Source organism: Pelodiscus sinensis, chromosome 15, assembly GCF_052426305.1.
Source record: "Pelodiscus sinensis isolate ZL-2025 chromosome 15, ASM5242630v1, whole genome shotgun sequence".
NCBI lineage: Eukaryota > Metazoa > Chordata > Testudines > Trionychidae > Pelodiscus > Pelodiscus sinensis.
In genome coordinates, this window is record NC_143066.1 from 3,137,162 (window position 1) to 3,275,083 (window position 137,922).

Genomic DNA, 137,922 nt, shown 5'->3' on the forward strand with positions numbered 1-137,922 from the left:
GCAGCACATCCTGCAAGAGCACCAAGCCCGCCCCTGTCGTCTGCCCCCAGCCGGCAGCAGGCGCTTCCCCGCCGGCAGGGCAGAGCTCACAAAAGCAGGGCGGAAATGACCCATCCTGCAGGCTTGGCTACAGAGGACTGGAGGCAGGCTGCTGGGGTTCTGGTGGGCGAAGGAAGGGGGAACCTTTCACCCAGAGTCCCACTGCTCTGGGGGCTCTTGGCAAGAGCACCTCAGCTGGCCCAAGCCGTGAGGCAGTCCCTGTGCCGGCCAGGCCACCAGCCACACCAGCATCCCTGCTTAGACCCTACTTTGACGTCCTCCCCAAAGCAGAAGGGAGGCTGGGAAGCAGCTGCCTCTTTCACTGCCAATCAGCAGACTTTCTTTGCTACCACTGACCTCTCCACGGGTGAACCAATCCCACCGACCCACAGAGCCACACCCAGCTGAGGGGATGTCTAGGCTGCATCCGTCTGTCAGCAGAGGGATGGAGATTAGGTGGGTCGACATTGCAAATGAGGCAGGGATTTAACTAATGGCCGCCACGTTTTGCCGACTCAGCACATTGTCAGCAAAAAGCAGCAGTCTAGAGGGGAATTGGTCGACAAGGAAAGCCTTTTTCGACAGATCCCTTATGCCTCCTGCAAGGAGGTTTACAGGATCTGTCGAAAAAGGCTTAATTTCTCAACAGATCCCTCTCTAGACTGCCACTTTTTGCCAACAAAGTGGTGCGTCGGCAAAACGCTGTGGCCATTTTTATGCAAATTAGGCATGGGATATTTAAATCCCTGCCTCATTTGCAATGTCAGCCTGCCTAATCTGCATCCCTCTGCCAACAGACAGATGCAGTCTAGACATACCCTCAGAAACATCTGTAGCGGGGTGTCACTTAGCCATAGTTAACTCATGTGATTAACTCAAAACTATTAATGGTCATTAATCGCACTATTGAACAAGAGGATACCAACTGAAATATACTAAATATTTTGGATGCTTTTCTACATTTTTAAATCTGTTGATTTCAATTACAGCACAGAATACAAAGTGCACAGTGTTCTCTTTGTTATTTTGATAAAAATTTATGCATGTAAAATAATACAGAAAATAGTTTATTTCATTTTACCGCCCACAAGTGCTGGAGAGCAATCTCTTTATTGTGAAAATGCAATTTACAAAGGTAGATTTTTTTTATCGTTACATAACTACATTTCAAATAAAACAATATAAAACTATGGAGCCTACAAGTCCACTCAGTCCTGTTCCTTGTTCAGCCAATTGCTAAGACAACAACCTTGTTTGTACTTTACTGAGCTAATGCTGCCCACTTCTTATTTACAGTGGCATCAGAAAGTGAGCCCAGGGACTTGCATAGCACTTTTGTCACTGGCATTACAAGATATGTACACGCCACATGCTAAACATGCATATGCCCCTTCATGCTTTGGCCTCCATTCCAGAGGACATGACGATGCTTGTTAAAAATAACGCATTAATTAAATTAGTGGCTGGACTGCTTGGGGAGAAGTGTGCATCTCCAGTTCTGTTTTACCCACATTCTGCCATCTAGTTCATGTAATAGCAGTCTCAGATGATGACCAGCACATGTTTGTTTTAGAACACTTTCACACGGGGCTGGCAGCAGGCCTAGAAGATTACCACTGTGAGCTTTCTACAGTTAGCTAGAAAGTTTAAGAAGCTGAAGTGCCTTCCAAAATCTGAGAGGGAGGAGGTGTGGAGCAGGCTTTTAGAAGCCTTAAAGGAGGCACTCTAATGTGGAAACTATAGAACCCAAACCACCAAAAAGAAAGAAAATCAACTCTCTGGTGGTGGCACCTGATTTAGATGTTGAAAATGAACATGTCAGCCAGCCCGCTTTGGACCATTATTGAGCAGAACCCAAGGACGCACGTCCCCTGGCCTGGTGGTGGAAGCATGAAGGGACATACAAATCTTTAGCACATCTGGCATGTAATATCAAAGGTTCCAAAGAGGCTGGAGAGAGGCTGTTCTCAGTGGTGGCGGATGGCAGAACAAGGAGCAATGGGCTCATGTTACAGTGGGAAAGGACTAGGTTGGATATTAGGAAAAACTATTTCCCTAGGAGGGTGGTGAAGCACTGGGATGGGTTACCTAGGGAAGTGGTGGAATCTCCATCCCTAGGGGTGTTTAAGTCTCGGCTTGACAGAGCCCTGGCCAAGTTGATTTAGTTGGGATTGGTCCTGCCTTGGGCAGGGGGCTGGACTCGATGACCTCTTGAGGTCTCTTCCAGCGCTACGATTCTATGATCTGGCAATGTCAGCTACAACAGTGCCATGCAAATGCCTGTTCTTACTTTTAGGTGATGCCGTAGACAAGAAGCAGGCTGAATTACCTCCTGCAAATGTAACCAAATGTGTTTGTCTGAGTGATTGGCTGAACAGGAAGTAGGACTGAGTGGCGTTGTGGGCACCAAAATTGCGTATTGTTTTATTTTTGAATGCAGATTTTTGTACATAATTCTACATTGTAAGTTCAACTTTCACGATAAAGAGATTGTGTTACACTGCTTATGTGAGGTGAATTGAAAAATACTCTTTCTTTCCTTTTTTACAGTGCAATAAAAATAATAGTGCGCACGGTGCACTTTGTATTCCATGTTGTAATTGAAATCCACATATTAGAAAATGTAGAAGACATCAAAATATTTTAGTGGCTGGTGTTCTCTTGTGTGACAGCACACGCGTGTGCTTAACCATGGGAACTTTTTGAATCGCTCGACAGCCCTAGTCACTACTTGCTTGTCCCTGTTTTGTGGCCTCAGCCACCTTGTTCTCTTCCAGCTACCTGTGTCGGGCAGGCTCTGGGAACACGAAGGGATTATTCTGCTGGGCTCTGAGGAGCCGTCTCCTTGGCTCACCCTGCCAAAGAAAGTGTTCTTTTGGGGAAAACGTCCTTTCCAAGCTGCCTAGAAAGACAACCTAGGCTCAGCAGTGGGTGGAACCATAAATACGGGTCCTCCAGCAGCTAGAAAGGCTGGGAACCCGACAGAAGCCAATCGGAGCCCAGCAAGCTGAATAAAAAGGGCTGGTGGCTTGCTAATGCTGCCTGTGGGCCACTTTGTGGCAGGAGAGGCCTGGTGGCCCCCTGAGCTGGGTATGAATTTGCTGCTGTCGCGTGTGGCCTGATTCCTGTGTAAGCTGCTCCGCTGACTCAGGCGGGCCTGGGCCAGAGCCCTGCTGCTGGGCGCCATGGTGCTGACAGCGCTGATACAAATCAGCTGGGTCTTTGCCCAGAGCTTAGAGAGAGACCGAAGACCCAGAAGCCAGCTGAGGCTCTAGTGTCTCCATGCTACCCGTGGGCTTACCGGTGGCTCTGGGAAATTGGCGGACTCTGCCTGAAGCTGGGGCCATGCTGCTGTGGCCTTGCTCAAACCCGCCTCCGGAAGGGCAGCGACTGACTGTCACGTTATTGGATTGTGAGGGGAGCAGCCGGGTCACTGCTGCACCCATGGGGGGGGTCACCCCAAAAGTGGTACAAAGGGGCCATGGGAGGGGTCAAACAAAAGCTACTTTCGTCTGATTGTGTATCTGCTCTTCATAGATCTGTACAATGTCTGTGTGTGGAGTTGGGGATCTGTGATCTGTATGGAGACTGGGAGTCTCTCTGCATGTGGTTGAGCATTGGGCAGAGCCTGGCCAATGGACATGCTAATTACCGAGGCCCTGTGGGACAATAGCACTCAATGGGCCAAGGACACACCTCGGGAATGGTGACCGACACCTAAGGGCTACCAGCAGGGGACACAGGGATAGGCCACTGGCCAGGTGACCTGCTGCAGCCAAGAAGAGGCCAGGAAGGAAGTATAAAGAGGCCATGTGGCTGACTCCATCTTGGTTCTCAGCTCAGCACTTCATCCCAGAGGCAGCAGTGCAGGGATCGAAGAGCTGGAAAGACCTGTGGACCCATCCTGATCCTAGGATGCACAACAAGGACTCTTAAGCCAGCAGCTGTAACATCTCTGCTAGAGCCTGCATCGAGGACTGGGAGATTCGGTGCATGTAACGTACTATCCTTTAACAACCTTACTCTCATGCTTTTCTTGCTTGTGATAATAAACCTTTAGATATAGATTCTAAAGGATTGGCCCAGCGTGATTTGTGGGTAAGGTCCAGAGGGTAAATTGACCAGGGATCTGTGGCTGGTTTCTTGGAACCGGACAGAACTTGTTCGGGGTAGGTGGGATTGGGTGCTAGGACCCCCCACCTGTGTATGAGGCCCGGGGCCATCTGGGGCACGGATATTGCTGGGGTTTCGGAGGGGTTTTGCTCGGGAGGCTTCAGGCAGGCAGCTGAAGCACTCTGTGGGACTGGTTTGTGGCCTGTTCGGAGAGGTCTCCAGTCTGGGGGCTGTAAGGAGCCCCGGATTTGAGCAATTCGCCCTGAGCGGACGCCCTCAGCTGTGCCCAGACACGGCCCGGCCCGTCATACTGATGGGGCCTTGCACCAGGCTTCGCTTGCTCCTTTGAGAGGGGCTGGCACGCTGCCCACTGAAGGCATCCGCAGCTCTCTCGTGTCACACGCGCCCCCCTGCCCATGCTCTGCCATCTCACCTACGCCTTGTCTGCCCCGGGAACAGCGGGCCTGGCCGGGGCCCATGTAATCACGCCCCACACGAGGCCCAAGGCAAGCAGGGGCCACATCCCCTGAGTGGAGGGGCGCTGCCCGTGTGCACTCTCTGGGCCCAGCCCCCGCTTTGGAGTGTGGCCGAAACCGGGCGGGGAAGAGCCCTGGTATCTGAGCAAACCTCTGCCCTTGTTTGGCAAGTGGAGAGGGCAAGAAAGTCCAGGGAAGGGCCCTTGAACGTGCACTGCCGAGTGAAAATGGCTGAGCTCTCCCTGCCCCTGGCCCCGGCGTCCTCGCGGGGAAATCTCTTCCAGATATAGTCAAGAGCCGGGCTCCGGGAGGCGCACGCCGCCGGCCACGGCTGTGTATGTTCCCGGAGACGCGCTAGCGCTGCAGCTCATTTATCTGCGCGTATTGTAAATAGTTTCAGGAGATAGCAGCAGGGATTTCAAACACATGGCTCCGAGCTCAGCACACAGCCAAGCCAATCTGAGGGGCACCGGTAACCCTTTCAGTGCCGCATCCCTTCCTCCCTCGCCCCCGCAGAGCCCCGGGGCTCCCCGCACCTCCGGGATGTGCAGGGACTGGCTGTGGCATGCTGGTTCCTGCCTCTCCCCCCAGTCCTGCCATCTTGCCCCGTGCCTGGGGGAATGGGTGCTTAGGCGGACACCCGGCCAGCTGCTGAGGCCAGGGTGAGGCTAGCCAGCCTCTGCCTGGGGGCATGCTGGGCTCCTGCAAGCGGAGGCCTGGCCCAGCCGCTGGCCAGAGGTGTGTTCTCCGGAGGGGGCTGCGTCTTGCAGCAGTGACCCTACCAGCCTGCTGATGTTTTGTCGGTTAAACACTCTCCATTCGAAAAGCAGCCTCCCCCCCCGGTCCCTTTGCCGGCCTGCACTGCCCTCCGCCCCCTTCATTTCCCGGCACGTCGCCCCACATGCTCTGTGCCTGGGATTCAGAACCATTAGCCCCTGCTCCCACCGCCTGTCCTGGGGCCACTGGCTTCGGAGGAGCCAAACAAGCCAGGAGGCCCGACCTTTCCGGCCACAGCTGGGCTCCCCGGCAGGGCTAGAGCAGGGCCTGGCGAGGGGCTCGCCTGAGGGAGGAGGGAGCTGGGGGTGCGACGCAGGATCTTGCTAGGACTGCTGACCCCCCCCACCCGGCAGGTGCAGACCCAGGCGGACTGCAAGGCTCCGTGACCCTGGAGACGTGGCCTCATCTGACAGCGTCCTGACCCAGATGCAGCCGTCGGTGCGGTTACCAGGCAGGTTTAGAAAAAATACCGGACACACTTGATGGGGGGGAGCGGGGCTGGCCGGGTGAGGGGTCGGGGGCAGCGTGGCCGGCATGGGGAGATGGGGGAGGGGTCGGGGCAGCGCGGCTGACCCGGGGAGATGGGGGAGGGGTCAGGGCAGCGTGGCTGGCCCAGGGAGATGGGGGAGGGATCAGGGCCCCTCTCGCATGGGGCCGGGGGGGCGCTCAGCGCAGCCCTCGGCCGGGGCTCCCCTCTCGCACGGGGTCGGGGGGGGGGCGCTCAGCGCAGCCCTCGGCCGGGGCTCCCCTCTCGCACGGGGCCGGGGGGGCGCTCAGCGCAGCCCTCGGCCGGGGCTCCCCTCTCGCACGGGGCCGGGGGGGCGCTCAGCGCAGCCCTCGGCCGGGGCTCCCCTCTCGCACGGGGCCGGGGGGGGGCGCTCAGCGCAGCCCTCGGCCAGGCCTCCCCTCTCGCACGGGGCCGGGGGGGGGCGCTCAGCGCAGCCCGAGGCCAGGGCTCCCCTCTCGCACGGGGTCGGGGGGGCGCTCAGTGCAGCCCGAGGCCAGGGCTCCCCTCTCGCACGGGGCCGGGGGGGCGCTCAGTGCAGCCCGAGGCCAGGGCTCCCCTCTCGCACGGGGTCGGGGGGGCTCTCAGTGCAGCCCGAGGCCAGGGCTCCCCTCTCGCACGGGGCCGGGGGGGCGCTCAGCGCAGCCCTCGGCCGGGGCTCCCCTCTCGCACGGGGCCGGGGGGGCGCTCAGCCAGCCCTCGGCCGGGGCTCCCCTCTCGCATGGGGCCGGGGGGGCGCTCAGCGCAGCCCTCAGCCGGGGCTCCCCTCTCGCACGGGGCCGGGGGGGCGCTCAGCCAGCCCTCGGCCGGGGCTCCCCTCTCGCACGGGGCCGGGGGGGCGCTCAGCGCAGCCCTCGGCCGGGGCTCCCCTCTCGCACGGGGCCGGGGGGGGCGCTCAGCGCAGCCCTCGGCCGGGGCTCCCCTCTCGCACGGGGCCGGGGGGGCGCTCAGCGCAGCTCTCGGCCGGGGCTCCCCTCTCGCACGGGGCCGGGGGGGCGCTCAGCGCAGCCCTCGGCCGGGGCTCCCCTCTCGCACGGGGCCGGGGGGGCGCTCAGCGCAGCCCTCGGCCGGGGCTCCCCTCTCGCACGGGGCCGGGGGGGCGCTCAGCGCAGCTCTCGGCCGGGGCTCCCCTCTCGCACGGGGCCGGGGGGCGCTCAGCGCAGCCCTCGGCCGGGGCTCCCCTCTCGCACGGGGCCGGGGGGGCGCTCAGCCAGCCCTCGGCCGGGGCTCCCCTCTCGCACGGGGCCAGGGGGGCGCTCAGCGCAGCCCTCGGCCGGGGCTCCCCTCTCGCACGGGGCCGGGGGGGCGCTCAGCGCAGCCCTCGGCCGGGGCTCCCCTCTCGCACGGGGCCGGGGGGGCGCTCAGCGCAGCCCTCGGCCGGGGCTCCCCTCTCGCACGGGGCCGGGGGGGCGCTCAGCGCAGCCCTCGGCCGGGGCTCCCCTCTCGCACGGGGCCGGGGGGGCGCTCAGCGCAGCACGAGGTGCCCATGCCGCCCATCACGGTGGGGAACTCGTTTGCTGGGTTTTCGTGTTTGGTCAAGTGGAGCCCTCCAGGAAGGCGTCAGCCCCGTGCCCCCTGTGCAGAGACCCAGCGTCCGGTGCCGTTCCTCGCCCGGCTCCAGCAGGGCTCCCGTGCCACGGCCATCCGGCCACAGCACCGAAGGGCAGCGCTCGGGACGGGCCGTGCTGCGGCGCACGGGCAAAACTGGACGCCCGCAATGGGGCCTCATTCGTATCGGCCGGGAGCAGCGTTTTACTTCTTCCAGGAGTGCGCACCCAGGTGCTGCCCGCGGAACCCGCTCCTTCCGTCCGCACGGTCCCCACGGAACGTGGCTGCTCTAGATCTCCAGGACAGGAGCCCGGCACCTGGTGCGGGGCAATAGCAGAGCGCGGGGCGGCCGACTGCACAGCCTCCTGCCGCCTGCTGCCCGGGAGAGGAGCCGGGGCCTCAGCCTTGGGAAATGGGCTAAGCCGACGTGTCAGCGGTTAGCGGCCGAGCTCGGCTCACGGCTACGCGCAGGCCCCGGCACACGCAAGAGCCAGCTGACCGGCGCCCCGGGCCCACGGCCGCCCCGCGCGTGACCGGCACTGCCGAGCTGCTCAGCGGTTCCACGGCCACTGAATTCCACGCACGTCAACATCCCTAGTCTGCCCGCGGTCGCCATCTGGGGGCGTCGATTCATTGTGCTGCCCAGCCCCCAGCCAGGGCTTGGGCGTTAGCTCCTTCCCCGCCAGCCGCCTCACGCCCCCCAGACCCAGCAGTCGGATCTTCTTTCCTTTCTCACCAGGCCCTGGCTCCTGGCACCCATGTCCGGGCCTGGGAGGTGCCCAGCGCCCACCGAGGGGAAGCTGGAACTTGTTCGGACATGGGTTAAAACCCACCCCGCTGTGGGGCTCGGAGGCAGGGAGCACATGGAGCTGTGATCCCTGGCTTTTGGAGGGAGTGGCAAGGAACCAGAGGGCGTTTGGATCAAGAAACGACTGGCTGTGCAGGCCCAGCCCTGCCCGAGCGCCCTGCAGCTTTGCTGGGACGTTAACCCCAGAGCCTTACGGCCAGAGCCAGGCAAACCGAGGCGCAGCGCCCAGCAGATGCAGCACTGACCGTGGGCTCAGGAAATGTCTGTTCTGCCCCTGGAGCATGAGTCCTAGCCAGGCTCAGGCTGGTCATGTAGCGGAGACATCTCCTCTGCCAGCTCCCTGTCCCCGGGGACAGTCCTGAGGCGACGCTGCAGCCTGTGGGGGGCTCAGCTCCCGTTGGACGTGCGGGGTGGAGAGCAGGAACCCACCCGCTCAGCTGCGCACCGTGTTCTGTGACCCGCTCACGTGGCGTTCCGGCGTGTCGGTCCCCATCAGCGCCCGTGCTCTGCATCTCGGGTGGGCATCGCCATTGGTGCCACACTGAACGGGGCCAGACCAGACCCAGAACTGGAAGGGCAATGGGGACGCCCCGGGCTCTCGCGGGAAGGCGACGCTGCCAGTCTCCCTGCCGTAGCGCGAGTCCTGCTGGAGGCCAGGCGGAGACGGGCGCTCCCGGGGGGCTCTCCGCGGTGTTGTCCAGGCCAGAGAGAGGGGAAACTCAGCAGGCTGGCGCGAGGCAGGATCTGCGCAAAGCAGAGGGCAGGGCCGACGTGTACGGTAGGAGGACGGGGGCTTGGACAGCACATGATGGGGCGGGCAGGAGGGGTGCGAGTGGGTTCGATGTCCCGACGGGGGGAGGGCTCAACTGCAAGACCATCACGTGTATTGGTGGGAGTCTCAGCTGCTCCCGTTCTCTCGCGGGCTGTAGTGGCTAAGTGGAGCGCCGAGAGGGATGGAAGGAAAGCGCTCGCTGGCGCACCTGGGAACGGCCCTCGGGAGAGCCCCGAGAAGGCAGCCGGGGTCCTGTTCAGCAGAAAAAAGGCAACTTTCAGCATCGGCTTGGGAAGCGGCTTTTCCCAGCCCCGTGGGTTCATTCCGCTAGTTCCCGTCAGTGCAGAGCCGCGATCCGCTGCCCCTCCTGGCACCCGCCCAAAAGCAAAGCCCCTCTTGAGCAGGGGACCCAACTGAACAACCAATAAAAGCAAACGTCTTTGCAGCTTTATGCCCTGCCCTTCCTCTCGGGAGGGTCAGTTCTTACTGTCCTCGCTCGCTCCGTGCTCTCGGGTCCCCGAGGCCTGGGGTGCTGCCCCGGGAGGCATCTCAGACCAGGGCCCTGGCTCTGCCGCCACCCCGGAGACCCGGAGACGTTGTGTTCACACAGCAGCGATGGGGCGAATGTTTCCGTTCAGCCTCTAACAAGCGGCAAAGCTGGGACCGAAAGCTGGAAAAATCATTTGGAGGGGAAAGCGCAGCTGCTCCTGCTCCTGCTCCTGCGAAATCTTAGCCTTGTTTTCTTTGGGGCTGTTTGCTGAAGCACATCCACACGGCCATGCTGCGAGACGAGGGCCTGTCCGTCAGGAGCGAGGGCCTGGCTGGCTGCGCTATGGCCACCCCAGTGTGCGCGGCCGACGCAGCGGCGCTTGGCGCGCCAGCAGGCTCTCTGCAGCGAGGGGAAGCACTGCAGCCGTCCTCTCCCTCTCTCCTGCAGATGCCGGAGCCATTCCGCACACGTCTGTGCCGCCCTCCCCGCCGGGCCGCCTCCTTGGAGAAACAGGAAATCCGGGGCATCGGGGAGCAAGACGGCCGCTTCGTCAGGCCCTCGCTGGCTCCGTGGCAATAGGGTCTGGTCCTGGGCTGAGCCAGCGGTTCCTGGGTGAGTGGGGCTGGCCCCCCCCTGGGTGTTAGTTTGAGCTGGCCCAGCCTTTTCCTCGGGACTGTGGGAAGCTAGTTCCCTGCCAAGCACCCCTGGGGCCGGCCCATGAGGCAAGGGCTGCTTTTCCCGGAGCACGCGGGTCTCCTGCAGCCTCAGCGCGTGCAGCTGCAAAGCCTCCACCCCAGCAGCACTTTGCACCCCTCTTCTCTGCCCCAGCTGGGCTCCCGAGGGCCCTGCCTGCAGGGTCTAGTGGCCACAGTCGGGCCCCGGAAGAGGGAGGAGGAGTCACTGTGTGTGTAGGTAGGAATCTGTAATCTGTGTGGAAGCTGAATGTTTCTGTGAATGTGGTTAAGCATTGCTATGGACAGGCTGAGTAGTGAAGCCCTGTGGAACAATGGCCCTTGATGGCCCAAAGACACACCTAAAGCAGGAGGGCGGAGACCCAAGAGCTGCCAGCAGAGAGAGGCTGAGGACCAGGTGACCGGCTGAGACCAGAAGAGGCCAGGGAGGGGGTATAAAGAGGCCATGCGGTCGATGCCATTTTGTTCTCAGCTCAGCACTTCATCCCAGAGGCAGCAGTGCAGGGATTGAAGAGCCCGGAAGACCTGTGAACCCATCCTGATCGTAGGATGTGCAATAAGAACTTTTAAACCAGCAGCTGCAACATCTCTGCTAGAGCCTGCATCGAGGACTGGGAGATTCGGTGCATGTAACGTACTAACCTTTAACAACCTCACTCTCAGGCTTTTCTTTCCTGTAATAATAAACCTTTAGATATAGATTCTAAAGGATTGGCCCAGCGTGATTTGTGGGTAAGGTCCAGAGGGTAAATTGACCTGGGATCTGTGGCTGGTTTCTTGGAACCGGACAGAACTTGTTCGGGGTAGGTGGGATTGGGTGCTAGGACCCCCCACCTGTGTATGAGGCCCGGGGCCATCTGGGGCACGGATATTGCTGGGGTGTCGGAGGGGTTTTGCTCGGGAGGCTTCAGGCAGGTTGCTGAAGCGCTCTGTGGGACTGGTTTGTGGCCTGTGTGGAGAGGTCACCAGTCGGGGGCTGTAAGTAGCCCCGGATTTGAGCAATTCGCCCTGAGCGGACGCCCTCAGCTGTGCCCAGACACGGCCCGGTCCATCACACCTTCCCACGCTGGGCTCTCCAGCGCCCAGAGCCTGGGCCGCAGTAGAATCAACATCTGCCCTGTTCTCCGTACCTGCAGCAACATCTGGCAAAGGCTGCTTCTGAGCTTCCTCCCCCGGCCTGTTCTAGACCCAGAACCTCCGCAGCAGCCGAGCCAGGCTCAGCTCCAGCCTGCGTGGACAGTCCGGTGCCTCGATGGCCCTGACTGCTCTCTCTCATACTGGCTGCCACCCCACCGGGGCCATTCTAGCAGCATGCAGGGGCACGCCGGGTGCCTCTCTTTCCTTACCCCAGCACTCGGAGCAGGGCCAGGGGCTGCTGGGCCGGCCCACCGAGGCAGGGTCACAGCGGGGCTGAGCTGCCCAGGCGTTTGTCCGGCTTAGCGGTCTGGAGCATCTGCGCGGCTGGCGTCAGCCCGTGTAGCTCCCGCCAAGGCAGCAGGTGCTGCGATACCCCATCCCTGGCCTGCCTGCTTCATTCCCAAGGGAGCGAGGGGGCGGTCAGAAGAGAGAAGTCTGGTTCAGGAGAGTGGATCCAAATGGCCCGGACATTGTGGAACGTTTGGCTCCGGAGCCACGTTTTGTAACTTGGACCCGCCAGTTGACAGAAGCAGCCGGGGGAACAGCTGAGCTCCTGTGGAGCTGACAGAGTTGTTGACCATCTGTGAAATTCACGGCTAGTCCGTAAAAAAGGCAGAGGCGGCTGGCCTGGCCTGGCCTGAAAAGTCCCTAACACGAGATATTCTTGCCTATAAAAAATGGAAAAATGAGTAATTTTAAACCACAAGCAAATGTCTAACATTCCTAAGCAGTGACGCCCTGTGTTTACCGCCGGCATTGTTCTCAATGAGCTGGAACTGTGGAAATGAATCTTTTCTCCGACCCCATTTGTTACCATCGAAAACCCAAAGCTGCTCAAGAAGATGATTGAATGGAGGAACAACATGCGCACGTGGAAAGGAATCTGTCAGGCTTGCAGAAATGGATTTAAACGCTCCGTCAGTGCAGCCGGAATCGTGATGAATAAGACCCAGCGCTTCCTGGGGCTTTCGGTTTGGGGGTGGTTTTAGAAGGAAGGATCAGCCTGGCCCGAGAGCAGGTGGCCGGGGCGCGCAGGGGAGCAATAACCGGGGACCCAGGGCTCAGAGCCCCGGACGCGCTCCTGCCCTCAGTCTGGCGGTCGCAGACCATGCGTGCAACATGCCGCCAGAACGTGGTTCCGCGAGGACCCTGCTCGGCGGAAGGGAATTCCGGCTGCCTGCTTTGCGAGCTGACCTGTCTGCCGGGCACGACGGGGCACCCGCGACTGGCCGTAGTGAGTGGGCCCTGCCGGGGAGGTTCACGGTCTGGCACTGGCAGGGCACCGCCAAAGGGCTAGAGAGAAACCGGGGAACAGCTGGCGTCAGCGTCCCCCGGGGCACCAGCAGGAGGGGCTGGAGACACAGTCGTTGGATGCTGTTGGGACTCCTGAGCCTGGCTGTGCTGGGGCCTAGAAAGCAGCGTGCGTCTCTCCAGCACTCCTGGCTCGGGGCAGCATCGCCGTCCCTGCCATGCTGGAGGCCAGGCCTGGTGTCAGCTGGGCGCGAGGCCGGGGACCACTAGGCAAGGGATGTTCAGCCAGTGGCTGTGCTAATTAGCAAGGAGACAGTGAATCTCTAGGTGCCACTACACACCTGAGGAATGGGACTGATCCCTGCAGACCAGCCAGGGCCTAAGGGCTGCCAGCATGGGAAACACAGACAGGTCGCGACCATGTGACCTGCTCTGGCCAGGAGGATGCCAGGAGAGGTGTAAGTGCCATGTGGCCCCTCCATCTGGTCTTCAGTTCAGCTCCTGATCCCAGATGCAGCCTTGCAGGGAACAACGAGCCGGAAAGAACCGTGGACCCGTCCTGACATAGGATGTAACCAGAGACTTATGAGATAGCCGTTTCTAACATCTCTGCTAGAGCCGGCATCGAGGACTGGGGGATTCGGTGCATGTAACGTATTCTCCTTAACACCCTCACTCTCAGGCTTTTCTTCCTTTAGTAATAAACCTGTCGATGGTAGATTCTAAAGGATCGGCCCAGCGTGATTTGTGGGTGAGATCCAGAGTATAAATAGACCTGGGACCTGTGGCTGGTTTCTTGGGACCGGAAGAGCCCGTTCAGGGGAGGTGAGGTTGGGTTCTAGACCCCTCACCTGTGTTAGGCCTGGGCCTGATGGGGGGACAGGCAGAGCTGGGGTGCCTGAGGGGTTTTGCTCGTGAGTCTGGCTGGCCGGCAGGCAGCTGAGCGCTCTGGGACTGGTCTGTGGCCTGTTTGGAAGGTCTCCAGTCAGGGTCTATAGAGAGCCCCGAGTTTGAGCAATTCGCCCTGAGCGGACGCCCTCAGCGGTGCCCAGAGCCGGCCTGGTTGTCACAGGGTCTCTTTCCCAGACCGCCCCCCAAGCCGCAAGGACTTTGTCTGCCAGGGCCCACAGCTGCAACCACAGGGCAAAAGCCTCAGAAGCTGAACCTACCAGAGTGGGTCAGGTCAGCCCCAGGCCTTGTAAGCTGCTGGCCGTCTGTCTGTCCGTCCTCAGTAGTCAGGGCATGTACAACCTCCCTGCCTCATTTGCACTCAGGAAAGCCCACGGAAGTGCTGGATCGAGGGGACCAAGTGCTGCCTTCCTGGAGAGCGGAGGGAGAGGCAGCAGGAGCCGAGCGCTGTGTCACTGTCCTTTGGAAGCCGAGGAACTTGGAATCCTGGGACGCTCGGGCAGAAGGGGCCGACGGTCACAGGGGCCCTGCTCACTCGGTGGCCAGGACTGGGGCGTTCAAGGGACTGTTTCCATTCTATACTACGCTGGCAAAAGCCTGGGAGTTACGGAGCCGTGTGGTTATCTGGTGTTTGAGGAGCGAGAGTCACTGCTGGCTCTGGGTTAGCTTCCCTGTTAACTTCCCTGACGTGGACTTCATGGTCTTGAGATGCCAAGGGGCATGACACTCTCCATTTTAGAGGTAGGGAAACTGAGGCACAGAGAGGCGCAGGGACTTGCTCAAGGTCACCCAATAGGACTGGCGGTGCTGGGAATAGACCGTAGGGCTCCGGGGTACACAGTGTCGAGTGCACAGTGCAGCAGGGCAGCTGTGGAAAACATTTACTCCTTGGTCTCACCTTTATAACGGGTGCCTGGCACAAACTTTGAGCCAGAGCCGGCGGTGGCTCCAAATACCAGAGCTCATCCTGGCTCTAGGGTAGCCCCGGAGCCTCTGCAGCTGCAAGTGTGGATTTGGATTTCTTTCTGGATGCAAACTGGGCACCTGTCTGCCCCGGGCTGCCAGGGTGCCGGCTGGGTGCGGAGCACAGACAGTGCCCGCCCTGTGCGCCAAGGCTGGCATGGCTCCCGGCTCCCACAGCAGCTGCTTGTGGTGCCACTTGGCACGCGAAGGCTGGGGAAGGGCCCAGCCTGCAGGGCTCCCTTTGCTAATCACCAAGTGAGAGCAGACGAGGGTGGGAAGAGAGCTGGGCAGGCATCTAGACCAGTAGCTGGCAAAGGCGCCGAGCACGGGCCCGGAGGCCAGGCCTGCAGGTGTGTTCTGGGAGCTGGCGGGCAGCCAGGGATGTGAGGAATCCGCGCTTGGCCTCGGGAGGACGCGCTCTCCAGTGAGTCATGGAAAGCGCTCGGGAGCGGGGGCTGGGCACACACCTGCCGCAGGGACCCAGCCACGCGGGGGTGCAGGATAACAGGGAAGCACGGTGCCGGGAGACACGCTGATGGGCAGCAGGCCCCTGGGGCATTCCTGGGCTCGGCTCTTGTTTGATCAGCAGTAAGGAACCAAATGGAAAGGGAATAGCGCAAATGAATGGGAATGTTTCCGCCGGGAAAGGCAGGAGGAAGCTGCCCCAAGCCACGCCAGTCTCGTGCTGACACGAGACCGTCCCTCGTGAAACAGGTGCCACTTTGGGAGTGCACAGGGCCCCCGCCCCTCCAGACATGCTGGGATCAGCCGGTTGATGTGGTCACCGGGACGCTGCAGTGGTCTCGCTGTGCTGACATCGCTGGGCCATTGGGCCTTGGCCAAGGAGACCCAGGGATGATGGTGGTTTGTCCGGGCACAGCGGCTCGGGCGGGGTGTGACTGCGATGGTGGTTTGTCTGGGCGATGTGTGGAAATTGGAGGGTTTCCTAACCCGTTTGTCTAGAAGAGAGTCCCCATCACCAAGCCCTCGGCAGAATGTTCCCCATCCTGACGGAAGCTCGCGCCCTGCTCTGCTCCGAAGCGATGCCAGGCGGGCTGGGGAGCGCAGCGTGCGCGGTGTAAAGAAATCGTGCCCCGAGACCTGGTGATGTGCAGGCGGAAGCTTTGATGGCACAGCAGGAAGGCAGGAGACCTGGGCTCTGCTCCCGTGCTGGGTGACTGCCTCAGGCATCAGTCAGAGCGCTCTGCCTCAGTTTTCCCTGCAGTGAAATGGGAATGATGCTCTGGGATGGATGGAAAGGGCTTTGGCCGAGCCCTGTTATGTTACCTAGCCGAGCTGATACTCCCCATGGCTTCTCTGATGCCCTTGCTGTCCTTGCGGAGGGGAACAGAGGCTGTAGCCAGCCCTCAATACGGGAACAGCCTGTTAGGTTGGGGTGTGGCTCACAACTTCACCCCCTTCCCAAGCATCTGCTTCTGGTGCAGTCGTGCCAGGCCAAACGCCACCAAAGGTGCTCTCCAGGGGACTTGCCCTGGCTACATGTGAGGCTGACTTGGGTCGATCAGCCGGGTCCTTTCAGCTCGGAGACACGAACCCTGCGCCCATTGCTCCAGCAAAATGGGCAGGAACCCCTGGCAGGAGCCCCCCGGCAAGCAGAGCAACTGGGGAGCTCCAGCTGTGGCCACAAGCATGCTCCACCCCTGCCCCCTGCGCCCCCCTTGCGCTCCAGGCCCGGAATCCCCCGCTGCAGTTACTGCCCTTGTGCGGGGGTGGACAGCACAGCCGCAGCGAGCCCTGGGCTGAATCCCCTTCGCTCTGGGCCAGCCCCCGGGAAGCGCCAGCACGAGACTCGCGCGCGTCCTCTCCAGGTGTTGCCGCCTGGCATGGGGGGCGTCCAGCACCGCGCCGGCAGCTTCTCCGGGCGGTGAAAAGCCCAGCTGCCCCGAGCCGCAATTGGGGGTGGCAGGTGGGAGCCTCCTCTCCTAATTCTGGGAAACCAAATTAGAGGGGTGGAAAATCAGCGTTTCCTGCGGAGCGCTGGGCAGGCCAGGTCCAGATGCCTGCCGGAGCCTCCCTTGGCTCCTGTGGCCCAGCCACGCGTGGGCCAGGTCCAGATGCCTGCTGGAGCCTCCCTTGGCTCCTGTGGCCCAGCCACGCGTGGGCCAGGTCCAGATGCCTGCCGGAGCCTCCCTTGGCTCCTGTGGCCCAGCCACGCGTGGGCCAGGTCCAGATGCCTGCCGGAGCCTCCCTTGGCTCCTGTGGCCCAGCCACGTGTGGGCCAGGTCCAGATGCCCGCCGGAGCCTCCCTTGGCTCCTGTGGCCCCGCCACGCGTGGGCCAGGTCCAGATGCCTGCCGGAGCCTCCCTTGGCTCCTGTGGCCCAGCCACGCGTGGGCCAGGTCCAGATGCCCGCCGGAGCCTCCCTTGGCTCCTGTGGCCCAGCCATGCGTGGGCCAGGTCCAGATGCCTGCTGGAGCCTCCCTTGGCTCCTGTGGCCCAGCCACGCGTGGGCCAGGTCCAGATGCCTGCCGGAGCCTCCCTTGGCTCCTGTGGCCCAGCCACGCGTGGGCCAGGTCCAGATGCCTGCCGGAGCCTCCCTTGGCTCCTGTGGCCCAGCCACGCGTGGGCCAGGTCCAGATGCCCGCCGGAGCCTCCCTTGGCTCCTGTGGCCCAGCCACGCGTGGGCCAGGTCCAGATGCCTGCCGGAGCCTCCCTTGGCTCCTGTGGCCCAGCCACGCGTGGGCCAGGTCCAGATGCCCGCCGGAGCCTCCCTTGGCTCCTGTGTCCCAGCCACGCGTGGGCCAGGTCCAGATGCCTGCTGGAGCCTCCCTTGGCTCCTGTGTCCCAGCCACGCGTGGGCCAGGTCCAGATGCCCGCCGGAGCCTCCCTTGGCTCCTGTGTCCCAGCCACGCGTGGGCCAGGTCCAGATGCCCGCCGGAGCCTCCCTTGGCTCCTGTGGCCCAGCCACGCGTGGGCCAGGTCCAGATGCCCGCCGGAGCCTCCCTTGGCTCCTGTGGCCCAGCCACGCGTGGGCCAGGTCCAGATGCCCGCCGGAGCCTCCCTTGGCTCCTGTGGCCCAGCCACGCGTGGGCCAGGTCCAGATGCCTGCCGGAGCCTCCCTTGGCTCCTGTGGCCCAGCCACCACGGGCAGCCGCAGCACGTGTGCCTCGTCCTACTGGTGCTTGCTAGCAGCTGTCCCATGGGTCCCACGCTGCTCCTGCTTGGGTGCAGGGAAAGCCCCGGGACCCCCAGTCGCACGGCCAGCGCCAGACTGCTCCGAGCTCACAGCCACAAGGCCACTGAGCACCATGGGATGCTGGGGAGCCACGGAGAAGGTGTTGGAGCCAATGGGAGCGCAGTATGCAAATGCCTTCCCAGTCCCAGTCTGGAACCCGTCGAGCGCCCCGCAGCGCCCGAGACCAGCAGGCGGGAGCGTCCGTGGGCCCAGCCCGCGGCGGCGGCGCATCCGAAGCGGGCTGGGCCCACGGAGCCTCGTGCGGGGCCGGGCTCCCGGTTCCGGCTCTTCCCAGCCGGGCGGCCCGGCCGAGCGCAGGGGACGAGACGCAGCCGGGCCCCCGCCCCCAGGGCCCAGTCGCGCGTGGGGCGGGCTGCCCCCTCCCGCGGCGCTGGTCTGCACGGCCCCCGCGCCCTGCCAAGCCGAGCCGTGACTCAGCCCCCCCCCCCCCCCCCCCCAGCCCGGCTTGCCCCGAGCCGGCAAAGCAGCGCACCCCACGCGCACGGGCCGGCCCTCCGGCGTCTGGCGTGGGCAGCCCGCGCTGCAGCTACCGGGCGCTAGAAGGGACGCCCCCCCCCCCCCGATTCAGCGCTGCGGGCGCGACTCCCTGGCCGGCCCGCAAAGCGCTTTACCGGGCGGCGTGGCCCCACCGTCTGCGCGTGACAGCTGGGGAAACTGAGGCAGGGGAGGCCACAGCACATGGGAAAGACGAGGCGGCAGCGGCGGCCTCTCGCCTCCCAGAGAAGGCGCGTGGCGGAGCCGACCCGCCGGGCTGGGCTCGCCCCCTCCTTTGCGGCTGGCCCGGAGGCTGTGGCCCTGCCGGCGGCCGCGCACCTGCCGGGAGCAGGGCCCTTGGCTGACGCTCCTGGCAGCCGGAGCCCGCCGCCCGCCCGGCGTTTGTTTTCTTTCAAGGCGGGCCCGGCGCTGGCGGAGCTGAACGATTTCCTGCCCCGGCCGCGCTCCAGCCTGCCCGGGACCCCGCTAGCAGCCCCGCCGCACTGGCCGTGGGCAGCTCGGGCCCCTCTGGGCCTCAGTTTCCCCAGGAGACTAAAGCGTCAGCCCCATGGCAATGCCTGGCGGGAAGGGGGAGGCTTGTGCAAAGGAGCCGCGGTTCGCAGCCCGCGGGCCACCAGCGGCCCTGTGCCAGCGCCAGGGCCATACAGGCAGCCTGGAGAGCAGAGCGACCTGCGCTGAGCAGACACCCCACGGCCAGCTCGCCCTGCACACCCGCGAACCCCCTGAGCGGGGGCTCGGCTCTGCTGTCCTCGTCACCGTTCCAAACAGCTGCCTTATTCCACCCCAGAGGTGGCTGCATTCTGCAGCCAGTGATAGGGACCCACCCCCTGCTAGGCATCTGCACCTGGGCTTGAGTGTCAGCTGTTCCCTCGGCCCCCACCCCTCTCACCGTAGCTAGTTCCTGCTGGAGAATGACACTGGTGGGCAGGAGCGGGCCCTAGCTTGTGGAACTCCCTGCGACAGGAGTAAGAGTCCATAGGCTGGGAGACAGGAGAGGGGCCAGGGGCTGTGGCTGAGTGGTATGGGAGGGAGCAGAAGGGGGCCAGAGTGGGGCTGGGGCTGGCCAGTGGGGTAGCCAATGGCAAACGGGGAGGGAGCTGAGCAGTGGGGTGGCCAGTAGCAAGGAGGAGGGGGGTGATGGGGCCGGGCACTGGGGTGGCCGGGGCAGATCGGAGAGGGCGGGGGCTGCCCAGTGGGGTGGCCAGTGGCAGGGAGGAGGGGGGTGATGGGGTGGCCGGGGCAGATCGGAGAGGGCGGGGGCTGCCCAGTGGGGTGGCCAGTGGCAGGGAGGAGGGGGGTGATGGGGCCGGGCGGTGGGGTGGCCGGGGCAGATCGGAGAGGGCGGGGGATGCTCAGTGGGGTGGCCAGTGGCAGGGAGGAGGGGGGTGATGGGGCCGGGGGGTGGGGTGTCCGGGGCAGATCGGAGAGGGCGGGGGATGCTCAGTGGGGTGGCCAGTGGCAGGGAGGAGGGGGGTGATGGGGCCGGGCGGTGGGGTGGCCGGGGCAGATCGGAGGGGGCGGGGGATGCTCAGTGGGGTGGCCCGTGGCAGGGAGGAGGGGGGTGATGGGGCCGGGTGGTGGGGTGGCCGGGGCAGATCGGAGAGGGCGGGGGATGCTCAGTGGGGTGGCCAGTGGCAGGGAGGAGGGGGGTGATGGGGCCGGGCGGTGGGGTGGCCGGGGCAGATCGGAGAGGGCGGGGGATGCTCAGTGGGGTGGCCAGTGGCAGGGAGGAGGGGGTGATGGGGCCGGGCGGTGGGGTGGCCGGGGCAGATCGGAGAGGGCGGGGGATGCTCAGTGGGGTGGCCAGTGGCAGGGAGGAGGGGGTGATGGGGCCGGGTGGTGGGGTGGCCGGGGCAGATCGGAGAGGGCGGGGGATGCTCAGTGGGGTGGCCAGTGGCAGGGAGGAGGGGGGTGATGGGGTGGCCGGGGCAGATCGGAGAGGGCGGGGGATGCTCAGTGGGGTGGCCAGTGGCAGGGAGGAGGGGGGTGATGGGGTGGCCGGGGCAGATCGGAGGGGGCGGGGGATGCTCAGTGGGGTGGCCAGTGGCAAGGAGGAGGGGGGTGATGGGGCCGGGCGGTGGGGTGGCCGGGGCAGATCGGAGGGGGCGGGGGCTGCCCAGGTAGAGGGGCCGGGTGGGGCCCAGGCTTTGTGTCCGTGACCCACACAAGAAAACATTTGAGCCCCCCGAGGTCTCCAGCTCCCGGTCTGTCCGCGCCCCCTCCTCCCGCACGCTCGGCCTCCTGCCTCCCCCTCCCCCGGCCCGGCTCGCAGCAGCTTTGTTGGTTTAAGGGGCAGGTTCCCGCCTGCGAGCAGCGCCAGGGAGGTGTGGTGCTGCTCAGCCATTTCCTTTCCTGAAAGGGAGCCGAGAGCTGCCTGCTTCCCTGCCCGCGGCCTGGCTTCTCCGGGGCTGGGCCCGGGATTTTTCCGTTGCCTGTCAGCACACTGGTAGCCACAGGCATTCGGCGGGGCCCAGCGAGCGAGAAACGCCCACGGGCAGCAGAGCCCAAATGGCTGCGAATCCCGCCCACCAGCTGCCATGGGGGGGATGGGGAGCTGCCGAGCGAGGCCCCTCCCGGAGCGAGGCCCGTGTGCACTGAGCAGGGGGCTCAGGCGCTGGGGGGCGGATGGGGCCAGCACACGCTGCAGCCTCGGGCTGCCAGAGGCCTGGAGCCTCAGCCCTTCGTGTGCCCATCAGAGCACGTGCCATCTGCCCCCAGCGCTGCAGCTGGGAGTCGCCGCTTCCCAAGCCCCGGGCGCCTCCCTCAGCCCCGCTGTGACCCCGGCCGGCAGCCTGCCCGACTCCAGTGCCCGCCGGGGTCTCACCCTGGCCCCGGGCGCCTCCCTCAGCCCCGCTGTGACCCCGGCCGGCAGCCTGCCCATGAGGGCGCTATCCCAGAATTCCCTGGCCCGCCCCGTGAGGGTGCTATCCCAGAATCCCCAGGCCTGTCCCGTGAGGGTGCTATCCCAGAATCTCCAGGCCCGTCCCGTGAGGGTGCTATCCCAGAATTCCCTGGCCCGTCCCGTGAGGGTGCTATCCCAGAATCCCCAGGCCCGTCCCGTGAGGGTGCTATCCCAGAATTCCCTGGCCCGCCCCGTGAGGGTGCTATCCCAGAATCTCCTGGCCCGTCCCGTGAGGGTGCTATCCCAGAATCCCCAGGCCCGTCCCGTGAGGGTGCTATCCCAGAATCCCCAGGCCCGTCCCGTGAGGGTGCTATCCCAGAATTCCCTGGCCCGTCCCGTGAGGGCGCTATCCCAGAATCTCCAGGCCCGTCCCGTGAGGGTGCTATCCCAGAATTCCCTGGCCCGCCCCGTGAGGGTGCTATCCCAGAATCTCCTGGCCCGTCCCGTGAGGGTGCTATCCCAGAATCCCCAGGCCCGTCCCGTGAGGGTGCTATCCCAGAATCCCCAGGCCCGTCCCGTGAGGGTGCTATCCCAGAATCCCCTGGCCCGCCTGTCACGTTACTGGACTTTGAGGGGAGCAGCCAGATCACTGCTGCACCCCTGGGGGGGGGGGGTTGGCCCCAAAAATGGTATAAAAGGGGGCCGTGTGAAGTGTTGACTAGAAGCTCACTGTCTGCTACCCCTATGTACACTGGTCATGTGTGTGTATAATGTCTGTGTGTGCAATTATTAGCATGTACTTGTGTGGATACTGAATATTTCTCTGCATGTGGTTGAGCATTGGGCAGGGCCGGGCCTGTGGACATGCTAATCAGCGAGGCCCTGTGGGACAATGGCACTCGATGGGCCAAGGACACACCTAAAGAATGAGGGTGACTCATACCTAAGGGCTACCAGCAGGGGACACAGGAATAAGCCGGGGACCAGGTGACCTGCTGTAGCCAAGAAGAGGCCAGGAAGGAGTATAAAGAGGCCATGTGGCTGACTCCATCTTGTTCTCAGCTCAGCACTTCATCCCAGAGGCAGCAGTGCAGGGATCGAAGAGCCTGGAAGACCTGTGAACCCATCCTGATCGTAGGATGTGCAATAAGAACTTTTAAACCAGCAGCTGTAACATCTCTGCTAGAGCCTGCATCGAGGACTGGGAGATTCGGTGCATGTAACGTACTAACCTTTAACAACCTCACTCTCAGGCTTTTCTTTCTCGTGGTAATAAACCTTTAGTTGTTAGATGCTAAAGGATTGGCCCAGCGTGATTTGTGGGTAAGGTCCGGAGGGTAAATTGACCAGGGATCTGTGGCTGGTTTCTTGGAACCGGACAGAACTTGTTCAGGGTAGGTGGGATTGGGTGCTAGGACCCCCCACCTGTGTATGAGGCCCGGGGCCATCTGGGGCACGGATATTGCTGGGGTGTCAGAGGGGTTTTGCTCGGGAGGCTTCAGGCAGGCAGCTGAAGCGCTCTGTGGGACTGGTTTGTGGCCTGTTTGGAGAAGTCACCAGTCGGGGGCTGTAAGGAGCCCCGGATTTGAGCAATTCGCCCTGAGCGGACACCCTCAGCTGTGCCCAGACCGGCCCGGTCCGTCACAGCGCCCCATGAGGGTGCTATCCCAGAATCCCCTGGCCCGCCCCGTGAGGGCGCTATCCCAGAAGCCCCCAGCCCAGAGGCAGCATTATGGCTGCAGCCATGGCTGGCAGGTTATGGGCACAGCGCCTCTGATGAACTCCTGGGTTCTGGCTTTTGATGCTGTGGTTCATAATTCACACGCAGGGGCTGCTTGTGGGAAGCAGGAATTTTTCACTCGCCAGCAGCCCCGGGTGACTCCTGGACGCCCTGGCTCGGTGATTGATGGGCACCATGGCGCAGGCTAGATGGACCGTGTCCAGCGCCTTGCAGGCCAGCCTGGGCAGGAGCACCCGGCCCTCTGGGACCGGCCCCGGCTGCTGCCAGATGGAGCATGGCCAGCGGATGAAGGATGACACCGCCAGTGCCGGGCCTGCGCCTCTGCCTCTCGCTGCTCCCCCGGGGGCACGGGAGACGGAGCGTGTCCGCTTGGTGAAGGACGTCACCTCCTGAGCGTGCAGGGTTCTCCCTGCATCTGTTCCAGCAGCACCGGCCGGCCCCTCCGCTCTGGGAACGACTGCAGCCCCCGGCCCCGGGGAGCGGAGCCCGTTACGTCACCTGGGCAGCCGGCACGTTTCTCTCCAATCCCGTAACCAGTCACCCAGGTCCCGCTCGGGGGAGCGGCTCAACCCGCCGGCTGGGCTGCCCACGCGGTGGCTGCTCCCTGGGTCGCCGTTCCCCCGGGACGCGGGAAGGGGCTTCTGGCCGCAAGGCCCTGGGCACAGGCTGCTCTCACACGGGGACGGCGACCACTCAGCCCCGCTGCAGGCTGCGTCCCGACGCCCGGCGCAGACATGGCGTAAATACAGACCTGCGCTCCCCTGCAGCCTGCAGCCCTGACCCCGCTGCTGCGCCCCCGCAGGCCTGCCCCCCGGCTCGCCGGCTAGTCCAGCGCTGGGTCCCTGCAAGCCTGACCCACAGCTCACCAGCTAGTCCGGCGCTGGGCCCCCGCAGGCCTGACCCACAGCTCGCCGGCTAGTCCGGCGCTGGGCCCCCGCAAGCCTGACCCACAGCTCACCAGTTAGTCCAACGCTGGGCCCCCGCAGGCCTGACCCACAGCTCGCCGGCTAGTCCAGCGCTGGGCCCCCGCAGGCCTGACCCACAGCTCGCCGGCTAGTCCAGCGCTGGGCCCCCGCAAGCCTGACCCACAGCTCACCAGCTACTCCAGCGCTGGGCCCCCGCAGGCCTGACCCACAGCTCACCAGTTAGTCCAGCGCTGGGCCCCCGCAGGCCTGACCCACAGCTCACCAGCTACTGCAGCGCTGGGCCCCCACAGGCCTGACCCACAGCTCACCAGCTACTGCAGCGCTGGGCCCCCACAGGCCTGACCCACAGCTCACCAGCTACTCCAGTGCTGAGCCGCCGTAGGCCTGACCCACAGCTCACCAGCTACTCCAGCGCTGGGCCCCCACAGGCCTGACCCACAGCTCGCCGGCTGGTCCCGTGCTGCCCCGCCAGCTCTGGCAGCGCGCACCCGACCCTTGGCCCATGTGCCTTCCTCGAGAGGCCGGGTGCGACCCCGGCAGTGCTCTCCAGCCCACAGCACAGTTGCTCTTGCACTCCGTTCGGCAAGCGCAGGGAGAGCTCCCTCCCCGGCGGGGCAACCCTGCCTCTCGGGGGTGCACTGCTCCGGCGGGGCGCCCCGCTGTCTGGTGCCTGCCTCTCGGGGGGTGCACTGCTCCGGCGGGGCGCCCCGCTGTCCGGTGCCTGCCTCTCGGGGGGTGCACTGCTCCGGCGGGGCGCCCCGCTGTCCGGTGCCTGCCTCTCGGGGGGTGCACTGCTCCGGCGGGGCGCCCCGCTGTCCGGTGCCTGCCTCTCGGGGGTGCACTGCTCCGGCGGGGCGCCCCGCTGTCCGGTGCCTGCCTCTCGGGGGGTGCACTGCTCCGGCGGGGCGCCCCGCTGTCCGGTGCCTGCCTCTCGGGGGTGCACTGCTCCGGCGGGGCGCCCCGCTGTCCGGTGCCTGCCTCTCGGGGGTGCACTGCTCCGGCGGGGCGCCCCGCTGTCCAGTGCCTGCCTCTCGGGGGGTGCACTGCTCCGGCGGGGCGCCCCGCTGTCCGGTGCCTGCCTCTCGGGGGTGCACTGCTCCGGCGGGGCGCCCCGCTGTCTGGTGCCTGCCTCTCGGGGGTGCACTGCTCTGGCGGGGTGCCCCGCTGTCCGGTGCCTGCCTCTCGGGGGTGCACTGCTCCGGCGGGGCGCCCCGCTGTCTGGTGCCTGCCTCTCGGGGGTGCACTGCTCCGGCGGGGCGCCCCGCTGTCTGGTGCCTGCCTCTCGGGGGTGCACTGCTCCGGCGGGGCGCCCCGCTGTCTGGTGCTTGCCTCTCGGGGGTGCACTGCTCTGGCGGGGCAGCCCCGGATTTGGCTTCGCTGCAGGGCTGCCAGGTGCAATGGCTGCTCCCCACAGAGCCGTGCACCGGCTGGCCCGTAGCCTGCGCGCTCCCTGGAGCAGCCTGGCCACGGCCGGCCCAGACCGTCGCCCCCACTCCCTGCCTGATCGGTCTCATGTTCCCGTCAGAGCCAGGCCCCAAATCAATGCCATGTGTCCGGAAATTGTGTGCAGCCTAATAACAATGGGCCAGGGCCATCCTCCCGCAGCGCTCAGCCCGCGTCAGACCGGAGAGAGGGCCCAGCCTGGGGCCGAGCGCCGCGCAAGCCCGACACCTCAGCGGCTGCCTTCGGGCCAGAGGCGTGCCCGGAAGGGGAGACCCCCAGTGCCGCGGCTTCACGGAGATGCAGGGGGGCGGGCCTTGGGGTCGCCTGGCCATGGCAAGCCCCGCCGCACGGGGGCTGCTGTTCGCGAGCAGTGACTGGCCCTGGCGCCACTGCTGGCTGGAGGTGTGGCGAAGAGGCGTGGCCGGGGGCTGACTGACCGGCTCAGCCCAGCGCCACAGTCCCAACCCCCAGGAGCCTGTCGGGGGCCCCCGAGCAAGGGGAGGAGAGGAGAGGGGGCGCGAGGCCCCGGGGAGAAGCGGGCAGAAGAGCACTGCGAGGACAAGCTGCCTGCCAACGAGTTCAGCTCCAAGGTCCAGACCGTCTCCCTGCGGCCTGGCTCCCGGCCCTTCTGCCGTGGCAGGACACTGCTCCAAGGCCTGGGCGGAGCTGTAGCAGGAGTTCTCAAGTCCCGCAGCCCCCGAACTCGCCTGGAGTGGGGGTGTCCCAGCTTCAAACTCCATGGGACTTGTCCCCAGCGGTGCTCAGAGCACCAGGACACTCAGCAGGGTCCTGGCATCCCCTCGTCCCGCCAGCAGCGGGTGCCCGAGGCAGCTGCTCGCCGAGAGCCAATCACAAGGCGGAGGCGGGTGGGGAGCGGGTGGCGCGGGACGGAATCGTGAAGTCTGACATGTTGACATTTCCCAAGTAGCAGCCAGTCGCCCAACATCTGGCCGGGGATATTGCATCTTGCCTGAGAGCAACTCCAGATGTGCCAGAGACCTTTTCTTCATTATTTTGTTTCTTTCTTTCATTCTTTCCCCCTCTCAGCCGCTATTGACTCACTAAATCAAGGGCGACAGGCTTTTAACTCGCTGGAAAGAAAAAAAGGACTCAGTGGTGAGATGAAACGAATTCTCTGGACCCGAGCGAGCAGATGTGCGTAGTGGGAGTCGGAGGGGGAGCGAGGTGTGTGAGAGAGACACGCACACGCACGGGTACTTCTTACACCCAAGGGAAATCAGAAACATGCAGAAGGCCTGCGCCCCAGCAAGCCCCAAGCCCTGGCCGCCCCAGGGAAACGGTGAAGGCCAAGCGAGGAGACGTTGGGGTCTGGAGGCAGAGGGAAAGGGACCCGTTCGTGTCTTGCTGGGGCCATTGTGGTCCCCTCTCCCAACGTAAGTGTGCCCAGCGCTTACCCGCTAGCGGTGGCCCGGCACTGAGCTCAAAGGAGGGACGGGTAGGTGTGTGGCATCTCTCAGTGACGGGGCGGCGGGGGAGACATGGCCAAAGCAAGAGGTGGCCGGGAAGGGGGTGGCAGAGCAGTGGCCACTGAGCCAGAGAAGAAAGATGGCCATGGAAGGGCGTGGTGAGGATGTGACGGACAGATCCAGGGACACAGAAACGAGGCATTTTTGGGACATTCCCTGACTCGTTGAACATAGCTCAGGGTTCGCTGTTGGTGCCATCGCAGACACACGAATTTCCGTCCCACACGAAATGGAGTTGGACACGACGTCAGGCGCTAGGTGTCTGTGGGGACACCTGGCAGCTCTTCAGCAGACCTGCTCGTCCATCGCCTCTTTCTCCATGATTGGTGCCAGCCTTTGCCCGCTACGTTCACAAGCGTTTGAGCCAGGACAGGTGTCTGTGTCCCAAGCAACGACGCTCCCCGGGACCGAGGGTTTCATGTTCCTTGGGAACAGAGGCGTGTGCCTTACTCAGATGTGCCTTAGGAAAATAGTGCATGGAACCTGTCATTGTAAGCCCTGCTATTCTGTTTGTGTGCATGTAGAATTCCTGCGCCTGCATCCGCACGCTGGCTGGGGCTGGATTAGCACGAGGTTCAAGCCTATTTCCAGCCCATCAGGAACAGTGAAGAGGCCAGACAAAGCTCATTAGCAAGAGACTGTCGAGTGTGGGGAGAGCCGTCTTCCTGCCGACTTGCTACGGAGACGTGGGATCCGTCACCTGATGCAGGAATCCATCTTGAATTTGGTACTTTTCCACGGGGTGGGGAATTGGACAAAGGCTTCCTGCCCCAGGGAAATTCCATATGCGGGAAGTAAACAGCGATTGTCTTCAGCGGGCTTTCCAGACGGCCTCCCCGCCCTGGGAGGATACATGGAAACACCTGGAAACCGAAGGACTGGAGCGGGAGGAGGGGGGGGGAACGGGAGCTGCTGGACCCGGGTCAGAAGGGACATCTCCGGCCCGAGAAGGACTTTCCCTGCAATAAGAACCAGGGTGAGAAATTGCGATTTGTAACAACTTCTCTTAGTGCATTAGGCTGAGCTGGCGGGTTTCTTTTATTTTGCTTAGTAACTTACTTTGGTCTGTCTGCTAGTACTTGCGACCATTCGACCCTTCTGCTTGGAAATCCCTTTTGTTTATGAAGGATCCCAGTGTGAATAATTGCTCCGTGGAGGGGGGCAACAGCTGCGCATCTCTCTCTTTCCCTGGAAACGGGGGGACCCTTGATGAGCTCGCTCTGTGCTGCGACGTGAGACGGATTAAGCGGGGGCTCTGGGCCCACCGGGCTGTGCACTGGGCCTTCCCAGAGCTCAGTGGCTGTGACCCCCGCTCTGGGCCTGGGCTGGGGGAGACCAGAGGGTCTGGCTCACAGGGTGGGGGTGGGGCGCCCCAGAGGGTTTGGTGGCGTTTCGGTCTCAAGGGGATCTCTGTGACAACCCGTCACGTTCCCCATCGTTGCCTCATGGACTGTTCTGGGCTGACAGGTCTGAGCGTGAGGCTTGTTGAACCCCAATTCCTCGCCGTGCTCAGAGCCCAGCCTGCCGTGTGCCCACCGGCGGCGCGGTCAGCGCGGGCTTTGCAGTGGCACCTGTTGAATGGGGGCCCCGGGCCTTGGGACAGACCCTGAGAGCCCTACAAGGGCGAGTCCATTGACACCACATGAAATCGGCTTCCTTGGGAGAGCTGGATTCTGCTGCCTTCCGCCCTTGGGCAGGGCCTGGCTCTGCAAGCAGAGCGGCGCGAGCCGACAGAACGAGCCTCAGAGCAGGGAACTACTCAAGGCAGGTGCGGGTGCAGGCGGGGGCGCGGGCGAGAGCGTGGGCATGGGCGGGGGCGGGGTGAGGGCGGGGGCGCGGGCGGGGTGGGGAGGAGAACCCGCTCTGACTGACTCGCCCCGGACCGGTGACCTCCCAGACTTCGGGGGCAGCTCCCCGAGCAGCGCCAGGGTGCTCGTGAGCCCCGAGAGCCTGGGCGCACCGTACGCTGTGCCACGTGGCCTCTCCAGAGACCTGCACCCGCTGGGGACTCGGGGCCCCTTTGCTGGGCAGGCCGTCTGGAGAGGACCGTGCCCCACGTGTGCAGGTGCGTATTGATGGGGGAGGGCTTGGTATTCGGCACCCACCTGGAGGAGCCCTGACTCCCTGAGGGCGGGGGCTTAGCGTCTGCCCTTGAAAGTCTCTCGACCTGGGCTCCCACCAATGGCGGGACTCAAAATTAGTAGCCACGTCTGAAAATGTGGAGCAAACTCCTGATTTCTCAGGAAAGGGGGGAAACAACTCAAAGGAGATGCTGAAATTGAATGGGCCCTAAAGTCTGCATCGCCGAACCACCCAGCGCGCCTGGCAGAGCTCTGGCCCCGCTGGTGTCACATTACTGAATTGGAGGGAAGCAGCCAGATCGCTGCTGCACCCCGAGGTGGGGGTGTTGGCCCCAGAAATTGGTATAAAAGGGAGCCATGTGGGGTATTGAATGGGGGCTTATTGTTTGTTAATCTTATGTACGCTATTTATGTGAGTATATAATGTCTGTGTGTGTGGGTAGGAATCTGTAATCTGTGTGGAAGCTGAATATTTCTCTGAATGTGGTTAAGCATGGCTATGGACAGGCTGAGTAGCAAAGCCCTGTGGGACAATGTCTCTCAATGGGCTATGGACACACCCAAAGAATGGGGTTTGTCACCTGAGAGCAGCCAGCAGGGAACATAGAGATTGGCCTCTGACCAGGTGACTTGCTGCATACAAGAAGAGGCCAGGAAGGAGTATAAAGAGGCCATGCGGTCGATGCCATTTTGTTCTCAGCTCAGCACTTCATCCCAGAGGCAGCAGTGCAGGGATCGAAGAGCCCGGAAGACCTGTGGACCCATCCTGATGATAGGATGTGCAACAAGAACTTTTAAACCAGCAGCTGTAACATCTCTGCTAGAGTCTGCATCGAGGACTGGGAGATTTGGTGCATGTAACGTACTATTCTTTAACAACCTCACTCTCATGCTTTTCTTTCTTGTGTTAATAAACCTTTAGTTTTAGATTCTAAAGGATTGGCCCAGCGTGATTTGTGGGTAAGGTCCGGAGGGTAAATTGACCAGGGATCTGTGGCTGGTTTCTTGGAACCGGACAGAACTTGTTTGGGGTAGGTGGGATTGGGTGCTAGGACCCCCCACCTGTGTATAGGCCCGGGGCCATCTGGGGCACGGATATTGCTGGGGTGTCGGAGGGGTTTTGCTCGGGAGGCTTCAGGCAGGCAGCTGGAGTGCTCTGTGGGACTGGTGTGTGGCCTGTGTGGAGAGGTCACCAGTCTGGGGGCTGTAAGGAGCCCCGGATTTGAGCAATTCGCCCTGAGCGGACGCCCTCAGCTGTGCCCAGACACGGCCCGGTCCGTCACAGCTGGCAACACCTCCTGGGAGGCAGATGGGCAGGTCTGGCCTTCGCCAACAAAACCACAAATGCAGCCCCCAGGCAAGTCCCCTGCACTGATTCAGCAGGGCAATCTCACCTCTTCCCTTCCTGGGTGTGGAGTCTGGGTGCTCCTGGCCACCCTCACTGGTGCGACTGCACCACTTGCACTATTGGCGCTGCACCACTGGGGGGGAGGCGGGCAGTGAGCGTGCGCTGGGTGTTAGTTAGTAGGCTGCTGGGTCCGTGCCCAGTCCCGACAGCTGCAGTGCAGGCACTGCACGTTTCACCTGTGCTGAGCCCTGCTGATGCTAGCTGGAAAATCGGCATTTCCCCGGAACCCTCAGCTCTGCAGCAGGCCCTTAGCGTGGCAGAACCGCCGCAGTGTGGTGAGAGTGACACAACGCGGTGAGTGGCCCTGCCCCGGTCCCACCTGCTCCATTCCCGGGAACTCCAACGCCACGCCGCCGCCCCTCGCCATACCACGAAAGCGGGCCCACGCCTCACGTCCGGGTGACAGCGCCACGGCCACGGGCAGCGCTCTGCGTTCGCACCGGGGGGCTCGCGGGCGCCCTCGCGCTGAGGAATGGGGCTCAGAGGAGCGTCCGCCTGGGAGGCAGTAGCTGAGATTTACGGTGGCGCTGAGCCTGAGGGAGCCCTCGGAAGCCAGAGACGTGTGAGTTCATCGCCCCTCTGCAGGCTGACGGCGAGCCACACGAGGCTGGGGATCCCCCCCTTGGGCAGGGGGCTACAGGGAAGGGGGCTTTACACAGACTCTGCCAAGCAGCAAACCAGCCAGGCCGCCATTTCAGGGTCAGGGCTCTGTCCTGCTCAGCCTCCTCCACGTGGCTTTGGTGGGACCAACCCTGAGCCATTCGGCACCACGTGCACCGAGCTCCTGGGACCCTTCGGCCCTGTGTCCCACAGCAGGCTCCGTGCTGCCACGGCGGTTGGGCCGCAAGGACAAGGGGAGCCTACGTCCCATGGGGTGAGCCAGGAGCGCGAGCTGGGCCTGCAAGGCCCGTCCCACCCTGGCTCTCTCCCCAGGCTGGAGCAACTTGCTGCCACTGCCAGAGCTCTCAGGATGGGTGGGTGCCAACTCTAGGGACACCCCCCGTGCTCAGCGCCTCCCGCCCCCCAAACACAAAGCACATCCCCCCCGTGCTCAGCGCCTCCCGCCCCCCAAACACAAAGCACATCCCCCCCGTGCTCAGCGCCTCCCGCCCTCCAAACACAAAGCACATCCCCCCCGTGCTCAGCGCCTCCCGCCCCCCAAACACAAAGCACATCCCCCCCGTGCTCAGCGCCTCCCGCCCCCCAAACACAAAGCACATCCCCCCCGTGCTCAGCGCCTCCCGCCCCCCAAACACAAAGCACATCCCCCCCGTGCTCAGTGCCTCCCGCCCCCCAAACACAAAGCACATCCCCCCCGTGCTCAGCGCCTCCCGCCCCCCAAACACAAAGCACATCCCCCCCGTGCTCAGTGCCTCCCGCCCCCCAAACACAAAGCACATCCCCCCCGTGCTCAGCGCCTCCCGCCCCCCAAACACAAAGCACATCCCCCCGTGCTCAGCGCCTCCCGCCCCCCAAACACAAAGCACATCCCCCCCGTGCTCAGTGCCTCCCGCCCCCCAAACACAAAGCACATCCCCCCCGTGCTCAGTGCCTCCCGCCCCCAAACACAAAGCACATCCCCCCCGTGCTCAGCCCCTCCCGCCCCCCAAACACAAAGCACATCCCCCCCGTGCTCAGTGCCTCCCGCCCCCCAAACACAAAGCACATCCCCCCCGTGCTCAGCCCCTCCCGCCCCCAAACACAAAGCACATCCCCCCCGTGCTCAGTGCCTCCCGCCCCCCAAACACAAAGCACATCCCCCCCGTGCTCAGTGCCTCCCGCCCCCCAAACACAAAGCACATCCCCCCCGTGCTCAGCGCCTCCCGCCCCCCAAACACAAAGCACATCCCCCCCGTGCTCAGTGCCTCCCGCCCCCAAACACAAAGCACATCCCCCCCGTGCTCAGCGCCTCCCGCCCCCCAAACACAAAGCACATCCCCCCCGTGCTCAGTGCCTCCCGCCCCCCAAACACAAAGCACATCCCCCCCGTGCTCAGCGCCTCCCGCCCCCCAAACACAAAGCACATCCCCCCCGTGCCCTGCGCCAGGCCTGCTTCCCGCAGGCCCTTTGCCAGGCACCGAAGCAGGCGCGGACCCAAGTCTGGGGGAGGGGGATGGCATTGGCAGGGGGCGGCAGGAGCCGCAGGCAAAGAAGCCACGGACGCTGCGGGAATACACATCAGACTCGTGTTGTTAAATGACATTAGCAATGAAACGCCAACGTCCAGCTCTTACATGGTGCACTAGGTGCCATCCCGCTGGTTACATGGTCAACAGCATTTCCCAGTCCAGAGCCGCCCTCCCGCTCGGTGGCTCCGCTGCGTCGTGGAGCCCTGCGAGGCGTGTGGCTTGGAGCCGGCAGGTGCCAAGCGGCCTGAGAAAAGGAAGCCGGGGCGGCGTTTCTGGCAGCGGACGCCCTGCGCCGGACCACGCTGGCTGCCCAGCTTGCCAGACCCCACGGCTGTCCACAGTCTGCCCGTCTCGCTGGACACGGCAACGCAAAGTAAAGGCACACAGCTGCGGGCTGAGTCACCCAGCATGCACCTCTTTAATTAGCGCAGCACCTAACTCCCCTAGACAGCTTGGCGAACGTCAGCTGGCGGATTTGCTTGCTCAGTAAAGGACCCTGGTGGGACACGGCTCGTGGCCTGAGGCCGCCCGCGGGCACACCCGGCAGCTCGAGCGCCCCATGGTTATGTAATCGACCCTTGCCCGGCCAGGTGGCAGGCAGCCCCAGCCCCACACAGGGGGCACCTGCCATTTCACACCGGTGCACCACAGCGCCACCTGGCGGAGCACACGTGGTGGTCAGTGCATGGGCACTTGAAAACTCCACAGATCCATGCATACACACAGAGACCCACATGCGCACACAGCCCTGCATGCACATGCACACACACACACAGATCCACATGCGCACACACACACACTGGCCCCCACATAGACCCCCCCCACAGACCCACACACACATACAGATTTATGCACGCGCACACACACACACACACACACAGAGCCACATATGCGCGCGCACACTCACACAGAGCCACACACACACTGACGCCCCTCACATATATATACACCCACACACAGTGTGCACACACACCCACCCACACCTACAGATCCACACACGCATGCACACTGACCTCCCCCTATATATATAGACCCACTCACAGCCACACATATACAGGCACACAGACCCCCCCAGACACACACAGTCCCACCCCCGCACCAGCTCCCTGCCCCAGGGGACATGCGAGTAACTGCACTGGATTGGCGCAAGTTGCACTGCTGTGAAACTGGCATGAAGAGCCCCGCCCACCACCCTGGGCTCTTCCCTTCCAGCTCTGCCAGGTGCCTACCCCGGACCAGGCCTGGCCCTCACCCAGCTCTGCCAGTGCCCCAGCCCCTCCCTGCTGCCCACTGCCACAGCTTCCCTGGCTTGCTGGGACCCTCCTGGCTGGGCCGTTTGCTGCCCTCTGGATACCTCCAACCCCCAGCCCCTGGCCCCTCCTGTGCCGTGGGCCAGCCCTGCAGCGCCAGTGCCGCTCAGCATAATCCCGGGTGTTTGCTTTGCGTTCTCAGTCCTGCCGGGCCTGGGGGAGCTCAGAGACACCCGCGCTTCCTGGGCCTGCACCTTGTGCCCCGTTGACACCCCCGCACTCTTGGCCGAGTCCCATGGCTGCATGTCACACTCCTGTGGCCCAGAGTAATAGGCCCACGCAGGGCAGAATCTGGCCCCCGGCGAACGCGGCCTGTTGCCTGCTTGCCCCCCAACACCCCATTGGCTGAGAGGACACAGGGGGGCCTTTGGCAGTGAGCGGGGGGAATAACCCAATGGGCCTGATTCTCGCTGCCCTGCAGCGCTGGGCCTGGTGGCGGCGCAGACACACGGGGCCGCTGGCAAATCGGGCCCCTCTGGGCTCTGCTCTGCCGCTGGAATCTGTCGGCGAGCCAGGACAGAGGGCTCTGACCCCGAGCTGGGACTGGGGGCCGTGGCTCAGGGCGGTCTCTGGGCTGTGCTAGGCCGGGGGCAGACCCCATGATCACGGTGGTCTCTTCTGGCCTAGATCCCAGGCTAGGCCCAGCTGCTGCGGAGGGGAGGGGATTGATGCGCAAGCCGGTGCACACCCTGCTGCGCTGGGGCCTCGCCCTCGGACCTGGGGAGCAGGCCCGGCGTGGAAGGGGGATCAGAACCCAAGGGAGATGCTCGGGGCCCCTGGGCACAGTGTGAGTGGCCCCTGCGCCACGCTCCTGGAAGGGGTGGGGCCTTGGTTGGAGGGGGCGGGGCCGGGGCCAGCCAGCCCTCAGCGCTGCCCGGAGCGTGCAGCCTGGCACTCCAGCGGCGATTTAAAGGGGCCAGGGCTCTGGACACCACCGTTACCACAGCAACGGCGGCAGCGGGGAGCCCTGGCCCCTTTGGAATCGCCAGGCCCCGGAGCAGTTGCCCCTCCCCCAGCGGCGAGCCGGGGGACGCCCACAGGCGCGGGGCCCCGCCCACGCGGCCTTTTGCTGACGTTCTCTGAGCAACGGCGGACGTGGCACCCCGGGCTCCCCTCCACCGCCCGCCCCTTGAAGGGCGCGTTGCTACTGGGTTACGTGTGGCTCCCGCCCGGCCGGCGCCCAGGAACCCCTCGCCAGACGGGAGAGTCCGCGCCGCTCTCCGCCGAGTCCCTGGGGCTCCGTCGGAAGAGGGCGCTCGCCGGCCCCTCACGCTTTCAAACACTTCCCCTTCTTCTCCCGCCGCTGCAGTTTCCGCAGGCGCCGGGTCCAGGCATCCCGCCACTGGATGACCAGGCTGTTCTTGTCAGCCATTAGTCCTGGCCGGTCGGCAGGGTTTTCGCTGACCCCCATGACCAGGTATTTCCTGCTGATTTGGATCTTGGGGCACTTGCAGGCCAGGTCCTTCATGTGGATCCACAGGAAGTTGTCCCCACGCTTGACGCGCTCGTCGCGGCACTTGTAGACTGAAAGGACGTTGACGGTGAACTTGGCCCAGTTGGCCACCGTCTCCATGTCTAAGACGTTCACTTGGACAACTGGGGGAGACAAAGAGACGCTGAGAGCAGAGCAAGAGTCAGCAGTGAACGCCCCCCATTCTGGCAGCAGGCCAACCTCCGGGCTCAGCCTTTGCGGAGTTGCTGCTGCTCTGAGGGGGACCCGGGAACCGCTCTGGCCTGTGTCACTGCACCGTCGCCAGGGGCCAGAGCCCCAGGGTCTAGTCACGGCGTCTCACCATGGCTCTTGGTGACCTGGCGCTCGAGACGCTGGGGAGGACGAGACATGGCTTTGTGAGGGGGGCCAAAGACGGCCCAGAAAGGTGGCCAGCGAGGAGGCTGGCTGCACTAGCATTCCCCACAGAAAGGAAGAAACGCCCCCAACGTTCTGGAGTTTCGATGAAAAACCGGAAAATGTAACATACAAACGCACCAACCATTCCGCTGAGAAGCAACTGCCATTTGTGCCAGCCTCACGCGGCATGGCTTTCCCGGGCCTTTGAGAGCGCCTGGCCCTTCCGGAGGGGGACTGGCACGGCCAAGCCCTCCGAAAAGGCCCCCAATCACACCTGCACGGCAGGAGGACTGGCCATGGCTTAATTTGCCTTTCCAGCCAAGCACCATGAACCAGAGACAGGCCCCCTGCCTCGGGCTGGGATGCGGCCGGCAGGTCTGCGGGCCAAACACCTTTTTATCTAGGGCAGGTGCATGAGGAAAGGGCAGGATGGCAGGAAACCAAAGGGGAAAGGCAGCGATTTGGCTTTGGAAGTCACAGTGCAGCAAACCAAGCTGGCAGGCCTGAGTCTTCCTTCCCCAGCCCTGGTGTTCACTGGGGTTAACCTGCACATCCACTAATGGGCTACGTGCAACCGCGCACCAGCAGTGCGCTCAGCCATGGGCACGGCCACGCGGGTCAGGATCCATGGACCCAGCTCAGACCTCACGTAGACCTGTAGAGACACGTTCACCTGCCTGGCCACTAAGCAACGGAGCTGAAAGTAGCCAGCCTCCTGCAAGGGACGTCAGACCCGGGTCCAGCCTCCTGCGGGGGACGTCAGACCCGGGTCCAGCCTCCTGCAAGGGACGTCAGACCCGGGTCCAGCCTCCTGCGGGGGACGTCAGACCCGGGTCCAGCCTCCTGCGTGGGACGTCAGACCCGGGTCCAGCCTCCTGCGGGGGACGTCAGACCCGGGTCCAGCCTCCTGCGGGGGACGTCAGACCCGGGTCCAGCCTCCTGCGAGGGACGTCAGACCCGGGTCCAGCCTCCTGCGGGGGACGTCAGAGCCGGGTCCAGCCTCCTGCGAGGGACGTCAGACCCGGGTCCAGCCTCCTGCGGGGGACGTCAGAGCCGGGTCCAGCCTCCTGCGGGGGACGTCAGAGCCGGGTCCAGCCTCCTGCGAGGGACGTCAGACCCGGGTCCAGCCTCCTGCGAGGGACGTCAGACCCGGGTCCAGCCTCCTGCGGGGGACGTCAGACCCGGGTCCAGCCTCCTGCAAGGGACGTCAGACCCGGGTCCAGCCTCCTGCGAGGGACGTCAGAGCCGGGTCCAGCCTCCTGCGAGGGACGTCAGAGCCGGGTCCAGCCTCCTGCGAGGGACGTCAGAGCCGGGTCCAGCCTCCTGCAAGGGATGTCAGACCCGGGTCCAAAGGGAGGCAGCTGAACTAGAATCCACTGGCAAATTCATGATGACACATTTAGGACTGAATAAGGCTCTCAGCTGGTTAACACACTACAAAGGCAATTTCCCTGCTCTAGATAGTCACATCTCCCCCCCATGCTGTGAATGAGCCGCTTCTGCCAGGAGTCCATGAGCTTAATTCACACCAGCACCCTCTTCCTTTTGTTGTCCTCACATAGACCCCGCTCTGTAAACTCCGCTCCAGTTTGTCTGATGACGTGGGCGTTACCCAGGCCAGCTGGTGCCCCAGCGAAGCTGTTAGTCTCTAAGGCTACGTCTACACTGGCAGGAGTTTCCGGAAATGCCGTCACAGCCGTCACCCCCCCATGAAATTCACTTAAATCGGAGTCAGTCAGCCCTGCCCTGACTGTGGATGCAAATCGGCTCCTCAAAACCCCCACGGCCGGGGTTCCCTGCACCGGAGACGGCACCTTTCCGTCCTGGCGCCCTCCCAGCGGAGTGCGGGGGGGAGGGGGCGCGAGGCAGGGCCGGGGACGTGGACTCCCACTCACCCCCGGCGGGGACCCCCGACCATTAACTGACCCCCAGATGTGGCCACCGTGGGCCCTGGAGGCCCCTCTGGGAGGGCCGGCTCTCTGGCTGGACTGAGGCCCAACGGGCGAGGCTCGGGGGGAGTACGGGAGAGCGGCGGGCGGAGGCAGCTGAGGCGCTGGGACAGAGCGGGGCCGTGTCCCCTGCCCCTCCCCTCACGCGTCCCTGCGCCGACTCACCATAATCCTTCTTGCAGTACTTCTTCATGCTGACCTTGTAGTTGCCCTTGGCTGGCTTGCAGTAGGAGTCGCAATCTGCAGGGAAGGGACAGAGCTGGGTCAGCCCCCGGGGCTTCCCACAGACCCTGCCCCGAGGCGCTTGCACCTCCCCGCGGCTGCACCGCGCCCCCAGCCAGTGGGGCAGAGGCCAAGCTCCCGCCCCCGGGGCGTTCAGACAGACCCTGCCCCAAGGCGCTTGCACCTCCCCGCGGCTGCACCGCGCCCCCAGCCAGTGGGGCAGAGGCCAAGCTCCCGCCCCCGGGGCGTTCAGACAGACCCTGCCCCAAGGCGCTTGCACCGCCCCACGGCTGCACCACGCCCCCAGTTGCAATTCTGACCATTTATTATTTCCCCTACAGGATTTAATAGAAACGAAAGTCAATTGCAAACCAAAACATCTGGAGGGGCTGCCATCTTGGAGAGGTGTTTCCACCAAAGCTGACAGGCTCTGAGAAAAACGTCACAGTCCCCACGGCTTTTCTCAAGGGCCAGTGATGTTGAGGAAAAGCTCCAGTGTAAGATACGGGGAGTTACCAGTGGCCCCAGCTTCTCTGGAGCGCCTCGGCTGCTTTGCACCGCGCTGCCTCCAAGCCGGGTCTGCACTGACCCGCCCTGCTGCCGAGGCTGAGCCAGAGGGCGGCTCTGAGCCCTTGCTGCGGGAGGCTCCTCCGTGGGCTAAGCTGGGAGCTTGGACCCAGGTGCGACTCGCTGGCGGCGCAGCCCTCGCGTTCCGCCTGTCCCGGGGCCACAGGGCGGGGGGCAGAGGCGAGGGAATGCAAAGGAGACACAGGCATGGCCAGGTGTTAGTCTGAGCACAGGGACCTACCTCTGCACCAGCCTCTCTCCCAGCGGTGGGGGACGGGCGCTGACAACCGGGTGTCGCCAACCCCACAGGGCATCAGGCGGCACCATCGGCCCCGCGGGCGCCTGTGACAAGCGGCAAGTTGCCAACAGCCCTCCCGGCAGGCAGCCGCGTGCGGAGAGTGGGGGCGAGGGGCACGCAGCGCCCGGGTGGGGGAGGCAGCACGAGGCTGGTCGTGGAGGTCAAAGCCAGTGTGCAGCCAGGCGCTCTGGCCAGAGCAAGGGCCAAGTCTGAGCCTTGGGTATAGCAATGACGCCCTTAAAGGCCACGAGCTGCTCTCCTCTGTCTAGGGATGGGGGCGGCTTGTGACAAAACCAGGAGGGTTTCAGAGGAAGAAGCGGCTCTTTAAACCACGGGCAAGTATTGCCAGCGCCGCGGCCGGCCAACACCCTCGAGATTTCCCCCGTTCTGGTCCCAGGCCGCCCGCAAGCCGGCTGCCAGGAGGGGCGGAGGGGAGGGGGCCGATTAACTCACTGGGTGCTAACCCAGCTCAGGAGGAGTTGGTTGGGGCTCAGCAGGGCAAGGCTGCTGGGAGCCAGAGGAGGGTGAACTGTTGCTTAAGGAAGCTCATAGGGAGGAGAGTCCTGGCAGGGCTTGTAGCAAGCAGTTTGCAGTAACTCTGGGTATGTCTACACTACCACCCTAGTTTGAACTACCGTTACTCCTCGTTTCACGAGGAAGCCTAGTCCGAACTACCTAGTCCGTGCCGCGTGTAGCCGCGCGGCATGTAGTCTGCACTAGCGGACATTTAAAAATGGCGGCACCCGGCAACATGCAAATTAAGCCCGGGAAATTCAAATCCTGGGCTTCATTTGCAACTCCGGTTCCCGACATTACCACCCTAGTTCGAACTAGGGGAGTAGTGTAGACAGACCCTCAGGGATCATGCCACAGAAGCAGATCCAAGTAGCTGTGGTTTTTACCAAGTTCTACCTTGGGTTGGTGAGACAGTGCAAGGACATGGGTGTCAATAGGGCAGACCTTGCAATAATGAAGCCTATTTTAGGCACTTGGCTCTCATACTCTCATTCAGCTCTGTACTGTTGTTTCTGCCATTGGGTTAGAACAGTGGTCCCCAACCTTTACGGGCTCCCGGGCGCCCGGGGGCGGGGCCAAACTCGCGCCGGGCGCCCGGGGGCGGGGCCACACTCGCACCGGGCGCCCGGGGGCGGGGCCGAGCGTCCTGGGGCACGCTAGGGCTGGGGCCGCCCGAGCCCCTTGTGCCGTGGGCCCGGGGCTGGCGCCGCCGCCCGAGCTGCGTGCCTGGGGCTGGCACCGGCGCCGCGCGCCCGCATGTGCCCCGGGGCTGGGGCCGCCCGAGCGCCGCGCACCAGGCGCCGGTGAGTGTCGCGCGCCTGGGGCCGGCGCCTCCAGTGCGCCAGGGGCGGGGCCAGCCCGGGTTGTCGGCGGGCGCCTACAAATGCACCGCGTTGGGGACCATTGGGTTAGAACATGTGATGACACAGGGCCAAAGCATGGGAGGCCTGTGATGCCCTCAGTGATGTTACCAGCATCACTTCCTGCATCAGTTTTGCGTTGGGGGTGTCACGTTACTGGATTTTGAGGGGAGCAGCCAGATCACTGCTGCACCCATAGGTGGGGTGTTGGCCCCAAAAATGGTATAGAAGGGGGCCATGTGGGGTGTTGAATAGAAGCTCACTGTCTGCTGATCCTGTGTACGCTAGTCATGTGAGTGTATAATGTCTGTGTGTGTAGTTAGGAGTCTGTAATCTGTGTAGATACTGAATATTTCTCTGCATGTGGTTGAGCATTGGGCAGGGCCCGGCCTATGGACATGCTAATCAGCGAGGCCCTGTGGGACAATGGCACTCGATGGGCCAAGGACACACCTAAAGAATGAGGGTGACTCACACCTAAGGGCTACCAGCAGGGAACACAGGAATAAGCCGCAGACCAGGTGATCTGCTGTAGCCAAGAAGAGGCCAGGAAGGAGGGATAAATAGGCCATGTGGCTGACTCCATCTTGGTTCTCAGCTCAGCACTTCATCCCAGAGGCAGCAGTACAGGGATCGAAGAGCCCGGAAGACCTGTGAACCCATCCTGATCCTAGGATGTGCAACAAAGACTCTTAAGCCAGCAGCTGTAACATCTCTGCTAGAGCCTGCATCGAGGACTGGGAGATTCGGTGCATGTAACGTACTATTCTTTAACAACCTTACTCTCATGCTTTTCTTTCTCGTGGTAATAAACCTTTAGTTGTTAGATGCTAAAGGATTGGCCCAGCGTGATTTGTGGGTAAGGTCCGGAGGGTAAATTGACCAGGGATCTGTGGCTGGTTTCTTGGAACCGGACAGAACTTGTTCGGGGTAGGTGGGATTGGGTGCTAGGACCCCCCACCTGTGTATGAGGCCCGGGGCCATCTGGGGCACGGATATTGCTGGGGTGTCGGAGGGATTTTGCTCGTGAGGCTTCAGGCAGGCAGCTGGAGCGCTCTGTGGGACTGGTGTGTGGCCTGTTTGAGCCCACCCCTCTGTCCTCGCCCTCTCGCTGATGCTTCCCCTTGGCCCAGTCTCCCCCGCCCAGCCGGCGCTGTCAGCACCCCAGGAACGGCCTCGGGGCTCGTGTCCAGGCGGGCACGGGACGGAAGCAGCAGCCGCTTCCGTGAGCAGGGAGGGCATGTGCAGGGGGCGGGTGGCAGACTCCACACGGGGGGAGGGGGCAGCCTGCGGCTGTGTGCGCGGCGGTGTCTGTACACCTGGCGTGTGTGACTGTAGGGGGCGGGGCTACCATGGCCCCCCCACTGGAGTAACTCCACTCGTGTCAATGCTGCGCCCTGGCTCTACGCCGGCGCCAGTGAGAGACGAGACAGGCGGCGCGGGGGTAGGGGAGAAGGCCCGGTGTGCGGGTGAGCGGGGAAGAGGAGCTGGGCAGCCCGCCGGCCGGCCGGGACTCGTCTGTGCGCGGGGAGGAGCGCGTGGGACCCTGGGTGTGAGAGGGAGAGCGCCAGGGACGTAGCCCAGCCCTGGCACCTGTAGGGGTGCGGGCGCAGGGCTGGAGCAGCTCCCCCCGCGAGGCCAGAGCCGCCCGCAGCATGGCGACCGGGGCGTACTGCAGCCGGCCCGGGGCAGCTCCAGTCCAGCCGGGGCCCGGCCGCGGGTCGTGCTCAGGCAGGTAACTGGTTAACGCAGGTCCCCAGCTCTCGGGCTGGAATTCCCACTGCCCGGGAGGCAGCGGAAGAGCCGCCCTGGGCCGTGCGCACGGGGCGCGCGAGCGCGCTGGCACATCTGGTTTCCTTCCCCGGCCTATTTTGTTTTAAGAGAGATGTAACTTAATTAGGTGTTACGGCTGCAAATCTTTTACTGCCGGCTTTGAATTCCTCCCAGCCCTGCGCCGCCCGCCAGGTTCTGCTGGGCTAACGGAGAATGGGCCGGAGCAGGAACATTTCCAAAGTCAGCAGAGAGCGGCCCGGAGGGTGCCCAGAGCCGGCGGGGCCGCCCCTGGGGGAGTGTGGGAGAGAGGAGAGGCCAGCTGGGCAGGCTCGCAGGGACGGGAGCGGGGGCAGAAGGGGGGAGGCAAACACCTGAAAAGCAGGAGGCTGGAAACAATGAAACACTGTTACCAGACACCTCCAAGAATGGGACACCTGCTGTGGGCTTTGCAAGCCTTTGGAGATTAAAAGGATGGGGGGGGGGTATCTGGGGGCTCACCAATGTCGTGTGCCAGTCACCTTGCTCTGTGTGGGGGGAGAGGTTCTGGGGTACACACACACTGTCACACGCACACTCATGCACACGCACTCACATACGGACGCACACGCACATGCATACATGCACTCGCATGCGCGAACACACACACTTGCACATGCATGTGCACCCCCCCACCCCCCACACACAGACGGTTGCTTGCACCAGGCCTGAGAGCTGAAGTTGCTCTGTTGGTGGCGGGAGGGGAGCCAGGCTGGCGAATGCCCTGCCCCCGCCCCTTGCCCCATTGCGATGGCAGGGGCGGCTGGCCCAGGCACTTGTTCTGTGTGAGACAGGAAACGCGGGGCCCGGTTCTCTGCCGTGGCCCAGGGAGGGGCAAAGCGAGGGATCAAAGGGGCCAGTGGAGGCGCTAAAGTCCCCGCGTGAGCTCGCGGAGGGGGCTTGGCGAGAGCCGAGTCTGCCCCGCCCCCCGCCCCCCGCCCCTTTGCGCCAGGCAAGGGTCGCCCGACAGCTGCGACGGGTCTCACGCGAGTTTGGGAAGAAGGTGGCAGGGGACGCGCCCCGCAGGGAGGGGCAAGGCCCAGGCCAGGCACAGGGAGGCCACGGGACCAAAGCAGAGGAGGCGGCGTGGCCGGAGGAGCGGGAAGCGCCGGGGTGCAAGGCAAGGAGGCGTCCCATTGGGGAGTCTAGGCAATACCTGGGCAGCTCTGCCCGTGCCCGCTAGCTGCTGTGCCCGCCTTGCCCTTCAGCAGCGTGGGGAGCACGGCCAGGAGGCCTGCTGGGCAGCGCCGGGGGGCAGAGAGGGGAGCCCCAAGGCCTTGGGAGACGCGGCTGCGGCGTCGCCTTGGCCCCTGACCCTGCGCGGGCGGCCGGGGCGGGCGCTGACTCGCGCGTCTGCTAGCTCCAGGCAGGGCATGAGAAGGCCAAGGCCCGGAGGGAAGCGTAGGGAGGAAGAAAAACCCGTGTCCAAGACCCTGGCACCCTCCCCCCCCACCCCGCGGAGCCAGTCGGGGCCCTAGAGGGATCGGCGCGCGTCCCTGGGGCGGGGAGGCAAATGGGATCGAAGCCCCAGGGGCTGGCCGCAGGGTGGAGGCTGCTCTGCTCTGCCCAGGGACTCCGGTCCCCCGGCGCTGGGAGGGGACAGCCGCTGCCCGCCCCACAGTCACCCGGGTGGGGCCAGCCTGTGCCTGCTGATGGGGGAGGGGCAGCTGCCCCGGGGCCCCGAGGCTCCTGGCCGTGGTGCCCCTCCCGTAGCAGTGGCAGCGGCTGGAGCCCCGGCCCAGCAGCTCCGTCGGCCCCCGCCCCCGGGCAGTGCTCAGCGGGGCCCTCGGGGGAGAGGGCCGGCGCGTGGAGACGGAAGAGCCGGCCCCGATCCCGGCGAGAGAACGCTCTAGGCCCCCCCGGGGAGCGGCCGCTGGGCAGGCAGGCGGTGGCACATGTCACGCGGCTTTGGTGGCTTCCCAGCAGTAGGCGGATTTCAACGCCTGGTGCTCGCCGGAGGAGCTTTGTGCCGGGCTGGGCCCGAGAAGCCTGTTGGGTGCCCAGTGCCAGCGCGGGCGCCAATGGGGCAAGCAGGGACCAGCCAGGCGAGGGACAGACCAACCCGGGCCTAGGGGCTCACCTGCTGGCTCTTCCGTGCTGGTGACCACGGAGGTTGGGTTGATGGCAGGAATCTCTGGAAAAGAAAGAGGCAGAATCTTAAGGCCGGGGGCTGCTCCGTCAGCCGCTGGGGTGGGTGTGACGGGGGGCGTCTGCTCTGCAACCCGGGTCCCCACCTGACTGCGCCTGGCTGGTGGGGCTCCCATTGACGCACCCACGTGTGGACTGGCCCAGACACCCGGGCCCGGCCTGGGCAGAGAACAAGGCTCTTCCCGGGGCAGAGACGAAGGGAGGGGGAGCCGGACACTGGGCTGGGGGCAGGGGAAGCATGGAGGGAGCAGACTAACCAGTGTGGGGGGCTCAGGGGCCTGTACCCCCCCAGGGGAACTAGGGCTGTCGGCCCGTCCTCTCACGCCTGCATCGGGCCCAGGCGGGGCCGCACCTCGGGGCAGCACTAGCCCCTCCCTGCGCTACCGGCTGGCGGAGTCACAGGAGCCGGGTCGGGGGAGCGCGCCGCGCCGTCACAGTGGGGCAAACCCTAGACCTTCCGCGAGTGGGGAGACCCTGGCTGGCAGCCTGCCCGGGGCGGCGCCTCCTGCTGGTTCCCTCCCGGCTGTGCAGCACTGGCAGGGCAGGAGCCTCTGCCGTTTTCCTTAGCCCCTGTGCCTGGGGGGGGGCGTGTACAATACGCACGGGGCCGAGGACCCTCCAGCGTGGAGGAGCCCGGCAGCAGGGACACGCTAGCTCCTGCCCTAGACAAGGTTGGGGGTCGACCCCCCAGGAGCCCTTCCGGGGTTCAAGGGGCTGAGGGAGCCCCGAGGGCAGGGGGCGGGGATGGGCCCTTCCCTGCGAGGGAGCGCAGGAGCCAGGAAAGAGCCCCACACACTGGGCCCCCCCACTCACTGATGCAGGGCGCCACCGGGGACCGGCTCTGCTGGTAGCCCTTGGCACAGCGATTGCAGGTGAGTCCCGTCACCCCGTCCTTGCACGGGCACTGCCCGGTGGTCTGGTTGCAGGTTTTCCCGGCGGCGCCGACGGGGTGGCAGTCACACGCTGGCAAAGGAGAGACAAAGAGACGGGTAAGCGACAGGCCGTGGCCAGCAGCCACCCCATGCCGGGCCGGTGGGCGTTCCGGAGCTGCCGGCAGGGCCGACGCTTCGGAGAAGAGACGCTGCGCCACGCCGGCGAGACGGGCCCAGCCTCGCGGCACGCGCCTGGTCGCCGGCGTCGGGCACCGCTGCTGCTAGTCCCTCTGGGGCCGAAGGATGGTGGGGACCGTGAGGAGCGGAACCCTCCAGGAGTGTCTCGCCAGCCCCTGCCGACACGGGGCCCGTGGGGTCCTGGGCATCGCACGGCCGGGTGGAAGGGACACGAGGGGATGGGCCGGGCCTGGGGTGCGGAGAGACAATTCTGGCCTGCAGGACGGGAGCCGCCCGGAGCTGGATTTCAGGGCTTTGGCCAGAGGATGCTCCTGCTTCCTTTCCTAGGGCAGGGAGCGGGCCCGGCCCCCCGCGCGGTCTCCTCCGGGCACGGCCCTGGAGCGCAGGGCCTTGGAATTGGCTCCGCCAGCTGCCTGCCGCCCTTGGCGCTTTGGGCATCCCACGGGCGGTTCCCCCACCGCTCCGCTCCCCGGGCGAACCAGCTGCAGCTGCCTCAGGGGCCTGGCGGGCCTGGGAGGAATTGCCATCCACTCTCCAGCCGGCAGCTGGCCCCGCCAATTAGCCAGCCCCGCGCCCGGCGGTGGAAGCGAGAGTGTTGAGGCTCATTAAAGGTAACTAATGACGCCTTGCGAGGGGGCGGGGGAGGGGAACAAACAGCTGGGGTCCAGCGGGGGATTGGAAGTTTGGAAAAAGCGGGTAAGAAGTGACCCTGGCCTGTCGGGAAAGGGGGAAGCCCTGAGGCGGCTCTGCTTGTTCCCTGGCAGCGCGGCGCAGCGGGAATCTGCGGAACCGAACCGGGGCCGCCCGCCCGGAGGAAGCCGAGGCCCTGGGATGAGCTGCAGCCCAGCCATGCCACCTGCATCCCGCGGGCAGGCTGCTCTGGGGAGGGGCACTTCTCGTACCCTGGGCAGGGGGCTGGAACCAGGCCTGGACTCCAGCTGTCAGAACAAGGATGGAACCTCCTTATAACACCCACGTGCAGGCACACACGTGCACACGCACACACACGTGTGCACACACTCGCACACACGTGCACACAGTCCGTCCCCCCTCTTCAGGGACACCGCTGAGCCAGAGTCCATCTGAGGCGCCTGTCTTCGCTGGCCTTTCCCTTTCCCGTCCTCCCCGGGGCGGAAGGGGCGTGTCCCTAGGCGGGGCTCTGGAGCCACCGGGTGAAGCCAAAGTGGCTCGTCTTGGTGCTCCCCAGCGCAGCTGCTCTCCGGCCCACGGGAGGGGTGCGAGTGGCGCGTTCCCCGCCCAGCCCGCCACCCAGAGGACGCGCCGCGCGCTCGCGGGGGGCGTCGCAGCTTCGCTCCCTGCCGCGCCAACAGGACACGACCGTCCCTCGGCCGGGCTTGGCCCGGGGCCGGCTCAGACCTGGGGGGGGGCTCGCTTCCCACCAGTGTAACAGCCAAATGGGACTCCGAAGCCCAACCCTGCCCCCCCAAGATGTTACCATTCCCCTAACGCTCACCAGATGGGAGCTTGTCAGCACAGCACCCCGCTCGCCCAGCGAGAGCACGCAGCCGCTAATGGGGACCAGATGCCGGGGCCTTATCAGACGTGCTTTTGGCCAGGGAGTTTGGGGGCTCAGCTGTGATAACAAATGGGCAGCAGTTGAGGGAGTCCTGGCTGGCAAGGGGCCCTCAGCCACACAGGCCCTGCTTCGGCCCAGCAGTGCCAGGGCTGCGACCCCGGCCTCCCAGCGGTCCGCAGAGCTCCCGAGGAGCTGGGGGATCCGGCGGGCGCTTGGGGCTGATCTGCAGCGTGTGACCCAGGGCCCAGTGCTGCCTGGAGCCCGGCCCACGCCAGCGCTCACACCTGGCTGCAGCTCGGGCTAGCCCTGCCCCACAGCTTGTCAACAGGCTTCAATACGCAGCAAGCCGAACCCGTCCCCGTCCCCCGAACGCCATCGGACACGGCTGAGCACACCCTCGCCGCTTCATCCGCTGCGCTCCAGACTTCCCACCGGGCAGACAGCTGCGACGCGGCGCGCTGGAAACTCCCACAGAGGCTCAGCCACCCTCCAGGAAACAGTGTCGGGAAATAGAAAAGCGCTTGGCAAAGAGACAACTCAGGGGGAGAGGATCGAGGTCTGTACAGTCCTGACTGGTGTGGAGAAAGTGAATAAGGAAAAGTGATTTATTCCTTCCCATAACACAAGAACTAGGAGTCATCAAATTAAATTAATAGGCAGCAGGTTTAAAACAAACCACAGGAAGTTTTTCTTCACACAACCTGTCAACCTGTGGAACTCCTTGCCATAGGATGTTGTGAAGACCGGGACTTTAACAGGGTTCAAAAAAGAACTAGACAAACACATGGAAAATAGATCCAGCAACGGCCGTTAGCCAGACTGAGTAGGGAGGGTGCCCTGGCCTCTGTTTGCCAGAAGCTGACAATGGGCGACGGGGGAGGGATCACTGGATGGTTCCCTGTTGGGTTCCCTCCCTCTGGGGCACCTGGCATTGGCCACTGTGGGCGACAGGACCCTGGGCTGGATGGGCCTTTGGTCTGACCCAGTCTGGCTGCTCCGATGGTCTCTCGGAAGCGCCCCTGCAGGCGGCAGAGGGGTCCCCACAGCAAGAGGGAGACACGGGGATGCGAACGCTCATCTACAGGGCGCAGAGGGTTAGTTCTCATCATCTCTCGCGTGCCAGGCCCGGGGGACGCCAACAGAGCCGGAAGCACCACGCTGTGGGACTCATCCCGCCAGCCCCACCGCCAGGGCCTCTCCCTGCCTTGCCCTGGCCTGGAGCAAGGGCACGGTCTCCGTCAGCCCTTGGCGAGTCCTCTGCCGGTTGGCCCGGGACGTGGCCGTGACCACGCTGCAGGCTCGGCCGCCCTCGGAAGCTCTTCCCGTGCCCGTTTGGGGCCGTGGGCGCGGGGCCGTAGGTAGCAGGGCCCTTAATCCCCTGCCCACTGGCATCCAGGCGGGAGAACCAGCCCTTTCACAGGCCTCGCTCCGCCCAGCCCAGGGAGGGGGCCTTCGCGTGGCCTCTTCCCTCCCCTGCTGTGGAGAACGTGGCCAGTGGAAAGGGGCCTCCGGCGGCACCTCCTGCCCCCGGCCCCGCCCGTGTGGCGTGAGCTGGAGCAGCCTCCGTTGGGGGACCCAGGCCTGCGCGGCGCCATGCTGGGGCAAACGGAGAGGTGCAGCGTGGCACCCGACGGCGTGGCCTGCAGCCGGGCTCCCAGTGGCCCAGAGCCCAGAGCCCAGAGCGGAGTCACCAGCTCAGCGTGGAGCCCGGCCTCGCCCTGCTGCGGAGGCTGGCGTGTGGCCGAGCGCTGGCCACTGGGAAACCCCTTCAGTGGCGCGGCTAGAGCCCAGGCTCTCGCACGCCACCGCGCGCCTGGCGGTTCACCAGCCTTCGCCCGGAGCGCCACGCCCGCTGGGCCCGCTGCCCTTTGGCGGAGGGGTCACTGGAGTCACCCAGACGCAGAGCTCTCTGGACATGCTGCCCTGGGCGTGTCGCACAAAGCTGGGCAGCCAGGACTCCGGCCCCACTGCCTGTCGGGAAAGTGAGTCGAGGGAGGGTCATGCTTTGCTTCCTTTCCCGCAGGGGTGGCAAACGCTCAGAGCCCCAGTGCCCTGAGTTCACAGCCACGGCTGGGCCACCAGGCTGAGCCGTTTGCTCCGCAGACGTTGTCCTGCCGAGGCGATCTGTGTCCCGGCCCCGCTTTCCCGCAGGCGTTGGAGAGCCCTGGGCTCCAGCCAGGTGAGCAGCCTTTGAAAACTCGGCTTTCCTGTTGCTGTTCTGGGCAATTCCTTGGCTCTTGTCCTCAGCCACATCTAGCGCAGAGCCCGCCGGCCTGCTGGAACGCCTCCTCATCCGGATTAGCATTGGGGCTTCCGTTATTGCGAGCTGTTGAAAACGCTGCCAGGAGTCGGCCCGCGGAGCTGCCTGCCCCGAGCCCCAGCGCTTGGATTGCCCCTGGAAATGGCAGCAACCCAGGAATTCTAGCCCCGGCCTCGCGCCTGGCACCTGGCCGGAGTCGGGGCGATCTGCAAACAGCGCACGAAGCAAACCCGCGGGGGCAGGATCCCGGACGCTCCTGCCCTGGTGCTCGTTTCAGCCCACGGCAGGAGGGTCCAGGCCCCCACTGGAAATGCTGCTTAGTGCTCGCGCCAGCCGGGCTCGGGGCTGGAACTCAATTCATCGCGGCTGTTTTGGAAAATAAAATGAAAATGTCCAGGCTTCATCGAAACCCTTGCTGTGGGGTGGGGCTGGGAGGAGGGCTCGGGGTGCAGGCTGCCCGGGGGAGAGCGGACAGCCCCAGCCTTCTCTCACCGCAGCAGCTTGGGGCCGGGAGAGACGCGCCTGTCCATGGCCGCTGCAGCGGGCACTGCCAGGGGAGGGCGCATGTCCCCCGGCGGGGGCAGGTCCGGGTTCGTCGGTTCCCTGCGCTCCCCGGCCAGAGGAGGAAGGCAGCAACCGGGGCACCTTCCCCTGGCTCCCTGACGCAGGGGAGCAGCCGGCAATGGGGAGCTGCAGCCCCCCTGCCCTCCCTAAAGGAAACAGGGTTGGGGGGCTCGGGGCTGGGGCAGTCCCATCCCCCCAGCCCCTTACAGCTGCCTGGTGATGCTGTAAGGGCTGATGAGAGCCAATCCCATCCGGGCACGCTCCATGTCCCTGGCACAACAAGCCCTGCTCTGGATTTACGGTAGCGCGGACGTCCGGGGCAGTTCTTGGCCAGGCAGGCAGACTGACCCAGACGCTCGCCCCACAAAGGCCCTTCCCTTGTGCTGAGCGCTATACGGCCGGCCACAAATCGCTGGCAAATCCAGCCGACACCCCTGACCCGGAGCCCAAGGCTACAGCTGCAGAGCGAACCCAGGCACAGCCCCGCCAGGCCAGACGGCAGCAGAAAGCGCGCGGAGCCTAGAACCCCAGGGCGGGCAGAGCCCTCAGGAGCCAGCGGGTCCCGTCCCCAGCCCAAGGCAGGGCAAGACCCAACTCAATCAGCCCAGCCAGGACTTAACCACTCTCAGGGGGTGGAGATCCCCCCTCCCTAGGGAACCCAGCCCAGCGCTCCCCACCCGCCTCGGGAAATCGCTGTCACACCTTGCACCATTCCGGGGACACGCTCCCCAAACCGTGGCTGACACAACTCCGGCTTTGGCTCGCAGGGGTGCCGGGTGCTTGCCTCCTGAGGGGCGTGGGCAAGCTTTGGCCACGTGTGCGCCCACCTGCAGGCTGGCGTGGGCCATAGAACCATGGCAGCCCCATGCGGCATTTCGATTCCTGTCACTCCCCCCAGCCGGGCCGCTGGGGCTCCCAGGAAGCCCAGCCCGGCAGCCAGGGCCACGGACTGTCCAAAGCCAGCGGGAGGGAAGCCAGCTCTGCCCCTCCTCAGCAGCAGCACACCCGGCCCTGCCAGCCCTGCCCGCCCTGGGTACGCGAGAGCGTCTCAGGCTGCAGCATCGCCCTGCCCTCGCGCTCGCAACGGGCCTGTCCCAGCAGCCTGCAAGCTGCGGCCTTTGCCGTGTGGATGCGGCAGCCAGAGCCAGGGCACTGTCACGGGGCCCCTCCCTCAGCTCAGCACGCGGCACTACCTCTGCCAGGGGCTGGCAGTACGCACCCACCCCCCGCCGGGGTCTCCCTGCCCGCCTGGCCGGCTCCTCCAGCCGCTCGTCTCCCTGCCCGTGCGGGTGGCGCCGCCTGGGCCACCTGCAAGGGAGCACCTGAGCACCCCGCACAGAACACAAGCAGGGCACCGCGGGCGGGCGAGGGGGGTGCCAAGGGCGGGGCAGAGGAGACGAGAGCTCGCTGACAGCTCTGTGCGGCCGTGGAGACTGGACGCGGTTGGCTAGCTTGCTTCCACCTTGTCCCTTTGGTGCGACAGGCCCCTGGGGAGGCTCAGGCTCGGCTGGAGCTGGGAGTAAGCTCAGGAGACGCCCAGCCGAGCTTTCGGGGGCAGAGGAGTTGGGAGCAGGCAGAGCGGTTTCTGACACCTGCTCCTCGCCGAGTCCCGGCAGAGAAGAGGGCTCGGCGTGGGGACCCGGAGCTGCGGGGACGGCGCGGGGGCGCTGGCCGGAGGAGCCGGGCAGAGAGAGCTGCCAGTCCCGTTCGGCAGGCACGGCATCGCTTTGCAGCCTCTGCCGGTCTGAGCAGCCGCGGGCCACGGTGCCGGCCGAGCCGCCAGGAGGCAGCAGCAGAGGGGTCTGGGAACGACCGTGCCAAGCTCAAGGGCAGGGCAGGTGTGCCAAGGGCGAAGGGAAGGCGGAATAAAGGCCTGCCTCAGCAAGCTGCCCCCCCGCCGCGCTGCCAGGGCGGGCGGGGGAGGGGAGGGGCGGGGACGACGGCAGAGGAGGCCGCAGCGATCCCCCCTCCCTGCCCCCCAGAGGAAATGACTCAGGGCTTTTTCCAGGAACCACACGCTGCTGACAAGTCTGCTGCCCGCCTTCGGCATCCGTGCTGGGCTGCAGCAGCCAGGGAGCCGGGTCCTGCGTAGCCAGGTGGCCTGACAGCCGGGGCCCAGGGCAGGCAGCCGTGTCCGGAGATGGCAGGAGACAAGCCGGCCTGGGCTAGGCCCCACAGCCACCATCCCTGGAACGAAACCTGGGAGGACGAGACCCTGGCTGCCTTTTCTTGCAGCCCTTGTGCAGCGAGATGCACGCGCCGGCCGCACCCTCGCAGTCCCAGCCTCCGAGCCCTGTGGTCGCAGCGCGGGGGACTCTGGCAGGAGGGCCCCGGCCTGGGACACAGCTCATGTGCCTGCCAGTCCAGAGGCAGAAAACAGCCCCTTGCAGGGTGGGGGTGGGAAACGACACCCTCAGCAGCACCACAGGCCACGGGGGCACGGGCCCTGCCCCAACGAGCCACGTCCCCTCCCACTGCCATGGCAGGACACCCAGCTTCCTTCTGGCACGAGGCTCACTGAAACCCCCGCCCCGCTGGGCCCCCATCATGCGGGGCAGGCACTGCCGAGCCAGGGAGCCTGGAGCCAGCGCCAAATCCCCTGACCACGGCAGAGCCAGCCCGGAGGCCAGACACGTGCCCCGGGCCTGCCAGCTCAGCCAACAAGTCGCTCTAGGGTCCTAGTGTCCGGGCTGCCAAGTGGGTCTCGGAGACCCCGCTCTCAGCAGCGCCTTCTGCCCCGGCTGCTCTTCACCCTCTGCTCTCCGGGGGTACGTCTACACTAGTCCCCGAGTTCGAACTACCTGTTATTCCTCCTGGGATGAGGTTAAACAGGTAGTTCGAACTAGGGCTTTATTTCGAACTACCGGGTCCCTGCCGTGTGTAGACGTGGGCAGTTAGTCTGGACTTGTAAATTTCAAAAACAGCGACCGGCCGGGAAGATGCAAATCAAACACGGGATATTTAAATCCCGGGCTTGATTTGCAACTTGGAATGCCGGATTAGCCTCCCTAGTTCGAACTAGGGGACTGGTGTAGACATACCCCGGGTCTGCGCTGCTCCCATTCGTACCTCACACCATGGGGGAGGGCTGCCGGACAGACGGCCCCGGAGTCCACATGTGTGACGTAGTGGGGGGTAACTGACTAACTCACTGGCTGCTGCCTGTAGCACCACCGAGCAAGACAGGCGATGAGTCACTATGCAAAGAGGGTGTCTCAACCTGTGGGTACGTCTAGACTACAGGGTTTTGTCGACAGATACCGTCGACAAAGCTTCTGTCGACAAAGAGCGTCTAGACACATTCAGTTCTGTCGACAAAGCAAGCTGCTGCCTGGAGCAAGGGCCAAGCTGCTTTGTTGACAAAACTCTGTAGTCTAGACACCCTGTCTGACCAGCTAACCCCCATGGAGAGGAACAAAGGAAGGTGGATGCTGCCCTGGCTGGGGGGCAGGGCTGGAGGAGAGTTTAGTTAGTTTAGTTTCTGTCTGGGAGGATGGAGGAAGCAGCCTCAGCAACAGGCTGGGGGGTTTAGAAGCCGAGACCCCCCACCCCCATATCAAGGGGGGCTGAGGCATCCTAGGCCTGCCCTGTAACCTGATGACATCTGTGCTGTGCTGTATGCTGGAGAACCAATAAACCACCTCTATTCTACTGGCTGGTGGAGTCTTTTCATGCCATTCCGGGGGTGCCGTCCCCGCTCCGTCAGCCCTGCTCCAGCGGCCAAAGGACAAGCGGCTCTGGTCATATTTGTCTCCCCCTGCACAGTTGCACCCCCTTCAGAATCCTTGGGAGCTGCTGTTTGTACGTAGGTCCTACACAAAAGCAACGTTCTCTGCTCTGGCACTCCTTCTGCCAGCACAGCCGCCCATTGCGTCCCCGCTCCTTCTGCCAGCACAGCCGTCCATTGCGTCCCCGCTCCTTCTGCCAGCACAGCCGTTCATTGCGTCCCCGCTCCTTCTGCCAGCACAGCCGCCCACTGCGTCCCCGCTCCTTCTGCCGGCACAGCCGCCCACTGCGTCCCCGCTCCTTCTGCCAGCACAGCCGCCCACTGCGTCCCCGCTCCTTCTGCCAGCACAGCCGCCCATAGCGTCCCCGCTCCTTCAGCCAGCACAGCCGCCCACTGCGTCCCCGCTCCTTCAGCCAGCACAGCCGCCCATTGCGTCCCCGCTCCTTCTGCCGGCACAGCCGCCCATAGCGTCCCCGCTCCTTCAGCCAGCACAGCCGCCCATTGCGTCCCCGCTCCTTCTGCCAGCACAGCCGCCCATTGCGTCCCCGCTCCTTCTGCCAGCACAGCCGACCACTGCGTCCCCGCTCCTTCTGCCGGCACAGCCGACCACTGCGTCCCCGCTCCTTCAGCCAGCACAGCCGCCCATTGCGTCCCCGCTCCTTCAGCCAGCACAGCCGCCCATTGCGTCCCCGCTCCTTCTGCCGGCACAGCCGCCCATTGCGTCCCCGCTCCTTCTGCCGGCACAGCCGCCCATTGCGTCCCCGCTCCTTCTGCCGGCACAGCCGACCACTGCGTCCCCGCTCCTTCTGCCGGCACAGCCGACCACTGCGTCCCCGCTCCTTCTGCCGGCACAGCCGACCACTGCGTCCCCGCTCCTTCAGCCAGCACAACCGACCACTGCGTCCCCGCTCCTTCTGCCGGCACAGCCGCCCATTGCGTCCCCGCTCCTTCTGCCAGCACAGCCGCCCATAGCGTCCCAGCTCCTTCTGCCAGCACAGCCGCCCATTGCGTCCCCGCTCCTTCTGCCAGCACAGCCGCCCACTGCATCCCCGCTCCTTCTGCCAGGACAGCCGCCCACTGCATCCCCGCTCCTTCTGCCAGCACAGCCGCCCACTGCGTCCCCGCTCCTTCTGCCAGCACAGCCGCCCACTGCGTCCCCGCTCCTTCTGCCAGCACAGCCGCCCATTGCGTCCCCGCTCCTTCTGCCAGCACAGCCGCCCACTGCGTCCCCGCTCCTTCTGCCAGCACAGCCGCCCACTGCGTCCCCGCTCCTTCTGCCAGCACAGCCGCCCATTGCGTCCCCGCTCCTTCAGTCTGCACAGCCGCCCATTGCGTCCCCGCTCCTTCAGTCTGCACAGCCGCCCACTGCGTCCCCACTCCTTCAGTCTGCACAGCCGCCCATTGTGTCCCCGCTCCTTCTGCCAGCACAGCCACCCATTGCGTCCCCGCTCCTTCAGCCAGCACAGCCGCCCATTGCATCCCCGCTCCTTCAGCCAGCACAGCCGCCCACTGCGTCCCTGCTCCTTCAGTCTGCACAGCCGCCCACTGCATCCCCGCTCCTTCAGTCTGCACAGCCGCCCACTGCGTCCCCACTCCTTCAGCCAGCACAGCCGCCCACTGCGTCCCCACTCCTTCAGCCTGCACAGCCGCCCACTGCGTCCCCGCTCCTTCAGCCAGCACAGCCGCCCACTGCGTCCCCGCTCCTTCAGCCTGCACAGCCGCCCACTGCGTCCCCGCTCCTTCAGCCTGCACAGCCGCCCACTGCGTCCCCGCTCCTTCAGCCTGCACAGCCGCCCACTGCGTCCCCGCTCCTTCAGCCTGCACAGCCGCCCACTGCGTCCCCGCTCCTTCAGCCAGCACAGCCGCCCACTGCGTCCCCGCTCCTTCAGCCTGCACAGCCGCCCACTGCGTCCCCACTCCTTCAGCCTGCACAGCCGCCCACTGCGTCCCCGCTCCTTCAGCCTGCACAGCCGCCCACTGCGTCCCCGCTCCTTCAGCCTGCACAGCCGCCCACTGCGTCCCCGCTCCTTCAGCCTGCACAGCCGCCCACTGCGTCCCCGCTCCTTCTGCCTGCACAGCCGCCCACTGCATCTGGGTGAGGAGGACTCATGTCCCTCCCAGCTGGGACGGTGCCCAGAGGATCTGGCCAGACATGCAGGTGGGAGAAGACAGGCTCCCGGCCTTTCCGGTGGTGGCCTGGCTGCCCCCAGCCTGGGAATGGTGAGTCATGCAGGGTGGCGCTGAGGGGCGCTGTCGTGGACTCCCACAGAAACCTGGGTGACCCGCCTGGGTGGCCCCTCAGTATCTGGAGGAGCTCGGGCTGGCGTGACGGCCATCGTCTGAGCTCTCCTCCCTGTGGGTGACGTGGTTGTGCTGCCTCAGGCCGAGCGAAGCGGGGAGGGCAGGCCCGACGGGAGGCAGCAGGCAGTGCAGCTGAGCCAGGAGCAGCAGTGCTGAGTGCTATTGGCAGCCCCAGGAGCTGGGGGCTCAGCCACTCCAGTCCCCAGAGCCGGGACGTCGCTCTGCACCGCACAGCTTGGATCCGTTACCTCAGCCGCCCCTACACCCAACTCCCACCAGTCGGTTCCAGGCGGAACGGGGCCACCTGCACCCACACTACGCAGCTCGCCAGGGCCACGAGACCGAGAGGGAACCCAAGGACTCACCCCGCTCGCTTTCCAACCGGGGCGGCCTCGGCTCTGTGCATGGGCCGTGGGGGAGGGCGGCCGTGTCGGGCGTCACAGAGGCAGACTCAGGGGAGGGATGGAGCCACCCTCGGTGCCTGGGGGGATGAGACTCGCGGCCCTGGCAGTGACATGCTGGGTGCCTCTGGGGCGTGTGCTTTGCTACCTGTCTGCTCCCCTCACGCTCCCTGGCAGGCAGCTGGGGCCTTCGCCTGTAGCCAGACGGCGAGAACAGCCCCAAGAGTGGGGCTCAGAGCTGGGCAGCCCATCCGCCCTGGGATGGCACGAGGAGAGAAGAGCGGGGTCCTGAGAGAGGCAGTGGTGCTGCCCAGAGGGGGGGCAAGAGGAGGGAGGGTGAAGAGAAGGGGAGGCGGGGAGGTGAAGGGATGAGGGGAGGAAGGGAGGCAGAGAAGGGGTGAGGGGAAGGGAGAGGCAGTGGAGAGGGGACGGGAGGGGGGGAGAGAGGAAGGGTGCGGGGAGGGGCGAGCGGAGGAGAGAGGCAGTGGAGAGGGGACGGGAGGGAGGGGAGAGGGTGGGCGAGGGGATGGGAGGGGCAGTGGTGAGGGGAGGGCAGGGGGGGAGGGGCAAGGGGAGGGGGAGGGGGACGGAGGGACAGTGGTGAGGGGACAGAAGGGAGGGGAGAGGGCGGGCGAGAGGCGATGGGAGGGACAGTGGTGAGGGGACAGAAGGGAGGGGAGAGGGCGGGCGAGAGGTGAGGGGAGGGGCAGTGGTGAGGGGCCAGGAGGGAGAGGAGAGGGCGGGCGAGAGGTGAGGGGAGGGGCAGTGGTGAGGGGCCAGGAGGGAGGGGAGAGGGCGGGCGAGGGGTGAGGGGAGGGGCAGTGGTGAGGCGCCAGGAGGGAGGGGAGAGGGCGGGCGAGAGGCGAGGGGAGGGACAGTGGTGAGGGGACAGAAGGGAGGGGAGAGGGCAGGCGAGAGGTGAGGGGAGGGGCAGTGGTGAGGGGATAGGAGGGAGGGGAGAGGGCAGGCGAGGGGCGAGGGGAGGGGCAGTGGTGAGGGGACAGAAGGGAGGGGAGAGGGCGGGCGAGAGGCGATGGGAGGAACAGTGGTGAGGGGACAGAAGGGAGGGGAGAGGGCGGGCGAAAGGTGAGGGGAGGGGCAGTGGTGAGGGGCCAGGAGGGAGAGGAGAGGGCGGGCGAGAGGTGAGGGGAGGGGCAGTGGTGAGGGGCCAGGAGGGAGGGGAGAGGGCGGGCGAGGGGTGAGGGGAGGGGCAGTGGTGAGGGGCCAGGAGGGAGGGGAGAGGGCGGGCGAGGGGTGAGGGGAGGGGCAGTGGTGAGGGGCCAGGAGGGAGGGGAGAGGGCGGGCGAGAGGCAAGGGGAGGGATAGTGGTGAGGGGATAGGAGGGAGGGGAGAGGGCGGGCGAGAGGTGAGGGGAGGGACAGTGGTGAGGGGACAGAAGGGAGGGGAGAGGGCAGGCGAGAGGTGAGGGGAGGGGCAGTGGTGAGGGGATAGGAGGGAGGGGAGAGGGCAGGCGAGGGGCGAGGGGAGGGGCAGTGGTGAGGGGACAGAAGGGAGGGGAGAGGGCAGGCGAGGGGCGAGGGGAGGGGCAGTGGTGAGGGGATAGGAGGGAGGGGAGAGGGCAGGCGAGGGGTGAGGGGAGGGGCAGTGGTAAGGGGAGGGGCAGTGGCAAGGGGACAGGAGGGAGGGGAGAGGGCGGGCAAGAGGCGATGGGAGGGACAGTGGTGAGGGGACAGGCAGAGGGGCCAGGAGAGGGGGGCGGGGGCAGCGGTGAGGGGAGGGGCCAGGAGGAGGGGCAGGGGCAGGGCAGGGGAGGGGAGGGGCGAGGGGAGGGGGCGAGGGGAGGGGCAGGAGGGGAGGGGAGGGGCGGGGTGAGGGGAGGGGCCAGGAGGGAGGGGCGGGGCGGGCGAGGGGCGAGGGGAGGGGCCAGGAGGAGGGGCGGGGCGGGGCGAGGCGCAGGCGAGAGCAGCCCACCTTTGCAGGCCCTGCGGTCGGAGACGGGCCGGGCCAGGTCGCGGTAGAAGCCCTCCTTGCAGTAGTGGCAGTGCCGGCCGGCCGTGCTGTGGCGGCAGTTGAGGCAGACGCCGCCGCTCTTGCGGCCCGACAGCTTGTAGAGCTCCATGTTGAAGCGGCAGCGCCGGGCGTGCAGGTTGCAGTTGCAGGCTGCGGGGAGAGGGGCAGAGGGTCAGCGGGCACCGAGGGGCCTCGGCCGCAGCACGGCGCCCCCCCCGCCCCACCCCGCCGGGCCCGGCCGGCCTGCCCCAGCGCACGCCACGGCTGAGCCCAGCGCCGGGGCCGCCCCTGTGCTCTGTGGCGCCGGAGCTCCCGGCCCAACCTGCCCGGCTGCGGCGCCGCCCCCTCCCGAGCGCGGAGGCTGGGAGCCGGGGAGCGGCGCGGGCTTAGGCCGGGCTGTTCTGCTTCCCGCTGGTGCTGCCAGTGGGCGCGGGCCCTGCTGCCTCCCCGCTCCTGCCCCACAGCCCCGCGGGGAGGGGCAGGTGCTTGGTCTGCGCGGGGCCCGAGGCCGGAGGGACCGGGCAGGGCTGGCGGGCAAAGGCCTACGCAGCGGGCGAGGGGCTCAGGAGAAGGCAGCTGCCCGGCGCCTGCTGGCTAGCCATGAGCATCGTCTCCTTCCTGGCCTGGCCCTGGCTCAGCCGCCGGCCACGCAGCCGGGGCCTGCACGTGCAATCTCCTGCCCGCTGGGCGGGCGCGGGGTGGCTGCCGAGGGCTGGGGGCTGCAGACCAGTGTGGAAGGGGCGGTGAGGCTGCAGCACCCAGTGCAAACGCAGCTGGGCACCCGCCAGCCTGCAGCCCCCACGGCACCACCTCCCTCGCTGCCACCGAGACCGGCTGCCCGGCACAGAGCCGGGGCGGGGGGAGAGGCAGGCCCCAGCACCGCCCGCCAGCGCCCGGCGCCCACGGCTAGGAGCTCCGCTGGCCGGTACGGCTAGGCCCCGCCTGCTGCTGCCGTGAGAGCGACTCTCCCAGGAGCCAGGTATAATTGTCCCCATTTGAGAGACGGAGGATTTCTAGCCCAGAGCCTCCAATGTATTTAGGCTCCTAACGCCCATTGGAACTGGGGGAGTTAGGCACTTTGCAGTGCTGGGCCTCCGTGGCTCTGCCCTGTTACTGGCAATGGGGCTTTGCTCCTGCGGGCACAGGGGCAGGATTGGGCCCTGAGGTGCAAGGGGAACTAGGGCTCCCTGCTTGTTGCTTCCTGGCCTGCCCCACCCCCCTCCCCTGTCAAAGGGCCACCCGCCTTGCTCTGGGCTGTGCAGGGCCAGGCCCGTGGGGAGCGGGGCAGGGTGCTGGGGGGCTGCAGCAGAGGGGTTCGCCCCCGACCCAGCCGCAGAACCCGAGGGGGGAATTCCAGCTCCACGTGTGGGAGATGAGAAGGGGAAACGCTGCCAGTCCCTGTTTTACACTCTCGCAAAACGATAATGGGAACAAGATTTCCTTGGGCGAGACCCAGCCCTGCCCCTCCCCCGCGGCCTGGGAAACAGCCCGGCCAGAGTTGTTCCAGGCGTGCTGTGAAATTCATTACCGTGTCAGCCGAGATTTAACTGCTGGGCCTGCTTGCCACTGGCGGAATGGCCCCGCCTGCCGCCTCCCGCCAGCTCCCAGCCTCAAACAGCTGCCGGCTGCCTCCTGAGCTGCTCTTTCAGGCCCAGCCGCGCGGGGGAAATGGGGTTCGAAGCGCCCTGCCCTTCCCCCCACACCAGACCTCAGCCCACCCCTCCGGAGATGGCAAAGAGCCCGGAACATTGGCCTGCCCCGGGGCAGGGTTTGCCAGCCCAGGCCTGCGACTATCGTCAGCACAGAGCAGCAGAGCGGGAAGAGAGGGGGAGAGGCAGCGGGTCCAGTCCCTCCCCCACGGCAGGACCCAGCACCCCCTAGCTCATCCCTGGCCAGTGTGTGTCCAGCCTGCTCTGAAATATCCCCAGGGACGGAGACAGCCCCCAGGCAACTTGCTCCAGCGCTTCACCCCCTGCCAGGCAGGACGTCTTCCTCATGTCCAGCCTCAACCTCCCTTGCTGCAGTTTGAGCCCATTGCTCCTTGTCCTTCCTCAGAGGCCAAGGGGAACAACGTTCCTCCCTCCTCCCTGTGACACCCTTCAGATACCTGAACACCGCTCTCATGCCCCTGCTCAGTCTGCTCCTCCCCAGACTAAACTAGCCCAGCACAAGGCAGCAGCCCCCAGCTCAGGACACCCCTAAACTTGCAGAGGGGTTGTTGAAAGGTAGCAGGACCGGCCACAAGAGCGGGGAGGGGTGTGTGTGTGTATTGAACAGTAACAGGACTGGACACAAGAGCGGGGAGGGGTGTGTGTGTATTGAACAGTAACAGGACCGGCCACAAGAGCGGGGAGGGGTGTGTGTGTATTGAACAGTAATAGGACCGGCCACAAGAGCGGGGAGGGGTGTGTGTGTATTGAACAGTAACAGGACCGGCCACAAGAGCGGGGAGGGGTGTGTGTGTGTATTGAACAGTAATAGGACTGGACACAAGAGCGGGGAGGGGTGTGTGTGTGTATTGAACAGTAACAGGACCGGCCACAAGAGCAGGGAGGGGTGTGTGTGTGTGTATTGAACAGTAACAGGACCGGCCACAAGAGCGGGGAGGGGTGTGTGTGTGTATTGAACAGTAACAGGACTGGACACAAGAGCGGGGAGGGGTGTGTGTGTGTATTGAACAGTAACAGGACTGGCCACAAGAGCGGGGAGGGGTGTGACGTAGTGGGGGTACCTGGCTGGTTTCTATGCTGCTGGCTCTGGGGTAACCCCCACTGGCTGCCGTGGGTACCACGACCCAGCAAGACAGGATGAGTCATTATGCAAAGGGTGTCTCAACCTGTCTGACCAGCCACCCCCCATGGAGAGGAACAAAGGAAGGTGGATGCTGCCCTGGCTCGGGGCAGGGCTGGAGGAGAGTGAGTTAGTTCCTGGCTGGAAAGCAGGGGAGAAGGAGCTGGGGAGGGGGCTGGGACTCCCCCATCTCAAGGGGGGCACTGAGGCCTCTTAGCCCCAGTTCCTGTAACCAGATGACATCTGTGCTGTGCTGTATCCTGGAGAAGCAATAAACTCCCTCTGTTCTACTGGCTGGTGGAGTCTGTTTGTGCCATTTCGGGGTGCAGGAGACGGGGGACCCCCAACGCGCCGTCACACTGGTGTCAGGGGTGGGATGCACTGCACCCCGTGGATGGAGCTCCCAGCGGCAAGCGACAAGGCACAGTAGAAGCAAGAGCCCTGGAGCCAGGCGTGCTGGAGACAGAGCGAAGCGGTTCCTGGGAATCGTGGGGCGCTGCAGCACTAGACTGGTGAGTCTGCACCGAGGGGCCCAGCGGGCAGATGGCCTATGCCCGACTCTTGAAGGCAGAGCTGGTGGGGCTGTGCAGAGAGAGGGGCTTGCCTGTGCGGAAAGCAACCAAGGCCCAGCTGATTGCCCAGCTGGAAGAGAATGACCAGCCACAGGGCCAGGATCTTGTCCCCAGGGGAAGCAGCCAGACCCCTCCTGAGAGCGAGTCAGGCTCAGAGAGGGGGAGGAGCGCTGGAACCCACCGGAGAGATGTGACAGCTTCCCCCAGGAGGCCTGCAAGCCGTAGCCCATCTAGGGCAGGGGCCAGCCAAGCTGAGCTGCGGCGGCTGGAGATCCAGCTGCGGATGAAGGAATTGGAAGTAGAGGACCAAGAGAGGGACCGGCAGGACCGAGAGAAGGAGCGCCAGGACCGAGAAAGGGACCGCCAGGACCGAGAGAGGCAGCGACAGCATGAGCTGGCCATGGCAGAGCGGAGAACCGGCGGGGCACCGGCTGTGCCAAGAGTGGATGGGCCCCAGGGTCCCGGGGCTGCCAGGCGCTTGGAGAGGCTCACGGTGGCCCAATTGAAGGACGTGGGCGACATAGACAGGTTCCTCAGTGCCTTTGAGAGGGCCTGTGGACTGCAATGGGTCCCCCCCGCTGACTGGCTGTAGGAGCTCATCCCCGCACTGAGCCAGGAGGCGGCCGGAGTGCTCAGTCAGCTGGAGGACATACAGCCAGGGGATTACAACCGAGTCAAGGAGGCCCTGCTGCACAAGTTCGGGCTGACCCCCGAGATGTACAGGAAGAAGTTCCGGGGGGTGCAGAAGGAGCCACAGGAGACCTATGTGGACCTGGCCTCCCGCCTGGCGCAATACGGCCGCAAGTGGGTGTCTGGAGTCGGAGCCCAGACTGCAGAGGAGCTGCTCAAGCTGGTCCTGATGGAGCAGTTCTATGAAGCGTGCCCACCCAAGCTGAGGCTGTGGCTCAAGGACCGAAGACCAGAGACCCCCCACGAGGCCGGGAGACTGGCGGATGAGTTCACGGAGAGCCAGTCCGGGTGTGAACGGGAGTCCCAGAGAGAAAGGGAATCGCGCAGAGACCGGATCTCGGCGGAGCGACAGAGGGAGTCAACTCCGAGGCGAGCCCAAGGAACAGGTCGTCTGTGCCCCAGAGAACCAGCCAGGGCCTGGACAGAGACAGCCCAAAGCCTAACTTGCCATCGCTGTGGGCAAAAAGGCCACCAGAGGGCTCAGTGCACCAGGTCCCAGGACCGGGGACTTTCCAGGGTTAACTGGCTGGGGCGGGAGGAAGGGCAGGCTGCCCCAGAGGCAGGGGCTGGCAGGCAAACCTCAGCTCAGAGAGAGGGGAAGGATGCTCAGTGCACCTCCCCTGGGAGGTCTGATTCTCAGGAGGCGGATTTCTCCGTGTACCGGGTGGGGGCAGGGCGGCCCCTGCGGAGCGAGTGCCTCATACCCCTGGAGGTGGATGGTAGGAAGGTGACGGGCTTCTGGGACACGGGGGCGGAGGTGACTCTGGCCCGATCCGACATAGTGGCCCCGGAGCGGATACTACCCCACACCCAGCTGACCCTGAAGGGCATAGACGGGTCCCCGTTTAAGGTGCCTGTAGCCAGGGTGCATCTGAAATGGGGGGCCAAGGAAGGCCTCAAGGAAGTGGGGGTGCACCCGCACTTGCCCACCGAGGTGCTGATGGGGAATGACCTAGAGGAGTGGCCCCATGAATCCCAGCGGGCTCTAGTCACTACCCGGAGCCAGAGCCAGCGGGGGGCTGACAACGTGGGTCCAGGGAAGGACTCCTGGCAGCGTCCTCAGGGTCCCATCCCAGCAGACACGGGGTCCAGCCAGGCTGAGACTCCGGACCTAGGCAAAGGTGGGGAACAGGTCCCGATCCCTGCCTCAGCAGCTGAATTCCAGGCTGAGGTGCAGGCAGACCCCTCCTTGCAGAGGCTGAGGGACCAGGCTGGCCTCTGTGCAGCTCAGCCCTGGGGGAGAGGTGGCCAGGAGAGATTCCTGTGGGAGCGTGGACTCCTGTTCTGGGAATAGCTTCCCCCCAGGAAGGTGAGGGCATGGGGGGTCCAGCGGCAGCTGGTCATCCCCCGAAAGTATCGCCTCAAGCTGCTGTATTTGGCCCATGACGTCCCCGTGGCGGGCCACCGGGGTATCCATGTCGCCCATGTCCTTCAATTGAGCCACCGCGAGCCTCTCCAAGCGTCTGGCAGCCCCGGGACCCTGGGGCCCATCCACTCTTGGCGCAGCCGGGGCCCCGCCGGTTCTCCGCTCTATCATGGCCAACTCATGCTGTCGCTGCCTCTCTCGGTCTTGGCCCTCCTTCTCTGGAGTCGGAGCCCAGACCGCAGAGGAGCTGCTCAAGCTGGTCATGATGGAGCAGTTCTATGAAGCGTGCCCACTCAAACTGAGGCTGTGGCTCAAGGACCGAAGACCAGAGACCCCCCAGGAGGCTGGCGGATGACTTCACGGAGAGACGGTCCGGGTGTGAACGGGAGTCCCAGAGAGAAAAGGAATCGCGCAGAGACCGGATGCCGACTGAGCGACGGAGGGAATCAACTACGAGGTGAGCCCAGGGAACAGGGACTGACAGGCACCCGAGTGGCGTTAGCAAGCTGGCCCGAGGCCAGTGGAAATCGGGTGGGGAGGCCTGGTTGGCAGGTGGCCGGATGCATCGGGAGAACCGAATGCCCTGGGACGGCGGCTGTGCACGACCCAGGGGATGTCTCCGGGTGCCCAGACCCAGCTGGGGACGAGAGGGGCAGGCCAAGCAGCCATCCGCAACTGCTGCAGCTCAGCACACGCGCTTCCCAGCCAGCCCGGCCGTGCCCGAGAGCGGGGCAGCTCTGTCTGCCGGAGTTAATCGCTCAGCAAAGGCTCGGACCTTCCCTGCTGTTTGGGTATTAATGAGACTTTAATTGCACAGTTTGGGGCTAATTACACAGAGCTGCCTTGCTTCCTTCCTCAGACAGCACGCCCATTGAACAACCGCAGGGCCAATTCATCGCAAGAGCAGCCTGCTTCAGCCGAGAGCCTCCGCCCCCCTTCTGGTGTCAGGGAACGCCTGCCTTTGCCCGGCTGCCCCAGGGAGACAGGCACAACAGCGGCCTTCTCCGGGCTCGGCCGAGCTCAAACCAGGGAGGGAGGTGCTGTGCGGCCAGTCAGGCCTGCGGGTGACTGGCCACAAAGAGGATCCTTGCTCTGGAGCGGATGGCGCCTAGGCTGGCCTGAGATGAGATCCTTGCTCAGGAGATGGAGCTCAGGCTGGCGGGAGATAGATGGAGGGGTCCCTGGCTCTGGGAATGATGGAGCCCAGGCTGGCATGGGACGTTAGGGGGGTCCCTGGCTCTGGGAATGATGGAGCCCAGGCTGGCGTGGGACGTTAGGGGGGTCCCTGGCTCTGGGAATGATGGAGCCCAGGCTGGCGTGGGACGTTAGGGGGGTCCCTGGCTCAGGAGATGATGGAGCCCAGGCTGGCGTGGGACGTTAGGGGGGTCCCTGGCTCAGGAGATGATGGAGCCCAGGCTGGCGTGGGACGTTAGGGGGGTCCCTGGCTCAGGAGATGATGGAGCCCAGGCTGGCGTGGGACGTTAGGGGGGTCCCTGGCTCAGGAGATGATGGAGCCCAGGCTGGCGTGGGACGTTAGGGGGGTCCCTGGCTCAGGAGATGATGGAGCCCAGGCTGGCGTGGGACGTTAGGGGGGTCCCTGGCTCAGGAGATGATGGAGCCCAGGCTGGCGTGGGACGTTAGGGGGGTCCCTGGCTCAGGAGATGATGGAGCCCAGGCTGGCGTGGGACGTTAGGGGGGTCCCTGGCTCAGGAGATGATGGAGCCATGCCTGGCTGGCAGCAGAGCGAGCGAGCTCCCTAAGCCTGGGAATTCAGTGGGAATAATTCTTTAATGGAACAGTCTCGGCGAAACGCTAGAATGGCCAGTCCTGCCAAACCCACAGCGCATTGGAGCCTCGCCCCTGCTTTCCCTGGAGCCGTGCCCAGCCGGGCCGCTTGCAGGGCGCAGTGCGGGGAGGAAATCTAGGCCCAGGCACCCTGCCTCCGCACCCACCCTACAGAAATACCTTGGGGCTCATGAGGAAGAGTCCACCGCCGTGGCCGGGGTCTCCCGGAGAGCTCCGGCCATTTCCCGGCCTGTGTGCGCCAGGCGCCTCTCCCCACTCACTCAGAGCCCCGTGCGGGGTGGGCAGGGCTGGCCCAGCTGGAAGATTTCGCACTTGTTGGGCCCTGCTCAGCCTGTGCACACAGCACCCCTGGGCTCCCCGCAGGGCGGTGGAAGAGGAGCAGAAGCCCCCGGCTGATGAAAAGGAGCCAGCAGATCCCCAACGGAGCCGCTTGAGCCTGGAGACCCGACTGCACCTTCCCTGCCGCCAGCCTTGCCTCTGCCAGGCCCCGGCTCCCAAATCCAGCCCAGGGAGCGGAGCCCAGAGAAGCCCTCGGGCCTTTCCCCGGCTCCCGCTTCTCCATGCCCGCACCTCATCTCACGCGTGGGGCCAGAGGAGCCGGGCCGGAGCCCCCGTGCGCCTGGCTCCCCTTCGCCAGAGCAGTGGGACAAGCCCTCCCCGGGCGCCAGGCCTGGCCTGACTCCGGCCCCGGGCAGCGGCAGCACGCCGAGCCGAGCCGAGCGCCGACGCCCCCGGGGAGCCACGAGAAACACACTGCGAGCTCCGCCGGTTCTCGGCCCCGTCCGGAGCAGGCCCCGGCCTAAGGCGCTGAGTGCCCCCGCCCCGCCCATGCTGTGGGGAGCCGCCAGGCCTCACGCCCTCCTCAGTGGCGGGGCGGACCTGCCCCCACGACAGCACCTTCTGTTTGGGCCGCCCCTGCCCAGCACGGAGGCTCAGGCCCAGCCCGGCCCTTGCCAGAGCCCCCGGAGGTGCAGGGCCTGGCCTGGGGCGGAGGCTGCAGGCCCTCTCCATTTAATTGGTGCTAATTGCTGTGTCTGCTGGGGCTGGCTGGGAGAGGCATTGTTGACAGGCACAGAGGGGACGGCCTGAGTATCTAATCCGGCTTTCAGCCTCGGAGCCCTGGGAGGCGTGTGATGGAGCCGCTTTCAGGGCCCTTCACAGAGGGCACAAAGCCTGAGGCGGCAAAGGGAGGCAGGGGACGGAGCCGACAGGAAAAACTTTCACACGGCAGCACTGCTAAGCCGCCTTTGTGTGGCCGGCTGTCAGGGACCTCGCCCAGGGCCCCCGCCCCCGCCCCGCCCGGCTTCTCTCTTCTCCCGCTTTGCGCTCTCGACTGCCGGGGGGGTCTGCTCGGCTGTGTCGGGAAGGGATGGCGAACGTCGCCTGCCGCAGCCTTCTCCCTGCTGGGCAGGGCAGGGGCACACTGCTGTCTCTAGCGGGGCCGGGGGGGGCCACGGACCCGGGGCAGTTCAGCGATGCCCGGGTGGGGGGGAGACCGCAGGCTGGGCAGAGCTGGGGTTTGGGAAACATCCTCGAACACTCTGTGCAAAGGGGCTGAGGAGACTCGGGGCCGAGCGATTCATCCCCCTGGACCCTGCTCGGAATCCCTCAGCCCCTTTGCACAGGCCTGAGAGGGGCTGCTCCGGGCATGGCCAGCACCAGGGACGGGGACATTCCTGGCTTGCTCAGCCGTCCCTTTTGGTCGCGTCTCAGTTTGTGCTTTTCCGAAAGTTTCACCTAAGTCCCGAGTTTTGCACGTTGGCTTTCTTTGGGTCCGTCTGTGAGCAACCCTGACCCCAGCCCCTTCCAAACTGGGGTAACTCCACTGGGCACTCTGCAGCGCCCCGGGGGGCTGCTCGGCGTGGGACCCTGCACATGCCCCACGCCTGAGCAGGCTCTGGCCCTCGGGCTCCAGCGGAGACCAACAGCAGTGGACCAGTGGCAGCGATGCAGCAGCGTGACACCCCCAGGGTCCCCGCTCGCCTCATGCAGCCCACACGGCCTCAGCGTCTCTGCTGCTCTTACCCCCAGAGCAACGGCAGCTCAGTGCGCCGTTCCCCCGGGCTGTGCCACGCCCTCCCTGGTATCGCACCGAGGCCCCTCGGCGGACAGGTACTGCCGTTCCCCCGGGCTGTGCCACGCCCTCCCTGGTATCGCACCGAGGCCCCTTGGCGGACAGGTACTGCCGTTCCCCCGGGCCGCACCATGCCCTCCCTGGTATCGCACCGGGGCCCCTCGGCGGACAGGTACTGCCGTTCCCCCGGGCCGCACCACGCCCTCCCTGGTATCGCACCGGGGCCCCTCGGCGGACAGATGCTGTGGTGCATCCATTCCCCTGGACCACACCGCGCCACGCCCTCCCTGGTATTGTGCAGGGGCCACCCGGTGGATAGGTGCTGCGGTGCAGCCTGTCCCGTGGACCACACCGCGCCACGCCCTCCCTGGCATCACCCCGGGACCGCTCGGCACGCAGGCGACAAGGGGGGCAGCAGGGTGGACATGCTACGAGGGCATCTCCCCGTGCCCGGCCCCGCTCTTACCCAGGCACTCGTTGGCCTCCCTGGCGCTGGCCCGCTGCCACGGCCGGTCGTAGTGGAAGGGCTTGCAGCGGTCGCACTCGGGGCCCTCGGTGTTGTGTTTGCAGTCGCACACCAGCTGGCCCCCCTTGTCCTTCAGGCAGCGGGAGGCGTGCCCGTTGCACTTGCAGCGGCCCCCCACCTGGAACTCCCCCACCGCGTAGAAGTAGGAGGAGCCGGCGCCCTCCTCCTCCTCGCTGGCCCGGCCCCCCAGCTCCCGGAAGAGGTGGGGCCGGCTGAAGACCACCCGGATGTCGGTGGCCGTCACCCAGTCCTGCAGCACGGGGCTGCTGTCGAAGTCCTGGGCGGAGGGCCGTCCGTCCAGCGTGCTGAAGGCGATGAGGCCCCCGGTGAGGGGGTACAGGTCGGTGTGGCCGTCGGTGCACAGCGCCTCCTGCTCGTTCTGCTTGGTGACGGCGGCTTTGTTGGGCCTGCCGTAGATCTTGCGGCACTGCGAGGAGTAGTACTGGTACGGCACCCAACTCTTGCCATAGTCCATGGACTTGAGAATGGCCGCCGACTCGGGGCGGGGCGAGCAGAACTGCAGGCTGACGTAGATCACCTCGAACTTCTTGGCCAGGGCGAGGGTGAGCGTGACGTTGTGCGGGGAGTGGTGCAGGCTCTCGGAGCGCCAGCAGGTCATGTTGGAGGCCGTGTTGAGGTCGGTGAGGTAGGCCGCCGGGTGGGCTTTGCGGGCGTCGGAGGCGTCGCAGTGGCGCGAGGGAGGCTTCCCGCAGGTGCTGGAGGCCTGCACTTCCTTGCCGAAGGCGGCGTTGACGAACTCCGGGATGCAGCGCCGGGGGGCGCCGCTCTCATCGTAGCAGGGGTCCGAGGCGCTCTGCTGCACCGCGAAGGGGTTGATGGCCTGGGGCAGGCCGAACACGCAGGCACCTAGCAGCAGCCGCAAGAGGCACCAGGGCTCCATCCTCGCCAGGGACGCCGTCTCCACGGCCACCAGCCGAGCGCGCCCTATAGGGAGAGCAAAGGAGCCGTGAGTCCCGCACGTGAGCCCCAAGGGACGCAGCTCCCTCCAGGCGCCCGCAGCTCGCCCCAGCCTTCGCTCGGGGGCCGTGCCGGTGTGCGCCAGCCGAGAACACTGAGCCGCCTGACGGGCGAGCAGGGCACACAGCTCTGCGCCAGGCGGCATCTCTCCACCGGGCGCCAGCACTGTGTAGGGCTGGGGGAGGGCAGGGCTCCCAGCTATCTCCCTGCTCTGCTCCGCCCTTGTCTCAGGGGCAAGGCTCCGCTGGACAGAGGCCCCCGGGCCAGGAGCCCGACAATCTTCCTGCCTCTTCACACACCAGAGCTGCGTCACATAGAGCTGGGTGCCGAGGCTCCACCGGTCCCTTGGGGCTCAGAATCTGCCTCCTCAGGGGTCCGGGGCCGCTCCAGCCCTGCGACAGCCTCGGCAAGCGTGGGGGGGGGGCAGTTGCAGTGTCGTGAGGAGAAGAGACGGTCACTGCCAGAGCCACCCAGCAGATTGGCCTTGCCCTGCCGGGCGGGTCACCAGGGACGCCGTGCCTGCTCAGCCCGAGCTCACGGCTCAATGCCAGGGAGCCCACTGGCGTGGCTCTCTACCTGGGCCCTGGGCCGCCTGGATTCCAGCCTCGCCTCCGTCCCTGAGCTGCCATGAGACCTGGCCAAGCACGGCTCCCTCCCTGCCTCAGTTTCTCCAGCTGTGCAATGGGACAAGGGCACGGCCGGCCTCGGCTAGCAGTGCGTGAAAGGCAGCGCGTCAGAGCGAGGCCTGGGGGTTGCTACGCGCCCCACCGCAGCGCAGGCCAAGGCCTCTGACAAGACGTTCTGTGCCCGGCCCCCGGGCCGCCAGCCCCGCCTGCCCTCAGAGCGCCCACTGGGGAAGCGGCTCATGCCACACGGCTGTGTCCAGACGCCAGCAGCTGCTCCGGCCCTGGCTGCCCGCTGCCCCCGCTCGGTGCCCCACTGGCATTTCCTGCTGGCCGGTCACACCGCTCCAGTCCCTTCCCCCCCCCCCCGCGCCGAGCTGGGATTTAGCTAGCTCCTACCACCCGGAGGGGAGCCAGCCGCTTCCAAACCCAGTCAGGCGGGGAGAGGTGGGAACGCTCCACCCTCTCTGAGGGAACGGGCCTGGCCCAGCCCCTGCAAAGCCATTTCCTTCCCTCCTCTTGCACCCCCCTTGGCTCTGCAGATCCCCCTCGGGAGAGAGCCTGCGGCCAATGGGGTGGTGACATTGTCCCTGGAGCAGCATCTCTGGCTGCGCGGGCCGAGCCTGGGCGCTCGCAGCCGGAGGCCCCGAATAGCGAGGTGCCGGATACCCACCAAAGCTGGGCAGGGCCGGAGGTGGAGGCCAGCTCTCCTGACTCCTAGCCGGCAGCCTCACCACCACTGGCCTCCAACAGCCACAGGCGTGGAGAGACCAGCCCCCATGACCCAGGCTTGGAGGGGAAACGTCCCCCTTGAAATCCCACCAAGAGAGCGAGCGAGCCAGCTCCCAGACCTCGCCAGGGCCTCAGACGGCCCCTCGCTGGCCCACACGGCGCCCTGGCAGGCAGGGCCTGGCTGTTCTCCCCACTGGGAAGTCAAGGCCCTAAGCGGGCAAGGGACTTGCCCAGGGTCACAAAGGCAGCCGGTGGCATAGCAGGAAATTGAACCCTGGCGGCTTGTGCCCGAGGCTAGCACCCTAACCACTGAGCAGCCTATGGCATGGGGGGGGGGGCTGCCTGCTCTGTACCCGGGTCCCCCTGCGCTGGGCTCTGATTCCCTCTGACTCACCCACCTGTGGATTGGCCCAGACACCTCGGCCCAGCCTGGGCAGAGAACAAGGCCCTGGGAGGCGGGGGGAGGGGGGGCGGGGGGAGACAAAGGGGGGCAGACACGGCCACCTGGCTGGGGGGCTGGGCAGTTTCTTGGCTGGGATGACGTGAGGAGACTGAGCTGAGTACTGAGGAGTCAGGGGCCTGGGGACCCCACCCCGAGGGGTCTAGGGCTGCTAGTGCCTGACTCCCTATGTCCACATCACGTCTGTGCTGGGCTGTATCGGGGAGGGTGACTTTGGGGGGCAGTGGCAGCAGGACACCCTGGAAAACACTGCGCCCCCTGCTCTTCCAGGTGGGGTTTTCGTCTGCCTGTCTTGCTTTGGCCCTGCCGGAGCACCCCGGGCCCTTTCACATGCCAGCGGCAGGGGGTGTAGCTGGAGGCAAGGCGGGGCGGGGCGGGGCGGGGCGGGGTGGGGCGGGGAGGGGTGACACCCCAGCCCCCCCAAACATTGCCTGCCTGCTAGCTCTCCTTGCGGCAGACCCCCGCCCCAAGATCCTGTCTCTGTGCCTGCCTGTGTCCCGCCCCCACAACGCGCTCATGTCGTCCCGGCGCAGACCCGCCCCATCTCCAGCCAGGGCTCCCTGTGCTGAGTCCCCGTGGCTGTAGGCGCGACCCCGCCGCAGCCGGGCCCCGGGCCCTTTGGTCCGGCCGCTCTGACGTGACCCTTCTCGCCGCAGCCCCGGGTCCTGGCTCCCTGCCCCTCCCGGGCACAGCCCCGCCAGGCCCCATACGCGGGGGGGGGAGGGGGGGGGGGGGAGAAACGCTCCCAGACACGGCAACGCTGCTGGCTGGGCCGCTGAGCGACACAGGGCTCCCGGGGCAGGGGCTGAGCTGCGGGAGATGCGCTACCGCGCGGGTGGGGAGATACCACCTTCGCCGCCCCCCTCCCCACCAGCTTCCCGCTCCTCAGCCGTGCCCCGCCCCCGCCTCACCCCTCAGCCACCCTGTGCCCCGTTCCCCGCCTCTCAGCTGCCTCCCTGCCCTGCCCCGTTCCCCGCCTCCTGCCCCGCACCTCCGCCACCCTGCTCCTCAGCTGCCCCTCAGCCACCAACCCGCCCCGCCTGCCCCACTCCTCAGCCACCCCCCACCCCGCTCCCTGCTGCTCAGCTGCTGCCCCACCATGCCCCTGCCCTTAGCCGCTCCCACCTCTCCCCGCTGCTCAACCACCCCCTGCCCTGCTCCCTGGCTCCCCGCTGCTCAGCCGTGTTTCCCTCACCTCAGGCCAAGTCCCTAACTCCCTGTAGCCGCCCCAGCTCGGGTGGGGGGGCAGCACTGCCTGGGTGGCGGGCGCCTGGGGCAGGAAGCCAGCAGCAGCCCAGCGGCAGCGGAGCGAGAAGCCTGCCGCTGTAACAGCCCCAGCTCTGCAGGGAGCGGCCGGCTGCAGCAGCTGCTCCGCTGTCCAGTGTGCACTGGGAACTGTCCAGCACAGGAGCACCCGGGAGCAGTGCTGAAGCCGGTCGGAGGGCACCCCCAGCTGCTCGGCAATCGGGAGCCCCTGGGGGATGCACCAGTTCACGCTGCCTCCTGCCCAGCAGCCGGGAGCCCCACTGCTGGCCGGGGGAGGGCAGCGCAAAGAGCCACTTACAGACCCCTGGCTCTCTGTACAACGGGCTGCCCTTCGTTTTCTCCCCCCCTGCAAACGACCCAGGCGCAGCCCTGTGCACACCGCCCGTCGGGTGGGTCGCCACGCGGCGGGTCTGCCTGCAGGGGTGTGGCACTGCCCTGTGGTGACGGGGCGGCCCTGAGGAGAGGAGCTGCAGCACAGCACAGACACGCCTGTTTCTCAGCTCTCCTGCCCTGCCCTCCTCTTGGGCACTCACTGGCCTCGATTCCAGTCAGTTCAACCTCTCCGCCGGCAAGGCGGACCCTAGGGAGAAGCGCCAGATAGCTGGACCCTCCCAGGCCTGCCCAGCCCTGTCTCGCGAGAGACTCCCTTTCCCACACCCCCAGCAACGCCCGAGCCAGAGAGCCTGCCAGCCGCCCTGCTCACCAAACCCTCCCGCACCAGCTGTGCCATGGTGCCCAGCCCAGACACAGCTCACCTGTGACCCTAGGAGCAGGCCCAACCGCACACCCACCTCCCCCTGCTCATCTGTTCACTGCCAGCATCCTCTGTGGCCCCGCCCCCCACGCAGAGAGATCTCCCCATGTGTCAGGCACTGAGCGCACTCAGAACGGCCGCCGACAGCTCAGCCTGCACCGGGCTCCTCCATCCCACGAGAGGACTGTGACGTAGTGGGGGTAACTTGCTAAGGCTGTGACGACCTCTGCTGTCTGGTCATTATGCAAAGGGGGCTCCCAACCTGTCTGACCAGCTACCCCCATGGGGAGAAACAAAGGAAGGTGGAATGCCACCCCTGGCTGGGGGGTAGGGCTGGAGGAGAGTTAGTTAGTTTTCTGTCTGGGAGCATGGAGGAAGCAGCCTCAGCAACAGGCTGGGGGGTTTAGAAGCCGGACCCCCCACCCCATATCAAGGGGGCTGAGGCATCCTAGGCCTGCCCTGTAACCTGGTGACATCTGTGCTGGGCTGTATTCTGGAGAGGCAATAAACTCCCTCTGTTCTACCGGCTGGGGAGTGCAGGGGGCGGGGGACCCCAACGCGCCATCACAAGGACCACAAACATTACTGCTCCCAACAGACCTTGCGCTGGCACCGTGGCCGCGAGCAGCCCATGGAACACGCTTTAAACAGATGCGTGACCAGAGAGGAGGGTCGGCTTCTGCATCCAGCGTTCCCTGGCTGGGAGCTCCAAGAGCTGGGATCCGTGCACGACTCCCAGCCTCTCGCTACTCAGCAGGGCAAGCTCCTTTCTCTGGGACCAGCTGCCTGCTCTCTGGCAGAGGGGCATGGACCGGCTCTTGTTTGCACATACCCTCGCAGAGTGAGACACAAGCTCAATGAGCAGCTACCATAATAATCATGAAAACCCAACCCTGCTAATACTTGCAAGCCAGACACCAACCCGCAAACACATCAGCGCCCGCTACTGCAAAGCCCCCCCGCAAACACATCAGCGCCCGCTACTGCAAAGCCCCCCCCGCAAACACATCAGCGCCCGCTACTGCAAAGCCCCCCCCGCAAACACATCAGCGCCCGCTACTGCAAAGCCCCCCCCGCAAACACATCAGCGCCCGCTACTGCAAAGCCCCCCCGCAAACACATCAGCGCCCGCTACTGCAAAGCCCCCCCCGCAAACACATCAGCGCCCGCTACTGCAAAGCCCCCCCCGCAAACACATCAGCGCCCGCTACTGCAAAGCCCCCCGCCCGCAAACACATCAGCGCCCGCTACTGCAAAGCCCCCCCCCGCAAACACATCAGCGCCCGCTACTGCAAAGCCCCCCCCGCAAACACATCAGCGCCCGCTACTGCAAAGCCCCCCCGCAAACACATCAGCGCCCGCTACTGCAAAGCCCCCGCCCGCAAACACATCAGCGCCCGCTACTGCAAAGCCCCCGCCCGCAAACACATCAGCGCCCGCTACTGCAAAGCCCCCCCGCAAACACATCAGCGCCCGCTACTGCAAAGCCCCCCCCCGCAAACACATCAGCGCCCGCTACTGCAAAGCCCCCCCCGCAAACACATCAGCGCCCGCTACTGCAAAGCCCCCCCCGCAAACACATCAGCGCCCGCTACTGCAAAGCCCCCCCCCCCCCGCAAACATATCAGCGCCTGCTACTGCAAAGATATCAGCAGGGTTCTGAAACCCCATCACCTGCTGGCAGGGTGGGTTCATTTAAATCAGCCATGGAAAGACCCTTCTCACTCGTGTGCGGCCACCAACTGATTTCTCTGCGGGTCAGTGGCCCCGGACCCAGAACAGGTTCCCTGCCCTGCTGTAGATCCTCACTCTCAGGCCACTTTTCCACTTGTGCTTCTGGTGATTTGCTAAAGAAAAGTGCATTCTGACTGGTCGAGATAATCATTTAAAATGCTGGTGTACAGGTAAATCCAGCCTTTACCTGAGACTTGGTACATTTTTGTACAACCGATGCAGGTACACACTAACTATATGCATTTAGTTAGGCAATTACATAATGCAATATTTTCAGATTCTAACAATGTACAATTAATAAGTATGCTAAAATGGTTAATGAGCTATTTCTTTTTAACTAGATCATCAACTTTTTGTTCATGCTTAGGACAGTAATTGAAATGCAATTAAACACAACAAAACAGCCTATCAAAATGTATTTGTGTTGTACAAAGCAAACCCTTAATACATGACATGAGCTATTGTGCCGTGTTTATAAAGCTTGACCTCAACAGTTTGAATTGGAGAAAACCTCTCAGGATAATGAGAAGCAGCCTCCTCCAGGTTTTGATAGAGATTCGTGGATTCTACATATTTATTTTCGTGTTTGGAGAGACTTGAATATGTTTAAGCCTTGACATATTTTGTATTAGACTCAGATTTAATTTTAATCAGGTTTATTTTTGAAAGCAAACCCCCTAGTATGATTTTTAAAAAGTTGAAAAAATCCACTTGAAATTAAAAAAATATTTGTAAAAGATCTGATGAAAACGCCTGATTTTCACCCTGCTGCTGCTGCACAGTCCCCGTGCAAAACCAAACTGCGCTCTCCACAAGCAGCACAACCCGGAGCCCCAGCCCTGGAGCACTGCAGCGCACCAGAGATGGGCTCCCCATTCATGAGAGCCCAGCATGGGGCCCCAGGATCAACCTCAGCCATGGGGAGAGAGGTGAGAGGGAGGGGCCGGTCTGACGTCCACGCCCTGCCCTGCTGCGGAGAGGATGCTGTGCCTGGGAGGAGCTGAGCCCGGCTCAGAGGACGATCAGAGCCCCACTAGCCCCATGTCTAGGGTAGCTGCATCGCCCCCAGCTCTCTTGCAGCCCCTAGCGCAAACCAACCTCTGCTCCACGCTCAGAGGAGAGCGAGGCCAGAATCAGCCCCGGCCATGGGGATGGAATTCGCTCCTACCTGTTTCTGCACCTCCGGCACCCGACCTGGGGCAGCTGGGCCACCTCGGCCATTCCTGCCGCCCCTCGCACGGGGACCGCGGGCAGATCCCAGTCCCCGGGCTCTTTCTTCCCCACTCCGCGGCAAAGAGGCACATGCAGGAGCCCAGCTTGGAAAACCAGATCCGCCGGGGAAAGCTGCAAGAGGAGATGCTCCCCAGGAACCCCCGGTGCTCAATATTGGGGCCGGGGCGATGCAGCCTGCTGCGCTGAGCCAAGCTGTGCCCATCTGCCCCGGTGCAGGGTTAGCCTGGGCTTCGCTACTGGTAAGTACCCGGCGCGCAAGCCGCCCCCAGCCTGCCCTCAGGACAGCGCGGTGCCAGGGTTAGCAGGAGCAGCAGCCGGGCGGGAGAGAGAGGCTCCTAGGCTCTCTCACGTCGGGCTCCGCTGCTGTCGCTGTTTTCTCACCCATGGGGAGGGCGGAGGGTCTTGGGACACGCCCGGAGAAGGTTCTGGGGCAGATGGGGCACTGGGGGGAGGGGCTTGGAGCCCAAACCTTTGCTCCAGCTTGGCTGCTGCCTCTCCCTCTCCCTCTCGGCTAGCGAGGAGCCAGCTGGAGCAGCCTCACGTCTCAGTGCTGCCGAGGCCCCGCGTGACTGGAAATCATTATCACCCGCCCATGGGCAGAGACCACCCACGCGCCACCCAGCGCTCACCCCGCTCCCCTCTGCCTGGGGCGCTGCGGCCTCACCTGCCCATCACCGGCAGGCTGCCGGAGTCGGCCCATGTTATGCCAATTCAGCGCGACCCGGTGACTTCTGGCATGCTCCCCGAGAGCCGGAGGGGAGGGGGGTTAGCAGCCCCTCCCACAGCTAACAGGCCCAGTGGGGAGGGGGTTGTGCACCAAAGGGACCTTCACCTGAGCTCACTTAAGACCACCAGCTCCAGCGACTGGCCCTACAGCAGCCTACAGCCAGAGCAGCGTCAGCACCTCCGAAGGCTGCCGACTGCTCATCATTAACCCTTTACCGGTTACAAGCCCCCCGAGGACGTCTCTAGTGGGTGCCCTCTGGATGTCGGAATTCCCATTGCAATGGAAGTTGGGTATTTTCCTTGACTTGCTGCCCGTAACGGCCGAGTAGCGTTACTGCCTGCTGTTAAACGGATGCTGCGATCTGCCCCAGAGGTGGCTGCATTTTGGCGGTACCTGAAGTGATTTCTCCTGCTAGTTTCTTTTTGAAGCCTTGATAGGATTTAGCTTTTAGAGGAGGGTGTTCCATTTGTACATTAGCAATCACAGTGATTTTAATAATCAAATAACTATTCCACTTAGCACCTACGGACGTTGCCTCTTAAAACATTTTATAAGCACTCATTGGATTTCCTCACCTGCATGTCCTAAGAGAGAGAATTTATGGGGCCAGATTTTCAGCCTGGCCTTAAATGGGGTGTCTGTTTTATAACCCCAGTTCCGGGGGCATGAATTGCTGCAGGGTCAGCCTAGCATTTCCACGTCTACCCATACGGCCACACCAGAGCTGGAAGGTGCAAAAATTCAGCTCAAGGAGCCATCCCAGTGCTAGCACACTCTGCAAAAAAGAGAAAGGCAGCCGGTGCATTGTGCAGGCCTGCGAGGCTGGCTGCCCTGAGCACCCCTGCTCTCGACAGGACCCCATGCTGCTGCGGCTGCTCGCTGCGTTTGTCTACGCAGGGCTGGAAGTGAGAGGACTCAAAATACAGAGCAGCACAGTGGGGCGTACCTTGAAATCAGCGATGCAACTTGAGCTATGCAAATTGCACCGCTTACGTCGAAATTTGGTGCTGTCCACGCAGCGCTAATTTCAAAAGACATCGTTATTTAATCCTTGGGCAACGAGCTTCCCAGGAAACCAGAATAAGAAGCCCTTATTTCAAATGCATTTTGGGATAACAGCACGCTCTCCGGATGCGCAGGGCGCATTTCGGGATAACGGCACACCGTCTGGATGCACAGGGCACATTTCGGGATAACGGCGCGCCATCCGGAGGCGCGGGGCGCATTTCGGGATAACGGCACGCCATCCGGAGGCACGGGGCGCATTTCGGGATAACAGCATGCCATCCGGAGGCACGGGGCGCATTTCGGGATAACGGCACGCCATCCGGAGGCACGGGGCGCATTTCGGGATAACGGCACGCCATCCGGAGGCACGGGGCGCATTTCGGGATAACGGCACGCCGTCTGGAGGCACGGGGCGCATTTCGGGATAACGGCGCGCCGTCCGGACACGTGAGGTGCATTTTGGGATAACGGCGCATCGTCCGGACACACGGGGCACATTTCAGTCTAATGGCGCACTATCCGGACGTGCAGAGTGCATTTCAGGATAACGGCGTGCAGTCCGGACACACAGGGCAAATTTCGGGATAAGGGCACACCGTGTGGACGTGCGGGGCGCATTTTGGGATAATGGCACATTGTCCGGATGCACAGGGCGCATTTCGGGATAACACGCCATCCGGACACGCGGGGGGCGCATTTCGGGATAACGGCGCGCCGTCCGGACACGCGGGGTGCATTTCGGGATAACGGCGCGCCGTCCGGACACGCGGGGTGCATTTCGGGATAACGGCGCGCCGTCCGGATGCGGGGGGGTGCACATTTCGGGATAAAGGCGCGCCGTCCGGACGCGGGGGGGCGCATTTCGGGATAACGGCGCGCCGTCCGGACGCGGGGGGGGGCGCATTTCGGGATAACGGCGCGCCGTCCGGACGCGGGGGGGGGGGGGCGCATTTCGGGATAACGGCGCGCCGTCCGGACGCGGGGGGGGGGGGCGCATTTCGGGATAACGGCGCGCCGTCCGGACGCGGGGGGGGCGCATTTCGGGATAACGGCGCGCCGTCCGGACGCGCGGGGGGCGCATTTCGGGATAACGGCGCGCCGTCCGGACGCGCGGGGGGCGCATTTCGGGATAACGGCGCGCCGTCCGGACGCGGGGGGCGCATTTCGGGATAATGGCGCGCCGTCCGGACGCACGGGGCGCATTTCGGGATAACGGCGCACCGTCCGGACACGTGGGGTGCATTTCGGGATAACGGCGCGCCGTCCGGACGCGCGGGGCACATTTCGGGATAACGGCACGCCGTCCGGACGTGGGGGGTGCATTTCGGGATAACGGCACGCCGTCCGGACGCGCGGGATAACGGCGTGCCGTCCGGACGCGCGGGGCACATTTCGGGATAACGGCACGCTATCCGGACGTGGGGGGTGCATTTCGGGATAACGGCGTGCCGTCCAGACGCGGGGGGAGCATTTCGGGATAACAGCGCGCCGTCCGAACGCGGGGGGCGCATTTCGGGATAACGGCGCGCCGTCCGGACGCGGGGGGGCGCATTTCGGGATAACGGCGCGCCGTCCGGACGCGGGGGGGCGCATTTCGGGATAACGGCGCGCCGTCCGGACGCGGGGGGCGCATTTCGGGATAACGGCGCGCCGTCCGGACGCGGGGGGCGCATTTCGGGATAACGGCGCGCCGTCCGGACATGGGGGGCGCATTTCGGGATAACAGGCATAGCCCGAAGGAACGCCGCTGTCTAGACGGGCCCGAAGTGTCCTCGGGGCAAACGAGCAGGCTGGGACAGGTCGCCAGCTGATGCCGCTGGCCCGGCTGCACTGCCATTGTCAGCCCACTGGCTCACGCTTCCGGGGCGCCCGGTGCCCGGCTGGCGGAAGGAGCCAGGTCTGAAAGGCCTCTCCCTGCGGGTCAGGTGCACGGGATGAGCAGGCGAACAGCCAGCGTGAGCTGCCTGGGCTCCGGGCGCACAGCAGGCTGGAGCGAAGGAGACGCCTTGTGCAGGCCCCCTGCTATGGCTGGACCAGGGCCTGGAGCGCTCGCCCGCAGCCCCGTTAGCAGGCAGCAGCACTAGCCGGTTCTCCTCTGGGCGAGCCCACCCCTCGGGCAGGGCCTGGCAGCCCCCCTCCAGTCTGCTACAGGTGCCCCGGGCAGGCGCGGGCTGCCGTCCTTAGGAAATGCAGCCGTGTGGGTGCACTGTGTGGGCACGGGGCAAGGGCTAATCCAGGAAAGTGGCACTGGTGGTACCAGCCCGCCCCCAAGCCCGGCGGGGAACGGCCGGCCAGCTCTCCGCCATGCGGTGCCCGGGGCGTCCCCCAGGGCAGTTCCTGCTGCTTTCCATCGTGACAAGGGAGCTTCCCCCTCCCAGGGCAATGGGAGAAGAAAGCTTCATTCCAGGGGATTTTCACAGACCCCCTCTCAGCCGCTCTCCGGGGAAACGCGTTGCCTTATATGGAATTCGTTTGGAAATGGAAAGTCTGGTCTCCCCTTGGCCGCTGCGCTCCCCCCCCCCCCAGCTTAGCTCCCAGGCTGGGGAGGGAAGAGCTTGTTTGCAAGCTGCCCTTTGCTCCAGGCAGAGCTGAACTCGTCTGGGGAGGAGGGGGCCCCAGGCCGGCCCGGCACAGCGCAGCGCAGGTGGTGCTGGCGAGCCGCGGGGGCCTGGCCAGAAGGCTGGGGGAACGGGAGCATGGCGGGGGTGCGGATTACACGCGGAATTGCAGTGTGACCGAAAAAGATTCCGAAAGGGCCCGTCGCCCAATGTTCAAGTCTGCTTGGTGGGTGGGGGTGGGGCCCACGGGTGGGGCCCACCCTGGCACAGCAAACCCTGAGGCCAGGCAGCTCCCGATGCTCAGTCCCAGGCCTCAGTGCCCCCAGCCCCTCCCCCAGCACCCAGGCCTGGGCCCCGGCGCAGTGAGCAAAAGCGGCTCTCCATAGGGCTGGCCAATCGATTCCTGCCAAATATGAGTACGATTTCGACCCCGCTTTCAGCTCCAGCCCCAGCCAGAGGGCGGCCGGCTCTGGGGGCTGCCTGTTACTCAAACATTTCCAACAACCGACTTCCAGCCCCCCGCTCTTGGCCAGCAATTCACTCCCCCCATTCCAGGTTAATTACCCAGCCTTTCGAGACGATGATTGGTCACATGCTACTGATCCCGCACACCGATTGGATGACGGAGGGGAGAATGACAGGTGGGACGGAGTTCTGATGGAGAGGAGAGAGGGAAGGATCGCTCAGGGACAGGAACTTTGGGGAAACTCCTCTGAAGGATGTGCCAGGATTGGGGACTCTGGGTGGGGATGTAACCCACGGCAAAGAGAATTCCTGAGCACGGCCTCTGCCAGGGACCCTGCCCAGCCCTCTCGCAGGGATCTCGCGGGAGGTGTCTCGGCCCCTCCACGCTTTCTGAGAAGGCAGAACTCAGAGACGCTTTATGCAAAACAGACCACGGGGCATGTCACTTTCAAGGGTGTCATCTGCTGAACCTGTAGATCCCATGAATCCTTCTTGCATGAGAAGTCACCAATATGAAGGGTGGATCGGTTTATAATTCTACAGGGGCTAATGAGGCTATTATGATGCTCTTAATGGAAACGTAATGGCTTGGCGATCAAATCGGCAACCTGTAACTGTGGTTGCTCTTAGAAAGATGTGTGGCCAGGCCGCTGGTGCTGAAACCCAGGCTGGAGCTGGTACCTTCCTCTTGAGGTGAGAAAAGTTTGAAGGGAGCCCAAAGAATTCCTGCCTGGGGCAGAAGGGACGTAAGGGGGGAACCAAACAATCGGGGAGTTGCCAGATGCCAGGAGACACCCCCTCCCTCGGAAACATCCAAGACTGAAAGGGGGAGGGGTCAGGCCGAGCTAGGAGGCTGCCTGGCTTGTGAAAGGGATGCTTTGAACAGCTGGTTAGGGTGAGAATTTGCATGAAACGCGTTCCTTGGGGGATCGGGATTAGCTGGTGGGTTTTGTTTTGATTTAATCATTTGCTTTGATCTGACTGTTTTCATTTGAAACCACTGGACTGCGGCTCTTTATACTTCATAGCAACACATTTGTTTATTATCAAACCTGTGTACATACTTGTTACCTGGGGCGGGGCAGGGAGCAACCACTGCGCATCTCTCTCTTCCACTGACCAAAGGGGCGGACCTGACCTTATGAGCTCTCTCTGGGTAAAACGCTTCTAGGGCAAGACAGATGAGTTTGGGGGTTGGTCTGCTGGGTGCCTCCTGGAGTGGAGCTGTGTCACTCTGCAGGGGGGCGGTAACCCCAGCTCTGAGCCTGGGCTGGGGGAGGCCAGAGCTTCTGTCCCAGCAGCACAGGGTGGTGGGGTTCCCCTGAGGGCAGGAAGGGGGTGTCTGTGGCTTGATCAGTGTCACATTACCTAACTGGAGGGAAGCAGCCAGATCGCTGCTGCACCCCTAGGTGGGGGTGTTGGCCCCAGAAATTGGTATAAAAGGGAGCCATGTGGGGTATTGAATGGGAGCTTATTGTTTGCTGATCTTATGTACGCTATTTATGTGAGTGTATAATGTCTATGTGTGTAGGTAGGAATCTGTAATGTGTGTGGAAGCTGAATATTTCTCTGAATGTGGTTAAGCATGTCTATGGACAGGATGATTAGCCAGGCCCTGTGGGACAATGGCTCTCAATGGCCCAAGGACACACCCAAAGAATGGGGGCTGTCACCTGAGAGCAGCCAGCAGGGAACATAGAGATTGGCCTCTGACCAGGTAACCTGCTGCATACAAGAGGAGGCCAGGAAGGAGGTATAAAGAGGCCATGTGGCCGATGCCATTTTGTTCTCAGCTCAGCACTTCATCCCAGAGGCAGCACTGCAGGGATCGAAGAGCCCAGAAGACCTGTGAACCCATCCTGATGCTAGGATGTGCAACAAGAACTTTTAAACCAGCAGCTGCAACATCTCTGCTAGAGCCTGCATCGAGGACTGGGAGATTCGGTGCATGTAACGTACTATTCTTTAACAACCTCACTCTCAGGCTTTTCTTTCTTGTGATAATAAACCTTTAGATATAGATGCTAAAGGATTGGCCCAGCGTGATTTGTGGGTAAGGTCCGGAGGGTAAATTGACCAGGGATCTGTGGCTGGTTTCTTGGAACCGGACAGAACTTGTTCGGGATAGGTGGGATTGGGTGCTAGGACCCCCCACCTGTGTATGAGGCCCGGGGCCATCTGGGGCACGGATATTGCTGGGGTGTCGGAGGGGTTTTGCTCGGGAGGCTTCAGGCAGGCAGCTGGAGCGCTCTGTGGGACTGGTTTGTGGTCTGTTTGGAGAGGTCACCAGTCTGGGGGCTGTAAGGAGCCCCGAAGTTGAGCAATTCGCCCTGAGCGGACGCCCTCAGCTGTGCCCAGACACGGCCCGGTCCGTCACAATCAGCACACGGGGGGACAACGCCAAGAGGTTTTCTGTGACCCAGCCTGTGCTGCCGTGCTCCTCTCGGGCACAGAGCCCCCAGTGGCTCCACAGATCTGGACAATGCCAATTCCCAATTGAGATGCAGCTGGGAAGCAGGAAATCTCGGAGGGCAAAGAAGAAACTAGCTGGGTGACTATGCTTGGAGCGTGCCCCATTGCGAGGCTGAACTCGTCACTGCGGCGGGGGCTGCCCTTATGCGGGGCTCCCTCTAACACGGAGACTGGGCCCATCTCACCCAGGGGTGCCCATCACCGCAGAACTGGCCCTGTGCAGCTCTGCTTCGGGCGCGTTTTGCCCAGCGCCAGTTGTGGAATGCTTCTGTCCCCAGCCGAGGAGTGGAATGTGCCAAGACAAACTCAACCCCGGCCACGGATAAACCGTTCCATGTGTCGCCAGGGTGAAAGCGCGCCCGAGAACGAAGGAAGCGCCCCCACAGCCAGCGGCGGGGCACAGAACAGGTACCGGACTAGCGGTGCTGGCCGAGGCAGCGTGTGCACGGCACCACCCACGGGCGGCGCGAAGGACGGCTGGCGAGGTGCTCCGGCGTACCCTGAGCAGAGCCAGAACGAGCGCGCTAATAGCATTTCAGTGCACCCCTGGGAGGGGTAATGGGAGGAAGAGCGCGCTCGGGCGGGGGTTGCTAATGGCACAGATGGCAAAGGTGCTAATGGGCTTGCGGGTGTTTCCTTATGCGCTCTACCCCACAGGCCCATTTTCTATTGAAAAGTCAGAAAAAACACAAACTGTTTCTAGGCAGCTGCACTCCTAGGTTTTGCTCCTGGATTTGGTCCCATTCTGCTGGTTCTCAGAGTAGAGCGGGTCTGGAGGCGTCTGCTATTCCCTCCCCATGGCACACGCGCACGGACGGACACGCGCCTACAGGGAGAACATGGAAGAGGCGTTCCCAGCACTGGACACTGCCGGGCATTGCTGCAGCCTGGGGAAAGGGCTGAAACCAGGCGGAACGAGGGACAACCCTTCCGACTTCATGGTTGAAACCACCTAGGCCAGACCCTGCTCTCCGTTCCCGAGGGAGACGGAAGCAGCTGGATGCAGCGAGCAGAACGACTCCCGATTTACACGCGTGTCCTTCAGAACCTGCCCAGTTTCTCAGAGCGTGGCTCACTTCAGCGGCAGCTTGCCATGGGGGCGGGGAAGGCTCCCACGGAGAAACCAGATTTCCTAGGTTATCCCAAGCAGTGGAGAGAAATCCGCAGAGCCCGACCCGAGACAAGGCAGTGCCGTGTGGGAGAGCTGCCCGCGCACGGTGGCTTAAGAGCTTTCCCAGTATCACCAGGGAGCCGTGTTCCGGGGGCGTTAGCCCAGAGACACAGAACCCGGAGCGAGCGGGAGCACAAGAGTCATCGCGCTTTTAACCCTGCGATCCCTCCCAGGCCAGCTCTGGTCTGCTGCAGGGCAATCTAGGGATGTGAGCCACTGGCCCCCAGAAGGGGCAGATCGCGAGGGCCCAGACGTCCACGCTGGACCAGGGAGCCACCCAGTCTGCTGCATTCACCCTCGGGCTCCTCGCTCCCACACTTACTTCGGCGGCTTCTCCCGCTAGCCCGGCAGGGCTCAAGATGACACCTGGAGCCAGGAGCCGCAAAGCGGGACACGGAGCCATTTATTAACGTCTAACGGTGGCGGGCGCGTTGCTTTACACGACCTTAATCCTGGCCCAGGCGTCCTAAAGCCCTTCACACATTCCTGCTGCATTGTTCCGCTCCGTCACGTGCTCCCGGGACCACCCCTGCTATGCAGAGGCCTTTCCTACCGCTGCTCCCATGCCGGCCCGGGGGCTGGGGGACTCGCACCCTTCTGCTGCAGAGCGCCCCAGCCCGCCCCACCCAGGAGCAACGCGGGCTGCTCTCCAGGACGTCCCCTCGCATGCCGGGCGCAGATGTTAAAATAGACGGGATGGCTCTTTACTAGCCTATTAATAGACGACAGCTTTTGGCTGGCTTTGAAAGACAGCTCCCGGGTGGCGCAGGGCACATCTGACAGGGCTCCAGAAATCCCTCCCTCGGCCTGGGGTCGGCCTTTGGTCAGACAGCCCTGAGGGCAGGCCCAGCCTGCAGGGCTCGGGAGGGGCGTGGTGGGCGGACGCAGGGCTCTAGGCCCAGTGCGAGCGTGGGGGGAGGAGAGCGGGGTGCATACCGGGATGGGAGCGACGGGGTGCCTCCCCCTTGCTGCTTCGGGCGGAGCGGAGGGGCTGGCTCCGTGGGAGGGGGCAGGGCCAGCGGCGGCCCACTTTGAAATGGACAGGAGTCCCCAGGGGTGCTGTACGTCTCAAAGCCGGGAGGCGGCGCGGTGCCCGGGGCCAGGGGGAGTCCTGCTGGCCCGGGCTGCATGCGGGCGCTGCCCCTCCGTACGCCTCACAGGAGGAGCGCGGGCGTTCTCCTCGACTATTCCATTAGTTAATGGATCCAATGGAACGTCCCCGGCGCGCACCCCGAGCACGGCCGGCTGCTTGGCCAAGGGAGGGAGCCTGAGCTCGCCAGCCCTGCTCCAACAGCTGCGTTGTGTCTCCCTCCAATAGCCACCGGCATCCCCTCGCACTGTGAACCCCTGAGCACGCACCGGGGTCCCCCAGAGCCCCAGAGCCCCACCCCCAGCCCGGGGTCCCCCAGAGCCCCAGCCCTGCCCCCAGCCCGGGGTCCCCCAGAGCCCCACCCCCAGCCCTGCCCCCCCCGCCCCCAGCCCGGGGTCCCTCACAGCCCCAGAGCCCCACCCCCAGCCCGGGGTCCCCCACAGCCCCAGAGCCCCACCCCCAGCCCGGGGTCCCCCACAGCCCCAGAGCCCCGCCCCCAGCCCGGGGTCCCCCACAGCCCAGAGCCCTGCCCCCAGCCCGGGGTCCCTCACAGCCCCAGAGCCCCACCCCCAGCCCCAGAGCCCCGCCCCCAGCCCGGGGTCCCCCACAGCCCAGAGCCCCGCCCCCAGCCCGGGGTCCCCCACAGCCCCAGAGCCCCGCCCCCCCCAGCCCGGGGTCCCCCACAGCCCCAGAGCCCCACCCCCAGCCCGGGGTCCCCCACAGCCCCAGAGCCCCGCTCCCAGCCCGGGTTCCCCACAGCCCAGAGCCCCGCCCCCAGCCCGGGGTCCCCCAGAGCCCCAGCCCTGCCCCCCCCACCCCCAGCCCGGGGTCCCTCACAGCCCCAGAGCCCGAGGCCTCCGGGTCACAGACCCCAACCCAAGACGTTGGGGCTCGTGTTGCCAGGAGCTGTGATGCCTGCCCCGCATCCCTCAGGCCGTGTTCCCGCCGCCGCGTACCTAGCCCGAATGCTGTCACCTCGTGCCCTGTAAAACGCCAGCCTGTGCCCACCGCATCGCCCTCAGGACGGGCGCTCACCCGCTGGGCCCACCCCACCCCGCCATGCTCAGACACCTCCCCCCGCTCACTGGGATGTGCTGGGGGACCTGCATTCACCCCCACCCTGGAACAGCCCTCGGTCTCTGGGACCGCCACTGGCGGATCTGAGCTGCTCCCACTGGCCTCTCGGCGCCCATGGCCAGGGAGGCTGCGGGCCGGGCGGGGGATGCAGTCAGCCTCCCGCTGTGGCAGGGTTGCAGGCTGCTCCTCCGGCTGCGCAGCACAACTAGCGTGGGGCTTTCGGAGGGTGCTTGGCCAGTGCCTGGACACGGACGCTAGGCCACGGCCAACCCAGCCAAGAGCAATTTGGCTTCCCATTCATGCTGGCAGAGCTGCCGTAGTCAGGGGTGGGAAACACCCACCCCCAGGCCCACCCAGCGCCCCAGCCAGCGCCGCCGCAGCGTGCCAGCAGGAAGGGGATCCGCAGGCACCGCCGATGTGCTGCAGGGTGGCCTTGGGCCTTCCCCCGGCAGGAGCTCTCCTGCGTGTACACTAGGGCCGTGCGCCACATAGCCCTCGTGTGCACGAGGACACGGCACGGCCAGAGCACAACAGCCCCTTCTCGCGGCTCAGCAGGTGGCCTCCAGGCAGCGCCAGGCCTGCCAACGCACCTTCTGCACGGCTAGAAGCACACCTCTCGGCATCGCTAGGCCGGTAACCTCCCCCACCTAGCCACGCTGGGCATGCCCGAGCCAGGCCTGGCAGGCACAAGGCAGCTCGAGGCCACGTTACCCGGCAGTAGCCCAGCCAGGCCGCCGGAGGCCCGGTGCTGCCGCCAAGCCACGTCCCGCAGCAACTAATGGAACTTTTCTGTCCCCTGGAGACGCCACCTGCCCACGCGAGGGCGCTGCCCGGACGGACCCATTCTGGGCTAGCTGCGTCGATAGCCGGGCTAAGGCGGCCACGCTGCAGGGCAGGGGTCGGATTCCCCACCCTGAGCAGCCGGGCTCTGCCGGCTTTTTTGGGCAGCCCGGGGGGCTAACCGGAGTGAACCAGCTGCAGAGTCTGTGCGGGGACACTGCACTGGTGCAAGGGCCGATTCCTCCTGGCCAGCCAGGGGTTTGCTCAGCCCACCTGCCCTGGCAGGAGAACTTTCCTCTGCATGGAACCTGCCTGGCCAGGCCCGTCCACCTGCCAGGGCCAGGCTGCAGGGCCCCCGCCCCCAGCTCCGGCAGAAGGAGCCTTGTCCCTGCCAGGGGCTGGGGGCAGGGGTCGGGCCAAGGCAGACAGAGCCAGGGGCCCCCAGCTCACTCTCGCTGCCTGGAAACGCCCCAGCTCCGCCCGCCCGCGGAGCCACCTGCCCGGGCTGGAGGACTCGGAGCAGCGGCCGCTCCACGCACCTGCCTCCTGCAGCGACCCGAGACCGCAGCAGCGGCCGGCGCTGGGCGGGGGGACCCAGCCCGGGGCAGCGCCTACGGGCCACCCGCCGGGAGCTGCGCTGGAGCGGACCGGGCCGGGGCCTCGCCAGGCGGGCTCTGCCCGCGGACCCCCCCTCCCTCCGCACGACAGGCCCTAGACCGGCCCCGGCAGGTCCCCCCCCCCCGGCCCCGGCTCCAGCCCCGGCCTCCGCGTCCGGCCCGGCCCGGGCTCGCCGCCTCGCCTCCTTTCCACAAGCCGGGCGGCCGCGGAGCCAGCCACCCCATCCCGCCCGGGGAGCGGGGCGAGTGGAAACTGGCGACAAGTCCGTGTCGGCGGCGCTCGAGCCCGGGGCGCACGGGGGACAGGGACTGGAGACGGGGCACAGGGGGGCGCAGGCTGGAGACGGGGCGCAGGGGGACGAGGGGGAGGGGGACGGGAGACGGGGCGCAGGGGGGACCGGGCACATGGGGGCGAGGGGGACAGGGACTGGAGACGGGGCACAGGGGGACGAGGGGGAGGGGGACGGGAGACGGGGCGCAGGGGGACGAGGGGGAGGGGGACGGGAGACGGGGCGCAGGGGCCAGGAAAGCCGCGAGGGCGAATGAGCCGCACCCCAGGCGGGCTGGAGTCGGCAGGGCAGAAGGCGCAGGGCGGGCGCGCCCCGGGGCGATTCCCGCGGGAAGCCAAGGCCCCCCAGAAGCGAGCCCCGGCCGGCCGGGAACCGGGCCCCGGCCAGGCTGTCCCCACCGCGGAGAGCCGCTGTCAGAGCCGCGGGGCTGGCAGTACTTACCCGGAGCAGGTAGGCGGGTCCCGGCTCCAGCCGCGCTGCAGCCGGGGGGTTGCGGTTCCAGCCCCGGGCCCGTCAGTGCAGCCGGGGGGTTGTCCCGGCGCGGGGGGGTCCAGCCGCGCTCTGCGGCCGCCGCTCGGGCTCGCCCGGGCCCGGCACCTCTGGAGCGGCGGGCGGGCGGGAGGGAGCGAGCGGAGCGAGGCTGCAGCCAGTCCCGGGCCGCGGCAGGGAAGTCACCTCCCCGAGGAAATGAGAAGCAGATTGGGAGACATGGAACCAGGCGCGGGGAGCCGGGCCAGCCCGCCCCACGGCAGCAGCGCCGGGCTGGGGAGGAAATAAAGGAGGCTCCCGGTGCCAGAGCGCTGCGCGGAGAGGAACCGACTCGGGGCAGGCGGCGGGGCGGGGCCGGCCGGGGAACGGGGCCAGAAGCTCCAGGGGAGCAGGAGAGATCAGCTGAGAGCCGCGAGGGTGTGAAAGGGGGGCGGAGTCCGGGGGGGGCATCGCCTCCGGCTCCTGTGAGCGCAGCGCTCCCGCTGCACAGGCTCGGGGGTTCGCGGGGCTGGCCTGAGCGTGGCTCTAGGGCTGGGAGGGGTGGGGCGCTGGAGCGTGGGCCCGGGGGTAGGGCGTTGGCGGGAGTGTGGACCCTGGGAGGGGCTAGGGCGCTGGGGGGGGGGGAGGTCTGGCCGGAGTGTGGGCCCTGGGGCTGGGAGGGCGTATGCAGGGGGGCTGGCCGGAGCGTGGGCCCTGGGGCTGGGGGCGGGAAGGGCGTTTGCAGGGGGGCTGGCCGGAGTGTGGGCCCTGGGGCTGGGAGGGCGTATGCAGGGGGGCTGGCCGGAGCGTGGGCCCTGGGGCTGGGGGCGGGGAGGGCGTTTGCAGGGGGGCTGGCCGGAGCGTGGGCCCTGGGGCGGGAAGGGCGTTTGCAGGGGGGCTGGCCGGAGCGTGGGCCCTGGGGCGGGAAGGGCGTTTGCAGGGGGGCTGGCCGGAGCGTGGGCCCTGGGGCGGGAAGGGCGTTTGCAGGGGGGCTGGCCGGAGCGTGGGCCCTGGGGCGGGAAGGGCGTTTGCAGGGGGGCTGGCCGGAGCGTGGGCCCTGGGGCTGGGGAGGGCGTTTGCAGGGGGGCTGGCCGGAGCGTGGGCCCTGGGGCTGGGAGGGCGTTTGCAGGGGGGCTGGCCGGAGCGTGGGCCCTGGGGCGGGAAGGGCGTTTGCAGGGGGGCTGGCCGGAGCGTGGGCCCTGGGGCTGGGGGCGGGAAGGGCGTTTGCAGGGGGGCTGGCCGGAGCGTGGGCCCTGGGGCGGGAAGGGCGTTTGCAGGGGGGCTGGCCGGAGCGTGGGCCCTGGGGCTGGGGAGGGCGTTTGCAGGGGGGCTGGCCGGAGCGTGGGCCCTGGGGCTGGGAGGGCGTTTGCAGGGGGGCTGGCCGGAGCGTGGGCCCTGGGGCTGGGGGCGGGAAGGGCGTTTGCAGGGGGGCTGGCCGGAGCGTGGGCCCTGGGGCTGGGGGCGGGGAGGGCGTTTGCAGGGGGGCTGGCCGGAGCGTGGGCCCTGGGGCTGAGGGGAAGTGCAGCAATGCCTCTGAGCTGGGGGGCTGGCTGAGCCAGAGGCTGCTGCTGTGGCATTTCCCCCAGACGGGTCCCCAGGGAGGCTCCGGGCGTCTAAGCCTGACCCGGGCACTGCAGGCATTTGGGACAGTGGAAGCAGCAAGTGGCCACTGCTGGTCTGGGCCGGTGCAGCCATGTCCCCCAGCAGCCAATGGGCCCTTAGGCTGAATGCTCTCATTTGCATATGCAAATCAGCTGCCTGGCTACATGAGCCCCTGCTTGGGGGGGCGGGGGAAGAGGTGCCACCCTCAAAGGCTGGTTGGAGAGCAGCCTCCAGCTCAGCTAGTGCCAGCTGCACAGCAGAGACCTGTCTTGCAAGCCCCAGGCAGGACCCTTCAGCAGCTGCCACTTGGAAGTTGTTACCCCTGGTCTGCCTGCCCAAGAAGCTGCCAGTCAGGGCTCATCCACTCAGAGCCTGGCTGAGCAGCTGCCCTGGGAAGCACCACGTCTAGCATCCTGCCCGCTTCCCAGACGCCGCCAGATCCAGGGCGGATTCGCTCCCTCTGAGTCCCAGAACCCGAGGCTTTGTCGGGGACCTGGTCTCCTCGTGTCAGGGCTGGGCTTTGCCTGGCGTTTCAAGGCCAGGAATAAAATCCATCGAGCCAGAGGCCTCTGGCTGATCCACATCCAGGTTTTCCCGCTCTCCCTGCCCCAGGGCACCTGTGACATGAAGCCAGGGTGCCTGCCTAGGAAAAGGCCCATCAGTGTGGAAATGGAGACCCATGGAAAACCTGGCTCTGGAGCAGGCGGCCAGGGCGGGGATTGCGGCTTCTTGGGGCGCGTTTGAGGGCCTGGCTGATCCCAGAATGCGCGTGCCGGCCTGTGAGGGGAGCCGGGTCCGGCAAGCCTGCGTCGGAGAGGGGCGCCCTGGTCGCTGCCAGTCTCTTGCTGTGAGGGCAGCAGGGGACGGGGCCCAGGTACTCTGCACTGGAGCACACACGGCTGCAAGAGCCCATTGGTCTGCCCGCTTGCCTACCCCCCTGGCGGCCCTTCCCCCCCCTCCCAGCAGGGCAGGAGATGCAGCCGCCCCGAGGTGCAGCCCGAGGTTCTCAGCCACGGAGCCGTGGCCTGGGAACATCAGCGCCGGTTGGAGCCCCCAGGGCTGGGCCCAGGCAGTCCTCGGAGTGGAAGGGGCAGAGGGGCCCCAGGGGCTGGGGAATGGAGCTGCGGAGCCCTGGGCGCTGGCTGCTCTGTTCCAGGCCAGCCATTTCTTCAGGCTCAGCTGGCCCAGCCCGTGGTCCCCAGAAGGGAAGGCCGGGCTGCTCTCGCCAGCACTGGGAATAGACCCTGCCAGCAGCCCTCGCTCACCTGCCACCAACGGGCCCAGGCCCAAGCCCTTGCTGTGCTCTAGAGCCTGTCACGGGGCCCTGGCAAAGGGGCAGAGCCATAGGGCAGTACTGCCCCGGGGGCCGAGGCCCCTGGTGCGGGGGAGGGAATGGCCTGGCTAGGGCCAGGGGAGGCTCAGAGGTACCCCCAGAGCAGGGTGACAGCAAGGAGAGCTGTTTCTCCAGGCGCAGGCGGGCTTTGCTCGGTCCATGCAGGGCTCTATGGAGAGGGACGGGAGGCAGATGGAGACGGCGAAGGGCAGAGCTGCAAGGCGAAGGAAAACCAGACTCAGACAAATAAACACCAGCTCGTGCTCTGCAAGGGGCCCTGCTGCCGTAGCCCCAGCTGCAGCTTGGATAGGATGGAGGCCGGAGCAGCAGCAGGGCTTGTCAGTTGGGAACCTCGACCCGGAGGGGCGGGGGGGGGGGGGGGGCTGGAAGGCCAGGTTCTCCCCAGAGAATGCAGGCTGGGGAGCCTGGTGTTCTCCTCAGAAGGCCTGGTGTTGGGGCCACGGGACACCGCCAGGCCTGGTGTCGGGGCCGGCAGGGAGAACCGGGGCCGTGGGGCACGGCGGGGCTGGCAGGGAAAACCGGGGCCGTGGGGCACGGCGGGGCCGGCAGGGAGAACCGGGGCCGTGGGGCACGGCGGGGCTGGGTGTTGGGGCCGGCAGGGAGAACCGGGACCGTGGGGCACGGCGGGGCTGGCAGGGAGAACCGGGGCCGTGGGGGCCCAGTGTCGGGGCCGGCAGGGAGAACCGGGGCCGTGGGGCACGGCGGGGCTGGCAGGGAGAACCGGGGCCGTGGGGCACGGCGGGGCTGGCAGGGAGAACCGGGGCCGTGGGGCATGCCGGGGAGAACCGGGGCCATGGGGCACGGCAGGGCTGGCAGGGAGAACCGGGGCCGTGGGGCACGGCGGGGCTGGCAGGGAGAACCGGGCCGTGGGGCACGGTGGGGAGAACCGGGGCCATGGGGCACGGCAGGGCTGGCAGGGAGAACCGGGGCCGTGGGGCATGCCGGGGCCCAGTGTTGGGGCCGGCAGGGAGAACCGGGGCCGCGGGGCCCGGCGTCGGGGCCGGCAGGGAGAACCGGGGCCGTGGGGCACGGCGGGGCCGGCAGGGAGAACCGGGGCCGTGGGGCACGGCGGGGCCGGCAGGGAGAACCGGGGCCGTGGGGCACGGCGGGGCCGGCAGGGAGAACCGGGGCCGTGGGGCACGGCGGGGCCGGCAGGGAGAACCGGGGCCGTGGGGCACGGCGGGGCCGGCAGGGAGAACCGGGGCCGTGGGGCACGGCGGGGCCGGCAGGGAGAACCGGGGCCGTGGGGCACGGCGGGGCCGGCAGGGAGAACCGGGGCCGTGGGGCACGGCGGGGCTGGCAGGGAGAACCGGGGCCGTGGGGCACGGCGGGGCCGGCAGGGAGAACCGGGGCCGTGGGGCACGGCGGGGCTGGCAGGGAGAACCGGGGCCGTGGGGCACGGCGGGGCCGGCAGGGAGAACCGGGGCCGTGGGGCACGGCGGGGCTGGGTGTTGGGGCCGGCAGGGAGAACCGGGGCCGTGGGGCACGGCGGGGCTGGCAGGGAGAACCGGGGCCGTGGGGCACGGCGGGGCTGGCAGGGAGAACCGGGGCCGTGGGGCACGGCGGGGCTGGCAGGGAGAACCGGGGCCGTGGGGCACGGCGGGGCCGGCAGGGAGAACCGGGGCCGTGGGGCACGGCGGGGCCGGCAGGGAGAACCGGGGCCGTGGGGCACGGCGGGGCTGGCAGGGAGAACCGGGGCCGTGGGGCATAGTGGGGCCGGCCCTGGCTCAGGCTGGCTGTGGGCTGGAGCAAGCAGAGAGCTCCAGGCCACACGCTGACCCTGTCGGGCGAAGGCAGCAGCGTCCCTCTGTAGCTGCCCGGGCCTTGGCCCCAGTGCCAGCCTGCACAGAAGGCCACGCAGGCCTGTCCGGGCATCTTCCGCCCTTCGCCGCGCGCAGCTTGCACGAGGGCGGGGCCCGTGACGTGGGAAAAGCAGCCACGGTCGGAGCTTTGCCACGAGGCCTGGCCTCCCGCACGCGCCCCTCTCGCAGCAGTGGGATTGCAGGGGCCGTGGCCGTGGCCGTGGCCAGGGGCGCCACGGAACATCCCTCGGGGACTAGCCGCTGGGAGCTCCCCTGCTGCAGCTTGTCTGGGCTAATCTGGAGTCACCTGCCTGGCGCCTTCCCCAGCGGGCCCCTAACCGCGCCGGCCCCGGGCACGTTGGCCTGAACCGTGCTGCCCTCCTTGCCCCCAGGCCGTGGCCACACCTGGGACGCCACAGCAGGGCTGAGCCCCAGGCGGGCCAGACGATGGGGGGCGGGGGAGCCCCGGGCACGTGAGCCCCAGGGGCTGTTGGGAGAAAGGGGGAGGTGCAGCGGGCCGAGCAGGGGCGCCCGGGGTGTGCGGGGCCGCGGCGGGACAGCTGGGGCTGCACAGTGCAGCAGGCGCCGCCGCGCCCCTCCGGGCTGCCGGGGCGGGGCCTTACACGAGCTTAGCGCGCCCTCTGCTGGACCCGGGCGGTTTCGTGCCTCTGCAACAAGCTCAGGGAGCCCAGGACTAGCCCCGCTCTGGGCAGCCCCGTGGGGCGCAGGCCGCGCACGCCTGGCACCGGCCTGCGAGGGGAACGGCTCGGCTCAAAGCGACACGGAGCAGACACGCGCGTCCCGCCACTGCCAGCCGCACGGCCCTCGGGTGCAGCCCCGTCACCCAGCGCCTGAGCCCTCCGGAGACGCGGCCTGTCGGGCTCTGGCCAAACTGCACCCCAGCCCCTCCCCGGCCAGTGGGGGAGAGCAGAACCCCCTCGCCCCGGCCAATGGGGGAGAGCAGACCCCCAGAACCCCCTCGCCCCGGCCAATGGGGGAGAGCAGACCCCCCAGAACCCCCTCGCCCCGGCCACTGGGGGAGAGCAGACCCCCCAGAACCCCTCACCCCGGCCAATGGGGGAGAGCAGACCCCCCAGAACCCCTCGCCCCGGCCAGTGGGGGAGAGCAGACCCCCCAGAACCCCTCGCCCCGGCCAATGGGGGAGAGCAGACCCCCCAGAACCCCTCGCCCCGGCCAATGGGGGAGAGCAGACCCCCCAGAACCCCTCACCCCGGTCAATGCGGGAGAGCAGACCCCCCAGAACCCTTCGCCCCGGCCAATGGGGGAGAGCAGACCCCCCAGAACCCCTCGCCCCGGCCAATGGGGAAGAGCAGACCCCCCAGAACCCCTCGCCCCGGCCAATGGGGGAGAGCAGACCCCCAGAACCCCTCACCCCGGTCAATGCGGGAGAGCAGACCCCCCAGAACCCCTCGCCCCGGCCAATGGGGAAGAGCAGACCCCCCCAGAATCCCCTCCCCCCGGCCAATGGGGGAGAGCAGACCCCCAGAACCCCTTGCCCCGGCCAATGGGGGAGAGCAGACCCCCCAGAACCCCCTCCCCGGCCAATGGGGGAGAGCAGACCCCCAGAACTCCCTCCCCGGCCAATGGGGGAGAGCAGACCCCCCAGAATCCCCTCCCCCCGGCCAATGGGGGAGAGCAGACCCCCCAGAACCCCTCACCCCGGCCAATGGGGGAGAGCAGACCCCCCAGAACCCCTCGCCCCGGCCAATGGGGGAGAGCAGACCCCCCAGAACCGCTCGCCCCGGCCAATGGGGGAGAGCAGATCCCCCAGAACCCCTCGCCCCGGCCAATGGGGGAGAGCAGACCCCCAGAACCCCTCACCCCGGTCAATGGGGGAGAGCAGACCCCCCAGAACCCCTCACCCCGGCCAATGGGGGAGAGCAGACCCCCCAGAATCCCCTCCCCCCGGCCAATGGGGGAGAGCAGACCCCCCAGAACCCCTCACCCCGGCCAATGGGGGAGAGCAGACCCCCCAGAACCCCTCGCCCCGGCCAGTGGGGGAGAGCAGACCCCCCAGAACCCCTCGGCCCGGCCAGTGGGGGAGAGCAGACCCCCCAGAATCCCCTCCCCCTGGCCAATGGGGGAGAGCAGACCCCCCAGAACCGCCTCTGGCCAATGGGGGAGAGCAGACCCCCCCAGAACCGCCTCTGGCCAATGGGGGAGAGCAGGCCCCCCAGAACCCCTCGCCCCGGCCAATGGGGGAGAGCAGACCCCCAGAACCCCCTCCCCCGGCCAATGGGGGAGAGCAGACCCCCCAGAACCCCTCGGCCCGGCCAATGGGGGAGAGCAGACCCCCCAGAACCCCCTCCCCCGGCCAATGGGGGAGAGCAGACCCCCCAGAACCCCCTCCCCGGCCAATGGGGGAGAGCAGACCCCCAGAACCCCCTCCCCCGGCCAATGGGGGAGAGCAGACCCCCCAGAACCCCCTCCCCCGGCCAATGGGGGAGAGCAGACCCCCCAGAACCCCTCGCCCCGGCCAATGGGGGAGAGCAGACCCCCCAGAACCCCTCGCCCCGGCCAGTCGGGGAGGGCAGACCCCCCAGAACCCCTCGCCCCCGGCCAATGGGGGAGAGCAGACCCCCCAGAACCCCTCGCCCCCGGCCAATGGGGGAGAGCAGACCCCCCAGAGCCCCTCGCCCCTGGCCAGTGGGGGAGAGCAGACCCCCCAGAACCCCTCGCCCCCGGCCAATGGGGGAGAGCAGACCCCCCAGAGCCCCTCGCCCCTGGCCAGTGGGGGAGAGCAGACCCCCCAGAACCCTTCGCTCCGGCCAGTGGGGGAGAGCAGACCCGTTAGACCCCCTCGCCCCTGGCCAATGGGGAAGAGCAGACCCCCCAGAACCCTTCGCCCCGGCCAATGGGGGAGAGCAGACCCGTTAGACCCCCTCGCCCCTGGCCAATGGGGGAGAGCAGACCCCCCAGAACCCTTCGCCCCGGCCAGTGGGGGAGAGCAGACCCCCCAGAATCCCCTCCCCCCGGCCAATGGGGGAGAGCAGACCCCCCAGAATCCCCTCCCCCCGGCCAATGGGGGAGAGCAGACCCCCCAGAGCCCCTCGCCCCGGCCAGTGTGGGAGAGCAGACCCCCCAGAGCCTCTCACCCCGGCCAATGCCGAGGGAACGTGTTCGTGACCAAGGCCCCTGGGGGCTGCTGGGCAAAGCCCGTCTCCACCGGAGCCTTGTGCCCGCAGCTCCACCTGGAAGCGACAGACCCAGCGCTGGGCGCCGAGGCTGGCGACCGAACAGCAAGGGCAGGCCCAGCCCATGACGGTCCTCTGGCACCTCCCTCGCCCCCGCCGCACAGGGAGGCTTCGCGCCAGCGCTGGCCTGGAGCATCCCTGAGCTACTGCGGCGGGCTGGGGTGGGCTGGGGTGGGCTGGGCCGGGCGGGGGGACGGACTCACCCCAGACAGGCAGCTGGCGCCGAGGTTCCTGGCCAGCGCCAGCAGCCGCGGGAACTCAGCTGCCATCCTGGGAATGGGGGGACCAGCAGGATCAATGCAGATGTGGCCCCGTGACTAGTTCTGTCCTCGGAGGGCAGCGAAAGGCCCTGGCTTGTTCCGGGCTCCCAGGGGGGAGGGGTAGAGGTTCCAGTGCTGCTGCGGAGTAGTAGGAGCAGCCTGGCCACAGGAGCCTTTACAGAGGGCCCTGGTGCAAACTTGGGTCTCGTGCGTCCAATACCCCCGTGTGGCCGAGCCGGGCTACAAGTCAGGGCAGCCACAGCTGACCAGAGCAACTGGGCTGCTTAGCCCCGGAAAACCCCTGGAACTCCATGCTGCGCCGCGGGCCTGCTCTCCAGTCCCTTCCCTACTCAGCCCCGACTGGCCGGCCCAGCAGCCCTCACACCAGCGGGCAGGAAGCCGGGGGGCCGTCACCGCGAACCACAGCCAGGCACTGGTGCTGTCAGGGTCTCCGGCAGCACTGGCAGGCTCTGCGCCAGCTGCAGTCACCATTGGGGTCTGTGCAGCTGTGGGGACGCCATGGGCGACGGCTCCCCAGGGCCTCCGCCCCCTTGCAACCAATGACTCGCCTTGGGAGCGCCCTTATCCGGCTGGAGCGAGGCATGGCCGCTAGGGGGCCGCGTTGCTCCACCGATGGCCGCCCCTCAGCCCCTGCTGCACTGTCCACGAGCGCATCTGGCAGCAGGCGGGGGGGGGGGGGGAGCAAGGGCCCCTCCCCCGGGACGGTTTGTAGGTAATTCACGACACCCTGCAACCCGCACTGTTCTCAGGTGACACTTGGCACTTCTGCAGCTGGAGAAGCTGCCGTACCACTGAGCGAGAGGCAGCTCCCTGTGCAAGCAGACAGCCCGAGAGTGCGGAGTCAGACTCCCTCTAGCGGCTGCTCCACGACAGGATGAAAACCTACTACTGCTGCCGGCCGGAGGAGTGCACCTTTCCCTCAAGCAACAGAGGTTTGCGCCGCAGCGCGCTCCCTTCAAACACTGCTGCTCACCATCTACGTGCCACGTGTGAAACCCTGCTTTGCACAAGGCCTCGTGTGCCACGTGTGAAACCCTCCTTTGCACAAGGCCTCGTGTGCCACGTGTGAAACCCTCCTTTGCACAAGGCCTCGTGTGCCACGTGTGAAACCCTCCTTTGCACAAGGCCTCGTGTGTTCCGTCAGGGGAGGCACTCCACAAGGCCGGGGGCGGCGGGTTCACTTCTGCCTGCCCCGTGGGGAGAGGGTGGCGCACACCCTGCGCAGGGCTTGGACGGGGCTGCAGGCCAGGCTTTCAAAGGCAGTCAGGCTGCTATGGGTGCAGGCTGCTTCCAAAACACAGTAGCCTAAGACGGAGGGCCGGTACTGTGGCCCCTGCCACTAGCCGCCCTGAGCTGGCACACGGGATCGGGAGCAGCAGCCTGTGGCCACATGGCCTAGGAGGAGAGCGACTCGGCAGCTTGTGGCTGCATAATGCCCAGCACGGCAGGGCACCGGCATGGGTGCGTCCCGGAGGCTCCCTTGGCCTGGTCCAAGTTCTGAGTGGAGGCTCCGCTTGGTCCCCGTCTGTGCCCCTTCCCCAGACTTCTCTGGGGCTTTCCCAGGGGCCTCGGGCACTTGGGTTTGATGGGCTGTTCCCAATTCCCTTGGGCGCTTTTCCTGCTGCGGGAACACGGCGGAGCTAGGCCGGTGTCCGTGGCAGACCGGGGCGCTCTCCTCTAGCCTCGGGAACGGGCCAGCGGCTCGGTGCCTCTGCGAGTGCCGTGCGGGGAGAAGACGTCAGGCCGGAGCCGCCTCTCCCATCCTGGCTGAGACTCAGGACGCGTCCCCTGAGCAGGGCAGCGGCTCCTCAAGCCACATCAGCCTCCGGCCCACGCTCCTGCCGCTGCCCAGGCACGTGCACCCCGGCCCCCGCCACACACCCAGGAGACTCTCCCATTCCGGGCCAGTCCACAGCCAGCAGGGCCCTTCCCTGCTCTCCGGCACTGCCGTACCCCAGTGACGGGGGCGACAGGAACGCGCCAGGCCAGTCAGCTGGGGTGACAACGCCACCAATGTTCCTGCTGCTTATTGCCACCCATGTGCGGAATAAATCGTCTTGTGTGCACTGAGGCACGTGCACCACCAGCAGACATACCTGCTGCCAGCGATGGGCAGCTCGCAGTGCTCTGCTAGTCAGCTGGGCAGCACCTGACTCTCTCCAGGGAGGCCGTCCAAGTGCTCAGCTTCCAGGGAACTCTGCTGCCACCCTCCCGGGAGAAAGGAAAGCACAGAGCCGTGCCGCTTGCCTCCGAGTTTGGGCTCCTCCAGCAAATCAGCATCCTGGCAGATCCCTGCCTTGGCCTGTGGCAAGGGGCTGTCCTCGGGCAGCTGCACAGTCAGCTGCTGCCCCCTGCTGGCCAGCTCGCCAGCCACGAAAGCGCTGGATGCCCACGTACTCGCCAGCCACGGCCCCGCATCGCCCGTGGGAATCCGTTGTCTCCCACGCTACCAATCCGCCCGCACCACCAGCCCCGCCGTGCCAGCCCCGTGCGGAAGGAGGCTGCCTCTTGGTTCGGCTTCTTGCGCCCCGGTGAACGCCAGGCTCCAGCGCCAGCCAGAGCCGGAGCCAAGCAGCAGCTAACGTGTCTTGTGCACATCGGCCAGGCCCCCTTGGATTGCCCGGCTCCCTTCTCGGGGCAGACCCACCCCTGGGAATAGGCTGGTTTGGCTGGACGCCTCCCTCGAGCGGGTGTCTCCCCGTGTTCTCCTTGGCCATGGCGTGCCCTCCCGGACACGGCCCCCCAGCAGCGCCCACGCCAGTGTCCGATTCCCCTTCGGGGGGGTCATCCTGCTCGCACTCCAGGGTCCTCCCCTCCCCAGGGCAGCCTGCTCTCCTCCCAGGGACCCCCCAGTTCTCCGGACCCACCTTGCCCCAGTGACCCACGGCCAGTCTCCATCTAGCCCTGCCTTGGGGCAACCTGCATCTGTAATGGCCACTCAGCCCTGGCCCAGTGGGGTGGACCTGCAGAGCAAGCAGCCCTGGCTCGCTCAGGGAGTGACAGGAAATCCGGGCCTGCCCCTCCCGGGTTCCCTGACCCACTGCTCCCTGGGAGGGGCTGCCTCCTACCTGGAGCAGGTCAGCCCTGCCTGGCCACCCCCTTATCCTGCCCGGCACAGCTGCTGACGTCTCCGGCCTGACCCTTCGAAGCCCCTTCACAGAGGCTCTAGCTCCCTGGCAGCTGCCATGTTCTCCGTGGTCTGAGCCTTTGCTCCCTGCCGTGGGCGACTGCTCCCTTGTCAGCCCTGGAATGCCCTGCCCTGGCACCCGGGCGTGAGGGCGTGAGCTGGTCCCTGGGTGTGGGAGGCGCTGGGATTTCTAGCCGTCCGGCAGCGCTGGGAGGGCGCGTGGTGGAAAGGGCTGGTTTGTTACAGGCCAAACGTTTCACGGAAATGCGCTGAGTCGGGGCACATGGCAGGCGGGCAGAACAGACATTCCAGCGGGGTGAGGCTGAGACGTCCCCTGGCCACCTTCTCGGTGCGGGCTGCTCTGGGCTCCCCTTACAAACACGCTTGTTGCTGTCCTGAGAGCGACTGTCGCGGTTCTGAAGCCAGAACGCGACCCGATGCTACCGAGACGGAAACCTTGCAATGAGGTTTGCACTTTGCTTCTGTTTCCTGGGCAATGGAATTTGGTTTGGCTTTGTTCCACTCCGGAGTGGAAAGCTCTTCTGGGCTCGGAGAAGACATGGAGGGGTCAATTCGAGCTGAAGAGCCGCCCAGAACACAGAGCCAGGGCTGGCGGCTGTAAACAAACTTTATGGGACCATGTGAGGGGTACGGGGTGCGATCACCCCCTCCCGGGATGAGAGGGGGGCTCGGCGGACCCCTTCGCCTCCCTCTGACTGTATCCTGCCCCGGACCCCGGCTCGGAAGCCCGGGCAATCGGGTGTGATCACCCCCTCCCGGGATGAGAGGGGGGCTCGGCGGACCCCTTCGCCTCCCTCTGACTGTATCCTGCCCCGGACCCCGGCTCGGAAGCCTGGGCAATCGGGTGTGATCACCCCCTCCCGGGATGAGAGGGGGGCTCGGCGGACCCCTTCGCCTCCCTCTGACTGTATCCTGCCCCGGACCCTGGCTCGGAAGCCTGGGCAATCGGGTGCGATCACCCCCTCCCCGGAAGGAAGGGGGGGTGTGACGGCGTGTTGGGGGTTCCCCGTCTCCTGCACCCCGAGATGGCACAAACAGACTGCACCAGCCAGTGGAATAGAGGAAGTTTATTGCCTCTCCAGGATACAGCACAGCACAGATGTCGTCTGGTCACAGAACTGGGCTAGGATGCCTCAGGCCCCCTTGAGTTGGGGGGAGACTGGGCCCCTAAACTCCAGCTCCTCTCCCTAGGCTGTCTCCTCCATGCTCTCCCACAGTAACAACTAAATTCCCTTGCAGCCCTGCCCCCCAGTCCAGGGCAGCATTCACCTTCCTTTGTTCCTCTCCATGGGGGGTGTCTGGCCACTGGTTCGACAAGTTTGGCCTTATCTCTGCCTAGCGAGATTTTCCCTGCTGGGTCTTGCTCCAGACAGCAGGGGTCACCACAGCCCAGCAAGTACCCCCACTACGTCACAGGGGGTCAGCGGACCCAGCAGTTGTCACCTGTCCCTGCGGGATGGGGCCTGAGCCCCTCGATCCAATCTCCACCTACTCGGGGTGTGCCCCGGTTCTATTGCGCGCCCAAGCCGGCGTTGCTCAGCGCTGAGTGCTCCTTCAGGGGAGGGAGGGGGACCCGGTCCCGCCCTCTCTCTGGGTCCCAGCCCGGGGCCCTAAGCATCGGGGCTTGCTCGTGCCCCGACGCGGTAGACGGGGGTCACTCCGTCCGTAACCCGTCTACCCATGGCCGCCAAAAGCGTCCCACCCCAGGCTCCTTCCTCCCTTCCCAGGTTTCCTCGGGTCATTGCCCCAGCCTCCGAAACCTACCCTGGTTCAGTTGGTCGGGTCTGGGGTTTTCCCGGCAAGGCCTCCGGGGTCTGCTCCCTCGGCTGGGTCCGCTCCCGGTCAGGCCGTTCTCTCCAGGCCCGGCGGGGCGGGGGCCGATCGCCGTCAGAGCAGGGGCTGACCGACCGCCAGCTGCGGTGCCCATCCCGGGAATCCCGGGGCCGAGGCCAGGCCGACTGCCGGCCTTGGAGCCGCTCGGGGTCCGTCCTGGTCCGGGGGCTCTCCTCCTTCCCTGCAAGGAGGCTGCCCCCTTCCTCGCTAGTGGCAGGCCTTTTTAAATGGACCCGCCGCGCCGGGCGCCGCCCGGGTCTCCACCCCTTCCGGCAGCGCGCCGGCGTTTTCCCCCGCCGCCCGTACGCCTCGCTCCTCCCCGCCCTCGTCCTGCGTGTCCGCTGGGGAGGGGCCAACGCTCCCCCACTGGCGCAGGCATGATGGCTGCGGGCGGCCCCACCGGCTTCCCCAGCCTGTGCCGAGGCCCGAGGGGAGGGCTTGGGGCTGGCCACCGTTTCCCAGCGTGCGGCGGCCCCGGCCGTCCCCCGTGCGGGTCAGTGACGGCCCGTCACAGACCTCAGGAAACTTGGCCACACCCATGCTAAGTGGTCAGCCGACTAACTCAAGTCCTGCCGGGCCCTGGCCATTGCCGGACTGGAGAGAGCCAGACTGGAGAGGTCCAACCGGCCTGTTCTCCATGGTTCTGATCACCTGCATTAAAAGAAGCTCAACTACATACAATAGTTCCCTAGTGTTAATTTTTGCCCGTAAACAACTGCTGCAGTCTGATTCCACCTGGGAGAGGCGTCATCCCTGGCTGGGTGGCGCTCGGGTCCCTGCTGCAAGACCAAAGCCACTGCAGCCCGTTGGGGTGGTGAGACATAGTGGGGGTACCTTGCTGGTTGCTAGGCTGGGCAGCGGGTTGTGAGTGACCTCCACTGGCTGCTGGCTGCAGCATGGCCCAGCAGGGCAGGGGAGGAGTCATTATGCAAGGGGGCTCCGAACCAGTCTGACCAGTGATCTCCCAGGGAGCAGAACGATGGGAAGAAGGGGAGTGGAGCCCTGGCTGGGGGCAGGGCTGGAAGTGAGTGAGTTAGTGTCTGTCTGGGATCATGGAGGTTACAGCCTAGGGAAAGGGGCTGGAATTTAGGGCCCCAGTCTCCCCCATCTCAAGGGGGGCTGAGGCATCCTAGGCCTGCCCTGGAACCAGATGACATCTGTGCTGTGCTGTATCCTGGAGAAGCAATAAACTCCCTGGCTACGTCTACACTGGCATGATTTTCCGGAAATGCTTTTAACGGAAAATTTTTCCGTTAAAAGCATTTTCGGAAAAGCGCGTCTAGATTGGCAGGACACTTTTCCAGAAAAGCACTTTTTGCGGAAAAGTGTCCGTGGCCAATCTAGATGCACTTTTCCGCAAAAAAGCCCCAATCGCCATTTTCGCGATCAGGGCTTTTTTGCGGAAAACAGCCCTGTGCTGTCTACACTGGCCCTTTTGCGCAAAAGTCTTTCGGAAAAAGACTTTTGCCCAAATGGGAGCAGCACAGTATTTCCGCAAGAACACTGACAATCTTACATGAGATCGTCAGTGCTTTTCCGGAAATTCAAGCGGCCAGTGTAGACAGCTGGCAAGTTTTTCCGGAAAAGCGACTGATTTTCTGGAAAAACTTGCCAGTCTAGACACCACCCCTCTGTTCTACTGGCTGGTGGAGTCTGTCCGTGCCATTATGGGGGTGCAGGAGATGGGAAAAACCCGATGCACCGTCACAGGTGGATGTACAACACACTTACCAGACTTGCTGGGGGAAGCCAGGAGGTTTTTAAGCTGCTCTCTCCAGAACTTGCTGGCCTGGGGTGACCTCTGAGCACCGGCGGGGAGCTCCAGCAACGCCTCGGAGATCGTTCGCCAGCTGGGCAGGTCAGTCCGGGACATCCTGCCACTACAGTCTTAAACCGGCTGGGCCATCTTCTTCCCTCCACACCTGAGCTGGCCAAAGGGAGCAATGGCAAAGCATGCAGCAGTGCCAAGCACTGACATGCAGCAGACACCTTCGCAAGAAAGGCCACACTTGTGCAAGCCAAAGGGCCATCCAGAGGGCGTGAACAGAGCAGGGAATTAGCCTGTGATCTCCATTCCCAGCCTCAAGCAAACCAAGGCTAGGGCCACGACCGAGCACGTTCTTCCACCCCGGCCCATCCTGGCTAACAGCTATCGGTGGACCTATCCACCATGAACTTAGCTAGTTCTGGTTTGAACCCTGCTAGTCTTATTGTCCTTCACAACATCCTCTGGCAAGGAGTTCCACAGTTGACTGTGCATTGTGGGAAAACTTACTTCCTTTCGTTTGGTTTAAATCTGCTGTCTACTAATTTCACTTGGTGCCCCCTTGCCTTATGGGAGGGATACACTATACTTCCTTATTTATTGGCTCCAAGCCAGTCCTGATTTTATAGCCCTCTCTCATCTCCCCCTTCAGTGTTTCTTTGTCAAGCTGAACAGGCCCGGACGTATTCATCTTTCCCTGTATACAGCCCTAACCCTTTTCGTTGCTCTTTTCTGTACTTTTCCAAGGCCAAGAGACTGTTTTTCAGATGGGGCAACCAGCTCTTCATGCAGCATTCCAGATGTCTGCGCGTGTTCCAGCGTCCCGTGGATGTTCGCAGAGGCATTATGGTCTTGTCTGTTTTATTGTGCGTCGGGCACCCCCAATCCGCCACTCCGTCTGCAGCAAGAGGAGATCCCACCAGCCAATAGACTAGAAGGGCTATTGCTGCTCCAGGATGTGGACATAGGGAGTCAGGGGCTGGCAGCCCTAGACCCCTCGGGGTGGGGTCCCCAGGCCCCTGAACCCCCAGCACTCAGCTCAGTCTCCTCACGCCATCCCAGCCAAGACTGCCCCTCAAAACCACTGAACACACCTCCCCCAATTAGCCAGCCCCTTCCTCTGTGCAGGTGAGACGCCCGGCCGGCCACTGTCTGCCTGCTGGAGCTCGGGGGGGGGGTGACCCCCCCCGCTGGGCAGCACTTACAGACACAGGCCAGTGGGGGTCACCCACAGCCCGAGCCTAGCGCCCAGCGAGTGGACAGACCCCCCCCATCACAATTAGCTAGCCTTCCCCTAACGATTCCCAGCGTTGGGTTACTCTCTGGCCTGTGGCTGCCCTCGGGGCGGTGGCTCTCAGAGCAGTACCCGGGAACCCCATCGCTTTCTATGTAGCGTTGGGACCGCGTTTGCCACGGGCCCGACTTTGCACTTAACACTGGCCTGCACCTGCCATTGCGGTGCCCAGTCTCTGAGCTTTATGAAATCCCTTTGTATCTCCTCCGAGTCTGCTTGGGACTGGAGAGATTTTTGTATCATCTGCAAACGCTGCCATCTCACCGCTTGGGGCGAGGGGCCCTGGCGAAGGCTTGTGGGACTGCTACGTACACCACATCCACGGGCGCCCCCTTGCCCGCATGCTTGGAGCCCGCAAAGGACTCCTGTAGCTCGGCGCCGCAGGAGTTCCCTTCGAGAAGCCACGTTGCTTCTTTCCCAACAAAGCCAGCTCCCCTCTGGCCTGGCCAGCCCTGCTCGTCACCCTGTTTGCCGGGCACCGAGGGCAGGCTCCCCAGGCTCAAGCTCTGGAGTCTTTGCATTAAAAAGCGCCATCAGCTGAGCGCTCCTGCAGGCGCCTGGTGCAGGCCACGCTACGTGCCAGGTCAGTGGCTCTGCAATTTCCACTCGCGTTCTGCCCGGGCTCTGGGGGCTGCCATCTGGGCCCGGTGACTTACTGGTTAATGGATTAGTGTGTCCCAACCCCTGCCACTGAGCCCCCTTCTCAGGGCAAAGCAGAGCCCGTTCCACCCCCCCCCCCCAGCACCACTGCGCACAGCTGGTGGATTCCCAGCATGCTCTTTGGCCGGGCATCCGACTGTCTGCTAAGGAAGCGTTGGCGTCAGAGCAGCAACAAACCAGCCAGACTCCACCAGGCCCTTCCAGGCTAGTGGGTCGGCAGGGCGAGGGCCCATGGGTGCTGGGGAGACAGCCGGGGCCCCGCCAATGCTCCAGATAAGGAAGCGTGGCTGGGAGGGGCTGCCCCGAGGGGCTGAACCTCATGGCAGCTGCCTCGTGCTGCGGGACGGGGGAGCAGACCCGATCGGAAAGGCGGCGCAGGGGGTGTTAGCGAGGGCCGGGTGCTGCCTGAAAAGGCCGAGGAGCTCGGCGCTCCCAGCTGGGACGGTATCTCGGGAGCAGACAGGCTGCCGGGTCCGTGAGCAAGGCCCCTCTTTGCGCTCTGGGTCGGCCCAGCGCCCCGCTCCCTGGCCTCTGGCGGGCGTCCTGAGGCCTGCAGGGCACCAGTGTGAAACAGGGCAAGCAAAGGGCAAGTCCACTGCTCCCAATGGCTTCGCTGCCCAGAGAGCCATCCCCAGCGGCTTGCCCAGACCCCGCACAGCCAGGGTACCGTCCACGTGGGGCAGGGCCCAACCACAGGTGCCCAGTGCTTCCGGGGAGCTGGGCTCAGACCGGCCCCTAGGGCGACACCTCCCGCACGTGGCCACTAGGTGGGGGTCTCCAGCCTTCCACCACACCAGCTCCCCGTGGTACCGCACTGCCCTGCGCCGCGGCCCCAGCAAGCCCCGGGCCAAGTGACTTGCTGGTCTCCGGAGTCCTGCGCTGCCAGGACCACTCAGCCCCATCTTCCTGTTTGCAAACTGAGCCTGAGTTCTGTGGGCGGCCTCCCTGCCCCGGATTTACTGACCCTTGTGAACACACCGTGGTTAGCCAATGGGTCCTTGCAGGTGGCTCCTGTCCAAGGCCAGGAGTGGTTCCCAGTCTCCCCGCGGGACTCGAAACGCCCTTGTGGCGCTGGGTCTCCTCCGGACGGGCTGGCTGAGAACGGCAGAGCAGACCGGCCAATGAGCAATAAGACACTTCCGGTGTGGATTTTTTTTATTAAACGTCATTTGAGCACATGACATTCTGGGGGCTCCATGAACCCCTTCCCCCACACGTGAACTGGCAGCTGTTCTGAGGCGTCTGAATAACAAATAATACGCCCCCCCCGGCCAAATAGCAGTGGCGAGAACCGAGGGTGGCACACAGCCGGCCAGCGGGCAGTGCAGGGGGATGAACACAGGGCAGGACAGCACGTGCACAGCCAGTTGCTACAGGGGCAAGTGCAGGCTAGCGATGTGCGTTCCCCAGAGCTGTCACACATGCAGCCCCCTGAGGAAGGAGTGAGGCTAGCTGGGCATTGCACATGGATGTGGACTTGCATGGCAGCTGCACCACCACAGCGGTGCTCAGCCACGGGTAGGCTGGGGGCACACAGAGGTCTCCGGGGCCCACCCACTGTGATGTAGTGGGGGTATCTGGCTGGTTTCTATGCTGGCTCTGTGGTAACCCCCACTGGCTGCTGTCAGTACCACGGCCCAGCAAGACAGGGGATGAGTCACTAGGCAAGGGGCTCTCAACCTGTCTGACCAGCTACCCCCCAGGGAGAGAAACAAAGGAAGGTGGATGCCGCCCCTGGCTGGGGGCAGGGCTGGAGGAGAGTTAGTTAGTTTTCTGTCTGGGAAGCAGGAGAGAAGGAGCTAGGGAGGGGGCTGGGATTGTAGGGCCCGGCCACCCCCCATCTCAAAGGGGGGCACTGAGGCCTCTTAGCCCCAGTTCCTGTAACCAGATTCCATCTGTGCTGGGCTGTATCCTGGAGAAGCAATAAACTCCCTCTGTTCGACTGGCTGGGGGAGTCTGTTTGTGCCATTTCGGGGTGCAGGAGACGGGAAACCCCAACGCGCCGTCACACCCACCCATCTCCGTAGAGGCTGTGTTTTACATAAAACGCACCAGTAATGGCAGTACACATTACAATGTCATACAGACGCTGCCGTGTGTACACGGCTCTGGCGGCTACCCGCGGACATGGATGTACAATATTTATAGTCCAGTCCATGCATTTTATAATTGTACGGTACAAGTGAGAAAACAGGCAGATTTGCAGCCACAGATTGCTGTGACATGCATTTTTAGGTCCAATTTTGTAGTTTGTAAGTGCAGTGAAATCTGAGGGTGCACAAGGCAAATCAGACTCCAGACAGCGATACAGTAGTCTGCAAAGGTTGAGAGCCGCTGGTCTAACGCACAGGGTAAGTTCTGCCATGTAGCCATCTAGAGGCTAGTCTACATAAGGAAAAGAGCCTACTACTACTGCTAGCCAATTGAATTACTCCTTTGGCCCGTGTGTGCTCGTGCGCTTGTATTGTTACAGCTGGGGAGCTGTCACACCTCCACTACCTGCTGAACTGGAACTGCTGCAATCAGCATAGCGGTGTCAATTTAGTGGGTCTGGGGAAGACATGCTAAATCAATGGACGAGCGCTCTCCCACGGATTTGTTACATCACCTCCCTGAGACGCGTCCAGGTCCAGGAAGTGGCAGGAGAGCAGCTCCCGTCGGCGCAGCGTAGTGTCGACGCTGTGGGAAGTGGATCCGGCCACGCCCACTTCACTTCCACGGGTCAGGAAACGTAGATCGATTGGCCCAGCGGCGGGGAGAGCCCATAGCTGCAACGCTCTCCCCACCGCTACAAACGGGCCGCACCCTGCTCACCTGACTCTTGGTCTTGGGCTGGTGGAGGAGCAGACTTGCTGGGGCATCTCTGATTCTTTCCTTGGTACGGGCCCGGGCACAGCTGTGCGCCTTGGCTTGCGCACCGGCCCGGCAGCAGCTCTCCCGCGGCAATGGAAGGGGAGGGAGCAGCCCTTCCTCGGGCCCAAGGAATGCCCGGGAGCGAGCTGCATTTCAGCTCCAGCCACCAGGAAGCTGTTTCCTTCCGGCCAGTTGGCACAGCTGGCGTGGAGCTGGGCTGCTGTTCTGCATGGGAAGGGGGTTTCACGCGCATGGCCTGTGGCACACTAAAAGCCTGGGCCCTGGCTTCCCACGGCGGGGTCCCTGGGCACAGAGGAGGAGTGTACGGGGGAAGGGGGGCTGCCTACGTGGCAGGTACTCCCCGCGTCTGCAGCAAGAGGAGACTCCGCCGGCCCGTAGAACAGGGGTCAGTGCTGCTCCAGGACATGGCCCAGCACAGTCGTGACGTGGCTACAGGAGTCGGGGCTGGCAGCCCTAGACCCCTCGGGGTGGGGTCCACAGGCCCTGAACCCCCAGCACTCAGCTCAGTCTCCTCACGTCATCCCAGCCAAGACTGCCTTTCAAAACCACCGGACACACCTCGCCCAGGTAGCCACCCCCTTCCTCTGTGCAGGTGAGACGCCCGGCTGGCCACTGTCTACCTGCTGGAGCTCGGGGGTGGCCCCTCGCTGGGCCGTGCTCACAGTCACAGGCCAGTGGGGGTCACCCACAGCCCGAGCGTAGCGCCCAGCGAGTGGACAGCCCCCCCCAACATCACAGCCTAAGACCCAGCCCGGGCCTAGCACGGTCTGGAGAGGACGGGCCCTGGTGCCAGGCCCAAGCTAGCAGGGGCTTTGGCTACCGGCGGAGCAGGCAGAGAGAACGAGCCTTCGGCTTCAGCCAGGAGAGCGAAGCGCCCAGGCTGCAGAGGGGTGGGGACGTTTCCGAGTTAGTCTGCGAGAGGACAGGGTTCCCAGCAGCTCGGCTCTCCAGGCCTGCCCCCGGGCCGGGGAGGGGTCGACCGGGGACTCCGGCTGGAAGGGGGACCGTCGCCTCTCCCTGGGCGGGCAGCAGCCCCCGACTACGGCTCCTGCACAGGAGAGATCTCTGGCACCAGCGCCCCGCCGGGCCGTGGCTCTCAGGGAATGCGCTGGAGAGGAGCAGGGCAGCCCCAGGCAGCAGCCGTTCCTGCGCCTGGCAGGGTAAGAAAGGGTTAAGCTGCTGATCCGCCCCCTAACCGCCTCGCCCCGCTCCGTCTGCTCAGTGGCGCCTCGGAGTTAGCAAGGGGCTTCCAAGCCCTGGGGACTCTGCCATCGGCGCGAGCCAGAAGGCCAGGCCCCCGCCAACGCTTTGTTGTTGCCGCTGCTGCAGAAAACACGCGTTGGAATCACACCACATGTTCATCGCGGGCCTTGCGCCTCCAGCGGGCCCGGGGCTTAGGGCAGCGCCTGGGGCCAGGGGCTGGAGAGCGCCAAGGGGTGTGTGTGTGTGTAGAGCCCCAAGGGGTGTGTGTGTGTGTGTGTGTGTGTGTGTGTGTGTGTGTGTGTGTAGAGCGCCAAGGGGTGTGTGTGTGTGTGTGTGTGTAGAGCGCCAAGGGGTGTGTGTGTGTGTGTGTGTGTGTGTGTGTGTGTAAATGCACAGGAGCTACAGGCAACACGGAGGGAAGGGGCGGCTCTGTGGGCTCCTCAGGGACCTATGGGCCATAATGCAGGTGCCACCGTGTGACTGTGGTTGTATAAATGGGGGTGTGTGTGTGTGTGTGAGCGTGTGCGCCTGTGACTGACCATGCAGAAACGTGCCCATCTCTAAGCCAGAGGGAGAGCGAGGACGAAGCGTTTGCCCAGCTCTCGGAGCACTACCCGGGGAGACGGAGGCCCGGGGCCGGTCCACCTCGCTCAGCGAGCGACGGGCCAAGCTGGGGAAGGAGGCAGATCTCAAGAAAGTTTGGTGTCGCCCATTGGCCCGCAGGGAGGCGCGTGGAAGATTTGGCTCCCTGCCCACCCTCCGACAAGCAGTGAGGAGAGAGGCCTTCTCGTCGGCCGTCTCGCTCGCCCACAGCGGCCTCGCTGCCACGGCGCGCCAAGGAGGCCGGTTCATCACCCTGCCCTGGGCACGCCCTCTGCCCGTGCCCTTTCCACCCCCGGCCTTTCCGCAGCTGCTCAGCCCACGCTGGCTTCCACGGCGGAGCGCCAATGCATGTGCCGCAGAGGGAGCGAACTGTGGGGGGCAGCCCCCTTCCACTCCCCCCACCGGGGTTGAGCTCAGAGCTGGGAGCACCCGCAGCAGGCCATTGGCTCTGTCCCTAGGGACGAGGCAGCCGCTGCTGCGCCCCCGGGGAGGGGCGAGGCTGCTTTTCCCCTCTGCAATTAGCACGCACACACAAACGGCTCCCTTCCCCCACAGCCCAGCCAGCCCGGAGTCCAGGGCACGCGCACAGCGGGGCTGCCTGGCCCTGGAACCAGCGGCACGGGGATGTGGAAGGCCCGTTTGTAACCAAATCCCCGCGCGCCAGAGACGGTTGGGATTATGGCCAAGCCATTCCCCACAAGGCCCCCCCAGGCCTCCTGCAGATGTTCGGCGCCCACACCCCAGATGTGGGTCTGGCCCGACACACGAGCCGGCCCCTTTGCAAGGCCCCGGGGGGTGCAAGCTGCCCCAGAAGTGCTATTCGCAGAGGCTGGGTGTGAGGCCGAGGGGGCGGCCACCCCGTGTCCCAGCCTGGGAGCGAGTTACGGGTTAGCTCCGTGGCCAGCGTCCTCGCCCGGGACACGCACTCTCCCTGCCGCAGCCGTGTCCCCTCCTCCAGCCGTGCCTGGCGCTTTGCTGCTTAATCCCGTCCCTGCAGGCGTCGCCCTGGTCCCCCGCGCTCGCAGGCCGCTCTCCCCCCCAGAGGAGCCAGGCCTGGCAGGGGCAGGTTCTATAAAGCCCCATGGGCCTGATCCAAAGCCCACAGATGATCCTGGGAACCTTTCTACTAACCACTGCCCCCTCCCCCCCCGCTGCACTTGGCTCAGGTGGGGGGAGGAGGGGAGGTGTTCCCTGCCATGCTGGAGTTCCCATCAGCTGCTGGCCCTAGGATTGAGCCAGGCTCCTTGCTGACCAAGAGTTTTCCCAGCGAGCGACTGCTCTGGATTCCTTTGGGCTTTGCTGTGTACTCGGCCTCCGGGGTGGCCAGTGTTCCAGAGACTGGGGCAGATGCCTCCTCCCATCCCCACCCCCAGCTGCAGACTCCTCCATGCACAGCTCCAATCCTGCCCCCCGCCCCCCAACGGGCCAGCCCTGGCAGGACCCCTCCTGGCCCCACTGGCAGAACGCCCCGGGCTGCAATACAAACGGAGCAGGCCTCGCGGCCCAGCCCTGCAAAGTACCGAGCCCCTCGGGGCCCACTGGCGTGAGCGCCTCACAGGGTCGTGCCTCCAGGGACGTTTGCCCGCCCGCTGCCGGCCAGCTGGGGAGCCTACAAGGGGCGGAGCGCCCTCGGGGGAGAGCCGGGCGTCTGCTCAGCCTCTGGGGAGAGCCCCCGGTTCCCACCCCACTGCGGCCCCGCCGGCCCAGAGCAACCCCCAGCCCTCCCTGCCGGCAGCGAGAGACAGCTACACCGCTTGCTGCAAGGCCTGGGCTCAGGCGTCCACCTCTGCCCTTTCCGCCGCCGCTCGGAGACATGGGAACCACGCAGCCCGGGGCAGAGGGGACCCGGGAGGCACAGCCCCCCTGCAGCGACTGGCCAGCTGTGCCCTTCCCGACACACTGCAGCTATCTTATCCCGGAGCAGCCCCTTCTGGCCTCCAGCCACCCCCAAGCCCAGCAGGGAAACACAAGCCAGAGTCTGGTCCTCACCTGGGGTAAACGGGAGCAAGTCTCGGACTCACTGGAGCTCCAGCAGGCTCCCGCTGGGGTCCGGCCTCAGGCCACTCGCCCTGTCACCGCACCCTTCCCCAGAGCTCCGGCGCCCGGGCTCCGTATTGCCTCGGGGATCTTCCTAAAGGACTAGGCAAGGAAACAGGGCCAATATTTCCTGGCAGAATCGCTAGCTTTTTTATACACCAACATTACAAATAAATAAACTGTACAGCGAACGAGTCCCTTAGCATCTCTACAGGACGATGCGTATTCCAGAAACGGCACCAGGACTCCACTCGCAGAACCTTGTACTTGAAACACGCTCCGGCCTCCTCCACCCGTCTGCACCCACGCCGCAGAGCGGCACCACTCCTTCACCCCTCCGCCACCACATCTGAAGACGACAAAAAACCAGCAGGATAGAAATTAACAGCTTCCAGTTTGCGGTTGACTCCTCTTGGACTGGACATTCCCCTTCCCCTCTGCAGGGAAGCGTTCAGATTTCCGTGGGATGGCTTTAAAAGTGGTCCTAGGTCTTTAAAATAATATTAATATAATAAAATAATAATAATAATAAAATAATAATAATAATAATAAACAGCTGCAATTTCCCCTTCTCTTTAAATCTCTCTATTTACAAGGCTGGTGACTGGCTGGGTAGGGGGTAGAAGCTATAGGTACAAAAATAAACATCTGATTGTAGTGCTCCGCCTCGCCTCTGGCCGGCACTGCGGGCCCGCTCCGGCGGGAGGAGTCAGGCAAAGCCCAGCGCAAGAGGTGGGCCGGGGAGAGAAACGCACACACAGATCCACGGGCGAGCGCGTGTCCCGCCAGGCTCGGCGGGCCGGGGCCAAGCTGCACCGCCAGAGCCCCTCGCCCGCCCGGCTGCAGGAGGCCTCCCGGCGCAGCGCTCCTCGGGGCCCCCGGGCCGGGCCGGGCGCGCTCAGCAGGCGCACTTGCACTCGGAGATGAGCGGGTACTGGACGGGGATCCAGGTGCAGTACTTCTGCCTGGCCCAGCCCTGGCAGTACCAGCGCAGGAAGGTCTTGGGCACGGACTTGGCCGGCTTGCAGGACATGCCCTCGGGGAAGGAGCAGGAGCGCTCGGCCAGGCAGCTGCCCTCCTTGATGTAGCGCGGCCAGAAGCGCACGCCCAGGTCCTTCCAGGTGTAGCGCACCGGGCAGTGGCTGTAGGCCCAGAGCCACTGCAGCAGCTTCCGCCGCGCCCGCTTGCCCAGCCGCAGCCGGGCCCCCGACGGGCTCTCGGCCAGCTCCAGCCGCCTCAGTTCGCCGGGCAGCGGCCGGGCCGGGGGCGCGGGGCTGGAGAGGTTCCCGGGCGCTGGGGCGGCCACCGACATGAAGGCGGGGTCGAAGCTGCTGCCCAGCTTCTTGCGGAGCGCCCGCTCGTCCAGGTCCTGCTCGCGGGGGTCGTGCGCGGGGTCCGGGTGCTCCAGGATGTCCTTGACCGGCAGGTGGTCGCTGGGCGAGGGCCGCAGGCGGAGGTAGGGCTGACCCGAGCCGCGCGGCGCCAGCAGCCAGGCGGCCCAGAGCAGCAGCGCCAACGGCCCCTTCATGCTCCCGCAGGCCCGGGACGGCTCCGACCGGCTACTGCCCCGCGCTGCCCCGGGCCGCGCCCCGCCGAGGCATAAACAGGCAGCGGCAGCGGGGCCCAGGCTTTAAATAGCGCCCGGCCGGGCCGCCCTGCGGCGCGCTCCGGCTCCGGGACTTCACAGCGCCCGCGGCTCCATCCCCGGACAGCTGGGCTCGTCTAGACGCGGCCGGTCGTGGCGGGAGCCCGGCTAAGCCCCTGCTCGGTCAGCCGGGAGCCGGGCTCCGGGCGGGGGGCCCCGCACAAGCGCCAACAGCTGCAGCTGGCGGGGTCCCCGCTTCTGCGTCCCCGCCCCGCGCGCCTCAGGCGGAGCCGCAGCGCGGCCCCATGGCTGGGCTCGGCTCGGGACTCCGCGCTTAGCCCCCGCGGGCTCGCCCCCGGCGCATCCTCCGGGACTGGGCGGCGGGCGGCCCGGGCGCATGAAGCGGCCGCTGCCGGAGCAGCCCCCGCTCGGCGAGCCCCGGCGCCGGGGCTGCAGCTGCGCGGGCGGTGCGCGGAGCTCGCGGCAGGACTCACGTGCGCTGCGCTGCCCGGCCCGGCCGCGCACTGGCGAGCCCCGCGCGAGCCCAAATTAAATATCCCCCGGCGCGCGGTGTCACCGGGCCTGCCCACCCTGTCACTTGCCCCGCGCCTGATTGACAGCGCCCCGCCCGCGCCGGCCCGCCGGGTCCTAATGCCCCCCGGCCACGGCCGCCGCCGCTGGAGCGCAGCCCGGGCCGCCGGGGCAGGGCGCGCGTGGGCGGGCCGGCGCTGCGGGGGTTAACGCGGCCCCCGCCCCGGGAGCCGCTGCAGGGTGGCCGGGGAGCTGCTGCGGCCCGGGGGCCGGGGCCGGCGCGGGCAGAGCAGCCCCGGGCGCTGCTGGGGGGTCTCGCAGCCAGAGCGCGGGCAGTGTCGCGTCGCACCGCCCGCCCAGCAGGCCGGCCGGGCCGGGGCGCCTCGGGTCCCCCCGGCTGGAAGGGGCCAGCCTCGTGGCCCTGGGCGCCCGCTAGTTCCTCTCAGCCGGGCCGGGACCGTCCGGGCCGCACCGAGGCACAGCCAGGCAGAGGCGCCGCCCACCAGGGAGAAGCGAAAAGCAAACGAGCCCCCAGCGGCTGGCTGGCTCAGGCCACGTTCCCCTCCCCCGGGGGCGGATTTGTTCTGCCTGACCCAGGCCTGGCAGCGCCCGTGCAGGAAGGTCTTGGGCAGGGAGGGGCAGGCGGCAGGGCCAGGCTGGGCTCACCAGTGCAGGGCGGGGAGGGGGGGGGGCCCTGAGCCTCCGGGGGCCACATCCCGCTCCCAGGCCCTGCCCCAGTCTAAGGAGCGTGGGTATGGACAGCAGGCCCAGAGCTGGGTTCTGTTCCTGCTGTGGCCGCCCCCCCGCAGGACAAGCCCCATGGCTATCTGCACCTGCCCCGCAGCCGGGGTGTTCCGGGCAGCAGCTCGCCCGCTGTGGACTTGCCAGCGCTTCAGGGACTCTGGCAGGCTCCGTGTTTGGGCAGCAACGGCTCCCCAGCCCAGGCGGAGTTTCTCCGTGTCCCCGGGGACCTTTGGGGAGGCGACGTGGAAAAACACCACCCTGTGCTGCCGTGGAACCCAGCCACGCAGGGTCACCTTTTCGGCTGATGCCACAATTAGAGGAAGGGCCAAGATGCAGCCCGGAGCAAGCTGCCAAGGCCCTGGCGAGGGCCGAGCAGGGGGAGGTGCAGCGGGTGCGAGGAGACAGGAACCAGGCTGGAGAGCATCCAGCCTCTCTCCTCAGCTGTTCAGTGGGCTGGCTCTGGGGGCGGAGGCGAAGGGGCTACAAGGCTGCTGGGAGAGGTGACCCGTGTCCAGACTCCTGGCCTCGCAGGGTGTGACGGCGCGTCGGGGTCCCCCTGGTCCTGGAGCAGCAAGAACAGGCTCCGCCAGCCGGTAGAACTGAGGGGGGTTATTGCTGCTCCAGGACACAGCCCAGCCTACATGTGACATGGCTACAGGACTCTGGGCCAGGATGCCTCAGCCCCCTTGAGATGGGGTCCCTGGGCCCCTAGACGCCCAGCCCCCTCCTTGGTCTGTCTCCATGATTCCAGCCAGAAACTGCCCAGCTCCCAGGCCCAGCCCCCAGCCAGGTGTTCCTCTGCCTCCCTCCCTTTGTCTGTCCCCTGGGGAAAGGCCCCGCCCTCGCGTGCCCGGCGGCCTGGGTATCTGGGCCAATCCACACGTGGTGAGTCCGTGGGAATCAGAGCCCAGCACAGAGGAACCCCGGTCACAGAGCAGACAGCCCCCCCCACGCCACACAGGGCTGTTCTGGCAGCTGGGATCCTGTCCGGCGGGCTGGAAGCCCCCAACGTTCAGTGGCATGATCGGTAGTGGCCAGTCTCAGTGGCCAGTCTCAGCTGAGGTCCCGGGGAAGCAGGGCAAATGCTGCAGATTCTCCCCCCACCCCCCACCAGACCCTTTCCCCCGAACCGCCGGGCACGCGAGGGCAGGGCCTTTCGCCGGAACCCGCGGTCTTACCGCAAAGCTGGGGCAGCAGCCGGACCGTCATGTCATTTCCTCCCCCCTGCCATACGGGCAGAGGCTAAGGGGCACGGATCTCCCACCTGAGCCTCGTCCCCCTGAGCCTGCCGGCTGGGAGGGCTGGGCCATGTCAGCGTAGTGAAAAGCCCAGCCCTTCTCACCTCCTTAACCTCGGCATCACTCCCCACTGACATCAGCCTTGAGCGGGGGCCAACGATTGGACACAGCTGGCTGCTCCATGCTGACAGGCCGCGGGAACATTCTTGCCCATGCCCGTCACTCCTCCCAGAGGCATGAGGTCACCCGTCACCCGGTGGAGCCAGCGCAGGGCAAGGGAAGGATCGGGGGGCAAGGGAGGCACATTCCCACCGGGCACTGGCCAGGCACTTCCGGGGACGCAGGGGCCGTGGTCGGCCGGACGGGTGCAGGCGCCAGGCAGGGTGCAGGCTGCTCAGTGACCGATGGACGCAGGATGCACCTGACACATCCAAGGGGCATTTCCCACCTCTGGGCTCCCTGCGAGGCGGCAGCTCGCTGCAGGGGGAGACTCCTGGGGTGCGATACTGGTCCAGGGCCAGGCCGGTGCTCAGCCGGCCCATCAGAGCAGCCCTTTCCCTTCCGTGGAGACACAGCCTGGCCCAGCTGAGGGTCTGGCCGCCAGCCTGTCCAGACGCAATACAATGCCGTAGAAGTGCAGGGCCCAGGGGATCTCCAGAGTCATCTAGTCCAGCTCCCCTGCCGAGGCCGAATTCGGCCAACGAACCATGCTGGGCACCCTGTTCTCACCCCCGCCCTCCCGGCACTGGGTCCGGCCTGTTCTCACCCCTCCAGGGCAGCCCCCCCAGTGCCAGGTCTGGCCTGTTCTCACTCCCCCCCCACATGGTAGCCTCCCCCCAGCACCGGATCTGGCCTATTCTTAGCCCCCCGTGGCAACCCCCCCAGTGCCAGGTCGGGCCTGTTCTAAGTGGGAAAGGCAGTTCTTGGCCTTGACAAAAAATGCAACATTCATAATTTTCATGTAAGAGAAAATGAGCTAGTCAGCACACCAGATTTCAATGAGCATCCAGTAGCTTTCCCAGGAGAAATACAGCTATCGCTGTCCTCACTGTGTCTAAAGCACACCCCCTCCGGCAGAGTGCACGGGCCGAGGTTTGGATTTGTGCTACACATCTGCACAGAACCACACTCACCTCTTGCGAAGGCGCCTTGTGGCACAAATGCAGCCCCCAGAACCCACCAGAAGGGGGCACTCCGCCCAGTGCCTCCTCTGCCGGGTAAGTGTTAAAAAATAGCCCAGAAGTCTGGAGGTTCAGAATAAAGCACGAAGGGAAACCGTGAGGCCAGCCTGGCCCTCGGGCTCCTGCTATCCAAGCACCCACTTGCCCCCAATGCCCTACGGCGATATCCCCATTCCACGAGGAGTCGCGGTCGTTTGAATTAGGGTCTTTAATTCGAACTACCTACTCCGTGCCGCGTGGAGCCACGTGGAGCCGCGTGGAGCCGCGGGCACGGAGTTCAGATTAAGGGGGATTTAAAAATGACAGCGCCCGGGAACATGCAAATGAAGCCCGGGATATTTAAATCCTGGGCTTCATTTGCAACTCCGCTTGCCCTCATTACCCTACCTAGCTCGCACTAACGAGCTAGTGTAGACGTACCCTCAGCCACCTAGAGGGAGGAGTCCCAGGCTGGCGAGCTAAGCCAGGCTTCAAGGTGCTAAGCTGCATCTCCAGGAGGTGCAAACCGCATGTGGAAGGGGATAGCTACTTCCAGAGCGCTGGCGTGCTGCCAAACCCAGCTCCGCCGAAGGGACCACGCCGAGCCCGCTGTCAGCTGCAGATCCCTGCCTGACGCCACTCCCCACAGCTCCTCACCTGCGCCTAAGACGGAGACACACAGCTCCACCTGCACCCCATGAAGGCCACAGAAGTCAGGGCGCGACGCCCTCTGCGCCACAGGCACGTGGGGTAAGAGCGAAGGTCGTGCTGGGAACTGCACCAGGATTTTAGCCTCCGCCATCAGCACGGGAGTGTTGGCGAAGGAAGTTCACGACCTAGCCCTCTCTCCGATACCGAGGGAGCACTGGGACTCGAAGGCTGCCCCCCACCCCTGTGGGGCGGAGCAGCGGTGGGTCGAAGGGCTGGTCCGAGAAGGCGCACGGCCGCGCTGCGAGCCGTATTGCTGCTCCGCCCCGGCAGCGCACGAGGGAGCCTGCTTGGACCTCGCCCAAATGTGTCCTCGCAGCTAACGGGCTGATGGAAAAGAAAATCTTATTCAAACGGCTCCATCTAGGCTCCACCGGCCCTGTGGCCTCACCCCCCCAGACCATAGAATCGGAGAGGAAGAGACCTCCGGAGGCATCGAGTCCAAGGCAGGGCCAATCCCAACTCAATCAGCCCAGCCAGGGCCCTGACCCGCAGGGACTGAAACACCCCTAGGGATGGAGATTCCAGCCCCTCCCAGGGAGCCCAGCCCAGCGCTTCCCCGCCCGCCTAGGGAAAGAGTTTCTCCTAATCTCCAACCTGGACCCCCCCACTGCAACTTGACCCCATTGCTCCTCGTTCTGCCGTCTGCCACCACTGAGAACAGCCTCTCGCCAGCCTCTCTGGAACCCCCTATTCAGGGAGGTGCAGGCTGCTCTCAAATCCCCCCTCACTCTTCGCTTCTGCAGACTGAACAAACCCAAACCCCTCAGCCTCTCCTCACAGGTCATGTGCTCCAGCCCCCGAATCATTTTGGTCGTCCTCCGCTGGACCCTCTCCAATGCGTCCACGTCCTTTCTATAGTGGGGGGGGGGGGTCCAGAACTGGACACAATACTCCAGATGTGGCCTCACCAGAGCTGACTAAAGGGGAATAATCACGTCTCTGGATCTGCTGGCCACGCTCCTCCCAATGCCCCCAATGTGCCATTAGCCTGCTTGGCTCCAGGGGTGCCCGGCTGACTCATCCCCTCTTCAGCCACTGTAACATTCTTTGTGAAAATAAAAATATCAAGGCTGGAATTATTTCCTTTGCTGACATTTTAAACAGAATTCCAGCAGGCCACTAGCGATAATAATTATTATAACAGCAGCAACGAGAACCCTCAGCCCCCCAAAGCAATGTCACAAAGCTTACCTAAAAACTATGCGCTGAATTCTCTTCTCCACTCCCGCAGGAAGGACACTGGAGTGAGGCTCTATGCCCTGCTGTCCATACCACAAGGAAATTGCGTGAGTCTAGGCCAGCGGTTCTGGCCACGGCCCAGTGGGCGCCCAGATGCAGCCCACGCAGCGTCCTCAGGGCCATACAGGAAGATAGAGACTGGGTGCGGCCCACATAGCTCCTGGAGATCTGCCTATGTGGCCTGCAGATGGAGTCTAGTCAGTCATGGCCACCGCTCAGTGAACCACACGCGCAGCTTGGGCCGTGGCCGAGCCACGCTTGCAGGGACACTCCCCCAGCGCACGGTGGGACGGCGGGCACCAGCACCACGTGGGCGACGCGCCCAGGTTCCCCTCCTGTCAGCAGGGTGCGACCGCGCCCATCACACACGTAGCTGGAGGGATCCGCGTCGGTGCTGAACAGACACAAGCTGCAGGACCTGCCCCGAGACGACAGCCACGAGCCAGCCTCCCCCTCTGCAGGGCCACACCCTGCCTCAACGGCCACACCCCCTGCAAGGCCACACCCTGCCGCAGTGGCCACGCCCTGCTGCAACGGCCACGCTCCTCTGCAAGGCCACACCCTGCCGCAATGGCCACACCCCCTGCAAAGCCACACCCTGCCGCAATGGCCACACTCTGCTACAACGGCCACGCTCCTCTGCAGGGCCACACCCTGCCGCAATGGCCACACCCCCTGCAAGGCCACACCCTGCCGCAGTGGCCACGCCCTGCTGCAACGGCCACGCTCCTCTGCAAGGCCACACCCTGCCACAATGGCCACACCCCCTGCAAGGCCACACCCTGCCGCAATGGCCACACCCTGCTACAACGGCCACGCTCCTCTGCAGGGCCACACCCTGCCGCAATGGCCACACCCTGCTACAACGGCCACGCTCCTCTGCAGGGCCACACCCTGCCGCAATGGCCACACCCCCTGCAAGGCCACACCCTGCCTCAATGGCCACACCCCCTGCAAGGCCACACCCTGCCGCAATGGCCACGCCCTGCTACAAGGGCCACGCTCCTCTGCAGGGCCACACCCTGCCTCAATGGCCACGCCCTGCTGCAACGGTCACGCTCCTCTGCAGGGCCACACCCTGCCGCAATGGCCACACCCCCTGCAAGGCCACACCCTGCCGCAATGGCCACACCCCCTGCAAGGCCACACCCTGCCGCAGTGGCCACTTACTGGCTACCAGCCATGTGGCGTGGGGAGCCGGCCCATGCGAGAGCCAGCCACGTCCCACGCAGCTAGAACCAGGCTGGGCAAACCAACGGTGACTCAGACGCAGGGTGGCCAATGTTTGGTTAGTAACCATGGGAGCACGCCAGCCCCGTTAGCAATCTTGCTATGCACAGCAGAACCCCTCGGCTGCTGCGTGATGGGAGCCCAGCCCTCTGGCCCCCCACCTCGCTGGGCAGTGCTCCCCCAGGCCGCTGGGACCGTGTCGGCCTGGCCCTGGGCTCTGTCCTCCGCGGAGGCACCACGGGGCAGCCGCCCAAGCTCTGAGGTGGCCGTGTTGAATCGCACTTCGAGCTTCCCGCTGGGGCAGCCCCCCCAGGGGTCCAGGGCTCCGAGGGGCGGGGAGCAGAGACCAGAGCAGGCAGGGCCAGGGATGCCCTTGCGCGCCAAGGGCCAAAGCGATGGCGGCCCAGGGGCCGGCCAAGCGCAGCTCCAGCAGCGGCCGTTCTCCCTCGTGCCAAACGGACGTCCCCCCGGCCAGGTGCCCCAGCCCGGAGAAGGTGGGATGGAGACGCTCGGTGCCCCTTCCCCACCTCCCGGGAGCCGGGCTGGTGCCCGGGAAGCTAGCGGAGGCCAGGGTCTCGTTTTGGGCTACCAGGGAAGGGAGGGGGACAGGCCGCTGCGGTGGGGGGGATGGGAGAGGGGATTTGTGGAGGGGAGGCGGGTGGGGGATGGGAAAGGCTGAGGCACCCTGCACGGGGGAGGCATCCGTCTGCCCATTACCCTGCCATTGGCCCATCTCTGGGCTGCCCAGGTCCCCAGCCCTCCCGGTCAGGCCGCCCCCCGGGCCACACTCGCTGGGCACCAGTAGGACAGACCCTGAGCTCCCGGCTCTTGGCTCGGGCGCTGCCTGGCTGCCGGCGGGTGGCAGGAATGCCAGCGTGCCAGGCCTGGGCACAGTGGAAGGGCCGGGCCCAAGGCCTTCTCCTGCGCCGGTCAGAAAAATCTTCAGGGCAAGCACAGGGTGACCTGGGAGTCCGCAGCTGCCTCTCCCCCAGCTGGCCGTGGGCCCGAACAGTGAGACCTCCAGGAGCACCCCCTCCAGGGCCCCTCTGCCCCACAGACTCTGAAAACAAGATGCAAGGCCACGAGCCAAGCCTGCCTCCTGCATGCCCTCGCCGAGCCTGGCCCTCACCCGAAGGAGCCCAGCGGGCCGGCCAGGCCAGGCCACGGCCCTTCCTCCTGCAGGGAGAGTCCGCACTGGCACTGGGAGGGGCGGGAGACGTAAGCCTTGTCAGAGGCCTGGGGCGAGGCTCGGCTCCCCGAAGAAGCCCAGTCCCCTAAGAGCTGGCCACAGAGCACCCGCGCAACCACACCCCACTGGCACCCGTCCCAGGAGAGCCCCATACCCAGGAGAGCGGGGCACGAGGGGCCACATGCCCCAAACACTTCCACCCCCAGCCCCGCTCGGCCCGTAGGCCACCTTGGATGGGGGATGAGGTCGGGTGGGGTGGGAAAAGTGGGGGGGGAGCAGGGCTAGGGAGAGTCAAGGCCTTGAGCGAAGAGGGGTTGCCTGAGCCCTTCCCTGGGCTGCAGGGTCACGTGGCCCTCTGGGTCCCCCCCCGACGCCCCCAAAGGGTAGCACGTGCTGGCCTCTCCTGGAGACGGCAGGAGGACCGGACGTAACTCGTTCATGGCGAGTAGGAGGGGCTGCCTTGGCCAGCCTCGGGGGCAGAGGACAGTCCTGCCACCGACCATGCTGCGCCACTCACGCTGCCCGGGTGCGGGTCCCAAAGCGCCTCGCCGCCGAGCCTGGCCGGGTGCCTGCGTACCGGAACGGCTCGCCCCAGGGCTGCGGCGCCAGCTGTGTGCGCAGGGTAGGGGCAGCCGCAGGGAGAACAAGCGCACAGCCAAACCCAATGGCACCTGGATTCCGGCGCTGGCTCCAGAGCCCCCTCGGCAGCCAGACACTCTGGGTTCTAGCCTGAAGCCAAAACTTCTCCATGAGGTGTGCACAGCGTGGCTGCCTGCCCGCCCCACGTTCTTCGTGGCGCTGCCGTCTGCAAGGCGAGGGCCGGCTTGCCCCATGGCCGCCCAGCTCTGTCACCCCAGGAGATGGTGCGGAACCCGCGAGGCTCCATGCAGCCCCCTTGCCACGGGGACAGACCCAGCGCCCTCTGAAGTGACAGGTCATTTTTCCACTGACTTCGCACCCTTCGTGAGCTCAGGTTTCACCCCCGTGGGCTCTCGTGGCAGGGCCGTGCCAATGCGAGCTCCCCAGCCGTTTGAGTCCACCGTCCCTTGGCTCCAAAGCGCAGTGGAAATGCCCAGAAGCAGAGAGGCTGGGATGCGCGAAGGACCCAAATCCCGCTGCAATCCGCCGCCAGCGAGGTGCCGCATTCAGGTTGAGCAATCCCAGCCCTGTGTCAACCCAGCAGCGTCCGCGGGATCCCCCCTTCACGCCCGCCGCAGGCCGCAGAAAGGCAGCCAGCCGGAGCGGAGAGGCCTGGCTGGGAGTCGGGGCACAGCCTGTGTCTGGGACGTGGGGGACAGAGGCACCCGCCACAGAACTCGCCAGCTCCTCTGGAGGCCCGAGCGAGCCAGTGCCGTCACCATGCTACGGCCGGGGAGACGAGGCTCAGGGCAGCGAAGGGCGCGCCCAAGGCCCCCGCTGGGGACACAGCCCAGCTCCTCCGAAGCCCGACCTTGCTGTACCAGGACACCCTGCCCGCAGAGCCCTGCACAAGGGTGGGTGGCTCCCTCAGCCGCCCGTCACAGCCATTAATGATGTGCCCCGGGACACGTGCTGGGCCAGTGGCAAAGCCAGGAACAAAAGCCCTTTGCCCTGGGTCCGAGCTTCAGTCACTAGGCCACACTGCCTCTTGCCGGGCCCAGAGACGCCGCTCAGGCATCGTGCCGTGTGTGGAGGAGGAGCGAGCAATTTCTTTGCTCCCAGATTTACCAATGAAGCTTGAACCCAAGTCTAGCCGGTTTCTTATTTTTAAGCAAGCGCTATATCCCCCAAATCCAATCCAAGCTAAGATTACAACCAGGCGGCGACGGCAGCTGTTGTCAGTCATGCTCCCGCGCCTGCCTCCCTGAACATTAGCCACGGAGCCGAGGAGAGGCCCAGCAGCGCTCCTGAGGAGATGGCAGGGCCCGGGGAGCCTGCCTGCAGGCGTGCGGCGCGAGAGCCGCCTGGGCCGGGCCACCCTGCTCCGACGGGACAGCCGCCTGGGCCTGCCCTGCACCGGGGCGGTCGCTGCGCCAAGTGCGGGCGAGAGAGCGGGAAGGACCTCGGCAGGCCCCAAGCACAGTCCCCTGCGCTGGGGGGACACGGAACCCGGCCCGGGCCACAGAGCAGCGGGAAACTCCTGAGCAGGACGAATGAGTTTGCCACAGCCAAGGCCCCGGAATCTCGCTGGGTGTGATGGGCCGGGCCGGGTCTGGGCACAGCTGAGGGCGTCCGCTCAGGGCGAATTGCTCAAATCCGGGCTCCTTACAGCCCCCAGACTGGTGACCTCTCCAAACAGGCCACAAACCAGTCCCACAGAGCGCTTCAGCTGCCTGCCTGAAGCCTCCCGAGCAAAACCCCTCCGACGCCCCAGCAATATCCGTGCCCCAGATGGCCCCGGGCCTATACACAGGTGGGGGGTCCTAGCACCCAATCCCACCTACCCCGAACAAGTTCTGTCCGGTTCCAAGAAACCAGCCACAGATCCCTGGTCAATTTACCCTCTGGACCTTACCCACAAATCACGCTGGGCCAATCCTTTAGAATCTATATCTAAAGGTTTATTATTACAATGAAGAAAAGCATGAGAGTGAGGTTGTTAAAGGATAGTACGTTACATGCACCGAATCTCCCAGTCCTCGATGCAGGCTCTAGCAGAGACGTTACAGCTGCTGGCTCAAAAGTCCTTGTTGCGCATCCTAGGATCAGGATGGGTCCACAGTTCTTCCTGGCTCTTTGATCCCTGCACTGCTGCCTTTGGGATGAAGTGCTGAGCTGAAGACCAAGATGGAGTCAGCCATGTGGCATCTTTATCCCTCCTTCCTGGTCTCTTCTTGGCTACAGCAGGTCACCTGGCCCACGGCTTATTCCTGTGTTCCCTGCTGGTAGCCTTTAGGTGTGAGTCACCCTCATTCTTGAGGTGTGTCCTTGGCCCATTGAGTGCCATTGTCCCACAGGGCCTCGCTAATCAGCCTGTCCATAGGCCCGGCTCTGCCCAATGCTCAACCACATGCAGAGAAATATTCAGTATCTACACAGATTCCAGACTCCTAACTCCACACACAGACATTATACACTCACAGGAACAGCGTACATAGGACTATCAGACAGTGAGCTTCTAGTCAACACCCCACATGGCCCCTTTTATACCATTTCTGGGGCCAACACCCCACCTATGGGTGCAGCAGCGATCTGGCTGCTTCCCTCAAACTCGGTAACCTGACACCGGGCGACTGGCACTAGGAGGGAGGGGCATGCGGCCAACGCATCAGAACAGCCTTGGGTACGGAGACAGGCACCCGGCTTGCTGCTTTCTGCCCGCCACGCCCAGACCCGTGACGGTCACACGTCCTCACGGTCACCCGTTTAGCTCTGTGCCTGAGCCCCGCTGAGCGAGCCCCGCGCCGCCCGCTCTCCCATCCTGGCAGCACTTTGCAAAGGAGCCCGCGCTGTGACCCCCCATGGCGGGGGAACCGTTTCCGCCCTGGTTTCTATCGTGCCCCCTCAGTCTTCAGAGCTCCTGGAGCTACCATGCCAGCAGAGCTCCTCCGTGCCGCCCTCGCATGCTGCCTCACGCGCCCGTTCTTCCCCCGGCCTCTGCACCTGCTCCCTGGCCTCATGCCTCCCACGTGCCTTTAGTCTCCATCCCCTGTGGTCCCCGGTGGCCGGGTCGGAGCCTTCGGCTGCTATTCAAGTGTCTCTCCCTTTTCCAAGAGCGCGGGAGCCGTCGTGCACGTCCTGGTGTGCCTGCTGCTTGGACGGGCGCCTGGGGCCAGGGCCGGGCTGGCGTGAGCCCCGCCCCTCGGGAGCTGTTCCCGAGGCCGCCCGTGCTTCCGCCTCCCGGGCAGCTCTGGTGCTGGTGGGGCCGGACTCTGCCTTTGCTGCAGGAGAGGCCTTTGAAAGCCTCTAAGCGATTGCTCAGCCACTGGTCCATTTGGTCCGTGGGACTCGTGAGCCCAAATCCATAGGTGCTCTGAAAATCTTCCCCAAGCCGACCGTTCGCACTCACTGCTCCCACCCCGCCAGCCCGCCTCGTCCCTTGCTTTTACTGGGCTCCTTTCCTAGCTGTGCGCCCCGGAGCCCTTCTCGGCTGGGGCCGCCACACGCTGCTGAAAGACACGTGCTCACGACGCCCGGCTCTGCTGTTCAGCAACGGGCTTGTCTGTGGGATTGTTCATCAAGTAATTCAACACAAACTGGCCCTTGTTACTGCCATGCTGGTGAAGACCAGAAGAACGGCCAGACTGGGTCAGACCAAAGGCCAGCCAGCCCGGGGTCCTGTCGCCCACAGTGGCCAGCGCCAGGTGCCCCGGAGGGAGGGAACCGAACAGGGAATCACGTGGTCCCTCCCCTGTCGGCCATTTCCAGCTTCTGACAAACAGAGGCCAGGGCACCCTCCCTGCTCATCCTGGCTAATAGCCAGTGATGGACCTAACCTCCAGGAATCTATCTCGCTCTTTTTTGAACCCTGTTAATGTCCTGGTCTTCCTCTGGCAAGGAGTTCCACAGGTTGATTATGCATTGCACCTTTTGTTTGTTTTAAACTTGCTGCCAATTAATTTCATCTGGTGACCCCTAGTTCTAATGGTAAGGAGTGCCCGGAGTGCACCACGCCAGCCCCCCACTGCCCTTGGAGCTGCCCGGAGTGCACCACGCCAGCCCCCCGCAGCCCTTGGAGCTGCCCGGAGTGCACCACGCCAGCCCCCCACTGCCCTTGGAGCTGCCCGGAGTGCACCACGCCAGCCCCCCGCAGCCCTTGGAGCTGCCCGGAGTGCACCGCACGGTGCTCCGGTGGTGATTTAAAGGGCCCAGGGTGCTGTCCCAGACGTGGCAGGGTGGGAAGGAGCCTGGAGGCCGTTAGAAGTGCCGGGAATAGGGCAGTTGCTCCCTTTGACCCCACCCCACGCCCCACATGGGCAGGCCTGGGCAAGACGACTGCACAGATGTGCCTTGGAAACAGCAACGTGCGGCCCGGGTTGCCTCGTGGAGAGGAGCGTGGCCACGGCATGGCCTGGCGCCTCCGACACCTGCCGACGTGCAGGGCAGAGAGCACGAGCCCTGTAGCACCCACGGCCGGCGCCAGCCACGCTCAGCTGCCGGGCAGGCACCGGGACGCGGGCTGGGTGTTCCCAGGGCACCGGGACGTGGGCTGGGTGTTCCCCGGGCACCGGGACGCGGGCTGGGTGTTCCCCGGGCACCGGGACACGGGCTGGGTGTTCCCAGGGCACCGGGACGCGGGCTGGGTGTTCCCAGGGCACCGGGACGCGGGCTGGGTGTTCCCAGGGCACCGGGACACGGGCTGGGTGTTCCCAGGGCACCGGGACGCGGGCTGGGTGTTCCCAGGGCACCGGGCGCCCAGAGGTGGAGCTTTTCACATGCACCTGGAAGACGAGCCGTCTGCTCCGACAGCCCTGGGCTCCCTGGGAGAGCTCGCCCCGCCCCGCCCTCAGTGCTAGGAGCCAGGCCCGTGCGCTCCGGCAGCCGGCCGTGCCTCAGGGCCGCCTTGCAAACGGAATCAATCGAATCCCGTGGCTCCTGCTCCCAGGCTACTGCTGATCTGCCGTGTGGCCCAGGCCAGCCCTGTGTCTCCGGTTCCCCGTCCCACCCTTTGGCCTGGCAGCGCCGTGGCACATCTCAGGGCGGGGCCTGGACACGCCCTGCCCTGCCCACAGGCGAAACTTGCTTCTTCCTCAACCATGGGCATCTCCTGTGGCTCCCCCGCCCCGGCCGGCACCTCCTCCCACTCCAGCGCCTTCGGGGGCCTTTCCTGGCTCTGGGGGCGTGACGGTGGGAGTGCGTTGGCCTGCCCAGGGCTGAGAGCTGCGTCTGCACGCGGTGCTGTGGCAGGCTCCAGCAGCCCGGGCGAGCCGAGGGAGAGAGTGACATCGAGACGCCGGGCCCTTCCCTGCGCGACTCCTCTGCGCTGGCCGCCTGGCTCCGGGCCCCACCCGCCTGGCCTCGTTACGTGCCGCCCGGAGCCCACGCGGCGGCCTTTCTCCCCATGGAGGCGACTGTCTGGGCGCGCCCGCCCCTGCTGCCCGGCCCCCGCACCACACCCCTTCCCAGGCTCGGAGCCGCGGCGACTGGATGTGCAGCCCAATGAGGGCGGCCTGTCTCCGCCAGGAAGGTGGGAAACGCGCTTTGACAGGCCCTGGCGTCTCCAGCGCCCTCCGAGGGCACTGCCTGCTGGCCTCCTTTGTTGCCTGCTCCAGGAGAAGGGCCAGAGCCTGGCGGGGGGTGGGGGGCGGAGGGGCTCCCTGTGCCCCTCCTCTTCCCAAGCCGAGCAAAAAGAATAGCTAATTAAGAGGTCTGAGCGCAGGCAAAGCTAATTCCCTATTCAGGCCACTGACGGGGAGGCGGGGAGCTGGAGAGCCTGACGTCAGAGCCAAGAACCTGGGGATGGGTTAACCCTCTCCTCACGGCCTCCGGGATGGGCAAGGACAGCCAGGTGCCTTCGCTACCAGCACCTCCAGCGCACCCCGCCATGGGGGGGCAGACCGCGGCCACGCTCTCCTCCGTGGTACCCCGCCATGGGGGGGCAGACAGCGGCCACGCTCTCCTCCGTGGTACCCCGCCATGGGGGGGCAGACAGCGGCCACGCTCCCCTCCGTGGTACCCGCCATGGGGGGGCAGACAGCGGCCACGTTCCCCTCCGTGGTACCCCGCCATGGGGGGGCAGACCACGGCCACGCTCTCCTCCGTGGTACCCGCCATGGGGGGGCAGACAGCGGCCACGTTCCCCTCCGTGGTACCCCGCCATGGGGGGGCAGACCGCGGCCACGCTCTCCTCCGTGGTACCCCACCATGGGGGGGCAGACAGCGGCCACGCTCCCCTCCGTGGTACCCGCCATGGGGGGGCAGACAGCGGCCAAGCGCGCGCCTTGGAGCCACTTTTCCTGCAGGTGCCCAAGGGATAACCCCGGCGCTGGGCCCCGAGCGCTGCTCCGTGAAGCCTTTGGGTGCGGATGGGGCCGCTAAGCCCCTTTGGGTGCGGATGGGGCCGCTAAGCCCCTTTGGGTGCGGATGGGGAGGCGGTGCCAGGCACAGTTCTGCCTCCTCTCAGCCATTCAGACACTCCACCCTGCCTGCCCCTGTGTGCCGGCGCTGCCCTTCCTCGACTTCCAGGGTCACGCCACAAGCACGCCTCGTCCCCAGGCAGTGCAGCCCAACGGCCATGGTCTTTAACACAGCCCTTGGGATCAGGGTAGCACAGGCTAATGGTTAGAGTCAATAACGCAGCCCTCAGTTCAGGGCGGCACAGCTCAATGGCTGGCGTCATAGGTTTGGGGCAGTAGCCTGGCACCCCGGCTCCACCTGCTAGTGGCAGAGCGCGGGGACTCCGACCGCAATACACCGAGCGCACTTGGGGGGGAGATACCATTGGACTCCGAGCGCACTTGGGGGGGAGATACCATTGGACTCCGAGCGCACTTGGGTGGGAGATACCACTGGACTCCGAGTGCACTTGGGTGGGAGATACCATTGGACTCCGAGCGCACTTGGGGGGGAGATACCATTGGACTCCGAGCGCACTTGGGTGGGAGATACCACTGGACTCCGAGCGCACTTGGGGGGGAGATACCATTGGACTCCGAGTGCACTTGGGTGGGAGATACCATTGGACTCCGAGCGCACTTGGGTGGGAGATACCATTGGACTCCGAGCGCACTTGGGTGGGAGATACCATTGGACTCCGAGCGCACTTGGGGGGGAGATACCATTGGACTCCGAGCGCACTTGGGGGGGAGATACCATTGGACTCCGAGCGCACTTGGGGGGGAGATACCATTGGACTCCGAGCGCACTTGGGGGGGAGATACCATTGGACTCCGAGTGCACTTGGGTGGGAGATACCATTGGACTCCGAGTGCACTTGGGTGGGAGATACCATTGGACTCTGAGCGCACTTGGGGGGGAGATACCATTGGACTCTGAGCGCACTTGGGGGGGAGATACCATTGGACTCTGAGCGCACTTGGGTGGGAGATACCATTGGACTCCGAGCGCACTTGGGTGGGAGATACCATTGGACTCCGAGCGCACTTGGGGGGGAGATACCATTGGACTCTGAGCGCACTTGGGGGGGAGATACCATTGGACTCCGAGCGCACTTGGGTGGGAGATACCATTGGACTCTGAGCGCACTTGGGTGGGAGATACGATTTGTGCACCCTCCCTGGGTCGCTTCCTACCAGATGCGGAGTCTCGGGCCCTCTGGTTCTCCAGCGTCAGTCTCCTGCAGTTCCGCGGGGTCTGGGAGCCCAGTACCCTCTCCTGGGTCTCCGGCTCCCATCGTCTGTGTTTCTGGCTGTTCCGCCTCTGGAGCTCCTCTAGAGGCTCCTTCCTCTCCAGCATCCAGCCCAGACTGAACTGCGCTGCTCCCTTTTATGCTGCTCCAGCCCTTGGAGCATGCCCAGTGTGGCTGCGGGGGCGGGACTTCCTCTGCCCACAGGGCATGAAGCCCTCCTGGCCCAGCGCGGGTTATGCACACCTGTCACACCAGCACAGGTCACCCTGTGCCCCAGTTCCCGGGGCGTGTTTTGAACCTAGCTCCCATAGGGTGCTCTGCAGGATTCCTGAAGAACTGCAGAGGATTTTTAGGCCAGAATGGGTCACTGTGATCCTGACCTCTTGCCCATCACCCCCTTTCTGCATCACATCCCTGACTCAGACTGGCTTGTGGGGCCCTGGAGGGCTGAGCGGGTGTGTGTGTTGGGAAGGGGGGGCTGCTGGATCTCAGTCAGGGTGTTGTTTCAGGCCAGTTCCACAGGGAAGCCTTAGAACTTCGCGTCATTCCTATCACAGAGGTATGAACAGCGGCACTGGCTGGACGGTCACAACAGTCCACATCCTACTGACACAAAACCCAAACAATGGGTCTTAAGAACAATTCGCACCTTCTCTATCAGCTTCATGTAGCACAGAGGCTCCAATTGACTATCCCCCCCCCCCCCCGTTTCCTTCTCTCCCCAACGTCTCCTGTTTATTTAGAAACTGGACCGTTAATAACGCCGGTCGTCTGAAGCAGTGGGCTGTGCCCACGAAAGCTCGTGCTGCCGTCTGCATGTTTCGTTAGTCGTTAAGGTGCTGCAAGACTATTGGTTGTTTTTTCAGTTTTTCTGGTTACAGACCAACTCGGCTCCCCTCTGAAGCAGGGACAGAGTTGGCCACGCTGGGGCCAGGACAGAAAGCTGAAGCCCCAGCACAGGGGGTGGGTCCTGGGGCCCTTAGCTCTTCCACCCCAGGCTGAAGCCAAAGGTAGTAGCTTCGGAGGGACCCACGCAATCACTCTCTTTCCTGGCCCCTAGCACTGGCCCTGCCTTTTATAGTCAGAAAACCAGTTGTTGTGGCACAGGCAGGCCATGGAGCTGGGTGGCATGATGGGAAGTGGGGGGCACAAGGAAACACAGGTCAAGCCCCCCCGCTCTAGACAGTCCCATCACACTGCAAGTGTCAGGGCGCTGGCCCATCACCGTGAATCAAGAGACCATGTTTTCACGAGAAAAAGCGACCCATTTCTGTGCCAACGTTGCGAGGTCGTGCAACCTTCGTTCCAAGACAAAAGCCCTTCTCCTCCCCCCACAGCGTGTGCTGGTGGGCCCCGTCCGCCACGCGCGCCTCGCGCTCTGTGCGCTAGAGTCCTGAACGAGTGCGTCCCGCTGCGCGGCGCGACCCCACGGGCACTGACGTGGCGCAACAGGGGCTCCAGCAGCGCCAAGGCGCTTTCAGCGTCGCTCCTCACTCCGGGAGGCGGCTTGTTCCCGGCAGGGACGTCCTACCACAGCAGGCCGCGTCAGATCCCTCTTCCCGCCGTTGGCCGCGTTACAGGCGCCTGCGCTAGGCCCGTGGAGAGAGCACGCCGCGCCCACAGCCCGTCGCTAGAGGCTCGCGGGCCTTGCACACGCAGCAGGAGGCAGCGCAAGAGCCGAGAGAAAAAGGGCGGGAGGAGAACGGAATGGAGAAGCCCCAGGCCCCACATGCTGCAGGTCAGTGGCAGTGTCAGGAACAGCCTGGGCGTCTCCTGGCTCTTCACCGCCCGCCCTGGCCACGGAACGGCTGTGCCTCTCTGCTGGTCGGCGTGGCAAGGCAAGCTGCCGACCCGCTGCGCTGCAAGATCTGCCTGATCAGGGCCTGGCTCCGGCCACCTTCCCCTGGGAGCTGTCGCCACAGCTGAGTTCCAGCTCTGCGCCGGGCGCGGGGTGTGAACGCCAGGGGCTGGGGGTGTGAACGCCAGGGGCTGGGAGTGTGAACGCCAGGGGCTGGGGGTGTGAACGCCAGGGGCTGGGGGTGTGAACGCCAGGGGCTGGGAGTGCTCCGAGCCGCGAGACTTTTGCTCCTTCTTGCGGCTTTCAGACTGCCTCCGCCTGGGGGAGGGGCTGGCGGGGGCTGGCAGAGCGAGAGCTCACGGGGACCTGCCGCCGGGGCTACTGTGGCTCAGGACGCCCCAAAGGCCTGGCGCGCGAAGGCCGGGCAGGCCCCGGTCTGACCCAGGCAGCTGTAGCCGGGGAGCTTGAGCCGCTCTCTGGTGTTGGGTGACAGGGCAGGCCCCACACAAAGGGAGACGCCGCAACACGGCAGCTGCTGGAAACATTTCACCAGATTAAAACACTTGGGGGGATGGAAAAACAGCCCCCCCCCCCGTGCACATTTTCATTTTGTCTCAAGTTGTGATGGCCAAAGGCTTTCGCTGAGAAACAAGCGTAACCCAGTAACTGCCCCCCCACCCCCACCCCGCCTCGGGCAGCAGCGGCCCTGGCCTAGCACACAGCACCTAGGCCAGTGGGGCGCAGGGCCTGGAGCGGGGCTCCCAGGTGCTGCCGTATCAACCCAGACTGAGGTGGGGAGCATCCCGGCTGTGGGAACTGGTTCCCGCCAGCGCCAAGCGGCCGGATTCTGCGCAGACGCCAGTGGGCAGCCCCCCTGAGCTGCAGCCAGAGCCCAGTGGCAGCCCCCCTGAGCTGCAGCCAGAGCCCAGTGGCAGCCCCCCTGAGCTGCAGCCAGTGCCCAGTGGCAGCCCCCCTGAGCTGCAGCCAATGCCCAGTGGCAGCCCCCCTGAGCTGCAGCCAGTGCCCAGTGGCAGCCCCCCTGAGCTGCAGCCAGTGCCCAGTGGCAGCCCCCCCTGAGCTGCAGCCAGTGCCCAGTGGCAGCCCCGCTGAGCTGCAGCCAGTGCCCAGTGGCAGCCCCCCTGAGCTGCAGCCAGTGCCCCGTGGCAGCCCCGCTGAGCTGCAGCCAGTGCCCCGTGGCAGCCCCCCTGAGCTGCAGCCAGCGCCCCGTGGCAGCCCCACTGAGCTGCAGCCAGCGCCCCGTGGCAGCCCCCCCTGAGCTGCAGCCAGTGCCCAGTGGCAGCCCCCCCTGAGCTGCAGCCAGTGCCCAGTGGCAGCCCCCCTGAGCTGCAGCCAGCGCCCAGTGGCAGCCCCCCTGAGCTGCAGCCAATGCCCAGTGGCAGCCCCCCTGAGCTGCAGCCAGCGCCCAGTGGCAGCCCCCCTGAGCTGCAGCCAGCGCCCAGTGGCAGCCCCCCTGAGCTGCAGCCAGTACCCAGTGGCAGCCCCCCCTGAGCTGCAGCCAGCGCCCAGTGGCAGCCCCGCTGAGCTGCAGCCAGTGCCCAGTGGCAACCCCACTGAGCTGCAGCCAGTGCCCAGTGGCAGCCCCCCTGAGCTGCAGCCAGCGCCCAGTGGCAGCCCCGCTGAGCTGCAGCCAGTGCCCAGTGGCAGCCCCCCTGAGCTGCAGCCAGCGCCCAGTGGCAGCCCCCCTGAGCTGCAGCCAATGCCCAGTGGCAGCCCCCCTGAGCTGCAGCCAGTGCCCAGTGGCAGCCCCCCTGAGCTGCAGCCAGTGCCCAGTGGCAGCCCCCCCTGAGCTGCAGCCAGCGCCCAGTGGCAGCCCCGCTGAGCTGCAGCCAGTGCCCAGTGGCAGCCCCGCTGAGCTGCAGCCAGTGCCCAGTGGCAGCCCCACTGAGCTGCAGCCAGTGCCCAGTGGCAGCCCCGCTGAGCTGCAGCCAGTGCCCAGTGGCAGCCCCGCTGAGCTGCAGCCAACGCCCAGTGGCAGCCCCCCTGAGCTGCAGCCAGTGCCCAGTGGCAGCCCCCCTGAGCTGCAGCCAGTGCCCAGTGGCAGCCCCGCTGAGCTGCAGCCAGTGCCCAGTGGCAGCCCCGCTGAGCTGCAGCCAGTGCCCAGTGGCAGCCCCGCTGAGCTGCAGCCAGTGCCCCGTGGCAGCCCCCCTGAGCTGCAGCCAGCGCCCCGTGGCAGCCCCACTGAGCTGCAGCCAGCGCCCCGTGGCAGCCCCCCTGAGCTGCAGCCAGTGCCCAGTGGGCAGCCCCCCTGAGCTGCAGCCAGAGCCCAGTGGCAGCCCCCCTGAGCTGCAGCCAGCGCCCAGTGGCAGCCCCCCTGAGCTGCAGCCAGTGCCCAGTGGCAGCCCCCCTGAGCTGCAGCCAGCGCCCAGTGGCAGCCCCCCTGAGCTGCAGCCAATGCCCAGTGGCAGCCCCCCTGAGCTGCAGCCAGTGCCCAGTGGCAGCCCCCCTGAGCTGCAGCCAGTGCCCAGTGGCAGCCCCGCTGAGCTGCAGCCAGTGCCCAGTGGCAGCCCCCCTGAGCTGCAGCCAGCGCCCAGTGGCAGCCCCCCTGAGCTGCAGCCAGTGCCCAGTGGCAGCCCCACTGAGCTGCAGCCAGTGCCCAGTGGCAGCCCCCCCTGAGCTGCAGCCAGCGCCCAGTGGCAGCCCCGCTGAGCTGCAGCCAGTGCCCAGTGGCAGCCCCCCTGAGCTGCAGCCAGCGCCCAGTGGCAGCCCCCCTGAGCTGCAGCCAATGCCCAGTGGCAGCCCCCCTGAGCTGCAGCCAGTGCCCAGTGGCAGCCCCCCTGAGCTGCAGCCAGTGCCCAGTGGCAGCCCCCCTGAGCTGCAGCCAGTGCCCAGTGGCAGCCCCCCTGAGCTGCAGCCAGTGCCCAGTGGCAGCCCCCCCTGAGCTGCAGCCAGCGCCCAGTGGCAGCCCTGCTGAGCTGCAGCCAGTGCCCAGTGGCAGCCCCACTGAGCTGCAGCCAGTGCCCAGTGGCAGCCCCACTGAGCTGCAGCCAGTGCCCAGTGGCAGCCCCGCTGAGCTGCAGCCAACACCCAGTGGCAGCCCCCCTGAGCTGCAGCCAGTGCCCAGTGGCAGCCCCGCTGAGCTGCAGCCAGTGCCCAGTGGCAGCCCCCCCGGAGCTGCAGCCAGTGCCCAGTGGCAGCCCCGCTGAGCTGCAGCCAGTGCCCAGTGGCAGCCCCACTGAGCTGCAGCCAGTGCCCAGTGGCAGCCCCCCTGAGCTGCAGCCAGTGTCCAGTGGCAGCCGCGCTGAGCTGCAGCCAACGCCCAGTGGCAGCCCCCCTGAGCTGCAGCCAGTGCCCAGTGGCAGCCCCCCTGAGCTGCAGCCAGTGCCCAGTGGCAGCCCCGCTGAGCTGCAGCCAGTGCCCAGTGGCAGCCCCGCTGAGCTGCAGCCAGTGCCCAGTGGCAGCCCCGCTGAGCTGCAGCCAGTGCCCAGTGGCAGCCCCGCTGAGCTGCAGCCAGTGCCCAGTGGCAGCCCCGCTGAGCTGCAGCCAGAGCCCAGTGGCAGCCCCGCTGAGCTGCAGCCAGCGCCCAGTGGCAGCCCCCCTGAGCTGCAGCCAGCGCCCAGTGGCAGCCCCCCTGAGCTGCAGCCAGAGCCCAGTGGCAGCCCCGCTGAGCTGCAGCCAGTGCCCAGTGGCAGCCCCGCTGAGCTGCAGCCAGTGCCCAGTGGCAGCCCCCCTGAGCTGCAGCCAGTGCCCAGTGGCAGCCCCGCTGAGCTGCAGCCAGTGCCCAGTGGCAGCCCCCCTGAGCTGCAGCCAGTGCCCAGTGGCAGCCCCGCTGAGCTGCAGCCAGTGCCCAGTGGCAGCCCCGCTGAGCTGCAGCCAGTGCCCAGTGGCAGCCCCGCTGAGCTGCAGCCAGTGCCCAGTGGCAGCCCCGCTGAGCTGCAGCCAGCGCCCAGTGGCAGCCCCGCTGAGCTGCAGCCAGTGCCCAGTGGCAGCCCCGCTGAGCTGCAGCCAGCGCCCAGTGGCAGCCCCGCTGAGCTGCAGCCAGCGCCCAGTGGCAGCCCCGCTGAGCTGCAGCCAGCGCCCAGTGGCAGCCCCCCTGAGCTGCAGCCAGCGCCCAGTGGCAGCCCCGCTGAGCTGCAGCCAGCGCCCAGTGGCAGCCCCACTGAGCTGCAGCCAGTGCCCAGTGGCAGCCCCGCTGAGCTGCAGCCAGCGCCCAGTGGCAGCCCCCCTGAGCTGCAGCCAGAGCCCAGTGGCAGCCCCGCTGAGCTGCAGCCAGTGCCCAGTGGCAGCCCCGCTGAGCTGCAGCCAGCGCCCAGTGGCAGCCCCGCTGAGCTGCAGCCAGCGCCCAGTGGCAGCCCCCCTGAGCTGCAGCCAGTGCCCAGTGGCAGCCCTGCTGAGCTGCAGCCAGCGCCCAGTGGCAGCCCCCCTGAGCTGCAGCCAGTGCCCAGTGGCAGCCCCCCTGAGCTGCAGCCAGCGCCCAGTGGCAGCCCCGCTGAGCTGCAGCCAGCGCCCAGCTCCCAACCCAGTTCCACAGCTGCTGGTGGCAAGAGGCACAAGGCTCCGCGGACTCAGGCCCAGCGACTCCCTTCCAAGCCAGACTTGCCCTGGCGCTTGTGCGGCGTCCCTGCTCCTTCCCAGGTACCTTCTTTCCCAATGAGCCAGGGCACGAGGCCTGCTCAGCTGCTTTGCCCCCTGCCCAGCCTGAGAGCGTATGAGACTGGCCCTGGCTTAGCGATGCTGCGGAGGGCGGGCGGGGGCATTTGGCTCGTGAAACAAAAACAACCTGCTTCCTCCTTGGGGTCCGGGGCTCCAGCGCTGGGCCAGCCCCAGCCCCAATTAAAGAGCCCCATGGCAAAGGCAGCAGAGCGAGTGAAAGGAAGGGCGTTTCCTGCCCGGGAGATTAACTCTCCAAATGACATGGGAACAGAGGGGCAGCGAGGGGGAAAGGAAACCAGGCCTTGCCCCAAGAAAAGCTACTCCATTTAATAAAGGAGGAGAGGGGGCTGGGGGGCTGAGTGAAAGAAAATGAGGCTGGGGGGCGGAATTAGCCTTGTCAAACAAGGGGCTTTGCTGTTCCCGAACTACTTTGCCATTGTTCCGATTTTTCATGCTTACTTAGTTCTGAATGCTGCACGAGACAACAGCTCATTATCAGGGGCTGCGCGGGGACGGGGCTCAGGGCCCAGCCTGCTCCCTGCAACTTCAAGGAGGTGGACGTGGGGGACCTTTCCCTGGGCTCTTCTGTCTCTCCAGCCTCCTCCAGCTGCAGACACCGGGGCCGGGAGGAACCTCCCGTCGACAAGCCCGGGAAAAAGGGATGCCACAGCCTTTGGCACCCGTAGCGGAACAAAAGCAGCTAACCCCGAGACCGGCCACGGGGCTGGGGAGCCGGGGTGAGGAGGGTGCCGAGCGTTGCAGGCTCGGGGAAAGGAGGGTGCAGAGCACAGGGCTGGCAGCCTGCAAGGCACCTCGGACACTGAGGGCTGTGCCAGCCGGGCCGGAAGCCAAGTGGCACCAGGGCCCGTGGGAAGCCGGTCACCATTAGGGACACGTACACATGGGCAGCGTGGCGAGAGTCCCGGGTCTCCTGGCTGCTTGCGAGCAGCGAGAAAGCACTCGTGGACCCCGGGAAGAAATCCCCGGCGCAGGGCTGCTGTTTGCAGCATTCCCGGATCCCACTGGCTCACTGGACAGCGGTTCAGAGATTCCGCCAGCCCAGCCCTCTTGCGACAGGCACATCACGGCTGAGAAACGCTCCCTCTTGGGTCTGACCATGGGGCCCATGGGACCTGTGTCCTGGGCTACCCAGGTAGAGCAACCATGGAGGGTGAACCTGTCTCTCCTGAGCACTAGCACGGGGCAGAAGAAGAGAGGTGCACCGAGAGCTTTGACCAAAAGGAGAGGGAGGACGGCTAGCACAGGACAGCACAGAGGCCAAGCCAGGAGCAGTCGCAGGACTTTCTGGGACTGGGAGGGGGCACCAAACACCTCCTCAGCATCTGGAGCTGTTGGGACGGCAGCCGCCAGCCCGAAGGCAAGCGAGCAAGGGCACGGAATTCTGTAGCAGCGGGCAGTGACCGGCGCGCCTGGCGCTTGCTGCAGGAGCACACGGGGCCACCTGCCCATATATCGGAAGGACAGAACAGGTCGTGCGGGGGGGGAGGGGCACTATATGTGAAAGAAAATTTAGAATTAAGTGAAGTAAAAATCTTAAATGAATCAACATGTTGCATAGAATCGCCATGGATAGTAATTCCCTGCTCTAATAAGAATAGAACAGTAGGGATCTATCGACCACCTGACCAGGACAGTGATAGTGACTATGAAATGCTAAGGGAGATTAGAGAGGCTATCAATATCCCCATATTGTCTGGGTACATGTCACCTCAGGACAAGATACAGAGACAAAATTTCTTGATACCTTAAATGACTGCTTCTTGGAGCAGCTGGTACAGGAACCCACAAGGGGAGAGGCAATTCTTGATTTAGTCCTGCTAAACTACCAGTGGGCCCCCTGGACGATCGAGATACCAAAGGACACTTAAAGACGATAAACTCATTGCGGACAAATGAAATGAATTCTTTGCTTCAGTCTTCACGGCTGAGGATGTTAGGGAGATTCCCAAACCTGACCCGTCCTTTGTAGGTGACAAATCTGAGGACTTCTCACAGATTGAAGTGTCATTAGAGGAGATTTTGGAATTAATTGA

General features: G+C 65.4%; 2 protein-coding genes across 2 annotated transcripts; both read right to left on the minus strand.

The window, feature by feature from the left end:
- Positions 1-32,643: 32,643 nt before the first annotated feature.
- NTN3 (netrin 3) lies at positions 32,644-88,452 on the minus strand. The gene is made up of 7 exons (XM_075899023.2): positions 87,908-88,452; positions 67,372-68,376; positions 57,569-57,757; positions 44,590-44,739; positions 43,709-43,762; positions 37,522-37,596; positions 32,644-35,154 (listed from the first exon to the last, which is right to left on the minus strand). The coding sequence occupies exons 2-7, from the start codon at positions 68,330-68,332 to the stop codon at positions 34,826-34,828; spliced, it is 1,758 nt and encodes a 585-aa protein (XP_075755138.2). The 5' UTR covers positions 68,333-68,376; positions 87,908-88,452; the 3' UTR covers positions 32,644-34,825.
- A 23,644-nt stretch (positions 88,453-112,096) lies between these two features.
- Positions 112,097-113,330, minus strand: LOC142818560 (noggin-2-like). Its single transcript, XM_075899024.2, has one exon. It carries the CDS (start codon positions 113,131-113,133, stop codon positions 112,504-112,506), a length of 630 nt encoding a protein of 209 aa, XP_075755139.1. The 5' UTR covers positions 113,134-113,330; the 3' UTR covers positions 112,097-112,503.
- Positions 113,331-137,922: the final 24,592 nt, after the last annotated feature.

Coding starts and splice junctions, on each gene's coding strand:
- NTN3 (XM_075899023.2), bottom strand. CDS start 68,332: ATGGAGCCCTGGTGCCTCTTGCGGCTGCTGCTAGGTGCCTGCGTGTTC. Junction 57,758..67,371: donor GGAGGCCAACGAGTGCCTGG/GTAAGAGCGGGG, acceptor CTCTCCCCGCAG/CCTGCAACTGCAACCTGCAC. Junction 43,763..44,589: donor CCCGGTGGCGCCCTGCATCA/GTGAGTGGGGGG, acceptor TTTCTTTTCCAG/AGATTCCTGCCATCAACCCA.
- LOC142818560 (XM_075899024.2), bottom strand. CDS start 113,133: ATGAAGGGGCCGTTGGCGCTGCTGCTCTGGGCCGCCTGGCTGCTGGCG.